Consider the following 143,081-nt stretch of genomic DNA (forward strand, 5'->3'; position numbering starts at 1 on the left):
GCAACAAGGTGATTCAATTGTCAATGGTCCACTGTAGGGGAAGACCAGTGAGAGCAGCAAAAAGCTCAGAGTTATTGGCCATAATGAGACCAATTGGTAGTGGAATGGTATGGACCACCTCAAGAAGTGAACGAGCACTCATTATGGAGACCAACAAGGGACCCGTATCCAACAATTAAGATACTGAAGGTATCGAAGGCAAATAGGTTGGAGAGTCAATGGATTGCAGGCCAACCAAGAGGTAGGTACTGCCATCGACTTGGAATTCCATGATTGTTGAGTGTTTTTATGTATATTTCATATCTGAAACCATTACACAATGCAACATATATGGGAGAACCGAAAGCAACAAAATGATGACCTCCAACATAATGATGACCTCCAACATAATGATGACACATCCAATCCCACTAATCTTAATCTATTATCTATATGGGAGAACCGAAAGCAACAAAATGATGACCGTCAACATAATGATGACCTCCAACATAATGATGACACATCCAATACTCCCCCTCAAGCTGGATCCAAAAGGTTGATAGATCCAAGCTTGCCAAGAAGAAGCTGAAACTGATGAGAGGCCAATGATTTTGTGAATAGGTCCGCAAGTTGATCCGAGCTCCTTACAAAATGCGTTTGGATAACCTGAGATTGAACTTGTGTACGAACATAGTGACAATCGACTTCAATGTGCTTGGTTCTCTCATGAAAAACTGGGTTGGAAGCAATGTGCATTGCAGCCTGATTGTCACAGAAAAGGGACATGGATTGATGATTGAAAACACCTAAGTCACACAGTAAACCTTTGAGCCAGATTAGTTCACACGCAGTAGATGCCATTGCCCGATATTCTGCCTCAGCACTGGATCTTGCAACGACAGTTTGTTTTTTGCTTTTCCATGAGACAAGGTTGCCTCCCACAAACGTGCAAAATCCCGTTGTAGACTTACGATCAATGGAATTGCCAGCCCAATCTGCATCACAATAACCTGTAATCTGAGTGCTTGCATTTTTCTTCATGATTATACCACGTCCCACAGAACCTTTTAGATACCGAAGTATCCTTTTGACTAGGTTAAAGTGCTCCATCGTGGGAGAGTGCATAAATTGGCTAACAATACTGACAGCATAGGTAATGTCGGGCCTTGTGATGGTCAGGTATATCAACTTACCAACCAACCGCTGATAATAACTTATGTTTGGAAGAGATTGACCCTCTAAGCTGACTTTAAGTTTAATGTCAAGAGGTGTAGGGACTGGTTTAGCATCACTCATGTTTGCTTCCTTAAGGAGATCCAGAACATATTTGCGCTGGTTAAGGAAGAAGCCCTTGTGAGATGTAGCCATTTCGATGCCAAGGAAGTATCTCAGAACACCAAGATCTTTTATTGCAAAGCGTTGCTGAAGGGAGTGCTTGAGTTCTTTGATTTCTTCAGGGTTATCTCCGGTGATAATCAAGTCATCAACATACACAAGAACAACCAATGTATCAGCGGTGCCTGAGCGTACAAATAAAGAGGAGTCCGCATTGCTTCTTCCAAAACCAACACTGATAAGGACTGAACTGAGCTTAGCATACCAGGCTCTCGGTGATTGTTTAAGACCATAAATTGATTTGTGCAGTTTACACACAACATCCTGTTTATGACTTTGAGAGTGACCCGGTGGTAATCTCATGTAGACGTCTTCTTCAAGCTCACCATGTAAGAAGGCGTTTTTTACATCCATTTGATACATAGGCCATCCTTTGTTGATAGCCACAGACAAGAGTACGCGCACTGTGTTCATCTTTGCAACGGGGGCAAAGGTTTCCTTGTAATCCACATCAAATGTTTGAGTGAAGCCACGGGCCACTAATCATGCCTTGTGTCTTTCAATAGACCCATCCGAGTTGAATTTAATCTTGTATATCCACCTGCAGCCTACTATCTTCTTTCCTTTGGGCAGTGGCACAATGCTCCAGGTTTTATGTTGATCTAGTGCATGCAGTTCATCCTGCATTGCTTGCTGCCACACTTGGAATTGGTTAGCTTCTTGAAATGATTGAGGCTCTTCATGCGCAGATATATTACTCAAATAGGCAGTGTAATTATGTGACAACTTTTGATAAGAACAGTAGTTGGATAAGGGGTGCTTGAGCTTGTACGTAACAAAGTCTTGCAGTCTTGCTGGTGGGTGCCTCTCACGAGTTGGATTTCGTCGAGGTATGGTAGGAAGAGACTCTTCTGAAGGTTCTTCAGGACCAATACTACGTAGAGTTTCATCTTCTACAGGCATGTTGCTGTCGTCATATGAATCCGGTTGATTTGGAGCCACAAGATCCATTGTGTGAGTTTGATCACCCGCATTGTTGAGTATCTCAGTCCTTGGCAGTGGAAACATGTCCAAGATAATCTCCCCCTGACTTGTACTATCCAGAGACTTACTGTAATAAGAGTTAGTTTCATGAAATTGAACATCCTTTGAAACAATTAATCTCTTAAGTTGTGGATTATAACACTTATACCCTTTTTGTGTGGACGAGTAGCCAAGGAAAATGCATTTAGTTGCCCTAGGATCAAGTTTGTCTCGATGTAATGATTGAACATGAACAAAATAGATGCATCCAAAGACTTTAAGGTGAGACAAGTCCACCTTTATGTTCTTGACTATCTCCATTGGGGATTTGAACCCCAAAACCCTACTAGGTAATCTGTTGATCAGGTAAGCTGCTGTCATGACGCTTTGAGACCAAAAACGTTTTGGTACATTCATTTGTAACATCAATGCCCTAGTTTTTTCAAGGAGATCTCGGTTTTTTCTCTCGGCAACACCATTTTGTTGGGGTGTGCCAACACAGCTAGTTTGATGTATGATGCCATTGTTGCTCAAATATTGAGTCATGACTTGGGACATGTATTCTGTGCCATTATCAGACCTTAGGGTTTTGATTTGAGAAGAAAAATGATTTTTGACAAGGTTGTGAAAGTCCTTAAACACTTCCATCACCTCATTTTTTGATTTTAACAAATATAACCAGGTGGCTCTTGAATAATCATCAACAAAAGTTATGAAATATTTATAACCATCAAAAGATTCATTTGTTGGTCCCCATATATCAGAGTGTACAAGCTCAAAAAGATGAGAAACTCTAGACATCGAAGACCCTAGAGGTAGTCTTGTTGCCTTTGACAAATGACAAGTTTCACAGTGGGTTGATTCTTTGCCTAAGTCAGGAAATAAGGTGGATAAGATAGGTTGAGATGGATGAGCTAGTCGTTGGTGCCACAAGGTGGAAGCTTGAATGGAGGTATGTATGGACTTTGACTTGGCATGGAACCCACAGGAAGAGCTTTTTGATATGTAATAGAGACCATCAAGGTAAAACCCCTCACCAATCGTCCTCTTGGTTATACAATCCTGAAAAATGACAGTTTTTGGTGAAAAAATGGCCAAACAATTTAAGGAATTTGTGATTCTTCCCACTGAGAGAAGTTGAAATGGAAATGATGGGACATATAGGGCCATAGACTCTATTTGATCAGATATCAGGTGGATTTTTCCCTTTCCTACAATCCTAGCACCTTCACCATTAGCAACAGATACATGTGAAGGATTATGTAGTTTCTCAAATCTATGTAACTTTGACATTTGATTAGTCATATGGTCTGTGGCACCAGAATCTACAACCCAAAAATCATGTAACTCATTTATTTTAAGAGCAGTTTGGAAAGCAGTTACGATACCTTTCAAGTCTGTCTGAGGTACATAATCAGCATCAGCTAAAAAACCTGCAAATTTGCCCATCAATACAGTAGTACTTCCATCTTCATGATTAACCGATCCATCCTCTTTTCCCTTCTTTTTTTGGAGATACGCTGCGAACTCATTTAAAAGGATGGCAGGATTTGCAGTGAACTGTTGATAGGTATCAACATTGTTGATAGATGAAGATGTTGCAGTGTTGGCACGAGGGTGTGCTCGACTTGTCTTTGGTGCGGATTTATCCTTCATGAAGTCAGGTTTGAGTTCTGGATGTAGGATCCAGCACTTGTCTCTCACATGCCCGATGTTGTCACAATGTAGGCACTTTAAATGAGGGTTTTTTCCTTTATATCTTTTTTCATTTGTCAGGTAAGCCCTAGCTTCTGTCACGTTGGTTTTTATACCATTGTTCATGACTTTTCTCCTTACTTCCTCACGTTGGATAGTTGCACAGATACTAGTGAAGGATGGTAGCTCCGAGTTCATGAGAATGTGACTTCTCAAATCCTCATATTCTGAGCTCAAGCTAGACAATAATTGAAAAATTTTATCTTCTTCAGTTCTTTTAAGGAGCACAGAGAGATCAGTTGTGTGAGGTCTGTACACATCTAACTCATTCCACATGCTTCTCAAAGAACCAAGATGTTGAACAAAGCTTTTACCTTCTTGCTGTATGTTGGAGATATCCTTCTTGAGTTGAAAGATGCGAGCTGCATTGTTTTGATTTCCATACATCTCCTTCACGGTGGTCCAAAGGATGAGAGACGACTCGGAATAGCTGAAGATTTCAGCAATATTCCTTTCCATAGAATTTAACAACCATGACATGACCAGTTGATCTTTACATAGCCACCCTCCATATTCTGGAGAAGAAGCATCTGGTGCAGGTTGACTGCCATTGATGAAACCGAGTTTGGATCTTCCACCGAGAGCAAGACTAACAGCCCTTGCCCATGGCAAATAATTAAACTCATTCAATAATACTGAACTGAGTCGTTGGTTTGGATTGATATCCATTTCAGAAGCGCTTCCAGATGAAGAAGCAATGATACTTCCATCTGCCATTGTTTTTGAAAAATAAACACAGCAGATTCGATATACAGAACTGGCTCAGGATGATGCCCGCTCTGATACCATGTTGAGTGTTTTTATGTATATTTCATATCTGAAACCATTACACAATGCAACATATATGGGAGAACCGAAAGCAACAAAATGATGACCTCCAACATAATGATGACCTCCAACATAATGATGACACATCCAATCCCACTAATCTTAATCTATTATCTATATGGGAGAACCGAAAGCAACAAAATGATGACCTTCAACATAATGATGACCTCCAACATAATGATGACACATCCAATAATGATCTTGTTCTTGAAGTGGTAGCCAATGAAACCCAAAGATCATTGAAAAACCAGGTTAACTCAATCTTCATTGAAAAACCAGGTTAACTCAATCTTCATGTATTTAGGAGCACTGAAGGTGGGCGGTGCTATACGAAGGGTGAGGGGCTGTTGGTGAGGTTGAAACGATAGGGAGAAGGGGTGGAGTGTGGCAGTGGACGTCGAGAACTAAGGGGACGCCTATGGATAACCAGTAACTAGAAAAAGGGTATACGGTTTGGATGGAATCGGGAATAATGAGTACCCCATGTAGGAGGAGGGCCAGCGGCTCCCACCAAAACCGTATCGGACCACAGAGGCAGCTTTTTTTTTTTTTTTTTTTCTTGTCTACTAAAAAATATATATATAAAAATAATAATGCAAAATATAAACTGTATACAAAACACATAATTTGCTAGGTATTACCTTTTCCGAAACTTTCACCCTCCATTATTATTAACGGACGATCACATGAGTCTGCCATTACGCTTAAATTTAAATAACAACTACAATTGTAATCCAGGAAAAGGTTTGAGAAATATCGACAGCGAAACTAGTTATTTATAGGAAGCTTCGCCACCTTACCCGGCGAACAATTCGCCGCGCAAAATCCCTCAATAAATGCCGCATTGATTTCTCTGATTCAATGGCATTGAATCCTTTGACTCAGAAAACTAACCATGAGTAAAAAACATGTGCGACGGACATTTTGTTGTGCCACACTTCAGTGGGAAATGTTTCGTCGTAGCATTGTTTTTTCCGCAAAAAAAAGAAAAAAAAAAGAAAAAAAGACTTATCTGCATTTTTTCCCGCAGTTTGCGCGACGATGTTGTTTTTTCGTCGTGCAAAGATCTTTTCTGAGATAAAAATTGTCGTTGCGCAATGTTTGACAATATTGCGCAACAGTCTCTCGCATTCTTCGCGCTCGACTATCTATAGTGACAAATTTTGCTTCGTCGCGTAAAATTTTGTCGCGCAAATAATATTTTCTACTAGTGCCACGACAATTGATGAAAACCAAAAGCCAAATGTTCCCTTTTCTGTGACAATTTAAAGAGGTGTGTTCGTCATGCAAAGAAATAGTAAGGGGAAGCCATATTAAGATGTTCATGTGCTGATCATCCTTCCTGCATAACAAGGAAAATGGAAAAATAAAGATGTATCTCATTGAAACCTAATGGCACATTCCCAAGCGACAGCGACGACAACGGCGATGCGTTCACTGGCGGCAAGGTGGCGTGTGACTGTGCATGACATCCGTACGTCGGTGTGTGACCTACCCTAATGTTCTTCCATGTCCCGAATCATGTGAGGCACTACATTTTCACAAATCGGAGGAAATAAACGAGTTTACACTTAGAAAAACCTTATTTGTTTAGTAAAGTGACTAAAGGTATTATTAAAGGTGCAAGCTCAACTAATCATAACGAAAGGAAGGCACATGTTGTGGAAGAACGATCCAAGTTTTTGTGACTGGATGCCTTTCCAAATGTTTTGATGAACATATTTTGTTAAACTTACATGTTTTTGGTAAGGTCTTGAACGAGACTAGATTTGAAATTGTAATGAGTAGATGACACTAAATTGATTTATATTTATATTGTGATTTATTTTCACCAAATGGTTGTCATTTATTCAGTATAGATCTATCTACGATGTAGGATAATTAAATGTTTTAATATTTCTAGTAAATGCTAGATACACAAGTAGACACCCTATAGAGACATGTGCATGTATTGGCACTAGTAGATGCTAGTAATGTATTGCAGTTCCTCAGACAACGGTGGGTGGAAATAGGGACCAAATGTTTGGTACATATTTCTTTTGTTCTTACTAAATGTTTAATGTAATGCATGTTAGGCATATCTTGACAGGTTGCTTCAGCAGCACTCGATAAATTCTCTTTATATCACTCATTAGATTGCTTTGGCATATGCCAATATATGTTGACATGTGTTCAACATAGTTTAGTTGGTGACAACAAGCCAATCAAGCGTTCGACGAAATGCCTCAGCGAATAAACTGATTTTTTTTTTTTTTTTGCGTACTCGCACTTTGTTTTTATAGAGAACACTTGTATTTAACACTGAGGCCCCTAAGGTTCAATCCTGGATTTGCCACTATTATCAGGTATGATTTTTTATTTATGACCGACTGTATTTTCTATATTATGGTAGAAACAATTATGTAGTTTTAAACTATGAGCTTTCAAAAATGAGGGCTAGTCAATTGAAATTTTTTTACTAGAAAAATGTTTATGATCCACTCACACTTCACCAGATAAATGTTTATCTAATTGTACTAATAAAAAACTGAACTTACGGTTATAGTCAAACATCACTATTGCGCATACTGTTAGATTTACTACTGCTATATGCAGTGGTGGATCCAGGATTTTAACATTGGGTGGTCCTAATATAAAGATAAAAAAATTAGATGAAAATAACATTGAAACATTAAACGATCAGCGACAACTTTTTATTCTTAATCTTAATATAGACAACAATTTGATGCAACCCTTTTTTTACCCTTCTTTTAGTAAGATCACTAATCCCTTACAATTGAGAAAAGTCACTTCTTAAATGCATTGAATGAATATAAATATCAAGTTAATCTTAAAATGTATGTGAAGGCTGAAGAAGAGAACGGAGAAGAGATGGTGGCCTTTGGTTGGGTGGGGTGGGAATATTAGGGAACGGGGATTTGGGACTAGGGAGTTAATTTGGGTGGAGTGGAATTGTTTGAAAATCGAACCCTTTTTGTTTTGTCTGTTATTTTATTTTATTTTTTTTTAATGAAAAATGGTGAGGCTCTCAGCCTTCCACATGATCTAGGATGGTGTTCTCAAACAATAAATCAATACTCACCGTTTTACTTAATGCTCTACGTGACGTCGTGACCTAGGATGCCGTTTAAAAAGTAAATAGTCTTCTTCTTCTCTTCTTCTGATTTGACAGAAAGCTAGAAGCAGCCGCTGCTTTTCCCCTCCACCACTGCCCAGACTTGGGTGGCCCTTGGAAGTCCTCACAGCCAATTATCTGAGCTTCCAGGTGGTCCCGAGACCACCCAAGTCCCGCAATAGATCCGCCCCTGACTATATGCACTTAACTCATGTGACATGTAATAAAAGAGAAAAACCTTACAGAGTCTCCAGGGGGAGGTTATTTGTAGTTTGACCTTCCTTGCAAAATAATTTTAGTTATTTTAATAAATTGAGCTCCTTGGTTCTAATTGTCACACAGTTTTTAATCTTTACCTATGGCTTCGTCAATACTTTTGTGATGGCTGGCACATCTTGTTTGACGGCTAATCGGGTTAGGGTGTGTCAAACACGTTTGAATATTTGTTGGCCGCATCTAAGAATTGGATGAGTAGATTGCCCATGTACACATCTTCATGAGGATCAAATCGCTGTAATCCATCTTAAAATTAAGGTATGGATCGATGATGAGTAAGAGTGATAAGCTAGAGCACTCTTGCTCAAGAGGAGGCGGGTGGCCAGTTTTGGTGGTGGTGTTTAGTCTTCTCTCATTGAAAACTAAAACTCAATCTTTTCACTCTAAGGATGAGTAATCTTCACTATAAAAAAGAGTGCTCTCATTCTCTCACTTTTCTTTCTATTGGTTTAAGAAAATGCATGTGAGGATTGGATGTATATAACCAACCTTGAACTTGTCGAGGAAGTTTTCTATTCTCCAAAGGATGAGTTACCAGATGTAAAGGGATGTATTTTTTTTTTAAAAGGGAAAATGAGATTAAATCGAGTTTTAGAGAGCATAGCAAAAAATACGCATTGCATAAACTCTTGGTGGGCGAAACGAAAACGATGCAAAACAAAAACGATCGGTCACCGCGAACAAAAACAATCGGTGTAGAATTTTTTAGGTCGACGTACTGAGGGCCCAATCCAACAACAGTGATACTGTCCCCACTTTACCACCTGGCCAATCAGCCAGATGTGGGGTTTTATCACAAAAGACCTCGGTGTTAGTTAGAGTGAAGTAATTCCTTTTAAATTGCTTTTTCTCCTTCCCTCTGGCCGATGTGGGACAAAGGAATTCCAACAATCGGTAATGGACGGCAAAAGGATTGGTAACGAACGGCGAAACTATCGGTAAAGGACGGTGAAATGATCGGTAACGGCTTTATATAGAGGTACATTAAGGACAAAAAAATGTGATATAGGTAAACACGAACAATTTCACCATAATTTTCATTACGAATCAAGCAAGGATTAACTGCATACTTTTTAAGAATAAATAAACAAGGGAAAGAAAGAAAGAAAAAAACCCTAATTAACAAAATGTACGGCAACCAACATAAGTTATAACCACATCTCTACTTGAAATGGACTCTTATCGGATCATCCACGCATGCCCTCGACTCATCCATCGTTGTCAACGTCCCGGTCCAATTACCCGGTGAAAACCCGAACTCGACCCAGTAACAGAACACCCCAAACTCTAACCTACGCCTAGTCAAATACCACCGCGAAGTATTGACGTACCTATAATAACCTAGCATGCCGAACACGAATTTCACCGATCCACGAGCTCTCCCTTCGGAGATTTGATTGGCCACGTAATCGCCTACATAAGCGGACACCGTTTCGATCTTGAAGCTGTGAGCGGTCGAGGTTTCTGTATTTAAAGGCGAAGGAGGAGGCGGCACCGGCTTCGTTGTGAGCAAGACGTCTCTGCCGTTGTCGTCGGTGTCCGTTTTGTACGAGATGGTGACTTGCAGGCTGTCGAAGGAGATGGCAAGCACGCGATTAGGGTTCTCCGAGACGACAGTCATGTCCCACGTGGCGGTTAACTCGGAGCCACTCGAGTTGAGTTTGCTCGCGGTGGAAGAGTCGAGCCATAAACAGGGCTCTACGGGAGTCAACTTATATTGGTCGTGGAAAAACAGGATTCCCAGCACGTAGATAGGGATGCAGACGATGATAGCTATGATGTGAACTTTTGGGCACTGTTTGAGGCGAGAACAAAGAGTGTAATTTTTCACTCGTGTAGCCATTTTATATCTTTGATTAATGATCAATTGACTAGGGTGCATCTATTTATGCGTTTTGATTTTTGAATTTTGAGAAGGAGAAGAGGAAGTGTTGGATTAGGCTATACAATTAACCTATAAGGGAACCAAATTTGTAGGAGTTGTTCTTATCGGAAACGGTTTTTAACTCCTAATCTTTTTTCGAATCCTTGGTTTTTTTTGGTTTTTGTTTTTTTTTTTTTTTTCTTTTTTTTTTTTTTTCTTCTGGTTATCCTTTTAATTTCCTGGAAGACATCACTTCTTTTTGGTGTGTTTTAGATAGAGGGATTGGGGTTTAGGCTAGACAATCAAATAACGCAACATCAAAGGCTCTCTGATTCATATCGAGGCCCTCTTAGATTTGACATCATACCTACATGTTGAAACAAAGTGTACACAAAAATTCTAATTCGATGGTTCCCGGCCATTTTATGCCTATTCCGGCCAATCTTGCCGAATTTGGGTCTCGACTCAAGAGGGAAAATTATTCCTCTCTTGATGGGCTTCCAGAATATCTAAGTGGATATTCCATATTCCAAGTTTCTCTTTTTTTGAAAAGTTTGAGAGTCAAGCTTTTTAATTCGAATTTTGAGTTGTATGTGAGAGATCTTTGTTCGTAGTGACAACGCAGAGGAAGTCGCAGGGTAGAGCAGCTAAGGTGTAGTGTGGATTGAAGACATTGAAATAAAAATCGGAGAAAAACCGTAAACCTGTTAATTTTAAGAATTATTTACCTTGGCTGTGATTTTTGTCAAGTGACGTTGGAAGTTGTTGGTTAATTTTAAATAGTTGTCAGATTTATTGTTGTTGTGGATTTTGAAAATATGAACTTCTATGTGGGAATTGAGTGTATGCGGATGCTTTACGATAACGGAAAGGAAGTGCAAAGAAAAAGGGCAGATTCTTCCCATTGTCATTTCATTTCGTTTTGGGAATAACGCAAGTAGCTTATGTTGAAATTCTCTTATAGAAGGTGAGCTACAATTGGATTGATCTGTACACAAAGTACGTAAGCAGTTTAACTCGAAAATTAGATGCAACCATAAGATTAAATAAAATTAAATGGTGTATTGGGTCTCCGAGTTCAGGACGTGCTATTATTATGATTCAGTCTAGATGCAAAGTTAACCAAGATTGGTAAAGACCGGGCTATCAAGCGAGAGCTAGGTGGAGGTGAGTGGAAAATTGATTTCAAAAATGGTTTTCATTAAATACATATATATACATACATACAAACATATATACATATATATACATACATACAAACATATATACATATATATATATTTATTTATTTATTTACACGATGAGAGGTAAATCTCCGACAAAGCAAATATTTACAATTTTACATAATAAAAAATAAGGAAAATAATTTTCACACATCATCTTTAGCTTCTTACACACTTCTGTTTAATTTTGGATGTTGATTTTGTTTGATTTATTCAATTTAATGACTATAAATAAAGAAAAATGTGTGGAAAGCTAAAGAAGATGTGTGAAAATCACTTCCCATAAATCAAACAACATTAACATTATTTACAAGTTTATTTCTACCTGAAATTCTTGCCTTCGAAGGTTTGGCCAAACTGCCAATTGCTTGGAGCAACATGCCATGAGGTTGAGTATCTACCATCACTCGCTCTGACTCGGAAGGTCAATGAACTCGCCAACCATCTTGGAGTCAGTTTCCCACTTCTGACCCCATAGCCGCTTCATCGTTGTCCATTTGAGCTTCTTGCTGCCCTTCACTTGCATTCCGGTCACATCCACGGCTCCTCCCACATTCCACACCAACACTTGGTTGAAATATGGATTCCCAGTTATTGTGAATTTAATTCCTCCTTTCTTCAGGCATGGAACCCTACGGTACATGACCGGAACAATGCCAGCCTTGTACTCGGCAATTTTGATGAACGAAGGTTTGGCTATATCAAAATGCTCACGTGGAGGGTTGCACCACCCTCCATTGTCACTTCGCTCGTTCCAATTGGGGGGGGTGCAGTTGTTGGTCGCCGCGAGAGTTGGATGTCCTGGCTTGCACCACTGAGGGTTGTCGACGCATTTGATTTCATAGCATGCTCCACAAGACAGCCCTTTGTTGAATAAAACCTCGCTCAACGCTGCTGTGTGTAGGCCATATCCTTCTTTTATCACATCCTCATAACCGCAAGCTCCTCCTGCACGTAGTCATCATCAAAATACTACTATCTTGTTCTAATTAATTTCCAAACAACCAAGTGAGATGAAAAAAAAATGACTAGTTCGTGGTAATGAAGTGATTGGATCGTAAATAGTTGTCCTAGGAGCGTCCCACGGCTTGTATGAAACTGACATCGTGAATTTTTCGTCTTAATGGGTTGTACATTGTTATCGTGAATTTTTGGAAGGCAAGAATTTGAACTCTGCAAGTTCCATTCTTGATCTCTATTGCTGCATAAAATACATGATCCTTTTGACGGCGATTGGATCAAAAGAAAAATTACAGAATCTAACTTGCTTCGAATATGGAAAATGTTTACATCTGTTTTTCTTAAAGCTCACTACAAGCAACTGATCACATCTTTAATACATAATCAAAGTGGGATCGAGTTGGAAATATAAATGCTTGTCTAACTTTGCGTTTTGGCTGAAATATGGCCGCGATTTGAAATGTGGTCTCATGTCTATTACTTGAGAACCGAGATGTTCTGATTGTAATTTCTTTCTAGATTTTAATTTATCATCAATAGGAAGTGGGATTCAAACTTAAAAACGTTTCCTACCATTGGGAACAATGTTTTAAAAAACGAAGGCAAAGCCAAGACCTTCATGGATTACCTTGCCTAGGTAGGAGCATAAAGTATTAATTTTTCATAAACCTTGATGCAGTGGCAAAGTTACGTGAGGGCGAGGAGTGGCGGCCGCCCCTCCCCTCACTGGAAATCAAGCACAGGAGCAGTGGTTCCGCCCCTCTGGTCTCGTCAGAAGTGATGAAATTCCATCTAGTTTTCTAGCCTTTTGGGTTTCCCTGCTCTATTGCATCACAGGCTGATCGCGGGCTCTCTTTTTTTCCAAAAAAAAAAAACTTAGGCCAAAGAAAGAAGGAACGAAGATCTGCATTTTGTAGCTTCTGGAAATGGGGTTTTGGACCTTCTAGTTCTAACGAAGAAGAAGAGAAAGGAAGAAGAGTGAGACATTCTCTCTCTCCTATCCCGCCCCACGTGCCCTTTCAAAATTACAATTTGTTTTTTTAATTATTGGCCAATCAATTTGCGCCACATAACTTGCTATTGCTTATTTATATTAGAATTTGTTTTGTTCTTTAATTATTTTCCAATTAATTTGACCACTCTTCCAATATTTTTTAAGCCACTTGTTTGACATTGTTATTTATCTTAAAATTTACTATAAATTTATACGAGCTTCAAAAAATAATTTATAAAATATTACGAACTCGTAATTATTTGTTTTTTTTTCTTTTCTTACCATCAAATTCAACAAAGTAATAAAGAAAAATTGTCAATATTTTTATATATTATATGTTTTATAATCAATGTTTTTCGGATATTATATACTATATAATAAATAGACAATTATTTATACGATATATAATAAATTTATTCAAATTTGCCTAAGTCCTTGCCTAAGTGTAAAGTCATGTCCACCGCCCAACTAGAGCTTAGCATCTTTTAAAACTTTGCTAATTATGCAATTAAGTAATATGATGATACAAACGGTGCTAAATCATCCTTCAAATAATATTGTTGTTCAAACCCTCATTTGACCATTTAAGTAGTCCAAATCCTCTTTTGAATATTTTGGTTAGTGCAAATTCTCCTATGAATATTACGGGTAGTTCAAATAATCTTCTTGCAAATTCTGGACTTAGACCTCAAATGAATGTTCACATTTTTTCGAGACCCTAAACTTTTTAAATTTTGCCCCTCTTACCGAGAATTTCTGATTTCGCCATTGCCTCGATGTAGGTGAGAAACTCTAACCTTAAATTTAAATTTAAAATTTGTTGTGAACTTGTGGAAGGTTGACGGGTGAGATTGGAGGTTGGCAGCATTGGCTTAAGACTTGAAATTTTGAAGTAAGGAAAGGTGCGAGAAGATAGAAGAGTTTTAGTTTATAAAAACTCTGCCCAAAACGATATCGATTTGGGTTTCATTTGTTTTTTAAAATAAATAAAAAAAATCAAACACCTCGGTGGCGCTTTAACAACACCTCAAGTGCTTAGGCGCGCCTCCCGATTCCTAAGTTAGTTTATAGCCCATTCCTGTTGGACATATATAGGTGTTTCTTTATATAGTCGCCCAAAAAGCCGTCTAGGCTATCAATGTTAGTTTTTCACAACACTGACTGGTAAGAAAAAAAAAGCCACTAGGTAAGACCTAGTTGGTACGTGATCGATCCCCTTAAACAAGGTTTCTTTTTTTATTTTAATTGCCGGAAGATGGTCATTGAATCCTAGAAGCTTTTGAATGAACGATATAGAATTAGCATTAATTCATAACAAAGGTTCCCGGGCCGCCTTCATAGAATGTGGCATGAGCATGCTTCCAAAGGCCACCACCGAACCTTGGCCGGTTGTGGGTGCGGGCAACCGTATGAATGTCATGTATCCATGGTCCTCTGATAATTTAGCTGCAAGTCTCCATACAGTGCTTGCATGGACAACATTAGCCACCAGAGGAAGAAAAATCAAGGTCACAAACCCTAAGAGGGCCTGCAAGGACACTTCATATGCCATATCTATTTGTGTATCAGTGTGTAGAAATTTTTATTTCGCAACTAATAATTTGGTTTGCTGTAGATTCTTGTGCTGCAAGGATTTATATGGTTATAGAATTTAGGCATGTCTATTTTGCAACCTTGCGGTTATTTCAGTTAACTTGAATTTGGAAGGATGTAAGTGATTAGGGTGGTTACAATGCTCCGAAAATTTAACAATGATAATAATTAGTTGATACGAAGATATAGTAATTTCTATAAATTAACAAATTCAGCAAGGATCATGTGAAATTTTCTATTAATTAGCTTCTTGAACTTGTGGTATAATCGCATCATTTCTCTAGTTTTTGCCCCAAGTAATTATGGTGGAACCCATCCGGTGGTGAGATGATCTAGCCGTTGAACTTATCGGTCATCAGTGTGACCGAAATCATCCTCCACCGTAAACAAAACATAACAGAAATATAAAATTAAGCTGCTAAATCATTGTAAAAGCATAGTAGCAGATCTGATTAACCGACCTTCCCCGGGCTCGGCTTTGCGATCCTTTGTTTGTCTTTGTCCTCCCAAGTCCTTTCATTCAACCTTGAGTGGAATTGGGTTCATCAGTCAGGAACGTCATAGTTAGCCTCTCTCCATCAAGATCCAATCTCCACTAAGATCCAAGAGGGGTCCCGACCTTCGCGGTGGTCTCGCCAACCCTAGCCCGATATGTACCCAAAGTTGTACCCCTCAATATATCGCACCGATAATGTGTAGGATAATAGAAGGAGAGTGAAGAATGAATAAGTGTAACATTTCAAGCTATCCAAGGTTTTCATGGAAAAGTTTAAGTTACATTCTATTTTGTTTTGTTGTGTCCATGTCAAATTGTTTAGGGTCATTAGTTTGGTTTTTTGGTCAATAAGCTTATGTCCTGCAGACATAAATTTTGACTTAGTTTCGTCTATTTTTCGTTATAGCAGGTTTGTATCTACTTTTAATTTTCCACATGATCAGACCTAGTGAATGAGGGGATCATGTTACCTTACAAGCAACAGCTAACAAGGTCATTTACATTTGTCATAGTGGATCTGGACTTTACATTTTGACAAACACATATCTTTTGCTTCTTATTGAACATAAGGATGTAAATTGATTTTGATATGAATGTGAATAGATTTTAATATATTCCGTACATTTAACACAAATTTGAAACTCGTGGCATCGCGCAGGCTCAGCTGCTAGTAAGGATCTAAATATTATATCATCACTTATAAATTAAGGAAAATTCAACCAAATGAATAACAATTTAATACCTACAAACCTATGATGAAGCCGTGATTATTTTTTAGGGGAGGGGGCAAAAGGGTAAAAGGCCCCATAAAAATTTAGACAGCTAAACTCTTTTAGATAGTAGAGAATATTAATGTTGTTAATAATTTATCAATAAAAAGAAGTAACAATTGTGGTCGGTGAGATTTTATATCATGAAAAGCCGCATAATATATGCTTTTTATTAGTAAAAGCAAAAACATATCTCTCAATGTAAACAACATGCTACCACTCAACCATTTATCTCTCGTTTTGTTATATGTTGGTGTTTTCACAATATTCATTGCTAATGCTCTCTATATTGTAGCAGTTGAAACCGACAACCCCAAAAGCCAATTAAAAAGCTTATACACATACTTGTAGCTTTCACTCCTCTTGATCTTATGCCCAATTCTTTTTAATGATGAAAACTCACTATGCATCTTTGTATCATGATTATAATTGTCAAGTTGAATTGGAAGATTCAAGAAATCCACACGATCATCTTCAGGATAAAATTTGGCAAAATGACCTTTTTTTTTTTTTTTTTTTTTTTTGGGCAAAAGATGCAAATTTGTAGACCAGACTCAAACATCCATACACAGAAGCAAGTTGGTGTTCACCTCATCAAAGTGACCATTCAATGTTTTTAGATGCATATCAATGACTTGAAAATAGAGGGCCACACGATAATAATTGACGTTTACAAGTCTTGGAGTTTTACGATTTGATTTTTTGGGTGCGAAATAGAAATATTCTATGTTAGGAACATTAATATCATTTTCCGCATAAAACATTTATACATCATGAAACAAATCCTCAAAGTCATCATCTTTCAAGGATTGTAGTGTTTGTTTGCACTCCACTAACATCATTGCTTTCACAACATCTCGATCTTTCTTTTGCAATTCTTGTGATAACTCAATTGTAATTCCCAATACAAATCTCATAAATAAAAAAGATGAAACACAAACCAAAAGTTTGTAGTTCGTTGAATAACCTATTTGCTTCATCTGGATTATCTTGGTTGTGATCACCAATAATCCATTGAAGCACCTCCAGCACGAGTTGAAACATTGGCAGCAAGCTTGCAAAGCGTAGTGTAGCAATGCAACACAACAACGACAATAGACTTGAATTTCATTCAAGCATTTCGTCGAATACCTTTTGAATTTCACTCAAGCTGCACTAACCATTCCTTTGGCCAGATCCAATGCGTTCTCAGCGTCGCACAGCGCCCATGCGCCCCGCATACGGCACGGCCCACTTCCGCAAAATAACCCACTCCCGTGGCTCACTTGGCGATCTCGACTGGTCCAGGGCTGGTTCATCCGTCTTAGATTCATATTTCTGGACCAACGATTGAATCGAGGGTATTTTCACCTTATTTCTCCGCAAATATGACATTTCCCAATTCAAATCTCGCACCCGGAGTTGATTACACTTCCACTACTCATGAAGATGCATACCGTCCAAGCTCTTACAACCCGAATAGTGAACCACACTTGTCTCAACAAGTCATAGAGTTGACAAGCCCCCTCGCGTAGCAGACAACCTTGGTGAATAAACTTTTGTAGCGTACCGAGATGCAATGTGCCCTAGACGAGGTGTACCATAGCATGACAAGGGCAGATGATGAAGCTTTGTAGCAGCGTCCAACAAATAGCCCCTCAACCAACCACGATCTGAGTGTTTTAGCAGCTTACGCTCCCGCCTGGGTTCTCGAGATAGCGTATACTCTTATCTTAGTGGGTGGAGGAGCATGCACTCCCGATCAAGCCCACGAACGATCATACGTTCACATTTGAGGCCACACTCCGATTATCAACATGGACAACCTTCCAGGTGAAATGTTCATTCACAACTAAGCTCGCAAGGAGCACACTCCACCTCACATCAAGTAGGCAACATGGAGGATGGAGAGAAATAGTCACTTAATCCGACTCAAGTTCAACCGGCAACCTGCAAATAGCCCGCTCACTTGCCAGAAACATGCCAGATGCACCTTAGCCATGACATAGACAAGTCGAGCATAGGGAATAGTGGCCTAGACCAATAGGTCATAACCGGGGGTAACCAAAAGCTCCACTGCCCCAACAGAGGCAAATTCAAGAAGAAGTTGACATGCTCCAGATTGAACGATTGTGCAATTTCCAGTACAACGAGGTTGCCGACAATGCACTTCGACGAGACATGATCAATATAAGCTTGTCACCATTCACGAATAAGATCGAGCGGACATATCTACTTCTCGGGTTCACTATACCTCACTTCACTCTGTACAAGGGAGACAAAGATCCGAATCAACATCTCAAGCACTACCACAGTATCATTACCCTCTTTAGGAACAACGACGCGCTTATGTGAAAATTTTTTGCTACAACTCTACAAGGCAAGGTGCAAGACTGGTTTCACACCCTACCGTCGCAGTCGATCCAGAGTTTCAACGAACTTTCCTTAGTTTTCACTAAGGAGTATTTGTCTAACTGCTTAATCAAAAGGACATCCAACCATCTCTTCAGCATTGTAAAAAACCATTAGGAGATAATTCACGACTATGTCAAAAGGTTCAAAGCAAAGAAAGCCAACATTGTTGGTTGCAACGAGGACATAGCAACGGCGGCATTCAGAAATAGGCTTTCTACCGAATTATTCAAAAAACTAACCCTAACAGCTTTGTATGCTTTGGCGGAAAAACACGCACTATGGGACAAGGCTAAGTAATCTAACAAAAACGAGTTAGAAAAAAAGGACATAGAACGTTCCCTGACCAGAGAAGACTCAGCGCTCGAAACATTCACCATAGTTCTAATCGGCCAAATTTTGCGCAAGCTCAAAAACGAACCTTAGTTCAAACTGCCGTCACCCATGAAAGACGATCTTATGAAGCTGGATCATACTAAGTATTGCGCATTCCATTAAGGACTGGACCACACTACCAATGGCTCGCTAAAATGGAAACAGTATCTTAAGAAGCTGACAAATGAGGGTCGGTGCGACAAGTATCTTGATAGGTCAACGATATGGCCTGCATAAGTAGGGGAAGTCTTCATCACCCCCTAAACCCCTTTAGGGCTTCTCAAAATAAGTTCGAAGTCTCAAGCAGGTCGACGACCAAAGCCTCACAAGCCAAGGATTATCCAGTTTGTTATGCAGTTTCTACCCTCTAGCATAGTTGATTCATTTCTTTATTCTCAATGAAGATTCAAGTTATCCATAAGCCTGGCTCAACTGCTATCTACAACAACTGCTCAAACCCCTATCTGGGTATGCTTTCCAGTGCGAGAAGATAAACTAACTACTCTACAGTGCGAGAAGGTAAACTAATTCCCTGACACCCATCTGGGTCTGCTTTCTAGTGCGAAAGGATAAACTAATTCTCTTCAGTGCAAAAGGGTAAACTAATTCCCTGACACCCATCTAGGTCTGCTCTCCAGTACGAGAAAATAAACTAATTGCTCTCCGATGCAAAAGGGTAAACTAATTCCCCGACACCTATATGGGTAAGCTCTTCAGTGTGAGAGGATAAACTAATTGCTCTCCACTGCGAGATGTAAAACTAATTCCCCGACACCCACATGGGTAAGATCTTTAGTGTGAGAGGGTAAACTAATTGTTCTTCAGTGCAAAAGGGTAAACTAATTCCTCGACATCCATATGGGTAAGCTCTTCGGTGTGAGAGGATAAACTAATTGCTCTCCAATGCGAGAGGGTAAGCTAATTCCCTGACATCCATATGGGTAAGCTCTCTAGTGCAAGAAGATAAACTAATTGCTCTCCAATGCGAGAGGGTAAACTAATCCCCCGACACCCATATGGGTAAGCTCTCCAATGCGAGAGGGTAAACTAATTGCTCTCCAGTGCGATAAGGCCACATAGCTCAAAAGATCGAATGCTTGAAGATCTTCAGTAGCTCCAATCCTAGCAGCTCTATCCACAGCTGAGAAATCAAACTAAAGTAGTTTCCTCATTTTTGGCAAGCAGTCCAGACTACGATAATAAACAATGTTAAGAGAATTGGGTTAGAAACACCTGAAGATGGAATTCATTATGGTTTGAAATGTGGAATTCATTATGGTTTCAAATGTGGAAGGGGCATTGCAGAGCTCCAAAGGCATCACTAAGAATTCAAAATGTCCATCATGTGTGCGAAATGCCATTTTTGGTATGTCGGGTTTGTAAAAGAAATAGTAAGGGGAAGCCATATTAAGATGTTCATGTGCTGATCATCCTTCCTGCATAACAAGGAAAATGGAAAAATAAAGATGTATCACATTGAAATCGAATGGCACATTCCCAAGCAACAGCGACGACAACGGCGATGCGTTCACTGGCAACAAGGTGGCGTGTGACTGAGCATGACATCCGTACGTCGGTGTGTGGGGACTCAAGACCTACCCTAATGTTCTTCCATGTCCCGAATCATGTGAGGTGCTACATTTTCACAAATCGGAGGAAATAAACAAGTTTACACTTAGAAAAACCTTATTTGTTTAGTAAAGTGACTAAAGGTAATATTAAAGGTGCAAGCTCAACTAATCATAACGAAAGGAAGGCACACGTTGTGGAAGAACGATCCAAGTTTCTGTGACTGGATCCCTTTCCAAATGTTTTGATGAACATATTTTGTTAAACTTACATGTTTTTGGTAAGGTCTTGAACGAGACTAGATTTGAAATCATGATGAGTACATGACACTGAATTGATTGATATTTATATTGTGATTTATTTTCACCAAATGGTTGTCATTTATTGAGTATAGATCTATCTACAACGTAGGATAATCAAATGTTTTAATATTTCTAGTAAATGCTAGATACACGAGCAGACACCCTGTAGAGACATGTGCATGTATTTGCACTAGTAGATGCTACTAATGTATTGCAAATCCTCAGACAAGGGTGGATGGGAATAGAGACCAAATGTTTGGTACATATCTCTTTTGTTCTTACTAAATGTTTAATGTAATGCATGTTAGGCAAATCTTAATAGGTTGCTTCAGTAGCACTCGATAAATTCTCTTTATATATATCACTCATTAGATTGCTTTGGCATATGCCAATATATGTTGACATGTGTGCAGCATAGTTTAGCTGATGACAATAAACCAATCAAGTGTTCGATGCAATGCCTAAGCGAATAAACTGATTTTATTTTTTTTTTTTTTTTTGCGTACTCGCACTCTGTTCTTATAGAGAACACTTGTATTTAACACTGAGGCCCCCTAAGGTTCAATCCTAGATTTGCCACTATTATCAGGTATGATTTTTTTATTTATGACCGATTGTATTTTCTATATTATGGTAGAAACAATTATGTAGTTTTATACTATGAGTTTTCAAAAATGGGGGTTAGTCAATTGAAATTTTTTTACTAGAAAAATGTTTATGATCCACTCACACTGCACCAGATAAATGTTTATCTAATTTTACTAATAAATAACCAAACTTACAGTTATAGTTAAACATCACCATTGCGAATACTGTTAGATTTACTACTGCTATATGCAGTGGTGGATCCATGATTTTAACATCGGGTGGTCCTAATATAAAGATAAAAAAAATTAGATGAAAATAACATTGAAACATTAAACGATCAACGACAACCTTTTATTCTTAATCTTAATATAGGCAACAATTTGATGCAACCCTTTTTTTACCCTTTTTTAGTAAGATCACTAATCCCTTACAATTGAGAAAAGTCACTTCTTAAATGCATTGAATGAATATAAATATCAAGTTAATCTTAAAATGTATGTGAAGGCTGAAGAAGAGAACAGAGAAGACATGGTAGCATAAATATGCTCCTATCAAATTCCCCCACACTTAGCTTTTGCTAGTCCTCAAGCAAAACGAAATAAACAAAACAAACAAAACACAATCTAGGCCTTCCAACATGTGCCTCAGGGATTTCCAATGAACATCACACATTAAAGAACACCACATACATAGATTTTAGTTATCCCTACCCTCGAGCATATACTTAACCATAGTTACCACACACTAGCTCCCATTTAATCAATTAAAACATGATTTTGAATGTAGTAACATGCCTTAGAGAATCCCCCAATTCCTCACTGGATACACTCTATTTTCACACGGATTTTCTGACTACACTCCCTACACTAGGTATATGTGAGAAGATTGATGTAAACATGTAGACTAATACTCACATATGTATAATCAAAGAAGGCACTTTCTGGAATTATTAACATGTATATGATCTCATGAATGGAATGCCACTACTTAGACGCGAGAACCAGGGATACCATATGCTCAAACCAATTTTAAACTCCACATATTGAAACACATAACAATCAAGATCGTAGCCAAAGGGTTGTAACGGGGCTAAGGTATTGGCTAACAAAGAAAGGTAAGGATAAACAAAAGTTCTTAAAGCAATAGTAAGCAAAGTAATGAAATAAACACTTAGAATTCACTTTTGAATGCAGAAATCAACTTTGAACACCAAGGGACGATTCACATAAAACTCAGGGTCAAATTCAAACTTTTGGACCCTTTCTTCAACAATCAACACTTGTGAGTTCATTCTCAATTATTTTCAACTCCTTTTTCTTTCTTTTCCTTCTTTTTCACGTTTTTTTTTTCTCTTTTTTTTTCATGCCCTATTCTTTTCTTTGGCACATAAATCATCCATCCCCCTAGATTCCCACGAAAATCCTTCCCCCACACTTGTTTTTCTGCAATTTTTAGAACAAAAGGAATTCCCTCTAAGTCATGCTTTACTATACATTAAGAACAAGGGTAGATAGTCCTATTCTAGGCTAGGTAAGGATAATATGGTTAACAAAGAAAATTAGGCTAACTAAGGCTCAAAGGGGTTAACATACAATACATATGCAAAGGGTAAGGCTTTTTGGCTCTCGTTTTAACTAAACAACTTCATCTTGTCTTATGTTATGCACTCAATTTTATGCTTTGAATGAAATGGGCATGAGTTCTAGTATTTGGAACTATAGTGATAAAACGCATTCTAAGTAGTAACCAAGCAAAGAATGATGAGATCAAGCAACGACTTTAGAAAACAAAAACATCAAGATTAATAACTCTCCAAAGAATGTTTAGGCTCAAGTCTCTCAGGGTTGTAGCGTTAGTTTGAGTTCCTTCCTTCAAGCATGTTACAAAAACTGATTTTTTTCCTTTGTGATTACATGTGAATTCGTAAATGTCAACTACAACTAATCATAAACCAAAGAGTATATCAAACTTCCATCCATGTTTGTAACTTTCTTCAACAGTCATGCAATTAAAAACCAAATCCTCATCATTGTGTTGGAAGGTATCCTAAGACACAAACAAACATAAAAACAAAAACGACTCTAAAAACAACTCTTTTCGATTTTTTTTTCAAATTTTCGGATTTTTTGTTTAAGGCACATGAAAACACTTCAAAATACACTAAAAACACTTAAAAACAGTGAAAAACAACTTTAGAAATGATGGGTGATAAAATCCCACGAATTTGCATGAAAAACACTTTGTTTACCCCCCCTCCCCCCCCACACTTAAACCAAACATTGTCCTCAATGTTTTAAGCATAGATTCACAAACAAACAAACAAATAACACAACTAACAAGCATGACAATCATGGCAAAGTAAAAGCAATAAAGAGTAGGGTTTAGGAACGCAAATCTGGTTGTGGGAGCCGGAGATTCCTAGGTCTTCTTTATTTAAATGCATCGGTTGCCTCCCAAGAAGCGCTTGCTTTAACGTCTTCCAGCCGGACGATACCTCCTTTTAAGCTCCCCTAGTGCCCACGGCATGGAATTGATCTTTGAATGGAAGGTGATACTTGAAATGATCCGGTAATGGTTTAAATTCAAGATTGGGTGCCTGAATCATCAATAACTTGTTAGTATAAAACGAAATTGAAATTGGAGGAGGTGGTGTACCTATGTCCTCATAGCCAATTATCTGAGCTTCTGGGTGGTCCCGAGACCACCCAGGTCCCTCAATAGATCCGCCCCTGACTATATGCACTTAACTCATGTGACATGTAATAAAAGAGAAAAACCTTACAGAGTCTCCAGGGGGAGGTTATTTGTAGTTTGACTTTCCTTGCAAGATAATTTTAGTTGTTTTAATAAATTGAGCTCCTTGGTTCTAATTGTCACACAATTTTTAATCTTTACCTATGGCTTCGTCACTACTTTTGTGATGGCTGGCACATCTTGTTTGACGGCTAATCGGGTTAGGGTGTGTCAAACACCCTTTGAATATTTGTTCGCCGTATCTAACAATTGGATGAGTAGATTGCCCACGTACACATCTTCATGAGGATCAAACCGCTGTAATCCATCTTAAAATTAAGGTATGGATCGATGATGAGTAAGAGTGATAAGCTAGAGCACTCTTGCTCAAGAGGAGGCTGGTGGCCAGTTTTGGTGGTGGTGTTTAGTCTTCTCTCATTGAAAACTAAAACTCAATCTTTTAACTCTAAGGATGAGTAATCTTCACTATAAAAAAGAGTGCTCTCATTCTCTCACTTTTCTTTCTCTTGGTTTGAGAAAATGCATGTGAGGATTGGATGTATATAACCAACCTTGAACTTGTCGAGGAAGTTTTCTATTCTCCAAAGGATGAGTTACAAGGTGTAAAGGGGTGAAATTTTTTTTCAAAAGGGAAAATGAGATTAAATCGAGTTTTAGGGAGTATAGCAAAAAATATGCGTTGCATAAACTCTTGGTGGGCGAAACGAAAATGATGCAAAACAAAAACGATCGGTCACCGCGAACAAAAACAATCGGTGTAGAATTTTTCAGGTCGACGGACTGAGGGCCCAATCAAATAACAGCGATATTGTCTTCACTTTACCACCTGGCCAATCAGCCAGATGTGGGATTTTATCACAAAAAGCCTCGGTGTTAGTTAGAGTGAAGTAATTCTTTTCAAATTGCTTTTTTCTCCTTCCCTCTGGCCGATGTGGGACAGAGAAATTTCTACAATCGGTAATGGTAAACGATCGGTAACGGACGGCGGAACGATTGGTAAAGGACAGTGAAATGATCGGTAACGGCTTAATATAGAGGTACATTAAGGAAAAAAACTGTGATATAGGTAAACACGAACAATTTCACCATAATTTTCATTACGAATCAAGCAAGGATTAACTGCATATTTTTTAAGAATAAATAAACAAGGGAAAGAAACAAAGAAAAAAAAACCCTAATTAACAAAATGTACGGCAACCAACATAAGTTATAACCACATCTCTACTTGAAATGGACTGATATCGGATCATCCGCCCTCGACTCATCCATCGTTGTCAATGTCCCGGTCCAATTACCCGATGAAAACCCGAACTCGACCCAGCAACAGAACACCCTAAACTCTAACCTACGCCTAGTCAAATACCACCGCGAAGTGTTGACGTACCTATAATAACCTAGCATGCCGAACACGAATTTCACCGATCCACGAGCTCTCCCTTCAAAGATTTGATTGGCCACGTAATCGACTACATAAGCGGTCACCGTTTCGATCTTGAAGCTGTGAGCGGTCGAGGTTTCTGTATTTAAAGGCGAAGGAGGAGGAGGCACCGGCTTCGATGTGAGCAAGACGTTTCTGCCTTTGTTGCCGGTGTCCGTTTTGTACGAGATGGTGACTTGCAGGCTGTCGAAGGAGATGGCAAGCACGCGATTAGGGTTCACCACGACGACCGTCATGTTAACTCGGAGCCACTCGAGTTGAGTTTGCACACGGTGGAAGAGTCGAGTCGTTAACAGGGCTCTACGGGAGTCAAATTATGTTGGTCGTGGAAAACCAGGATTCCCAGCACGTAGATAGGGATACAGACGATGATAGGTATGATGTGAACTTTTGGGCACTGTTTGAGGCGAGAACAAAGAGTGTAATTTTTCATTCGTGCAGCCATTTTATATCTTTGATTAATGATCAATTGACTAGGGTGCATCTATTTATGCGTTTTGATTTTTGAATTTTGAGACGGAGAAGAGGATGTGTTGGATTAGGCTATAAAATAAGGGAGGTTTAACAAAACACTCCCGCTACTATTCATTTTTAACGAAAAACTACATTTATATCTTTTCATGATACTATTCACTGTATTTTTAAAAAGAGCTTTTCATTAAAAATGAAGTTTTTTTTGAACTTTTCGTTAGTTTTTCTATAAAATTAACCTATAAGGGAACCAAATTTGTAGGAGTTGTTCTTACCGGAAACGGTTTGTAACTCCTTATCTTTTTTCTATTTATCTTGGTTTTTTTTTTCTTTTTTTTTTCCGGTTATCCTTCTAATTTCCTGGCAGACATCACTTTTTTTTGGTGTATTTTATCTATTGTCTACTGGTATGCGTTTTAGATAGAGGGATTGGGTTTAGGCTGTACAATGAAATAACACAACATCAGAGGCTCTTTGATTCATATCGGAGCCCTCTTAGATTTGGCATCACACCTACACGTTGAAACAAAGCGTACGCATAGATTGGAGCCTTGAAATTCGATGGTTCCCGGCTATTTTTTGCCTAATCCGGCCAATCTTGCCGAATTTGGGTCTCGACTCGAGGGAAAATTACTCCTCTCTCGATGGGCTTCCAGAATATCTAAGTGGATATTCCAAATTCCAAGTTTCGCTTTTTTTTATTGAAAAGTTTGAGAGTCAAGCCTTTTAATTCGAATTTTGACTTGTATGTGAGTGTTTGGGCCCAAAATAATATTGTTGGGCCGAGCAGCAGAATGTGCTCGGCCCAAGGCTGTGTCAAATACTATGGGCCGAATGATAAATCCCGGGCCAGTTGGCAGGGTCGGACAAGTCCTATCCTAAGAAGTAGTCCAGATAAACAGAAAGGGTCGAGGAAGTCCTGGTACGACCAGGATTCCCGGCCGGCAAAGAATAAAGCCTCGAAAAGAGGGAAAGTTCAGAATCCCAGTGGGAGTAGGTTTGTTCGAGTTAGAGTTGAAACGGGACAAGGACTCCCAATCCAGATCAGGATGCAATTCGGTCTCAAGGAATAGGGTGCTATAAATACAAGAAATCATGCAACAGAAAAACCCCTTCAATCCAGCATACAATTGCCCTGTGCAAAACCTCTCAAATACCTTGAGATTTTTCCTTTTCTTTTTCTGCCGAAATACCTTCAGTTTGGATAAACAACACTGTGGAGGTACCCGGCGAGCACCTTCAGTTTGGATAAACAACACTGTTGCCGCAAAATCAGCCGACCGAGAAGCACCTTCAGTTTAGATAAACAGCACTGCGTCGAGGCCGACTGATTACCTATCTAAGTCTCGGCCGAGAAGGGTTTTCGAACCCTTGTTGGTAGAGGTCACCTTGCTAGCCTTCTCGGCATAGTCAGGTCTTACGAGTTGCGTTACTCGGCGTACTGGACGTCGAGTAATTTTATGATTGGATACTCGCAAGTAAGTTTCAGGGTTCGGCATTCCGACGGCCGAGCTACATTTACCATCAAGACATACATCACGTTTGAGTACCTGTGCCCATACAGTTTGGTCTCGATTCGACGTGCTTATACTTTTACGAATATAATCACAGTGACCGAATCGGGCTTCGACGATTTGTGAACTCCGCAGAATTAGTAACCTTGTCTTCAGGCTATAGAACCCAGAGACCGAGAGGGTTCCTTCCTCGGTCGCAATCGCAAGATAGAGAAGTCAACGACGCGCTCAACGCGACATCAACGAATTTTACTCCTCGGCCGAGCTCGGCCGACGAGTTGGCACGCCCCGCATTCAACCGAAGGACGTAGTTAGCTTATTAGTTACTCGGCTTGCGCGCCACATAGGTTTTTGTAATTTTTAGAGTCAACATTTTGGCACGCCCAGTGGGACATTTGTGCTAAACCTTCGGAGTTCATGACCATTGAGACACGGTCTGTAAAGAAGAAAACAATCATGGGAAAGTCAACAGTTGACTTACCAGTGCAAGGCCTTGGGCAGGATTTGCACCTTGCAAAAAATCTGATCATTGTTGCGCCGTTCGAGGCCACAAGTGCAACACGCCGAGAGAATGAAATCTATCTCGGTGGACAACCTCACAACTTAGAGGTCCCTAACCAAACAGCAGGCATGTTCGTGGAAGGAATAGTGGAAGATTGCGACGACGATGGTGGGGAGGGTTCTGATCCACCAACTAGGTCGTTTCTTCGGAGACGACTCGATGAACAGTATCGACAGGTCGAGCAGTCGATTGGTCAAAAAATGAATGATTTACTGGAAGCAATACGAAATAACAACGATACACAGACCAGGATGCTTGAACTGTTGGTTAGTAAAGCCTTCGAAGATGGCCAGGTCGGCCAGCCTCGGCAACTTTCTACGAATATTCCAATACAAGCCGAGAGAGGGTCCGCCCGGCCACAACCAATCACCTTAGATAAAAGAGGTGGACCGAGCAATAGATCCGAGGGACCAAACCAGGGAGAAGAAGCCGCCTCCGTAAACATGACCGAAGTCAAGAGAATGATTGACTCGGCCCTAAAGAAGAGGCCGAAGTTTCCAAAATTCATCCATCCATACCCGGCTTATGTGGAAAGGTTTGAATACCCACGAGGTTTTAAGATCCCTGATTTCAGTCTCTTCGCCGGGGAATCGTCTTTATCCTCATTAGAACATGTGGCTCGGTTCACAGCGCAATGTGGAGACGTCAATAGCGACTTCTATAAATTACGGCTGTTTAATTTTTCACTTACAGGCTCAGCTTTCGCCTGGTACATAAATCTCTCACCCAACTTCGTGCAGAGTTGGGAAGAGTTAGTCGAGAAATTCCATGAACAATTCTATCGGCCAGGGATGGAAATGTCCGTATCATCGTTGGCCAGGATGGCTTAAGCGTCCAACGAATCTCCAATGGAATACCTAACAAGGTTTAAGTCGGCCAGGAATTGGTGCCGAGTACCTTTCCCCGAAGTGGAATTCGTCAGGATTGCCCTTAACGGATTAGACGTCGAATACAAAAAGAAGTTTCTGGGGGCAAACATTCGAGATATGTACGAACTTGCTCAACACGTTGAACAGTATGATTATCTGCTCCGAGAAGAAAAGATATCAAAGTCACCATCCCGGGGGACGTTGTATAAGAATCCCACGATTAACTATGCATTGGCCGAAAGCGAGGACCCTCAGTATGCTAGTGTGGATACGGCCGAGATAGTAATAGATAAACTTTACGTCTGCAAGGCTTTAGCTCAAGTAAGTTCCAAAGACACCAAGACCCGTTCGGCCGCCGACGAGATGAGTAAACCGTCGAAAGTATACACTTTCGATATCACCAAAGCCGATGCAATTTTCGATCAATTATTGGCAGCAAAAATCATCAAGCTTCGGCCGGGACATACCATCCCTAAGGCCGATAAATTGAAAGGCAAGATATACTGCAAGTATCATAATTCTAATAAGCATGCAACCAATAATTGTGTTGTATTCCGAGACACAATTCAAAGTTGGATCGAGAAAGGAAAGTTGAAATTTCCGGAAAAGCAGATGGCGGTCGACATCAATCCCTTCCCTTCAACAACAATTGGTATGGTGGATGCTCATCTTCCTAAAAACAAAGGGAAGGCCGAATACGTCCCGGTGCAGCATATTCGTCGATGGAATGGTCAGACAAGACTAAAGATTGATTTATTTTCAAATGCACCGCCTACGGAACGCTCGGGACCACCCATCAATGAGCCTATGACGGGGTTGAGTTCCGACGAAACTCATGAATCAAGGGTTTTATGAGACCATTGTAAAACACCAGTCGAACTTGGGAAGAAGACATCTTCGACACCATCCACGACCCCTACAACATCGCCACGGGGACTTGGTAACGGCCCACGACGCCAAGTGTTTGATAGACTCGGCCCACATGTACGGCCAATAGACCAGGCCCCGGTCAGGCGGCGTCTTGACTTCGACGCACCTTTCTATAATAAGGATTATTACTCGCGCAATACCAGCAGTTCGGGCCCACCAGCCGATCAAAAAACTTTCAAACCACCCAGGACGTCGGATCAACGCTGGTACAGTTACAATTCTCCGACTGGCCTATATACGGCGTTGTCTAAATCTCAAAAACGTCGTCGCCAACGAATAGATTGCATGGCTCGACGACGAGAAGCGCAGACCAGCCCTACTAACCGTTGGCAACCAAAAAATGCCGTGGAAAACATTAGTGAACGGTTAACCCCGACTATCATGACCGAGTTAGTCGAAGGGAGAAAAATAGCGGCTCCCGGCTTTGAAGCCACTATTGAAGAGTCTGAGAAACGTATCAAGCTTCTTCTCCGCCCTGGGGAGACGAGAGCTCGTCTCGAGCACTTTAGACAAGAGGCCGAAAGGAAACTTTCTCCGTTACCACCGCGCGAGCCGTTTATCAAAATACGACGCAATTTACACCCTCCATTCCTCGGTGAATCCCTGGAGTACATGCGAGAGTTTCATAAGAAATATTCCGCCATTGACTTGTACGGACTACCGAAGGCATGTCAGGAAGCCCTCGACCTAGCTCTAACTTGCCCTGATGCCGAGCAAATTATTCAGAAAACTTCCGACCCAGCGATCAAAGCTAGGTTCCAACATATACGGGAGGCTTGGGTCCTTGGTTTTGAGGTCGATCCTTACACAGATATTGACGCCGCCGAATTACCCTTTTCACTCGAAGACCTTCAGCATTTGCGCTATCATTTTGAAGTTTTCTCGGCTATATCTCTCTTCGGCCTCACGGACGACGAAGAAAAAAGGATAGCACGGTTGGATACATATCTAGACACGAGGAACGCCCGTATCGCCTATGAAGAACGAGCTCGCATAACGCAGGACCAAAATAAGTCTTCGGCAGTAAACATAGTCGAGGATAATAGCCAAAACAAACTCGACTCGGTCAACACGCCTCAAATGACGGTTCACACCAAGGCACTCAAAAGTTCGATTGAGGATGTTCCGTCGACTGATACTATGGCTACTTCTGCGGAAGACGACGACCACGATCCGATGGGTCCTTCGGTCCTCGAACATATGGAGATCAGCATGGTCCACGTCTTACCAGCCGAATTCCAACCAAGTACCCACCAGTCAAATTTCTTGGACGGAGACGTGGTCGCTGAGGAAGCAACACAAGTAGATTTCGTCGCAAACGACGACGATAGGGAAGTTCGAAACGGGGACAACCTTAAGGCAGCTTTGGCCGAATTATTTCCCCGTTCCTCCTCGGTTAATCTCCAACGCCTTAAGCCGTTGTACGTCACGGCTCACATCGAAGGATTTCCTATTTCTAAAGTGTTTGTCGACTGTGGAGCCATAGTCAACATTATGCCGATGTCCGTCATGAAGGCTTTACGCCGTTCTGATAATGAACTCATCCCGTCGGGTATCACTATGGCAGCTTCGTTGGTGACAAGTCTCAGACCAAAGGAGTGCTCCCGTTGGAAGTCAGCATTGCCGGTCGTCAACACATGACAGCATTCTTTATAATTGACTCTAAGACCGACTATAACGCATTACTTGGCCGCGATTGGATCCATCAAACCAGTTGCATTCCTTCATCACTATACCAAGTCTTCATCTTTTGGGATGGCAAATCGGTCGTGGTCCACCCAGCCGATAATCAACCATTTGAAACCAACATGATTCAGGCTCGCTATTACAATGATCACGTCGGCTGCATCACCCTCCAAGGCCTTAACGAGGATGGGCGACCGACAAGAATTTCGGTACAGAAAGTGATTGAGGTCGGCGCCGAGACTGTCCAACAGGATTCGGCGAGACTTGGCTTGGCAGATTTAGTCACCAATGCCGATGATTGATAACACCAGGTAAGAACGGCGTCAAGCCGCGGTTTCATCAACAATGGAACGACTGCTGGCCCATTGGTATGCCATTACCAAGCAACCAAATTCCGGCATCAATTTAATCGAATTTTTGGCCGAAGCAGATAACGGCCCCGTGCTAACTTTTGATAAAGTTCAGGCCGCACCAGCCGAACTCGAAGACCATCGGCCCCAGGTTAAGGACCCATTAGAAGAAGTTAATGTAGGCACGGCCGATGATCCTTGAACATTATTTATCAGCGCGTTACTCCCACCGTCTATGAAGGTCGAACTCCGTAAGTTACTCCAGGAATTTAGAGATTGCTTCGCGTGGAACTACCATGAAATGCCAGGCCTCGATCGAAACCTTGTAGAGCATGAGCTACGCATCAAGGATGGGTGTAAGCCTTTTCGACAACCCCCTCGCCGATTTTCGACCGAGGTACAACTCGGCATCAAAGAGGAGTTAATTCGGCTTCTAAAAGCCGGGTTTATTAGGACCGCTCGGTACGTCGAATGGTTGGCCAATATCGTCCCAGTATTAAAGAAAAACGGAGCCCTTCGCATTTGCATCGATTTTCGTAATCTAAATCTGGCCACTCCCAAGGATGAATATACGATGCCAATCTCAGACCTGCTCATTGATGCCGCTAATCATGAATTGCTATCTTTTATGGACGGCCATGCGGGATACAACCAGATTTTCATCGCCGAAGCTGACGTCCACAAGACAGCTTTCCGCTACCCTGGGGCACTCGGTACTTACGAATGGGTAGTTATGCCATTCGGCCTCAAGAATGCCGGCGCTACATACCAACGAGCCATGAATATGATATTCCACGACCTAATCGGTACAATCATCGAAGTTTATATCGATGATGTGGTGGTAAAGTCTAAATGCCGCCACACGCACCTGGATGATCTGCGGCAAGCGTTCCTTCGCATGCGCAAGAATAATCTCAAAATGAACCTGGCCAAGTGTGTCTTTGGTGTGTTGGCCGGTAATTTTTTAGGATTTTTGGTGCACCATCGCGGCATTGAAGTCGACGAAAATAAAGCCCGCGCAATCATTAGCGCTCCACCTCCGACAACAAAGAAACAGCTCTAGTCATTACTCGGGCAGATAAATTTCCTTCGCCGCTTCATCGCCAATTCGGCCGGTAAGATGAAGGCATTCTCTACGCTCCTTAAGCTTAAGGATACCGACAAATTTGAATGGCGCGAAGAGCATCAAACTGCATTTACGCAAATCAAGGTGGCCCTTTCCACCCCACCCGTGCTAGTTCCACCTTGTCGCGGCAAACCCCTTAAATTATACATTTCGGCAACCACTGAATCCATTGGTTGTCTCCTCGCGCAAGATAACAATGTAGGGCGTGAACAAGCTATCTTTTATCTTAGCCGTAATCTGAATTCACCAGAGCTCAATTATTCACCTGTCGAAAAACTTTGCTTAGCTTTGTTTTTTACCGCATCAAAGCTTCGGCATTACATGCTCCCATCAGTTACGCAGGTCATCGCCCAAACAGACGTAATTCGTTACATGCTCACTCGGCCCATCATCAAAGGCCGAATCGGGAAATGGACACTCGCTTTATCCGAGTTCAGCCTTCAGTACGTACCCCAAAAGGCCGTCAAGGGGCAAGCCCTCGCAGACTTCTTGGCCCAACACCCTTCCCCTTATGGTTTTAGGGGAGGCGACGTCGACATCGGTTTAGTCACAACACGTGATAACCATTGGACTATGCATTTTGATGGTTCCAGTACTTCGACCTCGGCGGGTGTCGACATTGCAATTCAGTCGCCCGACCATTGTCGATGGTATTTTTCTCTCAAGTTGGATTTCAGCTGTACAAATAATCAGGGCGAATATGAAGCCCTCATTATCGGCCTCCACGTTTTACACGATCTACGGGCCTCCCGCGTTCTCGTCCTCGGTGATTCCGAACTTGTGATTAACCAACTGAACGGCATGTTTCGTTGCATGAGTTGTACTTTAGCGCCCTATCACATGGTCGCCACTTACCTGGCCGAGTCGTTCGAACGGATCACATTTGAACATATTTCACGTATTCACAACACAGACGCCGACGAACTCGCCCAGATCGCCTCCGGAGCACAACTCACGGGGGGCAAGCTAGGCCGAATTGCAACCACAAGTCTGTGATCGTACCCAGCCTTGATCAATCGACAAACTCTCCAGCGCACACACGTAATACGCACAAGGGTAATGTCGCTCCCATCCCTACTAGAACGGGGAGATCCCGTAGAAGTATGTGTCATCGAGGTGGAACCAGATGATTGGAGAAAGACGATGTTACGATACCTCGATAACCCCAACGGGAAACACGACCGGAGAACGAAGGTCCTCACCACGAATTACGTGTCGTACCAAAATGAAATATACCGCAAGGGTGAAGACGGGTTACTACTATTGTGCCTCGGCCCACACGAGGCTGCCCAAGTAATGGCCGAGGTACATGAAGGAATTTACGGGGCACACCAATCTGGACGAAAGATGCGCTGGTTGCTTCGACGACACAGTTATTTTTGGCCCAGTATATTAAAGGATTGCATCGAATATGCACGAAGATGTGTACCATGCCAAATCCATGGACCCGTGCTAAGAGCCCCGACCGAATTACTCCACTCGGTTACTAAACCATGGCCGTTCAGGGGATGGGCAATAGACGTAATTGGCAAAATCACTCCATCATCGGGGGCGGCGAAACACGCGTGGATAATTGTAGCGACTGACTATTTCACTAAATGGGTCGAGGCAAGATCATACGCCGAATTAACGGCCAAAGAGGTATGCAATTTCGTAAAGGAGAATATTGTGACCAGATTCGGCGTGCCAGAAACGATCATAACTGACAATGGCACCATATTCACGGCCAATAGGTTTAAGGAATACGCGGCAAGTCTGAATATCCGACTTAAGCAATCTACACCGTACTACCCTCAGGCAAATGGACAGGCCGAGGCATGCAATAAAGTGTTGATCGGCATCCTCGACAAAACGGTAAGAGAAAGGCCTGGGTTGTGGCATTTGAAGTTAAATGAAGCATTATGGGCATACCGAACTTCACCCCGGTCGGCCACTGGAACCACTCCTTACGCGTTAACTTATGGACACGACGCTATGTTACCAGTCGAGTTGAGTATAAACTCATTACGAGTAATCGAGCAGAGTAGTTTGTTCAGTGTCGAATATAGTCAAGCGATGAGATAAGAATTAGAAGACTTAGAAGAAAATCGAATCGACGCGGGTAACTTATTGATAGCACAAAAGAAAATTGCCGAACGAGCGTATAACCAGCGTGTAAAACAAAAAACGTTCGGCGAAGGAGAATTGGTTTGGCAAACGGTGTTGCCCGTCGGGATTAAAGACCCCCGATTTGGTAAATGGTCGCCGAATTGGGAAAGGCCATTCATCGTTCATAAAGTTCTCGGCAAGGGGGCATATCATCTCAGAGATCGGACGGGTTCAGTTCACAAATTGCAGATTATTGGAAAGTTTTTAAAAAAGTACTATCCAATTAAATGGGAAATGCAAGAGTAAAAGACCATTGTGTTGATAAGAACCATTGTGTTGATAGTAAAAGACCATTATATTGATAGCAAAAGAACCATTGTATTGATAACAAAAGAACAAATACAAAGATAAATTCCTAGAGGGTCGAGGGGAGGAAAGTCTCGAGGGCAGCTTTTAGCTCCAACCACTTCGCTTCGCTCAAAATTATCTTAGTCTGCCTCGTATTTTTGTTGAACTGCAGTTGCTGGATGTGCCGTGCGCCGGCAGCGAAGGCCGTCAGCCGAGCCCTGTTGGCCTCGAAGTCATTCTCAAGTTCTGAAGCGGCAGCAGACCTTTGCCGTTGAAGGTCAGAAATTTGACACTGGAGGTCAGAGATCTGGCGATCAAACTCGGTCAACTTCGCTTTCTTAGCTTTTATTGCCTCCATCTCAGCTTGGCCAGCCTCTTGCGCTACCTTGACCGCCTTCAAGTCGTCCTCGGCTTGTAGGGCTCGTTCAAAAATATTGAAGTGTTGCCGAGTCCGCTCCAAAAGGTCAGTGAGGAAGGAGATATTCTCCGTGCTTAGGTAACCGCCGCTGGTGAGGTCATTAAGACACTCCCCAACGGAGTCAAGACCCTTGCATCGGAGAGCTTGGGAGGCAGAGAGAGACAGGACGTCGTGCAGCTTCACGAAGGCTTGGGCCTCGGGCGTGGTTCCCGCTGGTTCGGTAGGAGCAGCAGAGGAGCCGGCCTCACCAGTCGTGCTCTGAAGAAGAGCGTCGAGCTCCACTTCCCACGATGGCTGCACATAAAAGGAAAACTGTGAAGAAAAATAAGATGTTGTAATATAGTGCATGACAAAGGGATTGGTTTAGACCTGCCGAGAGGAGACTTCGGCCATGCCCTCTGGGTCATTGCTCGAACCCAGGGAACTTAATGGCCGAGCCCAGTGCCTTAGACCGCTTCTCAATTCACGCGGCCGATGGAGTTCATCTACATTTGATGGCCACGACGGTGGCCAGGAAATATAGACAACGCCTGTCGGCGCATAAAATTGTCGGTGAAATGAACGTTCGGGCACCTGATATTTAATAGTCTTTTAAGAACATGTGTCATGATAAAATCAACGCAAAAGAAACAAGACTTACAAAGGCCGAAGAGACTTCATGCGGAGGAATGGAAAGGTCTTCATCTTGCGGATGGATCGGCGTTTCGGCCGTTGCCTCAAGATCGGCCATGGGTCTCTTGCCGCGATCCGCCGTAGGGAGACATGATCGAGCGGTCGCCTCGACCACCGGAGGAGGATGGACGGGAGGAGAGTTAGTTGGTCGAGGACGGCGCTCCAGCGAGACTTCGTCACTCTCGCTCTCGACGTCCTGAGAAAAATTTCGTTACGACTAGAAGCCTAAAGAAACAAAGGATGGAAGTAGAATTATACCTCTTCCAGAAAGACCATCGGTCACTGAGTAGAGGGTGCCTCGACAGGTGCAGCCGACTTCCCCACGGCAGGCGCCACGACCGGCTTCGAAGCTGCAGCTGACACGACGACTGGATCGGCCGTGGTCTCAGGCAGGGAGACGGCTGGAGGAATCGGGTTTGAAGAAGCTGGGGCAGCCGGTACAGAAGGAGAGCCGGCATGAGCAGTTGTCCCTGTGGTGTCACTGGGAACAACATGAATCTCCCGGTCGCCCTTCTTCGCCAATTTCTTGACGCGTTTAGAATGACGAGGAGCATCATCCTCCGGCTCGGCTTCTCGATGGGGGCGTTTCGCGGGGACTATCCGCTCGGTGGCTATGGTCATCTTCGTGGGAACCAATTTCTTCGACTTCGCCACCGCGGCGACCACTTCCACCTTTTTCGGCACGCGACCCCCTGAAATAGCAAAGTAATTAATAACCGAGGACAAGCAATTGAAATACAAAGAGCGAAAGGACAATATACCTTGGATCGACTCCTTGGGTTGGGCCAAAGGCGCTGGTCTGGGCAGGTCGCCGAAGATACTGCTTACCACGTCTTCAGCCGAGACGCCGAAGAAGTCGCTGGTGTACTTCTCCCACCAGTCCCCGAAGGTATCGGTTCCCAAGGATTCAGGAACTGTCGGCTGGAACCAGAATTTCTTGCACTTCTCCTGAAACTCCTGCTCCGACGTCTTACATTCCCTCTCAGAGGAACCAGAAAGACGCCCTCGACTCAGGAGGGACCGAGAGGCAAGCAGGGGTTCAGGGCAGCCTTGGAGGTAGCCAAGCTGCCGGGCGACAAAATGGGGATGGTAGACCTCCCAGCTAGCTCGGCGGGCATCGCAACCAAGAGGAAGATCGCGAGCCAGAACGAATGACCCCCAGCGTTGACGGATGTCCGCATCCTCGGACTCAGCCCACACTGCCGTGGGGAGCCTGATTGAGGTAGGGTACTCCTGGTGTCGGCATACCAGGAACTCGTCGTCCGAAAGGACGTCGAGGCTGAGGAAGTGTTTGAGGACCTCATCGGCCCGGTGAAGAGGCGCCGGTCGAGAGGCCAGTTGAAGGCCGAGGGCGGCCGAAGGGTGGAAAAGTAAACCTGCAACCAGAGTTGGAACACCCAGAGGGGTCCATTCTGGTGCGGGTCAATCTTGTTAATAGTCGTCTCGGCCAAGTAACGGTAGAGGTTGGCGAGTATAGCCGGGCTGAGCGCCAAGGAGCGACCATTAGCCAGTGCCTGGGCCACCGGCATGTTCTCGACCAGGCATTTGTTTGACCTGGTACAACAAATGAATTTGTTGTACCAGTAGAAGAGGAAGGCTTCGTGTTCTCCCTTCCTAAGGCTTTCCTTGCCTCGGTCGGCGAAGTGAATGATGAGAGTGTTGTAGTTGAAGAAGTTCTTGTGGAGCTTCTGAACTTCTTCCCTTGAGGGCTCCCGGTCGCCCCGACTAAGCGTCTCAACGGCCCGTTCGTCGAATAACGCCTTTAGGTCGAGAGGAGAAGGGCATCCGAAAAGGGCGGCATTGATGGGAAGGCCGGTTGGAGAAGTCCCAAGGATGGCCGAAATGTCGAGGACTGTGGGGTCGAGAGGGCCGAAAGGCAGGATCATGGTGTTGGTGGCCGAACACCATAAACTCAGGGCCGCCATAAGCAGCTCCTTATCCATGGTAATCTCCATGGTCGAAAGAATAATGGCATCATAGATACCAAGAGCTTTCCACTCCTGGCCGAAGAATGCTCTCATTCGGTCGACCCAGGCGGCCCAGGTTGTGGTGGTCGAGGGCCAAGCTCCTTGAGGCCGTGCCAAGCACCATTTCGACCAGTCGAACCCCTGAAGCAGGGGTGTTAAGCACTTCTCCTTGAGAAGATTGGTGATGCACGACGGCACTGCATCTTTGAAGAGTGGGCCCAGAATCTGATGAGTAGTGGCCATGTCATTCTCGAAGCGTAGCGTCTTGATCGCGCTCCGATCGATGAAATCCTTGCACTTGTTGCACTCGTCAGAAAGCTTCGAAATAAAGGAAGCCATTGGTAGAGAAGAGAGAAAGTGGTTTTGAAAAAGGAGAGATTGCAGAAGGACGAACTGGAAGGAGTTGCTTGAACAAACAAGAATGATAAAAGGAAGGATTCGAAATTTCTGAAGGCGTGGGATACGAATTGCAGAAGTTTGGTATTTATAAGCTTTTCAGAATGAAGATCAAATGTTTGGTATTCGAAAAGCACTGGTTCGAATTGGGGGGAAATTTAACCGGGAAAAAGTCCTAATCATTTCGGATATTTTGGGAACCTGCGAGGATAGGATCGAGGTTTCGAGGATCCAGGATGCACGATTGCGTGCGGCGGCGGTTTTAATGCATTAATGAGGAAGAGACGCTTCGGTGGGTGCACGTTTTCAAGGGCCATGATTGAAAGCTATTAAGATCGGCGGAGAATCGACACGTGGCTGTACGTTGGGGGTAACAAGGAGAGTGCAATCATGTCTCATAAATGTGCATAAGTAATGGTCATCAAGGGAAATAAAGTCCGAAAAGCAATAGGCGTTTCCGCTTCTTCAAGGTCGAGGCCCGACCAAAAGTTAACAGTCGGTGACCTCAGAAGTGAGGTGGCAATGTTTGGGCCCAAAATAATATTGTCGGGCAGAGCAGCAGGATATGCTCGGCCCAAGGCTGTGTCAAATACTATGGGCCGAATGATAAATCCCAGGCCAGTTGGCAGGGTCGGACAAGTCCTATCCTAAGAAGTAGTCCAGATAAACAGAAAGGGTCGAGGAAGTCCTGGTATGACCAGGATTCCCGGCCGGCAAAGAATAAAGCCTCGAAAAGAGGGAAAGTTCAGAATCCCAGTGGGAGTAGGTTTGTTCGAGTTAGAGTTGAAACGGGACGAGGACTCCCAATCCAGATCAGGATGCAATTCGGTCTCAAGGAATGGGGTGCTATAAATACAAGAAATCATTCAACAGAAAAACCCCTTCAATCCAGCATACAATTGCCCTGCGCAAAACCTCTCAAATACCTTGAGATTTTTCCTTTTCTTTTTCTGCCGAAATACCTTCAGTTTGGATAAACAGCACTGTGGAGGCAGCCGACGAGCACCTTCAGTTTGGATAAACAGCACTGCTGCCGCAGAATCAGCCGACTGAGAAGCACCTTCAGTTTGGATAAACAGCACTGCGTCGAGGCCGACCGATTACCTATCTAAGTCTTGGCCGAGAAGGGTTTTCGAACCCTTGTTGGTAGAGGTTACCTTGCTAGCCTTCTTGGCATAGTCAGGTGTTACGAGTTGCGTTACTCGGCGTACTAGACGCCGAGTAATTTTATGATTGGATACTTGCAAGTAAGTTTCAGGGTTCGGCATTCCGACGGCTGAACTACATTTACCATCAAGACATACATCACGTTTGAGTACCTGTGCCCATACAGTTTGGTCTCGATTCGACGTGCTTATACTCTTACGAATATAATCACAGTGACCGAATCGGGCTCCGACGATTTGTGAACTCCGCAGAATTAGTAGCCCTGTCTTCAGGCTATAGAACCCAGAGACCGAGAGGGTTCCTTCCTCGGTCGCAATCGCAAGATAGAGAAGTCAACGACGCGCTCAACGCAACATCAACGAATTTTACTCCTCGGCCGAGCTCGGCCGACGAGTTGGCACGCCCCGCATTCAACCGAAGGACGTAGTTAGCTTATTAGTTACTCGGCCTGCGCGCCACGTAGGTTTTTGTAATTTTTAGAGTCAACAGTGAGAGACCTTTATTCCTATTGAAAACGCAGAGGAAGTCGCAGGCTAGAGCAGCTAAGGTGTAGTGTGGATTGAAGACGTTGAGATAAAAATCGGAGAAAAACCCTAAACCCGTTAATTTTAAGAATTATTTACCTTGGCTGTGATTTTTGTCAAGTGACTTTGGAAGTTGTTGGTTAATTTTAAATAGTTGGCAGATTTATTGTTTTTGTGGATTTTGAAAATATGAACTTCTATGTGGGAATTGAGTGTATGCAGATGCTTTACGATAACAGAAAGGAAGTGCAAAGAAAAAGGGCAGATTCTTCCCATTGTCATTTCATTTCGTTTCGGGAATAACGCAAGTAGCTTACGTTGAAATTCTGTTATAGACGATGAGCTACAATTGGCTTGATCCGTTTACAAAGTGCGTAAGCGGTTTAACTCGAAAATTAGATGCAGCCATAAGATTAAATAAAATTAAATGGTGCATCAGGTCTCCGAATTCAGAACTTGATATTATTATGATTCAGTCTAGCTACAAAGTTAACCAAGATTGGTAAAGACCAGGCTATCAAGCGAGAGCTAGCTAGAGGTGAGTGGAAATTTGATTTCAAAAATGGTTTTCATTATATACATACCTATATAAATGATTTTAAATATGATTATGATCATTCCTATACTTGGTTTATTGTTGGAAACATGATTTAGCTGATGAATTTTTATAAAAACGATTCTTTGAGATACTGCTTTCACTACTAGGCATGATCATGTATTTGGTAATCGTTTTGGATTATGATCTTATACACTACTTCGTAGGCATGTACTCACATCTAGCGCCTTACTCGTACGACCGTATACATTATTGTCATGACGTACGTTAAATTTCAAACTCAACTATTATTTAGGGTTAGAGTCCCAACTTATTCATGTTTTGGGTTAGAATCCCAACTTATTCATGTTTTGGGTTAGAGTCCCAACTTATTCATATTTTGGTTTATAGTCCGAACAATTTTGTATTATGGCTTCAAGTTCCAAGGTTCTAAAAAACGCTAGGTGCTAGTAGGGCGGTGGGTAAGGGCTTAGCGCCTAGGCGGCCTAGCCGGATTTATGTAAATTTATTATATATCTTGTAAATAAATGTATATTTACACTTAAAAAACTATACTTGTATGAATAATAGAAGAATGATAAAATGCCAAATAGAAGTAGAAGAATACACAAAGTACATCCATCCAACAGGTTCAATATTTAAAAAACAGTAAACATATATAGGTAATGTAACACGTTATTTTTAAAAAAAGGAAGAGATATATATATATAGGTAATGTAAAGAATTTTAAGTACATAATTTGAAAAAAGAGAGTAGATAATAATATATAATATATTTGTTTAATAACGGAGTAGGTAACTTTTTAAAATATAATTCATAAGCCTAGTGCTTTTGACACCTTGGAAATCGATCTGACAGAGGGGATGGCTTTTGACAGAAGGCAATGACTTTTGACACATTGGAAATTGGTAAGGCCCTTATTTTGGGGTTTCTTGTTTCCTCACCCTTCCATTCTTTTTTGATTGCTCCGCCCAATTCCCATCTTCTCCACCTAATTAAGTTTCTCATTTCCTTTCCCTTCCATTCTTCTTCGATTGCTCCGCCTGATCCCCCATCTTTCCGCCTAATTTCCATCTTCTTGCTCTGTATAATTTTCCAAAACCTAATCATGAGTCCAGTCAATTTCCTCAAGCACAGCGAAGAAATCCTCTTTGGCGAAGAAATATGGACTTCCAGGTCAAAATTTTCATTTTTTTCCTACAATTGCATTGTTATTTTGATTCGTTCTACGTATCTCTCTCACGTTTACTCTTCCCTCACACTCTCTCGGTTTCTCTTTCGTTACCCTCGCGGTGTAGTGAAACGAAATATTTTAACAGAACCGCCGCAAAGGCTGCTTAGCTCGGCCCTTAGGCCGCCAAGCCCGCCTAGGCACCGCCTAATACCCTTGCCGATTTACTGAACATTTTTGAAATAATCGCGGCGACGGCCCGACGCCCAGAGTCTAGGTGCCGCCTAGACCACGTTTTAGAACACTGAAAAAGATTTGGCAAATTTTAATATAAAAGTGATTCAATTGTATATAATGACAAAAATAAACATGATAGTGTGGGCGCTGACTACGCCAACGGTGGCAAGAACAATGGTTGTGATGATGGTGCCAATAAAAGGGTGTGGTGGCTAGGCTACAGAGGTAACAATAGTGGTAAGGGCAACGACAACAACAATGGCGGCGATTGTGGTTGTGATGACAGTTGTGTTTATGTTTGTGATGATGGCAACAGCGACAAGGATGTAGTGGGAGTTGTGGTTATGGTGGTACTAGTGGCAGGTATAATAGTGGTGGTGATGATTGTGCGATTGTGGTGTGGTGGTGGTGGTAATGGCAATGTGGTATAAGAGGTTAGGGTTTTAAGTGGTATGTGGGGGTGATCATTTTGTTCTCCAAGAATAAAGTGTGTCTAGAAGAATAAATAATATATATATTTTTTTAAATTAATGAGTGTATTACATGAAAGTTTGAGGTAAGAATAGCATCAATGGTGTAGAGAAAAATAAAGTTTGATTATAACTTTTAAAAAATTAATTGACACACATTACAAGAAAGTTTGATGGTAATAATGTTATTTTTTAAAATAATGCGGTGTAAGAGGTTAGGTTTTAAGTGTAATGACAATGTGGTGTAAGATGTTAGGGTTTTAACGTGCTCTTGACACATCACATGTTATATTGTGATAATTTGATGGTAAGAATAACATTATTGTTTCCACATTTCTTTTGCTATGTCACAAGACCAATTTTAATTTGAAATTTTGTCTTTTCCTCTCTATGAAATCTTGGATTTCACTGCACACATCCGTTATGACGAAACTTTTGCCGAAAACTAATGTGGATATAAAAACCTCGCTATCAGAAATATTATAACACGAAACCACAAATTTGCCAAGATTGAAGGAAATGTTGACCATATAAAACAATAGGTGAATTATACTTTACATGGAACAGTTTGTAAATATATATATATATATATACACACACACACACACACACATATATATGTACATATATATATATACACACACACATACATGGAACATTTCAGTCTCTTTTACACGATGAGAGGTAAATCTCCGACAAAGCAAATATTTATAATTTTACATAATAAAAAATAAGGAAAATAATTTTCACACATCGTCTTTAGCTTCTTACACACTTCTGTTTAATTATGGATGTTGATTTTGTTTGATTTATTCAATTTAATGACTATAAATAAAGAAAAATGTGTGGAAAGCTAAAGAGGGAGGGTGTGTGAAAATCACTTCCCATAAATCAAACATTAACATTATTTACAAGTTTATTTCTACCTGAAATTCTTGCCTACGAAGGTTTGGCCAAACTGCCAATTGCTTGGAGCAACATGCCATGAGGTTGAGTATCTACCATCACTCGCTCTGACTCGGAAGGTCAATGACTCGCCAACCATCTTGGCGTCAGTTTCCCACTTCTGACCCCATAGCCGCTTCATCGTTGTCCATATGAGCTTCTTGCTGCCCTTCACTTGCATTCCGGTCACATCTCCGGCTCCTCCCACATTCCACACCAACACTTGGTTGAAATATGGATTCCCAGTTATTGTGAGTTTAATTCCTCCTGTCTTCAGGCATGGAACCCTGCGGTACATGACCGGAACAATGCCGGCCTTGTACTCGGCAATTTTGATGAACGAAGGTTTGGCTATATCAAAATGCTCACGAGGAGGGTTGCACCACCCTCCATTGTCACTTGGCTGGTTCCAATTGGGGGGGCAGTTGTTGGTTGCCGTGACGGCAAGAGTTGGGTGTCCTGGCTTGCACCACTGAGGGTTGTCGACGCATTTGATTTCATAGCATGCTCCACAAGACAGCCCTTTGTTGAATAAAGCCTCGCTCAACGCTGCTGTGTCCAGGCCATACCCTTCTTTTATCACATCCTCATAACCACAAGCTCCTCCTGCACGTAGTCATCATCAAAATACTACTATCTTGTTCTAATTAATTTCCAAACAACCAGGTGAGATGAAAAAAAAAAAAAAAAAAAAAAGACTAGTTCGTGTGATAATGATGTGATTGGATCGTAAATAGTATGTCCTAGGAGCGTCCCACGGCTCGTATGAAATTGACATCGTGAATTTTTTGTCTTAATGGGTCGTGCATTGTTATCGTGAATTTTTGGAAGGCAAGAATTTGAACTCTGCAAGTTCCATTCTTGATCTCTACTGCCTGCATAAAATACAAGATCCTTTTGACGGCGACTGGATCAAAAGCAAAATTACAGAATCCAACTTGCTTCGAATATGGAAAATATTTACATCTGTTATTCTTAAAGCTCACTACAAGCAACTGATCACATCTTTAAAGAAAAGCTAATGAAAAGGGCTTGAAAACTTTGAGTATTAATGATAAGGACAAAATAAAGGGTAAAGTGAATAGTACCAGGATTGACTTTTTAGTGTAAAAATGTGGTTTTTGGTTAAAGTGAACAGTACCGTACATTTTTCGTTAAAACTCCCCATCTTTAATACATACTCAAATTGGGATCGAGTTGTAGATATAAATGCTTGTCTAACTTTGCGTTTTGGCTGAAATATGGCCGCGATTTGAAATGTGGTCTCATGTCTATTATTTGAGAACCTAGATGTTGTGATTGAAATTTCTCTCTAGATTTTAATTTATCATCAATAGGAAGTGGGATTCAAACTTATAAATGTTTTCTAAAATTGGGAACAATGTTTTAAAAGATGAAGGTGAAGTCAAGGCCTTCATAGGTTACCTAGCCTAGGTAGGAGCATAAATTATTAATTTTTCATAAACCTCGATGTAGGTGAGAAACTCTAACCATAAATTTAAAATTACAAATTTGTTGTGAACTTGTGGAAGGTTGCCGGGTGAGATTGGAGGTTGGCACCGTTGGCTTGAGACTTGAAATTTTGAAGTAAAGAAAGGTGGGAGAAGATAGAAGAGTTTTAGTTTATAAAAGCCGTGCCCAAAAACGATATCTATTTGGGTTTGGGTTGTTTTAAAATAAATAAAAAAATCAAACACCTAGGTGGCGCTTTAACAACACCTCAAGTGCTTAGGTGCTGTCTCCCAACGCCTAAGTTAGTTTATAGCTTATTCCTGATTGACGTATATAGGTGTTTCTTTATATAGTCGCCCAAAAAGTCATCTAGGCTGGTCAATGCTAGTTTTTTAAAACATTGACTGGTAAGAAGAGAAAAAAAACCACTACGTAAGACCTAGTTGGTATATAATCGATCCCTTTAAACAAGGTTTTTTTTTTTTTTTAATTTCGCCGGAAGATGGTCATTGAATCCTAGAAGCTTGTTAATGTACAATATAGAAGTAGCATTAATTCATACCAAAGGTTCCCGGGCCACCTTCATAGAATGTGGCATGAGCATGCTTCCAAGGGCCACCACCGAACCTTGGCCGGTTGTGGGTGCGGGCAACCGTATGAATGTCATGTCCATCGTCCTCCGATAATTTAGCTGCAAGTCTCCATGCAGTGCTTGCATGGACAACATCAGCCACCAGAGGAAGAAAAATCAATGTCACTAGCCCTAAGAGGGCCTGCAAGGGCACTTCATATGCCATATCTATTTGTGTAGGTGTGTAGAAATTTTTATTTTGCAACTAATAATTTGGTTTGCTGTAGATTCTTGTGTTGCAAGGATTTATATGGTTCTAGAGTTTAGGCATGTCTATTTTGCAACCTTGCGGTTATTTTAGTTAGCTTGAATTTGGTAGGATGTAAGTGATTAGGGTGGTTACAATGCTCCTAAAATTTAACAGAGATAATAATTAGTTGATACGAAAATATAGTAATTTCTATAAATTAACAAATTCAGCAAAAGATCATGTGAAAGTTTCTATTTAGCTTCCTGAACTTGTGGTATAATCGCATCGTTTCTCTAGTTTTCGCCCCAAAGACTTATAGTGGAACCCATCCGGCGGTGAGATGGGTTGTCTGATCCAACCGTTGAACTTATCGGTTATCAATGTGATCGAAATCATCATCCACCGTAAACAAAACATAACAGAAAGATAAAATTAAGCTGCTAAATCATTGTAAAAGCATAGTAGCAGATCTGATTAACTGACACTCCCCGGGCTCAGCTTCGCTATCCTTTGTCTTTGTCCTCGCAGGTCCTTTCATTCAACCTTGCGCGGAATTGGGTCCATTAGTCAGGAACATTGTAGTTAGCCTCTCTCCATCAAGATCCAATCTCCACCAAGATCCAATAGGGGTCCCAACCTTCACGGTGGTCTCGCCAACCATAGCCTAATATGTACCAAGAAGTTGTACCCCTCGGTGTACCATCTTTTAAGGATTGTAGTCTTTGTTTGCATTCCACTAACACCATTGCTTTCACAATGTCTCGGTCTTTCTTTTGTAATTCTTGTCATGACTCAATTGTAATTCCCAATATAAATCTCATAAAAAAAAGATGAAACACAAACCAAAAGTTTGTAGTTTGTTGAATAACCTATTTGCTTCATCTAGATTATCTTGGTTGTGATAACCAATAATCCATTGAAGCACCTGCACCAAAGGTTGAAACATTGGCTGCAAGCTTGCAAAGCGCAGTGCAGCAACGCAGCACAACATTGACAATAGACTTGAATTTCATCGTAGCATTTCGTCGAATACCTTCCGTGTCGGTTCAGAGAGGTGGATTCCTTGCTCTTCATGGGGTTTTCCAAAGGCCGAAGGAGCAGCCGCCCTTCAAACAATAATAAACAATGTTAAGAGAATTGGGTTAGAAACACCTGAATCAGGTAAATGTTCGACATTTTGTTCTTAAAACAAGTTTACGTCACACTACGATGTTCATGGCTCGTCCCACATAATACAATGACCACGTCTTATAACAGTAGCATTCCAAATTACAAGGCTCCAATGAACCATGATTGTGTTGAATACTTTATCATATGGACTCAATGCGACACTCTAATATGTAGTGCGCTACATGTATGATTATGCAAATGACGAAAAAGTGAATCTACGACTATAGGAGAGCTTTCCTATTTATAAAAGTTGAGACGTTTCTTTGAAAAGTATGTGACTATTCATAAGTCCAAAGTTGCAACATTTCATTTGAATTTCATTTTAGGATAGACATATCTTTCACCAAAAGGCACCACTTATAATTCTCATTCAATTAATAAATTTAATGCTAAAATAACATTATTAAATGTCCAACAGATGTTTATAAAAAAGCGAGCATAGTTCTGTAGGTCTACCGAAAAGGTGGAGGTTTTTTCCTCTGGTATCTCTACTAATGTTTAAAGAATTTCTGTAGGCACTTACTGAAACACTGTTTCAGTAGAATCATGCCAAAAGTTATGGCAGATTTATGCTGAAAACTTTACCTAAAAGCCAGACTTTTTAGAAAAATGTACTGTTTGAATAAATTGCATTTAGATAGTTGCAAGAAAAAATGGTAAATATTTTATTTTAAGCTACTCACAAACGCTTGTTAAATATTGTTCCGTTAATTTGTTTGATCCATCAAATTAGATGGTCATAACCAAAAAAAGAAAAAATAAAAACGTAAAAAAAAAAGAAAAAGAGCATGTGAAAATCAGCTCCGAGTTAGATTCAATTTGCAGTGTGGGCCTCGTTTGTTATACACACACATACCCACATACCATTGGGCTCGTTTACGTCGACGATTGAGTAAATAAAAGCCCGCAGCTTCCTTTTCACGTAACGAAAAGTGTCACCGACTGAGATCTGGTGCGGCAAAACAATTTACCGTTTACCGTTGAAAAATTTGTGGGGGAAATAAAATTGCCGCAGGCTCTTAAAACTGTGTGTGTATTCTTCTCGAACATCCATCCCTCTTTTTTCCCCTTCTTCTTCTGGTTCTTCAATGGCGTCTTCGAGCTCTGGAAGTTCAATTCCTGCTCCAGGTACTTTCAGTTGCCAATTGAACAATCAAATATTAAATTTTGATATTTTATTTAATTTTTCTCCGAATTGAGATTCTCTGATATTGTAATTTTGACTGTTTGGTGAGCTCTGATCTCAGAGGCTGTTCAAGTTTTGGTTTCGTTACTCGCTGATGAATCTCCCATCGTCAGGGAGGCCTCCATTGCCTCCCTCAAGGACGTTGCTGCTCTGTACTCTCTCTCTCTCTCTCTCTCTCTCTCTCTCTCTATATATATATATATGTTGAGTTTATATGTGTACACTGATATATATTGAACTGCAATTGATATTTTGCAGAAACCCTCTTCTAGTGCTTGATTGTTGTTCGGCCATTTCGCGAGGAGGGCGTCGGGTAAAGTTCAGTCCTTTGTGTCTATTATTTTGGAATTGCATTTGTTATGGTTTGTTTTTATATTTTTATCAATTTGAATGTGTAGTGAGATTTGGGTTTTTGTTCGGTTTCTTTTGTATGTTTGTTTCAGCGTTTTGGTAACATGGCTGGGGTTTTCCAAGTAATGGCATATGGTGTTCGAGCCTTGGACAAGGATGATGTCGACCCTCCTTTCATGGCTAAGCTTGCTAAGATTGCAACGGCCGAAATCATATCCTCGAAGGTACTTTTGTGTTCTTCGTCCTGATGATGCTTTGTTGATCTCATAGTAGAACTACTTGCATGATTGAATTGTTCTCTTTGATTTAGGAGCTCAATGCAGACTGGCAAAGAGCTGCGTCAGCTGTTCTTGTTTCAATCGGCAGACATTTGCCAGACCTAGTAAGTTTTGTAGTTTTACAACAAAGTTTACGTTTTCATTTACATCTTAGAACTGATTATCTTTCGTTTTTTATTACAACACCTCTTAGGATGAACTGAAAAATAGTAGTATATTCTCTTTTTTTCTTTCAAGCGCCTGTGAGATGTGACATTTTGTTTTAATCAGAAATATCATGCATGACTTGACTGCCAAGGTACTCATCTACAAAGCCCACTTTGAGGCTTAGATTGTACAACGGAAAAAATGGCTTGTCCATAATCTTGGTTGTCACTCACCAAAGTAACTGAAATCTAACACTGGAATGCTATGTGATACTCATATAGGATACGGATTTATCAATTATTTTTTGTAAAAATTTCAATTTTGGCTATAAAATGGTAAAAATGGTTTGTATGGATACTTTTTGCTGTTTGCTCAGCAGTTTTTTTAATGAGAAAATAACCTTGCAAAGAAATAACAAGAGGCTTAGTTAGGGCTGACTGCCTCTGCATTTTGAATATAATTGTCTTCCCAGACTTAAATGATCCTGGATGTTTACTGTTTAGGGCAAGCTATCTCAATATTATTAGAAAGTTCTTGCATCAACCAAATCTACAGTATTATTTATTGTTTAAGATGGGGCTTTGTCAGGCTTTTTCCATTTTTTAAATAATTGAGAAGCATTCAGTAATTCTGCCTAAAGCTGATAATGTAATATTTTATTAGCATATATTTCTGTTTAACTGATCACATCCCTTTTCTTTGGATTGTGGGATGTTGGGCCAACCCCAATCTTTAGCAGAAATGGACGATTTACACTTATACTATGATTTCACGTACACACTACCTCTCCTTCTACCTGTCCTCCCTACCTTGCTCCTTCCCAGTTCCCCGTGAGATTCTTCATTAACTCTTCTTTTAATTGGCCTTTTCTTTTCTTTTCTTGATTTGGCAGATGATGGAAGAAATTTTTCTTCATTTGCCTGGGCCAAACTCAGCTTTACCAGCTATGGTTCAGATACTAGCAGACTTTGCCCATGCTGATGGTTAGTATTAAACTTTCCTTTCTTTGTGCTTCTCTTCCACCTTGGGATCCCATATGTTACTTGGTTTTATATTTTGGATTAAACTAAAATGTCCCATACCTTTTTTGCTTTAATCTTATTGAAGCATTGCAGTTCACCCCACGATTGAAAGGTGTGCTTTCACGGGTTCTACCTATTCTTGGAAATGTACGAGATGCCCATCGGCCTATTTTTGCTAATGGTATGCTGAATTGTTATTGACCACTTTCCCTTCTTGTTCAATTGATCTTTGCTTCTAATATTGTGAAGTGAAATTGGTGTAAATAGGTCTTGATTATTTGGTAGACTGCGGAACTATTTGTTAAATGCTGTAGTAAACACGGTCAAAGTTGCATAAGAAAGTTTGTATCAAAACACACCGTATAACTTACAAACTTTAAACACTGGTTCCATGTCATTCTTTCATCTAAAATCAAGAACAAAAGAAAATAGGTTTGTGTGTTGGCTGCCACATTAATTAACCAAATCAAACCCTTAACACATTTGTTCATTTGACATTTCAGAGTGACTTGAGAAGGTTATGGAAGTTTGTATTAATAGTGTCTCCAACCTTATAGAGAAATTCTGGCCATTCGTCACCTGTTAATTACCACACACTTCCATGATAGGATTAGAGTATTCAACCAAAAACCAATTGGCAATGGATAGAGATGCCCAAGATCCTTTAAAATACTGGCAATGCTTCCATTTTTAAATGTAGATAAACTCTCAACAATCTGTGTGTGTTCATTTGTAAAATTATTTTGTTTTCTAGTTGCAATTAGGCACATATTTTTACCTCTCTGTCTCTGTCTCTGTCTCTGTCTCTGTCTGTCTGTCTGTCTGTCTGTCTCTCTCTCTCTCTCTCTCTCTCTCTCTCCCCCCGCTTATTTTTTGACACAGGTTCAATAAAATATACTATACTAATTTACTCAATAAGTTTGCTAACGATGTTTACCATCTTTCCTGTTCTTTTCAGCTATTAAGTGCTGGTGTCAGGCTGTTTGGCAGTATAGCCTGGATATCCCTTCGCATTCACCTTTGGATGGTGACATCATGTGAGATAAACTATCAGTTGTTCTTAGCATTACAGTTTCTTCAGTCCTGGTTATTTTCTTATTCCTATGCCTATTTTATACTTCTTGTCTTAATGAATGAATATCACTTAGTGCAGGTCATTTCTGAATTCTGTTTTTGAGCTTTTATTGAAAGTTTGGGCTGCTTCACGAGATCTAAAGGTTTGAAAAATATTGTTGTTTCTATTTCTTATTGTAATTTCTATTTTCCATGGTGATTTTGTTTTCCCACAACCTTTAATTGCAACTACATCTTGGTAGTTGTTATTACTATAAAGTTAAACTCAGTCAAATACTTCATTTTGGGAAACACATTTTAGTCTTCTTTCTTATTTCACTCTAATGGTGCCTCATTGTTTTAATTGCTTTCTATTTTCTTTAAGATGAATCATGTATCTATGCTTAGTTGGGCATAAATTTGTGAAGAGTTTTACCAAAGGTATATTTGTTTCTTCCCAACTGTATGCTTAGGTGAAGTGTAACACTCCTACGTAATGAGTGTCGTGTATCCCTTGTTTCTGATTCTCTCTCTCTCTCTCTCTTGCTGGATGTATGATACTTTACACTTTTTCGTTTTTATAGACATGAGAACTAATGGCATTGGAATCTGGTTTCTATAAATTTAATAAACTCTTTCTTGAATAGGTTCGCATGTCATCTGTAGATGCATTAGGACAGATGGTTGGCCTTATTAACCGGGCACAATTAAAGGCGGCTTTACCCAGACTTGTCCCCACAATATTGGAATTGTAAGATTGATTTATCATGAAACAGTACTTCCTGCTCCTGCACTACAAATAAATGTTTTGTAGACAAGTCTTTGATGATATAGTTCCTAAACCCGTATTGCACTTGTATATTTTCAAAGGCATACATGGATATACACACCTTCACTAAATTTTTTACACGTCAGTAACGTTTGTAGCTTTTTCTTTATCCCGTCGACCAGGTATAAAAGAGATCAAGATATTACCTTTTTGGCAACATGCAGTCTTCACAATCTCTTAAATGCTTCTATACTGTCAGAAAGTGGTCCTCCTTTACTTGATTTTGAGGTAATGAAAAACATATTATGTTCTTTTTTTTCTTATTTAGTTTGTTGGTGCTGAAGTTTTTGGATATTGTTCTTGCACAGAAAAGTTGAGGTTGTTGATGGTTTTTATCTTTAAGAACTGCTGCGTTTTTTTCCTGTTCAACCTTGTGACCAATTTTAAAGGAATGAAACACCTAATCTGTTGTAGTAAAGTGAGGCCATCAGTATGGCCATATTATTCACCATAGGCCGAATTACCTTTAGTTACTTTCAGAATACTACTAATATTAGTTACTTTCGGAATACTATTAATATTCTTTCCGATGCTAGTATTGTTTATATTGTGTTGTTTTGTACTCATGGTGGTTTTCAGGAGCTTACAATTATTTTATCAACACTCCTGCCGGTGGTTTGCATCAATAATGACAACAAAGAACACTCAGATTTCTCAGTTGGACTGAAGGTTAAAATGTGTTCCTTATTTTTTGTTCAAATAACACAAGTTCCTGCCTTTTGCTTCATGTACTTTGTCCATAGAGATTCTGTAGTTGTCTGCAGATGTTGATGGCTAACCGTTTCAGCACTCAATTGTTAATTTGGTATTTTACTTTTTCCCAATGTTTGAGTTGTTTCCATTCTGGGCAGACTTACAACGAAGTTCAGCGTTGCTTCCTGACAGTTGGCTTGATATACCCTGAGGATTTATTTGTCTTCCTTATAAATGTACGTATCCTTTCCATCATGTTTCTTCTTACTACTAAGTGTTTATCTAGAGTAAACGTGGAGCTGGTGTTGATTTTATGTATTAGTTTTCAAAATATAATAGTCTCTTTTCTTTTTTATTTTTTGCGACTAGAAATGCAGATTGAAGGAAGAACCTTTGACGTTTGGTGCACTATGTGTTCTAAAACATCTCTTACCAAGGTTTTTTGACCTTTTGTTGTTTTGTTGGTAATTAATATTTTGATTCTCTTACATGATCTAACATTCTTATGATTTTATTTGGAGGTTGTCTGAAGCTTGGCACAGTAAACGGCCTTTTCTTGTTGAAGCTGTACAGTTCTTGATAGATGAGCAAAATTTAGGTGTCCGAAAGGCGCTTTCAGAGGTATGTCGTATGAACTTATAGTTCTTAACCCTTAGGCACCTTTCTCTGTTTTCTATTTTCTTCTAAACATTCAGTAGAACACTCTTGCTTTTCCTATGTCCTAATGTTGGATTGCATTTTCTTTGGTGTAGTTGATAGTTGTTATGGCTTCTCATTGTTACTTAATTGGTCCATCCGGGGAGCTGTTTGTAGAATATCTTGTGCGTCACTGTTCTTTAACAGATAAGGATAGAAGTGATTTTGAGAGGTCGAAGGATGCATCAGGCAACCCCTATATACCTTTCCAATACAAGAGATCAGAGGTTCGTATCTGATTTTATTTATTTGGAAGTTCTAATGCTGCTACTGATCTTACTTAACTACAACAAAAGAAATTTATATTTTGATTTTAAAGTTGATGAAATCTTAATGTTTGTGGGGGAGATTCCACAAAAGTAATTTTTATTGCCTCCCAGATGCTTTAAGCATTAATACTAGCTTCTTGTTCTTAAGGTGAAGATTGGGCCAATTTGTCCGACAGAGTTGAGGGCAATCTGTGAAAAGGGCCTTCTTCTGCTGACTATTACGATCCCTGAAATGGAGGTATGCCAAATTGACAAATGTACATTTTTTATGCTTTTAAAGGGATTTTTGTGTACACGTACGTAAATTAGAAAAAATTGTTTGACATATTTTTGTCTGCAGCATATACTTTGGCCTTTTCTGTTAAAGATGATTATTCCCCAGGCTTATACTGGTGCAGTTGCTATGGTAGGACATCCTTTACATCCTTATATTATTATACATCCCTTTTGCTTAGGGAAGTTATATTACATACCCAAATTTTAGCTGTTTTATTTAAAATGCAGTTTTGCTTTTTTTTTTTTTTTCCCTTCTTTTCTCTGGTGGACTTGTGATTTATTGAATGCATTTTGTATAATTCGTCCCAATGAATTGAACATTGGCTTCTTGCTACAGGTTTGCAGATGCATCTCAGAATTGTGCAGGCATAGAGCATCTAATAGTGATATCATGCTCTCTGAGTGCAAAGCTCGTGCTGATTTGCCAAATCCAGAGGTAGAATTCCTTCTAAATCTAGCTTTAGACTTTTCCTTGTGCAGTACAAAAAATTGATCCAGAAACCATTGTTTTAATTGTGTTTTAAGGAGCTTTTTGTTCGTTTGGTGGTGCTTTTGCATGATCCTTTAGCAAGGGAGCAGCGGGCGAGTCAGATTTTGACAGTATGCATATCTTATTCCCTTTTAGAGTGGTTTTAGCCTGGAAATGAGCTGTACTTATGCTGTTGATTATGATTTTCTTAAATAAAATTAGAAGGTTTGGAAGTGGAGGAATTTCATTATATTGTTTGTTCTCTTTCTTTTCAAAGAAACAAAATATTAAACAAATGATATTGCTTATGATCTGGGGATTATTCATCTTATTCTGAGATAGTTTGTAATCCTCAATGATGAAATATTTGTTTTCATGTATTGCATTGCAGGTTCTTTGTCATCTGGCGCCTCTCTTTCCAAAAAATATCACCTTGTTTTGGCAAGATGAGGTATATCATTATGCAGCTAAAAATTTCAGTACTTAAGCTAGAGCTTGTTAGAGCTGGAATATTTTATAATTGGGCTATAAGTAAATTCATATCTTCAAAACTTAATTGGTTTATTAAATAGCCATGCAACAAAATGTTTTACTTTAAGAAACAAAAGAAAAAGCAGTACCAGATTATGATATGATTTGTCTTACGCAACTTCTTTTGCAGAGTTCCCTGTTCCCTTTTTAGTTTGTTTCATGATTTTTTTTGCTTTTGTACTTTTTCTGTTGGAGGTGGAGGCGTTTCTGTTATATTCGTGATGGACTTCTCTTTCCTGTTTTTGTTAAGATTTTCAAATTTTTGTTTCCTGTCAAAATAATTGGTAAAATGTTTCACTCTAAAGTGTTTAATTTTCGTTGTTGTATTCTCTTGACTCAAGTACAAGAAAAATAAAATGGCTAGTAATATAGTCTAATTAATTTTTTTCTTTGGTAAGCTCTAGATTCCAAAATTAAAGGCATATGTTAGTGACACAGAAGATTTAAAGCAGGATCCTTCTTATCAAGAAACTTGGGACGACATGATAATCAATGTAAGTTCAGTTCAACTGTGGAACTCAGTGATATCTGTTCCTTTCTTCAGCAACATTCCTATTGTTTTTTAGGTAAAGAACTCGTGTTGGCTTTGGGGATGATGGAAATATCAACTCATGATTCCACTGCTAATCAATTAGTTCAATGGAAGCATACTCTAATTGCTTCTTCAAACATGAATTTCTAATTCTTGGCCATTGAATTTGAGAGCTATGTTCCAAATGAACAAGAAAAATTATGAACGGTTTCAGAAATTTGTTTTCTAAACTGTGTCTGTCTAAACACGTTCATTAGTATTGTGAAAAATAATATAAAAGGCAGCTGAAACAAATGTCCTCACTGACAATAAGATTGATGCATCTCTTTGTTTTGTCTGGCAGTTTTTTGCAGAATCTTTGGATGTTATTCAAGATGCTGACTGGATGAGATCCCTTGGGAATGCTGTTACCCAACAATATGAACTTTATACATCTGATGATGAACACTCAGCACTTCTTCATCGGTATTATTCCTTTTAAACCAATGTTGATATTCCAAAGCATGTTTAGATTCATATTGTATTATTATGCTCCAAAAGGAGATCTTCTTTCCAATGTTAGCAACTTAGCAATGACAGGTCTTTTACTGGCTTAATACTCGTTGGGTGTGTGAACTATTTTTGGTAGATTGAGTTTCCTCGATTGTGTTGTTTGTAGTGGGCATCTTGTAGACTAAGCTTTTTAATATTTTGGTTTTAATGAAATTTTGTTTCTTATCTGCAAAAGTAATCCGTAGGGTTGTTTGCAAATAATTGGCAAACGGAAAGTACAGTAATTTGAATTTTGGGTGTTGTGCTGTCATCTTCTGATGCTGAATGGGTTGGAATCTTGATTTGTTGAAGTTGATATTTAGGTTGGCTTCACATTGTAATACTTGGTTTATCATTCATTTTGGTTTTAGTTAGATTCTGATATATTTTTTATTTGTTTCTTATCTTTTACTGTTCTATTATCAGTTTGAATGCTCTAAATTACTGTGCACCACCACATTGGTAATTTGGCTTTGTTTAGGGCTATTGATGAAGGTTTATCGAGTAGAAGACCCCAATTTCCCTTTTTGTTTGTGAAAACTATCTATTACATAAGTGTATTGTACTATTGTTGCACTTTGTTTCATTTGAGCATATGGCGTTCCCGTCTCCCTTGTAGTTCAATACTACCCAAATTGAGATTGGGCAATTGTGATGGGTACAAGTGTCCCTAGCATTTGACACTACCCACGTTAACTTCCTAGCAAAATGATCCTCAAAAATGCTGAAGCAGAAATCTAACATTGTGATGCCTTAGTTCATATATTAGTATAAAACAGCTTTTAACTCATAATGTAAGCTTAAATTTGGCCAGCAGTTATCATTTTGGTTCCATATTTATTGGAATTTCTATGTACGCCAATCTTAGGGCCTTTTGTGGCCATCCTTCAACTCAAGAAGCTATCTTGAAACCTTTGATTTGAGAGGTGCTTAATATGTAATTGTAATTTTTTTTATTGCAGCTGCTTTGGCGTGTTTCTTCAAAAAGTTAATGACAGGGCTTATGTCCGTCATAAGATAGATTGGATGTATACACAAGCTAACATCACAAATCCAACCAATAGGCTTGGTCTGGCAAAAGCCATGGGATTGGTATGTTACTTTTCGTGGTTTTATTTTCTGCTCTTCCATCTTTATGGGGTTTGTGATTCATTACTTTTGGCCTCTCCACTTCCAGGTTGCAGCATCCCACTTGGACACTGTCCTGGAAAAGCTGAAGGGCATTCTGGATAATGTTGGGGATAGTATCTTCCGAAGGTTCTTACCAGTCTTCTTCAATTCTATACATTGATGCATTTATTTTATTGAGTTTACGTTGTTAGATTCTCTGTATGATTCTCTCTCTTCTCCCGCCCCAGAAACATTGCTGTCTTTGTTTTAAAGATTTTGGTACTTTAAATATTATGCTGGATGCAATTTGTGGATTCTAGGTTCTCCCCCCTCTGGTTCTTTTTATTTCTGAGTTCCAATTCACTGTTTACTTCTTAGGTGGATCTGTAAAATATATATATTTCTTATGGTTTATGACATAAACATTGCTTCATATATTGCAGATTCCTATCTTTTTTCTCTGATGATTTCAAAACAGAAGAATCTGATGATATACATGCTGCTTTGGCTCTAATGTACGGATATGCTGCAAAATATGCTCCATCAACGGTTATTGAAGCCAGAATAGACGCACTTGTTGTATGATACCTCGTCCTTTTCTTAGCCCCTCTGACTACCAAGAAAGAACAAGATTATGTTTTTCTCTTTTCTTTATATTCTGGGAACTTATATTGCGAAACTGCTAATGATATGAAAACAAAATGTAAATTTAAAAATAGAGATATACTCTTTGTGCTCCACATAAGCTTACCCCTTCATTTTTCATTGTTTCTAATTAGAGATGTTGGTGAAACTGGTTACCCATTCATTCATATGCGTTTACTTGGCTAAGAATAGCTCTTTAGCACAATCCAGTTTGAGTGTTGTTGACTCATACTAGAAATAAAGTCATGTGGTCTAATGGCTTGAATTTTATTACAACATATTCAAACTGTAGTCTCACACATTATACCAGAAATAAAGTCATGTGGTCCCATGACATGGATTTTTGAGCAAGCAATTAGTGATGACCTTTTGATTTCAGATTCCTTTTAGTGAGCTTTTACATAGTAATCTGCCACTGTCAGATATTGTAATTGTGTAATTAAAATTAATGTCTAATGCCTTTTACTTAATATGTTTAAGAGGTATCCTGTTTTTCTCTTTGAATTTATAACTTCTTAGACCAGTTACTATTGAGCATTTGTTTTTTGAGAAAAATTCAAAGCATTTTAAAGGTCTTTCCAAAGTTTGTCTTTGTACCAACTTCTCTCTCTCTCTCGCTGGGTTCAAATTTCTTCCTCGGAAGGTATGAATACAGTACAGTAAGAGTCAATAACATGGGAGGAAGATCATACAAATCTGAGTTATTGAGGTTTGACAAATGATTTTGGTGGTTTAATGTTAAAGTGAGTATTCCTTAAAAGTCTAGATATTTGCATTGGTTTGAATTCTGACCTCACGATGAATTGAATATGGCCAAGTGTGTTAGTGAGTTTTGTAGAATTTCTGCAATTAAAGATTGATTACTTATTTCTCTTGCAGGGGACTAATATGCTCTCTCGGCTTCTTCATGTGCGACATCCCACTGCAAAGCAGGCAGTTATTACTGCTATTGATTTACTAGGTTTGTATGAAATCTGGTGTTATTTTTATAATTACTTTGAAAATTGTTTTGCAAAACTTGCATGAACTTCATTTATGAATTTGGTTTATTTCCATGTTTTTCTTTTTAAGTTTGAACTCCCAGAGTTATCCCCAGCACTTGTTTCTCTGTTTCTTCTTTTTACCATTATCAGTGATAAAAGACACCAAGTAAAACTTTGCTCAAAGGAAAAAAATTCACCTAAGCTTGTTTCTCTTGAATTGGGATACATCTTGCTAAGAGTAAGGTTTCTCTTGAATTAATTTTTTCTTTTTGATTGGCACATGAAATTTTGTTCTTTCATGTGTGTTTCCATAGGGTTTGAGGCCATTTGGTGTGGTTGGTTCTTGTTCATGTGGTTCTTATAGGGTTGATTCCGGAATGTTTAACCCATCTAGCCAGATTGCTTTCAATGAATTGCCTGTTTGTTTGTATGTACCTAAGATATTTGCCGAATCTTAGGAAAGTTGGGATATAGAATGATTTGAGGTTTAGTGTAATTGTACATGCTAAAGGACACATATATGCTGGAGAGTCTAACTTAAACTCTCTAAAAGACGTAGGTGGTGATATGGTAGATATTGCTGATAGTGATATAATTTATCAATACATTGGGTGATGTTGTAGTGTACACATGTTTATGTTAGGAAAAGGCTTTGATATTGGCCAAAATAATGTGAAATATTGCTATTTATTATAGTTTATCATAAGCTGAAAAATCTGTTGCTGGACACATATGTTCTGTGCCTAATGATTTAGATGGTATGCAACTGTTAGTACAATGCATCTTTAACAGAAGCTTATTGTTGATATTTCAGGTCGCGCTGTCATTAATGCTGCAGAAAGTGGCTCATCCTTTCCATTAAAAAGAAGGGACCAAATGCTTGACTATATATTAACTTTGATGGGCCGAGATGATAGTGAAAGCTTCTCCGATTCTACTCTTGAATTTCTGCACACACAAGTTAGTAATATACAGTATTGGTTTTATCCGTGGTATGCAATGAGCTTGTGTTTGTTTTTCCAAAAGAGAGAAAACTTTGGGGAAAAAAAGAAGTAATTTCTGGGAAAACACAATTTTCTTTGCGTTTGAGCCACATAATTTTTCTGACAACTAGGAAAATCCTGGCAATTGATTCCCGAAAAATATGTTCCCTATAAGGCTACAACCATAAATATAAAATTTTAAGAGCTATGAAGCTAAGTTTTCAGAAAATGAAAATTTCAATTAAATCGTTATACAATTATTTCAATTATTTCCCTTTAGAAACTGTCAAGAAATCTAATCAATGTGATATCAAAATTAAATATGAGAGGAAAACTTTCTCCCATATATTTTGTTTCCCAACTATAGTTCGTGGAACATAATTTTGAAACAAACACAGCCTAAAGGTAATGATTAACTTACGTTGTAACTTTCTCAATTTTTCTCTTCTTGAATTTCTACAGGCTCGTGCTTTAAGTGCCTGTACTACGTTGGTCTCCGTTGAGCCAAAACTAACAATTGAAACCAGAAACCATGTTTTAAAGGTTTGCAGTTTTTTGTATTCTGACGCACTAGTTATTTTGGTAAACCCAATTCTTGGTTGGTGGCTAATACATCTTGTTGATTGTGATAATTTTGACAGGCCACCTTAGGGTTCTTTGCTTTACCAAATGATCCAGTGGATGTTATCAATCCTCTTATCAACAATCTTATCACTCTCTTGTGTGCAATTCTTCTTACAAGGTACATTACATAACATGATATATGCATTTCTTGTAGCATTTATCTTAAATAACATGATATATGCTTCTTGGGAGTGCACATCAATCTGTCATCCTTTCCCAACTCTTGCTTGACTGCTGTGCTTTTAGTTTTTTTGTTGTTTCTTTTTCTATGAAAGTAACCAAATGCTATCTCTGGATTTCTGATAATTTTGGATATGGGTGAGATTCCACTTTGATAGAGGTTGAGAATTTGAAATTATTCCGTCACGAAATTCTAAGCCTTGCATTTCCATACATAGATTTATAGCCTCTTCATTCATTTATCCAAATATGAAAACCTCTTCATTCATTGTTAGTTGGTTGGGCAATGTATTAAAAGGCGGAGGCGTAGGCAAGGCGTTCCATGAATAGCCCCGCCTAGGCGTGAGGCGTGAGGCGTGAGGCGTGAGGCGAACCCTCATGGGACCTAAATAACTTAATATATATTGCATATATAATTATATATATAGTATAATATTTTGTAAAACAAATATAAATATAACTAAGCCAAATATGATATGTTCTTCTTCATTACTAAGCGTAGTTGTACTTGGAAATTATGTCATGTAGTCTTAAAATGTTGTAAGTATTTATTTTCTTGTAAGCAATTATAGTGAACTTCAAGAGAAATAAGGTTGACTGGCCACAATTCTAGGGAGTTTGAAAGGAAATAAAGGCAGAATGTTGCAATTATAGGCAATTCAAAAGGAAATAAGGGCTAAGTGGAGCTATTATAAGGAATATAAAATGAAATAAAGATTGAGTGGAGCAATTATTATAGGGAATTTAAGGGAAATAATGGCTGAGTGGAGTAGTTATAGGAAATTTCAAGAGAAATAAATCTTGGCTAATCAAAATGCTAGATGGCAGAATCTGAATGGGCAATAATTAATAAAAAAAACAAAAAAAATAAAAGAGTTAGACTTTGCCACTAGGATTTGGAGATAGAAACTCTCTCTTTCTTCTTCCTTGAAACTAGAACGGCACACAGAGGAATGGGAGAAACAGAGGAATGGCAGAAATAGACCTGGAATTGGAAGGAAAGAAAGGCCCAACTGAACGCATGGGCGCGCCCCGACGCCGCCTTACCCCTACCCTCACAAAACAGAGCCGAAAACCCAGCAGCCCTGCCTCCAAGGGCGCCTAAGCGCACCCCGAGGCTAGTTTTTTAAAACACTTGGGTTGGACACTTTAAAGTGGGAAATTCATGTATGTCTCAGGTTCAAATTCAATGTGGCCATATATGCTCCATTCCATCTAAAGTAATTCTTATAGATGCTTCTCTAGTTCCACTGTACTCGTGGGGTCGTGTTGAGCATATCAAATTCACACATCTGATAATTTAAATTGTCCATCCCTAAAACCTAAGCGTAATGTATCTTATGTATCATTGACCAAAGAATATATTTTGTATGCAAACATCACTATAATATGCATATTCTCTAGATCCCATGAGTTATATGTGTTCCATTACTGATTTAAGGTATAATGATGATGAAGTTATATGTGCTACTTTTCATGTATTAGGAATATAATGGTGAGCTTACAATTGAAAAATTGCATGGGTTCATATATTCCATGTATATTTGCTTTTATTTACATACCATACCGCTTCTGATTGTTATCATATGACAATTTAGCGGAGAAGATGGGAGAAGTCGAGCAGAGCAGTTATCCCATATCTTGAGACAAATTGATCAGTATGTTTCTTCACCTGTGGATTGTCAAAGGCGAAGAGGTTGTCTTGCAGTACATGAGATACTTCTCAAGTTTCGGACAGTTTGTACCACTGCAAATTGTGCCCTGGGCTGCCAAGGAAGTTGCACGCACAGCAAGCAAATTGACCGTAATTTGCATAGGAACTTTTCCAACTTACCATGTAAAAATGCCCGACACAGCTTTCCTTTTAGTTTTTATTTGACCTATCCTTATTCTTATTATTTTGTTTAACGTCCAGCTGCATTTGTATTGCCAAGTCGTGAGGCATTGTCATTGGGAGACAGGGTCATTATGTATCTTCCACGTTGTGCAGACACTAACTCGGAAGTTAGAAAAACCTCTGCTCAGGTAAGTTGGACAAGTCTCTGAAATAGTTATCTGGAAGACTAGAAATGCATTTGGATCTCTTAATATTACTTTCTATGACTGAACTCTCTCTCTCTCTCTCTCTCTCTCTCTCTCTCTCTGTGTCTTTGTAGATTCTTGATCAACTTTTTAGCATTGCGCTTTCACTTCCACGGCCATCAACTACTAGCTATGGTGTGGACATAGAAATATCCTACAGGGCTTTATCATCGCTTGAGGATGTCATAGCTATTTTGAGGAGTGTAGGTTCATTGCCAATTCTTTTCATACATATTTTTGTTTTTTTAATATTCTCTACTTTGCTTTTATCATATCTTTTGTTTGGAGTCATGGGTGGAAATGTAACACTAGGATGATCTTTGGTTTTCTTTTTGTACCCAGGATGCTTCTATAGATCCATCTGAGGTTTTCAACAGAATTATTTCCTCTGTCTGTATATTACTAACAAAGAGTGAGGTAAGTTCATTTTTTTTATTGTGTTTCCAAAGTTGAAACCGATACTACAACACAACAGTTTCATCTTGCAGCTAGTAGCCACCCTGCATGGTTGCACAGCAGCTGTATGCGATAAGATCAAGCAATCAGCGGAGGGGGCCATTCAAGCTGTAATTGAGTTTGTCACAAGAAGGGGAACTGAGCTGAGTGAAACTGATGTTTCAAGGTTTGGCTAATAATGAAATTTTAAATCAGTAACAGATTCTGAAAAAGGGAAAAATGCAATGAGCTTTTCTTGCTTTCTTTTGGTAAAGAAATAGGTTTTTTGTTTGGTAACCCTGATAGAGAATATATGTGTGTGTTTGTCTGTTATAGGACAACTCAAGCTCTGCTGATGGCTACAGCCCATGTGATTGAGAAGCATTTACGCCAGGAAACTCTTGCTGCTGTATCCTTTTACCCATATTATATGCACTCTTCTTATAAAGATACCTGTTTTTATGCTGCACTACTGGGTTGCAATGTGTTTCAATAATCCGAACTGCATAATTTTGTTTCTTTTTAGGCTCCTCTGTCAAGTAGTCCTTAACTGTCAGAAGATTTCTTCTCTAGCTGAGAGCACTAGTTCGAAAGTTGTCTTCAATGAAGTTTTAGCTACATCTGGAAGGGACATAGTAACAAAAGATATATCTAGGCTACGCGGTGGCTGGCCAATGCAGGATGCATTTTATGTAAGTCCATTTAGAAGATTTTTATGTGTCATGAATTCTTTGTTTGCTCAAACATTACCACAAGTTCAAATGGTTATATTGAATCTGTTGCTTCTGGTTCTAATTGGTTGATCAAACATGTGTTAGAGACCGAGATTCACTAATAAAATAGAATTGGGCCACAGGAGCCAGTGACACCGTAGACATTGAGTTCTATAATTCTTGAAAATGTCTCATGTCTTGCTTGTTTAGTAAGAAAGAAAAAACTTCCATCTTAATCTGGCCCCTGAATGCTAATTTTCATCTATTAGGTTGATTCTATGAGTGGCAAGAAAACACAATAAATTTTACAACCTTTCGATACATCCACCACCACCACTTCCTCCTCCTCCTCCTCTATTTCATGTGTGATTGTATCCATACATTGTGCACATATATATTGTCAACGTAATGTTTGAGTTTCTATTGTGTATGGCAGTATTATCTTCTTCATTTAATTTATTCAGTTTGATCATAATTTATTCAGTCATCTTCTAAATTTTTTTAATGTTTATTATTTTGCCTTTTTTTTTGTAGGCATTTTCCCAGCATACAGTTCTTTCGTCTTTGTTCCTGGAGCATGTCATATCTGTCCTTGACCAGTATCCCATCCTTAAGGGTGATTCAGAAAAAGGAGAGAATCCTAGCCATTTAGTTGACGGTCAAATGGAGGATGACATTCTGCAAGCTGCTATTATTGCTGTAACTGCATTTTTCAGGTTTCAGAAATCAGCTTTGATTATCAAATTTCAGTAGTATTTGTTAATGTTAGACAACTTTGACATGTTCCAAACTTGTTGCAGAGGTGGTGGTAAAATAGGAAAAAAAGCTGTGCAACAAAACTATGCTTCTGTTCTTGCTGAACTTACTCTCCAATTGGGAAGTTGTCATGGTCTAGCTAGCCATGGTCAACATGATCCGTTACGGTAAGGATCTAGTACAGTTTTTGTTTATTGATAATTTTGTCTTGCGAGATGCATGCAAGAATTTTCCTTGTTTATTTTTGAGAAAGAACTGAGATTTCATTGCATGACAACTACACAAGTGAACAAGATGTCCACAAAGTGAAAACAATGCAAAAAAACAGTGAAAATGCAAATAAATCCTTCTAAAATGAAACAGCTATGAAGTGTCCATAAACAATTTTAACTAATAGCAACTTTCCAATCAAGACAAATAACTGAAAAAGATGAATTTTTAAAATTTGCTGAAACCAAAGCCCATGTGAAAACCATACAACTTTCTCCCATCACTCCTCAGTCAATGGTCCAAATTTATAGTCTGTTAGACTAACATTTCTGCTATATATAGTTATATACTAACAGACGATGATATATTAGGCTGCCAGATGGTTATTAAGTTGATACCTGCAATTACAATATTACCTCTAACTGGCAGTTTGATGCTAACGTCACATCATACTGTCTGATAGAAAGAACATTGCCGTCTATATAAATACTCACACACGTGTAAGTTTCAAGCACATGTAAGGTTTAAATGTTGTTAAATGTTGTAAAAACTTGTCCCCTTTTTCATGCTCTTGCAGGGCTCTTTTAACTGCATTCCAAGCGTTCTGTGAATGTGTTGGAGATCTTGAGATGGGAAAGGTAGAAAAGCACATAAAGACGGAATTATATCAGTTCTTTGATTTATGAATTCCTTAGTTGTATCTTGCAACATGGAGGGAATGTGATTTAGATATTCTTTCTATAGATTTTGGCCAGAGATGGGGAGCAAAATGAAAATGAGAGGTGGATCAATCTTATTGGAGAGATAGCATGTTGCGTCTCGATAAAAAGACCAAAAGAGGTAATTGGTTTGATTTAAGACTGTGTATCATTTTTCACAATATATTTTATACAGGGAACTATATTTGAGCTTATTAGTTAAGGTGTGTGTGTGTGTGTATATATATATATTAAGATCTGGGGACACACGCTTTTGACACACATTTTGACAAACATTTTTGTTGGCCCCACACCATAATGTATTTCAACAATCCAACAGTCTATCTTTTATGTCTTACCTCAAAGATAATGTCTACCAAATATCACCCAAATGCACCATATGACTGTTGATTAAATTTAGAGTTTCTTTGTAGAACTGTATTTGTCCATTTCCTTTACTACAAATGAATGTCTTTATGGTTTCAAATTTGTCTAATTTTTTGCAAGGATGATCTAATAATGATGTACTAAAACCAGTGTTTTAAAAAACTAGTTTTAAGAGTCACCTAGGCAGATTTTTGGGGGCGGGGCTATGAAAAAAACACCTCTGCCCAGCGGTTGGGCTATAGACTAGCCTAAATGCCTAGGTTGTTGCCTAGGCACCTAGGCAACCTGGGCGTTTGATTTTGTTTTAAAAGAAACCTCCCAAACCCAAAATGACGTCATTTTGGGTAAGGGTTATATAAAATTCGTGCTAATTTTATGTTTTGAATTTAGTTTCTATTAGATTATTATGACTTTATGATGTGAATTAGAGAAATAATAATTTAATCAAATATTTGATTGCTTGGCATGCTTGCTTGATTGTTTTACAAAGTATTAGGTACCATGAGGCTATCGCCTAGGCAAGGCTATTCATGAAACGCTTTGGCTTCACTCTTTAAAACATTGACTAAAATATAGATGGTGCAGATTGTTGAAATACATTACAAAGTGGACTCTATGGGTGTTAAAAGCGTGTGTCCTTGGATCCTAACCCATATATATGTATATGTATGTCCTACGACAAGTGCTCAAGCGCTAACAAGTTAGTAAGTTAATATGGTGCTAACCGCTCGTTTGGGCTCACTCCACTAAAAAATACCATCTGAAGTCATCTTTTAAAGATCATCATTCGAGAAACCGAGATTAATAAAATTCCTATTTGTTTAAGCTTATCACATTTTGCGAATTTGTTGAAAAAGGTAGCTTGCATTTAAGTACGAGGTATGTAGTGAGCTTTATATGGTAAGTGATTCTGTGTTGTAAATATCATAATTTGTTTTTTATGGTCCATGGAAATTAAGGCTTGTGGTGGTTTCATTTTCTTTTTTGATGGATACTACCTTTTTTATTTAAAGGTTCAAAGCGTATGTGTAATTTTAAGTAAATCATTAAATCGACACCAAAGATACCAAAGGGAAGCTGCAGCTGCTGCACTGTCAGAGTTTGTCCGCTACAGGTATGCGTTGGATGTCAACAAAGACACTTTACATTTTGTTGGTTACATTAAAATTTTGTTATTCCCATGGCATGTCTGTATCATGGGATCTTCTTGTTGCAAACTCTGTTTTCATCATGTCATTATTCTCAGCAATTTGTTACTTTCTCTTCATCTTGGTAATTATCTCGGTCCGTATCATTGTTCCTGTCCATGTTTACTCATTTGATAGAAAAGGATACAATTAATAAAGTATGTGTACCCAAATAATATGTGCATAGTAACCACTGTTTACTCTATTTCCTTCAGTTTCTTGTGTACTTGGGATCTTAGTTCTTTGCAAGCATTTTAACTTGTTTTGTGCTCATTGTTAATCAATTATTTAAAAGGCTCGCTTCAGGGCGCGCCTAGGTGGCCTTTGAGGCTGGGCGTGAGGGTTGCCGCCTCTGTTTTGAGGGAGTTGGCGGAAGGCGTCGCCGGAGCCACCTAGGTGGCGGAGGCGTGCCTCAGGGCGTCCAAGCGTCTCTGTTTGGCTTTTTTTTTTCTTTTTTTTCTTTTTGTTTTTTTTTTTAACTCCCAAACCCAAATTTTGGGTAGGATTTTAACTGCCTCATATCTCTTCCTTGCACTATTGTCTCTCTGCCTTTTTTCTGATTTTTATTTTTTTATATAATGGATGTGTGTGTTGTCTGCGTGCATTGTTATATGTGTGCTCGTTGTGTTTTTCATCCTCTATTATATATATATGTATGTCTGTGTGTGTGTGTGTGTGTGTGTGTGGGTATATATATTTATAATATATGTGTACTCAGGGTGATTATTGATTAATAATCTTCTTTTTTTTAATATAACATATGTGTACACTCAGTGTATGTATTAAAAAATTTAGGTCCCGTGAGGCTTCGCCTCACGCCTAGGCCGGGCTATCCCTCGGACACCTCGCCCATGCCTCACGCTTTTAATACACTGTTAACTCATGCATTTTTGTGTTATTAGTTGAATAATTTTGTTAACCTTTGATTCCAAAGTCTTATTAGTTAATATTCTTGATAATGCAGTGATGGGTTTGGATCCCTATTGGAGCAGATTGTGGAGGTATTGTGTCGACATGTTTCAGATGAATCTCCAACAGTTAGGCGCTTGTGTTTGAGAGGACTAGTACAGGTTAAGTGAATCTTTTGTGAAAGTGCTTGGAATGAGTGTTGGAGTTTTTCTGTGCATGTTCCTATTTAGTTTTCTTTTATATTTCTTCAGCTTTTTTCTCGGAAGCTGACCTCCATAATTCTCTAGTGGGAAATGATTTCCACACATACGTTTTATCCTTTTACCCACCATGTTATATTTGTCCCTTGATTCTCCTTTGATTTATTCAATTAAAAAATGAAGCGGTTACCTTATCCAAAAATGAATAATTTCTTACTTTTCAGTTTTCACTAATTAGTATGTGCTTGCATTCACATCTTTTGGTTCTATCAGTCTCAAGCTAGACGAGCTAGGCCTTAAGAGAAGAGAGTATTATTTGGTTGAGTTGAGTAATGTTATTAAGACACTTCTATTAGAGAGTGTCAACTAGTGTGTCAGTTTCGTGCGTCTAAATAGCTTTATTGGTCTTTGGACGATATCCTGTAATTACATGTCCATTCTCAAGCCTGGCTTTGTTTGTCTGCCTGCCTGAAATTGGTGTCATTATTTCTCTGTCCTTTACAATGAATTGTATGCCTACTGCGTGTTTTAAATCTTATTTCATTTTTTTCTCTTCATCTTTCATTCTATGATTCTGGAGGAATTGACATTTTGAACTTTTGAGTTGCAGATACCATCCATGCAGATGTTGCAGTACACAGCTCAAGTTCTGGGTGTAATATTAGCTTTGCTAGATGATTCCGATGAATTGGTGCAATTAACTGCAGTTTCTTGCTTGCTCACGGTGAATTTTTCCCTCCTTTTCTTTTGATGGGTATAATATTAGCATGTGTGTTATATAAATATTAAGAATTTTCCTTAGATCACTTTTTTTCCTTGGTAATCATTAATCTTTAGTATTAATTCAAAATTGAGCACTCATTTTTAATATAATAGATGCTTGAGTCGTCACCCAAGGACGCTGTGGATCCCATTTTGCTTAGTCTTTCTCTGCGGCTTCGAAATCTTCAGGTGCAGTACTTCACTCTCAGTATGCTGGTTCACAAATTATTTTCTTGGTTCTTGCTGCCTCTTTCATTTTTGATTTGGTCATTCAAGGATTACATCTGATTAAATGTGGTTTTGACTTTCATTGCCATATCTTGATTGCAATTTACATTTGATTAAATGTTTCCAAATTAATTGAGTTATGATTGCAGTTAATAGGAGCATCTCTTCTCAAAGTTACCTTACTAATTTTGGTATTAGACTGTCAGTAAAATATTGTAAGTATAGATTTAAAAAGAATTAAGAGCATGGAAAATTTGAAGTTTGTCGAAGAACAGAAAAATTGGTGGACTGAACAATTTATGCCTTCCCCTTCATCCTGGAAGTCATTTTATGAAAAAGTGTCAGCCAAAGGATATCCATGTAATATCAGACATTATTTGGAAATCAGATGGCATCTTACATGTTGCTTGTAGCGTACTTCATTTTATTGTGCTGACACATTGACTAATTACAACATGTATGGAACAGATATGTACAAATACGAAGATGCGAGCTAATGCTTTTGCTGCTTTTGGAGCACTAAGTAACTATGGAATTGGTCCACAACATGAGGCATTTCTCGAGCAGGTCTATTACTTGTTCTGATCTTAGGAAGAACTTTCTTTCTTTTTGAAGAACTGACGTATGAGCGTAGAAATTATTGAGATTATCATTCTCATTCGTTCTTTTGGCTGTTTATTTCAGAAAGTAACTTGTTGCACAGTTTTGTTCAGAACTTTTTACCACTTAATTCTTTATATATGAATAACATGGAAACTTGACAGAGGTTTTCATTTAAAAGCTCATATAGTAATAAAATGTAATACTACGTCCAGGTACATACCGTAATCCCACGCTTGGTTCTGCATTTGCATGACGATGACGTTAGTGTGAGACAGGCTTGCCGGGTAATTGCTTACCGTTATTACTTCTCGTGTGCATGAAGATGCATGGAGACAATTTTAACTTGTTTTTCTGAACTGGTGAACAGACTACTCTGAAACAAATTGCCCCATTACTGGAAATGGATGGACTCCTTCCCTTGTTCAACATGCATTCTTTCAATCATGATCATCGGTATGTGTTGACATATTATCAGAGGACTGAATTTATGAGATGATTATGACAGTAGCCCTTATATGGCGATAGATGAAGTCACACCAACTTTTCTCTTTTCAGAACTGACTACGAGGGTTTTGTCAGAGACCTCACAAAGCAATTTGTTCAGCATCATCCCTTAAGACTTGATACTTACATGGCATCTACAATACAGGTTCCCGACTGGAAAACCTTCATTTTCAATACAATTTTTTTTTTCTTTTTTTGGTTGCTATGCTAAATGGCTAGTAAATTTAGTGTTTTTCCTATCATTAATAGTGGTAGGCCTCATAACCATGGTATGAAAGCCCTATGATTTTATGGGTGTAATCTTTGCAATTCAGATGGTTACACCACCCTTTTCTTCTTTTCACAATACGGGTACCCAAATGACTTGACTTACATTCTTGATATCACAGGCTTTCGATGCACCATGGCCGATAATTCAGGCTAATGCTATATACTTCTCCAGCTGTATGCTATCTCTGTCCGATGATCAGCACATCTTGAATCAATATTATGCGCAGGTAATTTTTAGACACGAGTTCTATCTTTTTATGTCATGGCCCATAACTAAGAGTAACATGGTATACTCACAAAAATTCATGTCTAAATCTAGGTATTCGAAACGCTAGTAGGAAAAATGAGTAAGTCAGCAGATGCAGTCGTGAGAGCTACGTGCTCTTCTGCTCTGGGTTTATTATTAAAATTCTCAAAGTCATCCTCATGGAAATCAGCTCGAGTTGATCGTACGGACTCAAGTCACTCAATACGAAAGGGCCATGATTTTTCAGTCTAGAATGAAGTAGCAAGCTATAAAGGAGAAATTAAACTGATCATCTTCATCTGTGTGCAAGGAAACATATCCCTATCTTTGATGACTGTGAAATGGAATTCCCATTGCAAGATGCAGAACAGAGCAGCGTAGGAGAATCGTGAAATTCAGCTTTGACCTTCAATATGTAGGGTTACCGGGGCCATAAATTTCTCGAATTGTTGTAGATCATGTCAATTGTGTTGTATCTTTGTAAATCAAACATTTACCTCGGGTCGCTTGTGTATTTTGTGTGTTATAGATGTAACATTATTCTGTTGCACTCAAAACGTCATCTCGGAGATTGTAAATTCGTGTGGTTTTCACGTACTATCGGTTTTACAGGTTTTAGGCAAACGATTTGTAACTTGAACACAAAGGAGATGTGGTTTGAGATGTTTCATGGTTTCTTGTTTTGAGGCAATTCTGAATATTAGTGTGTTGATTTGTTCAGAGTCGTGCTTGCGCCATAATATGTAATATTTCCGGCCTCTCCATCTATTGATATTGAATTGTCAGTTTTATTCACCCGCGGGACTCCATTTGGTCCCATAAGCTAGCTCTACACCACCCAATAGATTTGGGGTACGATTCGTGCACGTAAATATCGCGCAACTGCATCATTCTCGTAAATCTATTGGGTGTTCGATTCCTTACCCCTAAATGTTGCGCAACTGCATCATTCTCGTTAATCTACTGGCATCATTCTCGTAAATCTATTGGTTGTTCAGTTCCTTATATGTAAATGTCGCGCAACTGTATCATTCTCTTCGTTACGTGTAGCTTTTGTGTGTTCACTAGGACTGCACGACATAGAAAGCAAGTTATGTGAAGTGGTTTAACAGAGTCCACATAACTGAGTAGAGTGAAATGTTTGGATAATGACGCCAATAAATTTGTAAGCTCTCACGTCAGCAGTAGCAAATTGCATCATTGTCCGGTAGCATGAGAGAGATGCTATATCCCTGAGTAACAAGAGAACCTCCTGCTTCGTATATGATAATCTGTCTATCCAATTTTCTTCCCAATACCATGGCGTCCGGAGAGCCCCAGCTTCACTTTGTCATGTTTCCTTTCATGGCCCCAGGCCACATGATACCGATGATCGACATCGCCAGACTCTTGGCGCAAAGAGGCATCATCATCACCATCGTCACTACGCCGCACAATGCTGCGCGATTTCAAAACGTTGTGACTCGTGCTGTGCAGTCGGGGCTCCAAATGAGGGTAGCCCTACTAGAATTTCCATGCGAAGAAGCGGGGTTTCCTGCTGGGTGTGAGAACATGGACCTGCTTCCTTCGTATGGATTGGCGGCGCAGTTCTATTTTGCAACGGGTCTGTTGCAACAGCCAGCAGAGAAGTTGTTTGAAGAGCTAACCCCCGAGCCAAGCTGCATATTCTCCGATACGTGTTTTCCGTGGACAGTGAAAATTGCCCACAAGTTTAACATTCCAAGGATATCTTTCTGTGGATTCAGCACATTTTGTCTCCTTTGCAGGAACAAAATTCAGGCGTCGAAAGTTCTTGAGAATTTAAGCTCTGAAACGGAGTACTTTGTTGTGCCTGACTTGCCTGATCGAATTGAGGCCACGAAAGCTCAGCTGCCAAGCGGGACTCCAAGTATGTCCGGGTTTTTTGACAAAATTGCTGCAGCTGAATTGGAAAGATTTGGGATAATCCAGAATACTTTCGAAGAGTTGGAGCCAGCATATATTGAAGCGTACAAGAAGACGGCAAAAGTCTGGTGCATTGGCCCAGCTTCACTGTGCAACAAAGATGACTTGGACAAGGTGCAGAGGGGTAACAAGGCCTCCATTGATGAACAGCACAGCTTGAAGTGGCTTGATTCTTGGGAACCGAGTTCTGTAGTTTATGCTTGCCTTGGAAGTTTATGCAATCTTGTGTGTGAACAATTGATAGAGCTTGGACTGGCCTTAGAGGCATCGAACAAACCGTTCATTTGGGTTGTAAGGGGATGCAGTCAATCAGAAGCGTTGGAAAAGTGGATTTTCGAGAGTGGATTCGAAGAAAGAACGCAAGGAAGGAGCCTCTTTATTCGGGGATGGGCTCCGCAAACACTCATATTGTCACACCGTGCAGTTGGGGGGTTTTTAACGCATTGTGGATGGAACTCGACATTGGAAGGGATATGTGCCGGGCTGCCCTTGATCACATGGCCACTGTTTGGGGACCAGTTCCTTAATGAAAAACTAGTTGTGCAGGTTCTTAAAATTGCGGTGAGCGTTGGGGTGGAGTATCCCGTAAAGTGGGGAGAGGAAGAGAAGATTGGCGTGCTGGTGAAAAGGGAAAATGTAACAAAAGCGATAGAGGAGGTGATGGATGGAGAAGAAAGTGAAGGGAGAAGAGAGAGAGCCAGAGAGTTTGGAGAGATGGCAAAGAGGGCAGTAGAAGGAGGATCGTCTCACGTCAACGTTACACAGCTTATCCAAGATATCATGCAACGAGGTGGTAATGGCAGACATACAAACTAAGGAGAGAAGAAGATAAGAGACTTGCTGCTCCATCTCAACTGAAAGAGCTTCTTGTCTCATGTACTGTAAACATGTCATTTGTTGCAAAATTAGTTTTCTTTTCTTTTTCTTTCTCTGCAGATTTATGCTTCAGAAACAATTAATACACCTGCTTTCCTTACCTAAATTACCGTCACACACTCGACATCCTATACCCTCCACAAAATGTTTCAACAGGTATCTGTCGAAACGATATATAAGATTTATCAAGCGCCTCCCGAAAGAATACAACGTTTCAGCGGCAGCCATAAAAGCTGTGCATATTTTCAGTACTCTCCGTCTAACGTAAGAGTACGTAAAAGATAACTGGTGAAACTTTTTCAGCAGGTATCCACCGAAATACATTCACGTTTTTATAAAGACCTATCAGATATATTGAAAATGAAGAAAGAAAATAATATGAAGTCGTAACTCATTTGAACCTCCAAATAATCGATTTAAGGTTCCATTAGTAAAAAGTGAGTTTTTGATCAACCTGTTTGTGTCTACAGTGGTTAAGTTTTTTTAAGGAAGTTGGGGTTCCATCATAAAACTTATTGGCAGTATGAGTAGTACACAAATGACTTAGGCATATGCAATGTTCCCTCTTTTTCTGATGTGGATTTCAAACTCTCAACATGCCACATCACATTTGGTGAATTTTTAGGCCAAACACGTGGACAACACAAATAGGATGACGTGGAGCATGTATTGCCGTTGGGCTTCATACATGGGATAACTTGCCCTGATACTAAGAAGAAAGTTGGGTTCCACCATAAAACTAATTGGCGATATGAGAAGTAGTCCAACTACTAATAAGCATATGCAAAGGTCTTTGTTTCCCCGATACTCTCAACATGCCCCCGCAAGTGTTGTGAATTTTCAAGTCAAACTCGTGAAAACACACAAAATGGATGACGTGGAGTATACGTGGCCATTGAGCTTCACACGTGCGACAACCTGCTCTGACCATGAAGGAAGTTGGGGTTTCATCATAAAATCATTTGGCTATATATAGAATAGCCCAATTACTAATAAGCACATGCAAGATCTCACATCGGGAAAGGAAGGGATCTTGCATGTGCTTATAAGTGATAAGCTACTCTACATATTGTCAATTGACTTTATTGTAGAACCTCAACTTTCTTCACTAGTATTTAAAAACCCATCCTTTAATCATATGTGTGGGCAAGTGAACTGGACGAGTTAAAGGCAGCATTTTGCATATCATCGTTGTTTCCTTTTCATTGGTTTGTAGTGACCTACGTACTGGTCTCTTTCTTTCCAGTAAAGGCACTATATTTCATTCATTGTTCTAAAAATTCCCGTCTACCATAACCTAAGCCCCATCTAGGCGCTAGGCGGCTAGCATCACCGGGATTAATCCCTAGGCATTTGAAAATTAAGAATAGGCGCGTAGACTTACTTAGGCACCTACTAATCCGTCCAGACCCGCCTAGGAACTTGCCTAGGTTGCGACTCTCATTAAGACAAAAAATAGATAACTTTCATTTATCATTTTATTCTTTTTAAGTAAATTGTAAGAGACTTGTTGAATACTTAAATGACCACACATTTCGTAAAGGGTTGATAGAAACCAAACCCAGTCTAGGGTTGAGTGTCATTGCGTATGTAATGTATATTATGCTTTAGAATATTTCAAAGTCAATGATAGCAAATAACAAGACATCCATAAGATCCATCCGCTTCTTGCACATGATAGCAACTGACTTGGTCTTTCTTTCTTTTGATTATTACTTTGATGGAGAGAGGCATTTGGCTACTCAATTGCCTAATTGTTGGATCAAATTCTTTGTTCACAAAGCCAATCAAAATGAGTTTACCTACTCATTAATTTGTCTACACTATTGGTGATACGTACCCTATAAACATGGCCACGATGGTATTACTCACACACACGCATGAGAGGCCTCTTTCTATATGGTACCCGATGAGCATCTTAAAATACAAAGCTTCCCATTATATCCAAGGGCTACTGCACCAAGAATCTATTTCATGTAAGTGCCTGTGTCCCATTCTAGCAGGTAAACCGTCATTTGACCCCTTGAACTATTATTATTCCAATTGAAATTGATCGCCTAAATTATTTTTTGGTAAATTAACTCCTTGAACTATTTGAAATAAGTCAATTGACCTCTTATCGGTAGATTCCATCAACTATTTCGTCAAATTTAAAGGAAAATCAGTCTTTCCTTTATCAATTCTTACTTGTCAACTATAATCAACAATGTAATTATGATATGTGAAAACAAATAATGTGTAATGATAATGCGAGATGGCCCGCTCTGTACACGTTTGGTTTTTTAAGTTTTCTCATTATGTTATATATTTTTTAATTATTTGTATCCATGTGTCGAAATTTTATTGGTGGTTATAGCTAACAAGTAACAATTAATGATGAGATGATTAATTTACCCTTGAATTTGACGGAATTGATTCCGTAATCTAATGGCAAGAGGTTAATTAATTGATTTTAAATGGTTCAAGGGATTAATTTATAAATAAAAAAAATACATTAAAGGTCAATTTCAACTAGAATAATAATTCAGAAGCAAGTTATGCACGTAACTCCAGAAATGCCAAATAAGTTGCAGATAAAGGGATGGGAGGACAGTGAAAGCTAAAGAATCTATAGTTGTCCACTAAACTTTAATCCAAGTCTCAGCCATTAAAATCTGATCGGATAAAACTCAGTAATGTTCTATGTATTACTAGTCATCGACCTCGCCTTAATTCCCAGCATTGTTATTTGTTCAATTTCCATGGATTCTCATAAAGAAAACCAGCAGATTCACTTTGTTTTGTTTCCTTTCATGGCTCAAGGCCACATGATCCCGATGATCGACATTGCTAGACTTTTGGCTCAGCAAGGCATCATTATCACCATAGTCACTACCCCTCGCAACGCAGCCCGTTATCAAACAGTTATTACTCGCGCCATCGATTCCGGGCTTCTTATCCGGTTAATTCAACTGAAATTCCCATCTGAAGAAGCTGGATTGCCAGAAGGTTGCGAGAACGTTGACATGCTGCCTTCATACGGCTTGGCAGTGACTTTCTTTGCTGCCACTGCCCTGCTTCAACCGCAAGTGGAGCAAGTGTTTGAAGAGATGACCCCCAAGCCAAATTGCATAATCTCTGACATGTGTCTTCCATGGACAATTCACATTGCTAGCAAGTTTCACATTCCAAGGCTATCTTTCGGCGGAACATGTTGCTTGGCTTTCTTGGTCATTCATAATTTGAACGTATCCAATATTCTTGAAAATGTAACTTCTGACTCGGAGTGCATTGTTCTGCCTGAGATGCCAGATCGAATTGTGATGACAAAAGCTCAGCTTCCAGCTGGGGCAGTGACACAAAACGTGAAAGAATATAATGATCGTATGGCAGCAGCTGAGATGGCGTCATACGGGATGATCGTGAATAGTTTCGAGGAATTAGAACCAGCATATGTTAAAGCATACAAGAAGGCAAGAAAGGATAAAGTCTGGTGCATTGGCCCCGTTTCGCTGTGCAACAAAGATGACTTGGATAAGGCACAAAGAGGTAACAAGGCTGCAATTGATGCACATCACTGCTCGGATTGGCTTGATTGTCGTGAATCAGGTTCTGTAGTTTATGCTTGCCTCGGAAGTTTGTGTAACCTTGTGTCTGAACAACTGATGGAACTTGGGTTGGGGTTAGAGGCATCGAATAAGCCCTTCATTTGGGTTGTAAGGGGCTGCAGCCAAACAGAGGAATTGAAGACATGGATTACAGAAAGCGGATTTGAGGAGAGGACCAAAGACAGGAGCCTGTTGATTTGGGGTTGGGCTCCGCAAACGCTCATATTGTCACACCCTGCCATTGGAGGGTTATTAACACACTGTGGATGGAATTCAGCATTGGAAGGGATATGCGCCGGCCTGCCCTTGATCACATGGCCACTTTTCGGAGATCAGTTTCTCAATGAGAAACTTGTTGAACAGATTCTGAAAATTGCAGTGAGAGTAGGGATTGAAAATCCAATGAAGTGGGGAGAGGAGGAGAAGATTGGGGTGTTGGTGAAAAAGGAAAATGTGAAGGTGGCCGTAGAGAAGTTGATGGACGGAGAAGAAAGCGAAGCGAGAAGAGAGAGAGCCAGAGAGTTGGGAGAGATGGCAAGGAGAGCAGTAGAGGAAGGGGGATCTTCTCACCTGAACATTACGCTGCTAATCCAAGATATCATGCAACAAGGAAATAATGGCAGAGAGACAAACTAAGAAGAGAGATATTAGGATTATGTGTATTGTATTAGGATATTAGGGTTATACGCATGCTGGAAGCTTAAGATATTAAGATTATACTTCAATACGCATGTTGGGCCCTTTAAAAATAAAAAATAAAAAAAATTATTATTAGTAAGGGGAAAGGGGGGAGGGGGGGGGGTGTGGTTCAAAATTATTATAATTAAGGATAGGGGGGAGTTTCCAACCTAGGAAGTATGGCTAGAAACCCAACACCCTATTCACTTGGATATTAGACCACATGTTGTTGTATCATATTAGGATTATAGATTGTTACTAGCAATCGTGCCTGCGCGTTGCTGCGGGATTGAAAATAATATGTACAACATATTTACAATCCTATTTACACATAATATCCTAATCAGCAATTAATTGAAATGAATAATTAGTGACTTACTCAATAAGGTCCGAGTACTTTTCACTTAGCCAAGAGTAATGGCCTGCATGAGGAAAGCTGAATATGGTGACATCAAATTTCTTCCATTGGAGACGGGATGGATGTCCATCTAATGTGCATCAACTTCATGCAACACCAAGAACTCCATCCTCGTTTGCTCTTCTAAATATGACCAACTGCTCCAATGTTTTGCCTACAAAGAACATAGAACATCAAATCGATTAATCTTGGACCACATTAAACAAATTTAAACAACCCCAAAATTTAATTTGTAGCCCAAAAAACCAGAGGATCAGTAATCGTGACATTTGATGAGTACATATATGAAAAATGTACTTGAAGATTGAAACTTTCATCAAATAAATCACAAAAAAAAAAAAAAAAAAAAAAGCAGAAAATTAGATAAACCCAAAATTATAAATTGTATAAAATTAGATCATTCATTTCAGTCATGCGTAAATACACCATCACACATAACAAATTTGCCTATATGACGGTGATGCACAATGTAAATGTTTAGATTCAAACCACACACAAAGCACTTGTAGCTCCCAAGTATACATGTATTACATTCTGATGTTTGCTTGTTGACTTTGCTCCTGCAGTCATGACTAATGTGATCTCCTTCAATGGTGCATGAGCTTTTTCCTCCAAAGTTGCTTCCTTAAACATCCCTCTTTCCTTAAAAAAAAAAACCCAAAATATATCATATTAAGCATCAGCACTATTAATACTTAATAAAGAAATTGGTCGCAACAGGTTTCACATACATCAGTTCTAAACCTAAAAGGCTTCAGATTTGTAGGCTTTGGTTGCCTATACTTCTCCCCATGAGCATTGCTGGCAATAGATGTGGAGTTTTCTTTCCGAATCTTATCTGCTTGATTGACCTGCATCATTGTTTAAGCGTTAACAGGCATAAAAAACCGTGGAGAAATGAACAAACATAAACACTATATAGATACGTTATTCTCGTATACTTTGTAGCGTTCTTCAAGGCCTGGAATTATACAACTATTTTTTCCACTAATAGCTCTTATTTACATCTTTACTGGATTTGCATCACTTCTTTTATATTAATAAAATTAGAGGATTGCACATGCTTCTTTTTGGACGCCAAAACATTTTTTTCAATTATTCTAGCTCCTTGTGGTTGAATGGGATTCTAAGCTTCAGACTTCGACAACGGAGAGTTTCGAAAAACCTCAGAGTCAGCACCAATGAGCTTAAACACAACAGATGAGAGCTAATGAGATAGAGCTAAGCTACTTCACGACTTCCATAAGTCCACGTCTCCACCCAAGCCTAGACATCCCAACATTGCCCAGATAGGTGTCCCATCTTGACCTACAAGATTTACAGAGAATTGCAAAATTGGAAGAGGTTTAAGCATGAACAGATTGTAAAATGCAAAACTTTACAGCAGCAAATTGGGTTGCAAGCGAGCACTAACCATCATGAATAAAAAGTGGGTACACAAAATTGGCAAGAGACATACTTGTTTCCTGAAACGCAGGTATGAGTGACGGCGATCAATCTCTCCATTTTTTACACAATTAAACTTGAACCTGTGCATAACCAAGGTTTGGAATCCTACTGAAATCAGGAATAGGCCATTGTTAGTTGCAGTTCCTCAAACTCCTGAAAGAAACAACAAAAACACAAACATATTCAATCTTGACATGATTCGTCATGTTAAATATTAAGAGCTACTTCTCGATTGTCATTCCAAACAACCAGCACCATCACCTAATGTGATATAACATCAGATAGAAACAGGAGATGTGCCCTGCAGTGGTTGGAAATATGTGTTTCCCAACAAAAACTATGATTCCCTCTATTGTTGCTATGATTAATCACAAATCTTTTGGATTTACACCTCCGTAGTTGGAGTTTTAAATCTGATGTATGAATAAATAGAGATTGTAGTCCTTAGATCACACAATTTTACCTTTAAACTTACTAAAAGACATAGAATCAGAAGCAGCACTTACAACTTGAACAGTTTAGACATGTTGCTATACGAATCTGGAATTGTAGTCCCACCAAAGTTGTTGTTGTCAACTTGACTGCAAAACAAATAAGATTATAGGGCTAGGAAACTTGATACGGATTGCATCCCTCAAATTATGTTGTAGAAAAAGGAAAGTCTAGAGAATTGTTGCCAAGAGTACGAAAATTTAAGAAAGGAAAGGATGAAAACATAATTAAGGCACAAATTTATGTTCCGAAGTAAGAAAACATACAATATTAATAAGCTTGGCAACTCCGAGAACTCTGGCGGAAGATACCCAGATAAGTTGTTGTCAAGATGACTGCAAAAAGGTATTGGTCTATAATGTCATTTGTTTTCTTTTCAGTGGACATCTGATTAAATTAAAGAGTTTTTCTTCTTTTTTCACTTCACGTAGAATATAGGGGTTGATCTATGACATCTACCAACTGATAACATATGCATGCTCTAACCCAAGAATAAAATAAGAACATACAGTGTTGTGAGCTGCAGAGCCACCATACTGCTGCGCAAGAGCATCTCCATGCTCTGGTACATATCTATTTGAGCTGCAGCAACGGTGCTATCAGGATTACACAACAATATTTATTTGAATATTAGAAAGAAATCAAACAAACAAAAGAGGAGAAATATTTGACGACCAAACAATCGTCAATTTCTTCAGCCATTAAATAAACCTTCTTCGACTGTTTAAGTTCACAATCAAAAAAACAAACCCTTCATAGAGTTTTAGGCAACAAAAATCAAGAGGAAACCAATTAAAAAATATTGGAGATTTTTAAGAACCAAAAACTCTGCAATCAAACAAAATATATTCCACAAAAAGAGTTTAGAGAGAAAAAAAGGAAGAGAGTGAAGAGGCTTACCATCCTTCAAGGCAACCAGAACTTTCAGATAAAATCACACCAAAAAATCCCACAAATTTAACGAAAATTTGAGCACAACCCAGAAATTTAAATTAAAAAAATCTACGAATGGATTTTCAACTTTCTCCTTGTGGGAGTTAAAGAACGTCAGCTATCTCAATCTCAATGTCCTCATCTTCTTCTACAGGCGTGAAGATTTTGAGGATTTCAAAATACCAATCTTGGGACCATTTCCTAAAAAATATGAATTCATAAGCTAAAAAGTCTCAAAACTTTCCAAAAACTTCTTCAAAAATCATTTTTCGAAAACATAGTAGCACCTGACCATCGTCTTCCTCGATGAAACATTAAGAGGGAAAAAGCGACGTAGCTTTGAAGCTCAGTTGCTGAAGAATCTGTTCTTCCTCCCCAACTCCTCCATAACTGCTAGAAGAGAAATTTAAAAAAAAAAAAAAATATATATATATATATATATATATATATATATATAATGTTGTTTAAATTTGCCTTTGGCGGAAATCGAACCTAAGATATCTCATTTACAAGTAAAAAATAATATCATTAACTGGCAAAATATTATTGTATAAAACAAAAACAAACACTACTAGAATGTGCTTGAAAATCGAATGGAACAGTACCTTTTATCCATGCCATAACGAAAGAGATTCTGGTCACTTGGAGAATTTCTTCAGTAATTAATACAAGTCATATGGCATATTATTTTCGCAATTCCTCATGTTACTTGTATCCACGTACGGAAGCAAATATGGCATTTGATGTCACTTAGTACTACGGTCTAGTGGTATTCCTCTTCACTTGTAAGTGAAAGGTCTTAGGTTCAATTTTCGCCAAAAGCGAATTTAAACCACATTATTAATATTTCATTGTAAGGTTAAGCCCACTCCCTTCTCCTTAGTGTAGATAATATTGTTTTTTTGAGATAATATTTTTTTTTTTCAAAAAAACAAAAGATATGGCAGTTGATGTCTTCCCTAATGTTGGTCATTTTTATGATCAACCTTATATTTGCTTTAATAATCTTAGATTGAATATTGACATGTACATGACTACATGTATGTGGATCTTCTTTGTAATTTATTTTGGGTCTTTAAACAAGAACGGAACAGAAGTGTTGTTTGGCGTAAAAACGTACAAGAAGTCTATTAGGTTGTGTGAAGGGTTTAGGCAGACTTTGGAGTAGGTGCTGAGTTTTGCGTCTCAAGGTTAGGATGATGCAAAAGTTAGGTTTGTGTTACTTATTTCGTTTGTTTTTGTATTTGAGTCTGGATTTGACTTCTGGTTGGATTCCTTATTTGGTGAAAAGATTTTGTTAATTACCTATTGATTAGTTACTTTCTATTAGGATTTCTATGTAAACCTAAGTCTTATGCTCTATAAAAAGGACCTTAAGGTTAGTTTATTTTGTGTGGCTTATTCGTGTGGCAATTTGATGAGAGTCAATTTGTGAATTTGTGAGAATCTTCTTCGTTTGTTTTCGGATTCTCTACTCGTTTGTTTTAGGGTTTGTAATTTGTGCGATTTAGGTTGTGAGAGTTCAAACACTTTTTTGTAATCTTCGTTTGTTTAGTTACTCGCCATAATTAGCCTATGAACGTACGCTTTACGCCAAATCACATTAAATCTTTTGTGTTCTTATTTTGAGATTGTTGTTTTTTCAATTTTTCTTACAACGTTGATATTTGGTACTTTATAAGAATTCGCTTCCGTTTGCGAAGATGAGGCAGCAGAGTCTCTGGTAGCACCATGGAGATCAGGGCTGACGACGGAGAGATGAATCGGCAATTGAGAGGAGTGAGGAGGTACAAATGACATTGCAGAGTAAGCAAAAAGAAAGATTTTCACACTCTAATTTTCTCTAGCCGCACTATTCTACTTGATCAATCCTTGATTCTCTTATAGATTTTAGTTTTTTTTTTTTTTTTTTTTTAAATCAAATATAGTTTTAAATTTTTATTTTATGTGCAACTCCGAAATTGAAATTCCTCTTGAGGTTAAATTGTGAATTGTTGTTCAAAATAATAATAATAATAATTGTGAATTTGAAGTCATCGAATAAAAGGCTGTGCAACAGTCTGTAACACTTTTTGACGAATTTCTCAAAACTGAGATTAATCTTTTGTGATCACTTACTGCGGTCTAGTAGTATTCTTCTTCACTAGTAAGTAAGAGTTAAAGGTTTGATTTTTGCCAAATGCAACTTTGAAACACACTATTATCGCTAGTCCAATGTAAGGTTTAGCGCACTCCCCCACTCCCTTAGTGCAGATATAATCGTTTGTTAAAACAAAATAAAAAAATATTAATTTTTTGTGAAAATTAGGTCAGTAGTTCCAAGGCCGTCCAATTATCCCGGAAATGGACTAGGCTCGTGCCGAAAAAAGAGTTGAGCGGCTGGGTGCAAGTTGAAACGTCCTAGATACCGAGGCTTGAAACTAGAGTGAAATGCATGTATTGTGATGTAAAATTGGCGAATGAGAAAAGCTACAAAAATAATTGAAAAAAAAAAAAAAAAAATTGGACTCTAATTTTTGGTAGTTATCATTTTTTTTTTTTTAATTAGTTTCAATTCTTTGAAAACTAAATACTGAACTTGGTCACCAAATAATTTTTTAGTTTTCAAAGAAACTACATATGAAATAGTTATGAAACGGCCTCTTAACATTCATTCATCATGCATTTTGGTTTGTACAAAGTCTCTTAAGCCATAAAAATCTCATTACTGAAATTGGAATTTAATATAACAAAAAATAAAATTAATTTACTAATTTGAGATATCCATCATGATCTTTATTATTTATAGAGAGAAAGATCATCAGTAAAATTTTAAGGATAGTATGCTATCGGTGTATCATGCACACTACTTAAGATGTTCAATATTTATCTAATGTCCAAAAATTTCGGTGTAGGATGCAACGGTTTTTGGCTTGCAATCTGTTAAAGGCATTTGTTTTGGGTACACAGGGACATAAGGTTTAAATCTTGTCCTTGATATGGCAATAGAAAATAATGTTGGAGAAATTACACGATTAAGCAAACTTATTCTCCTAGGTCCTAGGTAGGCCTGGCAATTTCTGACACGACCCGATAACCCGACACGACACGACACGAAATTAACAGGTGTTTGGGTCGACACGATAACGAATCGGGTCTTATCGGGTAACCCGATAAGCACCTGTTAAGATAACGGGTTGGGTCGGGTATACACGTGGGTAAACACGATACACGATAAGCAGAATATTATTTTTATAATTTTATAACCCTAAAAAAATACTGTAATAATTATATACATTAATTTTACAATTTTATACCCCTAAAAATTATAATAAATATATATATATATATATATTAAATTAACTATAAAATTTATAATAATTATAATTATTATATATACTATAATAATTATACCCCCAAAATATTAAGTCTATCTATACTAATTATATATATATATATATATATATATATATTAAATTTTATAAAAACTATAATGCATATTAATTAATAATTTAATATGCTTGAATCATGATCATGCATTTGTCAACTTGCCGCCCTTTTTGAAAAAAAAAATGGAGGGAAAATGAAAATGTTAAGAAAAGTTGAAAATAAAACAAAAAAGTGAGGGAATTAGGGAAAGATGTTGGAGGGAAAAGTGAAAATGATAAGAAAAAGTTGAAAAGGAAACAAAAAAAAGAGGGAAAAATGAAAATTAATAGAAGTGATGAGAAATTTTTTTTTTTTTTTTAAGTTATTAACTTTTTATCACACATATGACTGTCATGACATATCTCACTATTTTTATAATGACACACGTGACACGTGATGTATGTACTATTCCGTGTACCAGTCAATTATAATTTATACGTACAAAATAAATAGATTTAAATCTACTTAATAAATATATATATACACACACACACACACACGGAACTTGATTGATGGCATACGAATTCTCCAAAACTAATTTCAACGATCCAAACCGGCAAAATTGTTTGTATATGCTTGGAGATCACATCAGCAAAAAATCACAAAAAAAAAACATTCAGAGATCAAGTAACGGGACAAAGCTTTTCAACGGTTATAAACGAAAAATCACGATTTAACGGTTATTTTAACTCCGATTTTGATGATTTTTTATAACTACACTCCTTGACCCTATATGAATATAATGAATGAATTCGATCTTCAATTTAAAATATTTACACAAGTGGATACCACAAAATCTTATGTTATACTTAATAAAAGTATAAATAAACTCTAAGTGTTAGTTAATCTATCGTTTTACAAATTCTCCAAAACTAATTTCAACGATCCAAACCGTCAAAATTGTTTGTATATGCTTGGAGATCACATCAGCAAAAAATCACAAAAAAAAAACATTCAAAGATCAAGTAACCGGACAAAGCTTTTCAACGGTTATAAACGAAAAATCACGATTTAACGGTTATTTTAACTCCGATTTTGATGATTTTTTATAACTACACTCCTTGACCCTATATGAATACAATGAATGAATTCGATCTTCAATTTAAAATATTTACACAAGTGGATACCACAAAATCTTTTGTTATACTTAATGAAAGTATAAATAAACTCTAAGTGTTAGTCAATCTATCGTTTTACGAATTCTCCAAAACTAATTTCAACGATCCAAACCGTCAAAATTGTTTGTATATGCTTGGAGATCACATCAGCAAAAAATCACAAAAAAAAAACATTCAGAGATCAAGTAACGGGACAAAGCTTTTCAACGGTTATAAACGAAAAATCACGATTTAACGGTTATTTTAACTCCGATTTTGATGATTTTTTATAACTACACTCCTTGACCCTATATGAATATAATGAATGAATTCGATCTTCAATTTAAAATATTTACACAAGTGGATACCACAAAATCTTATGTTATACTTAATAAAAGTATAAATAAACTCTAAGTGTTAGTCAATCTATCGTTTTACAAATTCTGCAAAACTAATTTCAACGATCCAAACCGTCAAAATGGTTTGTATATGCTTGGAGATCACATTAGCAAAAAATCATAAAAAAAAAAACATTCAAAGATCAAGTAACCGGACAAAGCTTTTCAACGGTTATAAACGAAAAATCACGATTTAACGGTTATTTTAACTCCGATTTTGATGATTTTTTATAACTACACTCCTTGACCCTATATGAATACAATGAATGAATTCGATCTTCAATTTAAAATATTTACACAAGTGGATACCACAAAATCTTATGCTATACTTAATGAAAGTATAAATAAACTGTAAGTGTTAGTCAATCTATCGTTTTACGAATTCTCCAAAACTAATTTCAACGATCCAAACCGTCAAAATTGTTTGTATATGCTTGGAGATCACATCAGCAAAAAATCACAAAAAAAAAAACATTCAGAGATCAAGTAACGGGACAAAGCTTTTCAACGGTTATAAACGAAAAATGACGATTTAACGGTTATTTTAACTCCGATTTTGATGATTTTTTATAACTACACTCCTTGACCCTATATGAATACAATGAATGAATTCGATCTTCAATTTAAAATATTACACAAGTGGGTACCACAAAATCTTATGTTATACTTAATGAAATTATAAATAAACTCTAAGTGTTAGTCAATCTATCGTTTTACGAATTCTCCAAAACTAATTTCAACGATCCAAACCGTCAAAATTGTTTGTATATGCTTGGAGATCACATCAGCAAAAAATCACAAAAAAAAAACATTCAGAGATCAAGTAACGGGACAAAGCTTTTCGACGGTTATAAACGAAAAATGAAGATTTAACGGTTATTTTAACTCTGATTTTGATGAATTTTAACAGCTACACTCCTTGACCCTATATGAATACAAAGAATGAATTTGATCTTCAATTTAAAATATTTACACTAGTGGAATTTATATACTTAATAAAAGTATGAATCAACTATAATATTAATAATTATATACATTTAATATTTGTAATAGATTAGTAGTGTATGTATTATTTTTTTTATTAGGCTTTCATTTTCGAGTGTAGATATAGTACTTGAACGAGAAATGTTTTAATGTTTTCAAGTAATATTTATGTCGCAATGTGTGGTATGTGCAAATTGTAAAAAAATATATTTTTTTCTTAACGGGTCATAACGGGTCGGGTCACTTTACCTGTTGGGTAAAGTGACACGACCTGTTAAGGACCCGTTAAGATAACGGGTGTGACACGACACGACCCGTTAAGATAACAGGTGTTACACGAAAACGACACAAACACGACAGACACGACCCGTTTGCCAGGCCTAGTCCTAGGGTTCAAGAAAATTGCAGTCATCCAGGATTCGATCATAATCTAATGGTAGGTGATTATTTAACTTTTTTTGTTGTTCTTTCTCCTTCACGTTGGATTCAAATCAAATGGTGGGCTACCACATCTTTGTTGGACCCTGAAATCTGGGAGAATGGGGCCCTACGATTAAGGTAGGGAAGTCATTTCCACAGTGTTAGCCTCTTATACACCTCTGTTTAATCATAGCCGTTGATTTCACTTGACTTACTCAATCTGATAGTCATAAATAAAGGAATGTTCATAAGAAGTTAATAAAGATGTGTGAAACTCACTTCCTTTAAGGTATTGGGTCGAATGTAGCCCTTTTGTTTTGGACAAAACTTGTTTTTTAGACGTCAATGGATGAAAGAGAGAGTCACTATCTATCGTATTGTGGGTAGTGGAGAGAAGCCATCTTATGCTTTGACCTTCAATGAAATCTGTTATTCTGGTCAGGGAGAAATTATCAAACGTCTAGCATGAGGGTGGAGAGAATGTAAGAGCCACTCATATCCATCACGAAGATTGTCATTATTCTAATTTCTAAGCCAAATAAATCCATCATATATAGCTAAATCATAACTTGCATCGGATGACAACATTACATAATCCACAGCAACCAAATTAAAAATGGGTTACATGGTCGGTAATATCGTCGTAGAATTAACAACAATAAGTCACGTATCTTTAAAGAATACAAATTTAAAAAGCCACATCACTTCTTATTCACTGGATTAGTATGGTATGTTATAATACCAGACTGCTAGTTAAAAAAACACATACAGGCATGATTATATTTTTCTTAAGGTTGACGGGACGACACAGCGTATCAGAATGTTTGATAAATAAAAACGCTACGAAAATACTAGAATGTACGAGTCAATTGATCGTTGAGATTGTGATCATCATGAAGGTTGAAGAGTGGAGGATGTAAAAGCCAATCATTTCCATCAATGTACGAAATGTCCAAGAAAGGAGCTGCTTCAGATTCATTCAGTTGCCTTCCATACGAAACCCTATACGTATAATTCGCACCAGACCCCATGCAATCGTACTCCCCAAATAATACTGTCCTGCATTCAAATAAATTTCTTCGGAATTAGAAGACAAAGAAAATGAGAACGACTTGTTTGACATGATGAGTACACTGTCCCAATGCATAACGTGTAATACAAGAATATGCATTAATTTCTCTCTGTGTCTTTGTATTATTGGCACGAGACATTACTGTGGCAGTGTACCGTCCCATACAAGTTGCAATTTAACTTTTGGACATAAAAGCAATGAGGAGGAATTAAGCAATTAGTACTGACTGGTCTCTGGAGGGGTCTTTCCAGTCATTCCATCCATCTGAAGCAACAACATCAGACATGTATGTTTTCGAAAACACAACAGTTGCATAAGCTCCCCATGCTCGACCAAGCCACACTTTCCCACTTCCTCCAACGCTACAATTCACAAAGGAAAACCCGCTTTGCTCCTGCATCGACTGCCTTCCTTGCGCCGTGATGGCTCCACTTATCCCCGATTTGACTGCATTTGCTATGGAGTTAAGGATGCACCCCTGTTGGAAACATTATGTGAAATGCCTTTTTAGTATCAAATGAGTGCTAATACCGTCAGATCAAATGAAATAACAGACATTAACATAAGGTGTGTGGAAGGTAAAAGGGGATGCATAGATAGCACCACCCCTATCTGACAGATAAGATATTGACATGTCACGCCATTCGGTGATTAAAATTTAAGAAAAAGTTTCCTCGTGATCTACCTCATATAGTGATCTAGCCTTTCCAAAAATGAAATCAATGGAGCCCTGAATGAAACATTCTCTAAAATAATGTCTCCCACGATCATCATTAAGCGTGTCTTGTGCACCATAAAAGCCACACCCATAAAATGCAGCTTGGTCTCCTGCAATTCTCAGGGCCACTGCCTGTGCTCCAATTCTTCCCGGAGCTGGTGGCGGAGCAGTGTTCTTCTCGAATAAAAACCAAAGAAAATAATTTACAAACTGAAATCCCACATTTAAAATTAAAATACGAAACAGTTTACATGTTCTTTACCTGAAAGCTGATGTTGTAGGCAGTGAAACAGGGAGCAAAGATGGCAACTGAAGAGCTAAAAGCAGTCCTTCCAGTAGAATTTGCAGTGTCATTCCATGCTATGATAGTGTTTAGATAACTCTGTCCTTGAATTATCAAGTTGGTCTTGTTAGCACTCACTGTCACCTTTTCCCTGCCATCATACATATTTGTCATCGTATAGTTTGTGTTTTACATAAATGGGTCTTGAAATATTAATGAGATTCCATTTCGGGTTTAGGGTTTAGGGTCTTGAAATATACCTGTAAGTGCCGGAGTTGATTATGATGAGGGTTCTATTAATACTAAGCTCCGGAACAGCATCAACCGCGCTTTGGACACTAATAAAATTTGAGCAACCTTTGAAGCCTACTGTCAAAACAAGGGATACATTGTATTCGGACATGAACCTAGAGTTTTTCCGTTTGGTCTGGTCACATGTATGCCTACGCTGACGGTGGTGGTGGTGGTGGTGTCTAGACATAATGCTTGTTAGGGTGGACAGTAAGCTCTCGCTGGTTTGCTCGAAAACCTGATCAAATATGGCAAGCTTGAAGCTGTTTCGAGCACTTTCGGAAATAATGGAAGTTGGGGAAAGAAAGGGGGTGAGGGGGAGACATTTAAAAGTGGAGAGGAGTGCAATGGCAAAGGCTGAGAGCCAGAAGAAAAGGGTTGTTTTGGTTGTCATGGGTTAGGGTTTTGCGAATAATTAGTTGAGATTTTATTTATGTTATTTGTTCATTATTTATGTAAAAATGGTTGTAAGGGAGGTGAATGATGATTGGCGTGCGAGGTAAGAATTGTATGGGGCGGCTTTATATGATGTTTGTGCGTATGAAGGTGATTACAAAATCTATACTTTTAGGAGTGTTGGTGATGAGAGAGAGAGAGAGAGAGAGAGAGAGAGAGAGAGATGGGGAGGTCATGGTGGTTGGAAGATGCATACGCAAAGCTTCTGAGAGATTTTGGACATGAATCATGATGAAATGGGGGCAGATCAGGCATGTGTGGTGACGCAATGAGACTTGAACTTGAATTCTAATTTTATCTTTTGAAATATTGGGAGTGGTGTTTGACTATTTTAGCAACAAATTTGGGGCGGTGGGATTCCTAGCTTGATTTGATCATGGTTACTCAAGAAAAAAGTGACTTGCAATCAATGTCACCGCCACTGCAATGTGAGAATTTCTGGTGTACAACCGCCGCCGGACCACTTGTTTGGGTGGCTACACATAACCGGAATCCGACTTTGTAATTTTAGACCACTCCCATGCGGTCAAATGTGTAGGCACAGTAATGTTTTAAAAGGCGAAGGCGTGAGCGAGGAGTTTCATGAATAGCCCCGTCTAGGCGAAATTTTTTTATATATATAATGTATAATATACATAGAAATATAAACTTTGTAAAATTATTCATTATCATTCAAAAGTGCACAAGTCAACAAATTTAACCAAGTAATCAAATTAATCTAACAATCAAACAAATACGGTCGGTTTTGTTTTTACCAAAAAAAAAAAAGGTCAGTTTTGTTCAAAAAAATATAAAAACAAACAAACAAATAGAGTGGTGTGTTTGTTGCACCAAACTATCTCAGACTGGATTAGCTTCAGGGATTAAGCTAGACTGGCTTAAACTAGACTAAGTTAAACTGACTTAATGAAGCATTTGGTGCAGTGTCGGATTAAAAAACAGAATAATTAACAAATCTTAATATTATATTATTTACTCTACATATATTAATATTATATTATTTAATTTATATTATTAGTATACTCCATTCTTTTTTTTTTCATAACAATTCTCCATTTTTCTATTCTCTCCCTCCCCATCTTTCTTCTCTGTCCAAGGCAACCCAGTCCCCAGATCATCCCAATCGCCATCCAAACCCAGATATAGAATCTTGGCCTCCTTCTGCCACAACCCATAGCAGAAACATGGCGGCGACTGATTCTTCTCCAGGAGCAGATTGGTGGAGTTATGAGTGAAGGACCAAAATACCCACAACGAATCGAATGAGGAAAGATCAAATACAAAAGCTGCTTGGCGAAGCGTTACAGGTTCGTTAGATCTGTGTTTGAAAATGGTTTTGGGAGAGCAAGATTGGGAGTCGATGAAGCTAAGGAACAAAGCAGAGAAGTGTTGCCTCTCGACAACGAGCTCGGCGATAAAGTATCTCGGGGATGGGCGAATTTGAGGTCTCGTGATTGTAGGTTTAGGGCGAGGGGGGAAAGGGTGGTGGCCGTCTGGTGGTGTAAAAGGGAGAGTGGGAACGATGTGGTTGACGTCTCGTGAAACAGAGAGCAGAGAAGGGTCTTAGCTAGTCCCATGGTTTTCGGGGACTCTCGCTAAGAACCTCTAGCGATGTCCTTAGTCTAGGTTAATCCCAGCTAGTCTCATTAACATTAGTCTCGTGCAACAACAAACACAGGACTACAATAATAGTTAGTCCAGTCCAGTCCAGACCCACTTAGTGAGGGCAAACAAACACCCCCCTAGAGTCTTAAATGACTATTTATAGGTATATTTTGAGTAATATTAGGGTAAGATATGTAGTCTTAGAAAAGAGGAATAAGATAATATGATATCTCTTAAGAAAAGAATATATAAGGTAAAAAACAATAAAAAGAAGGGAGCTTTATATATAGAGACAAAAACTTTCACTATATTTCAAGGAACACCACTAGTTTTTAAACATGTCAATGAGAGACAAAAACATAAAAACAACTAAAGCCCAGCCCAAAAACATAGAAACCATGTTTTAAATTGCCAACCATACCCCTAAAGCTTTAAGACTTTTAATAGAACACAACCCTCACAACTCTAACAAAATTAATATGTGCCTTAAGATCAACCCATCCTTGACTATTTATGCAGAATCAATTTGTAACATTTATTAGTAGAATCAGTTTAACCCGTACTCAACCATGTTTGCAAAATCAGTTCAACCCGTCCTCGACTATTTTTGCAGATTCAGTTCAACTCATCTTCAATCATTTTTGCAGAATCAGTTCAATCAGTCATCAACCATTTTTGCAGAATCAGTTCAATTCGTCTTCGACTATTTTTGCAGAATCAATTCAACCGCGTCTTGACCATTTTTTGCAAAATCAGTTCAACCCATCATAAACAGTTTTTGCAGAATCAGTTCAGCCCCATCCTCAGTCATTTTTGCATAATCAGTTCAACTTGTCTTTGATATTTTGCAGAATCAGTTCAACCCATTCTCGACCATTTTTGCAGAATCAATTCAACCCGTCATCGATATTTTTGTAAAATCAGTTCAAACCGTCCTTGATCATTTTTGCAGAATCAATTCAATTCGTCATCAACCATTTTTGTAGAATCAGTTCAACCCATAACTATAAATTCACGTGAATGGTTCAATTTACCCGTTATTAGAGCAATTGGTTAAGGAGTCTTTTTTTTTTCCCCTACTAAGGCTCTTTAACCACTTATGGTGCTTTATAAAGAGGGAATTGACTTCATCTTGTGTATGCATGTATCATTCCTTCCGCATAAAAAAATAACGATTTCTCTATTACAAAATGAAGATGTGAAGCCTATACATCAAATTTTAAAATCCAATCAATCCAACCTCAAAAAAAAAAAAAAAATCTGGGGGTCCTTAGATTTGATGGAGTAATTGCTTACATAAGAGCATCTTCAGCATTGCAAAGGCCCCCTAGGGCTATTCACTATTGAATCCACCCAGTGAATAGTAAATGTTCTTAATGAACAATAACTGCATTTTGCATCTCCACCTCTAAAACTGAATAATCCTCGCAATAGGCAATAAAATATTAGTATTTTTTATTTTATAAAATAATACAAAATAATTTTATTTGTAATTTCAGATAAAGCACCGAAAGCATCACAAGAATTCCTTACCAGTTCTTCACATCGTGAATTTGGCAACAAATTCAACAATTAGACAAACAAACAGACAAATTCATACATACATGCATACAAAAGATTACTGATGAACAAGGAAGCAGTAGAAAGAATTGAGGAGGAAGAGGAAGGCGGCTCTAGCCTCCAGGCTCTGATCATGTCTGCGAATTGAAAGTGAATCAGAAAGAGAAAATTTTAATGCTATCCAAGCTTTCCTTTTTCTTGTCACGAATCAAATCCCTCGCGGCTTGCTTTTCATCTTCGATTACAGCTTCAAGTTGGGGGATCGATCGATCCCCTCCGGAGAATTGTAGGCCTTTTTTAGCAAAGAATTGTAGGCGTTTGGGTATTTTTGTAATTTAAACTCCGGAGAAAAAATGCCAATGAAGTCATCCCTTAAGTTTGTCTATTCTTGAAATGTTTAAAATGTATTGTCACAATAAAAAATTAAAAATTAAAAGTATCATCTATATGTAATTTTTCTTAAAAATAAAAAGATGTTTATTTTTTTTAATTTTTTTTTTCTGTTGGGATGTTATGAGAATAATAAAAACAAAAAGAAACAAAAAGATGTTTATCTATCCATATAAAAATAATATAAAAAATAAAAGTAATAAAAAAGAGTTAGTGAGGTAATAAATGTCAACAAAGTAGAGTCTATTTAAATTTTAAAGAGAAAACAATTGTTAAAAAATGTAAAATCAGGAAAAAAAACACCTCGCCATGTGTCTTGTTCATCTTCTACCTTGGGCACGGCTTTGGGTTTTAAAATAAATAAATAAATAAATACAAAGCAAACAATTGAAAAAAACAAAAAAACACCTGGACGCCCTGAGGCGCTCATTCACCATCTAGGAACGCTCCGGCGATGCCTTACGCCGACTCCTGGAAAACAGATGCGGCAAACCACCCCCTCGCCTTTGAGGCCGACTAGGAGCGCCCTAGGATAAGTCTTTTAAAACATTAAGGCACAACCAAAACCCTACTCTGTAATTTTTTGAGCCTCTTCCGCCCATGCTCCCACACAAAGCAAGCATGAGGCCATTTGTACGCAATAAGGAAGAGGATGTTCTCCCCTTTTCTCTCCCGTCCTACTTGAACAGTTACGATTAAGTCACATCGTCTTATATTAAATTTTTTGTAGAGACAATAATACAAAAACCAAAATGTGAGACAAGGAGAGGAAAAGAAATAGAAATAAGAGGGAAGAAATAGAAATAAGTTGAAAAAATTTATCACCTCCATATCGTTGAGAGAAATTTAGATTATTAAGAAAAATACTGGTAACAATATATTACTTGAAAAATTTATATATTTTTAGTGCCTTACTACGCTAAATTATAAAATTTAAGAAAGGAGGAAGAGTTTGAACCGAGACGAAGTAGGCTGACCAGAAAGCCCCAACCACCAGAGCAATCCGACCAAAATTGCACAGAGAAAGAAGAGAAAATATACGAGAGAAGATTACCAAACTCATGCAGAATGTGTATTATAGAAATCTAGCTATTAAGGTGATGTTCAATAACAAAAAAAATGTTGATATGAACAGCAGAGGCTTGACAATTCCAATTCATAAAATTTTACAAACATGAACTGGAAACAAAAAGCTTGCTAATAAAATATCAGAAAACAAAAATTGAAAAATCTCCCTTCGCTCTCCCCTTCCCTCATGTGCTTACAACCCGGCACTCGGGAACCCTTTTATGTAGCATGGACGTTCCTTTGAATGTCACCATTTGGTAGCAGGTTCTTCGGTAGGTGGTGAGCTGCAGCACGAGGGACGCAACCATGAGTACCGGGGCACAAGAAAAGGTACGACTAGAATTGAGGCATCAATTAGACACATTTAAACATACCTGCTCCGGCTTCATTTTTGTAAAACCAAATTTATCGGTCCATATGGATTCTGCTTCTTCCGCAGCCGGCAGCACAATACTTTTCACATTCAAGAAAGCTAGCAGCTTTTCAATGCAGGAGAACAATAGTTGGAAGTAGCCCTGTGAAGTTAGGTGATTAAAGTTAAACCATATCAAATTGAAAACTGCAGTCATCCCATTGTGGGTGGCATAATGAAAACTACCAATAATTAAATATTGTATCACAAAACCGCCAAGGAAAAAAGAAAAGCAGGGCAAAAAAAATAAACATAATCATCTAAGAAAAATACAACTTTATATTCATATAGTCCCACCTTGCCATGGTTACCATTACTAGTGGCAACCAAAGGAAGTTCAGCAACTTCATGACCAAAAACACGTATAATTCCAGCTGATACCACAGTCGAGCTGCAAGACCAGTCAAGTTCTATCAATTATACTACACGGAAGCAAGTCCACGACCAGAAATCAAAAGAATTCTTACTTGACCATCAGTATTGCACAGTACATATTCCCAAATTCTTGGCTCCTAACATTCCTTCTGAGAGAGAGAAGAAAGTAATGTTAGAAAAGATAGACATGTAAGACTGTCAAAAATAAACCAACTACAGCATAAGGTATAACATATCCTTATGCTTACCCATAAACCATGGCGGGAATAAGGTCTCGCCCAGATTCTGCATCAACTATAGGATCAAAACAATCCTGAGACACAAATATCGGAGAATTTCAATTAGTCATGATGATTGCCCCACTCGTCTGTAACAAATGCCTCAATATGCTTCTTTAATGCAAGAAATGATAAATAATAAAAAAATAACCCTAGTGCATAAAAGCATAGTGCACTGTAAAATTCCTGCCTATCAAAATAAACATTTCAGTCATACAGAAGGGGGAAAAAGAAAATCACCGTAACAAACAAACACCAACTGCATTAAGTGGGTCCTAAAGAAGTCATCTTGTTCAAGGGGATTGTGCTGTCTATGTGCAATTGTAATTTCACATAGATTACCCTAGTGCATAAAACCCGATAATGACCCGATTAGTTATCGTGTTGACCTGAAACCCGTTATTTTCGTGTCGTGTTAACGGGTCATGTAAGAAATTGCCAGATCTAATCTTCAGCATTGCAAAGGCCCCCTAGGGCTATTCACTATTGAATCCACCCAGTGAATAGTAAATGTCCTTAATGAACAATAACTCCATTTTGCATCTCCACCTCTAAAACTGAATAATCCTGGCAATAGGCAATAAAATATTAGTATTTTTTATTTTATAAAATAATACAAAATAATTTTATTTGTAATTTCAGATAAAGCACCGAGAGCATCACAATAATTCCTTACCAGTTCTTCACATCGTGAACTTGGAACTTGTATATTTGGACTCCTGGCAACTTTAGGAACATAACTGGGTCCTTGCATGCACCATCGGTACACTGGGAAGTGCAATGATCCTAGACCCGAGAGCTTGAAGCTCTAGTTTGTAGTTTCAGGTGAGATTTCCTTGTTCCTTTGAATATTTGGGATTTTCTTGTTGGTGTTGTGATTCCGAGTGAAGACTTAATGGTTAAATTTTGTTCTTTTCACTATGCATGCTTTATGTTTCGTTAGAATCCGGCAAGAAAATCCGACGAGCTCTGTGACCAAACCCAGCCAATCTCAACCACAGTTGTTACTCACAATGGTAGAATCTTGTTCCTTTTCATTTTAGCCTCATTTTTGTGCTTAAATTACAATTTTTAATGGAGTTTTAAGTCGAGATCGGAATTGGGATGAATCTCCGCCAAATATTCCGGTGTTCTTCCTCGAGGGGTCCGGTGACCCATGTTTTAAATAGTGGCTGACGTCAGCTTTGCATCATCTCCATCTCGGGCTCTTGGGGCAGCAATTCGTGCCGGGCCTGTCGCTTGGACCCCCTCCGGCATTGAAGCCCACATGGGCTGGACTTGATCGACCCAGCAATTTGGTCCTGTTCTGTTCACGGTCGATCGGGCTAAAGGCCCCCACTGGACTTGCTCTAATGTGGAGAGCAGGAGCTCTTCTAATTCTCTTCGAATGAGGCTGTCCATGGCTTTTCTTTTACTCTCTGCTTGTTTGCGTCTTGTGCTCTAAAAAATGGAGCTATCTTTTTGTTCTGGGTCGTAACCAAAACAAAGCATCTTCACCATTTCTAATTGTCTGCATTTTTTAATGTGAGCCTAAAGGCATAAAGTGCCTTTCAGCTTTTTTTTGTCTGCCACCGAAAGCAATAAATGGGCTCTTGAATTTGGCAACAAATTCAACAATTAGACAAACAAACAGACAAATTCATACATACATGCATACAAAAGATTACTGATGAACAAGGAAGCAGTAGAAAGAATTGAGGAGGAAGAGGAAGGCGGCTCTAGCCTCCAGGCTGCGAATTGAAAGTGAATCAGAAAGAGAAAATTTTAATGCTATCCAAGCTCTTTCCTTTATCTTGTCACGAATCAAATCCCTCGCGGCTTGCCTTTCGACTTCGATTACAGCTTCAAGTTGGGGGGATACAAGTGAACTCGATCAATACCCTCCGGAGAATTGTAGGCCCTTTTTAGCAAAGAATTGTAGGCGTTTGGGTATTTTTGTAATTTAAACTCCGGAGTGAAAATGCCAATGATGTCATCCCTTAAGTTTTGTCTCTTCTTGAAATGTTTAAAATGTATTGTCACAATAAAAAATTAAAAATTAAAAGTATCATCTATGTGTAATTTTTCTTAAAAATAAAAAGAGGTTTATTTTTTTTATTTTTTATTTTCTGTTGGGATGTTATGAGAATAATAAAAACAAAAAGAAACAAAAAGATGTTTATCTATCCATCTAAAAATAATATAAAAAATAAAAGTAATAAAAAAGAGTTAGTGAGGTAATAAATGTCAACAAAGTGGAGTCTATTTAAATTTTAAAGAGAAAACAATTGTTAAAAAATGAAGAATCAGGAAAAAAAAAAAAACCCTAGCCATCTGTCTTGTTCATCTTCTACCTTGGGCACGGCTTTGGATTTTAAAAAAAAATAAATAAATAAATACAAAGCAACAATTGAAAAAAACAAAAAAACACCTGGACACCCTGAGGCGCTCATTCACCACCTAGGAACGCTCCGGTGATGCCTTACGCCGCCGACTCCTGGAAAACAGATGCGGCAAACCACCCCCTCGCCTTTGAGGCCGACTAGGAGCGCCCTAGGATAAGTCTTTTAAAACATTAAGGCACAACCAAAACCCTACTCTGTAATTTTTTGAGCCTCTTCCGCCCATGCTCCCACACAAAGCAAGCATGAGGCCATTTGTACGCAATAAGGAAGAGGATGTTCTCCCCATTTCCCTCCCGTCCTACTTGAACAGTTATGATTAAGTCACATCGTCTTATATTAAATTTTTTGTAGAGACAATAATACAAAAAACAAAATGTGAGACAAGGAGAGGAAAAGAAATAGAAATAAGAGGGGAGAAAGCCCTACTCCTACAATAACAACTTCCCCTCCTGCAATCTAGGATTTCTTGCTATCAGTAGTTGAAAAAATTTATCACCTCCATATCGTTGAGAGAAATTTAGATTATTAAGAAAAATATTGGTAACAATATATTACTTGAAAAATTTATATATTTTTAGTGCCTTACAACGCTAAATTATAAAATTTAAGAAAGGAGGAAGAGTTTGAACCGAGACGAAGTAGGCTGACCAGAAAGCCCCAACCACCAGAGCAATCCGACCAAAATTGCACAAAGAAAGAAGAGAAAATATACGAGAGAAGATTACCAAACTCATGCAGAATGTGTATTATAGAAATCTAGCTATTAAGGTGATGTTCAATAACAAAAAAAATGTTGATATGAACAGCAGAGGCTTGACAATTCCAATTCATAAAATTTTACAAACATGAACTGGAAACAAAAAGCTTGCTAATAAAATATCAGAAAACAAAAATTGAAAAATCTCCCTTCGCTCTCCCCTTCCCTCATGTGCTTACAACCCGGCACTCGGGAACCCTTTTATGTAGCATGGACGTTCCTTTGAATGTCACCATTTGGTAGCAGGTTCTTCGGTAGGTGGTGAGCTGCAGCACGAGGGACGCAACCGTAAGTACCAGGGCACAAGAAAAGGTACGACTAGAATTGAGGCATCAATTAGACACATTTAAACATACCTGCTCCGGCTTCATTTTTGTAAAACCAAATTTATCGGTCCATATGGATTCTGCTTCTTCCGCAGCCGGCAGCACAATACTTTTCACATTCAAGAAAGCTAGCAGCTTTTCAATGCAGGAGAACAATAGTTGGAAGTAGCCCTGTGAAGTTAGGTGATTAAAGTTAAACCATATCAAATTGAAAACTGCAGTCATCCCATTGTGGGTGGCATAATGAAAACTACCAATAATTAAATATTGTATCACAAAACCGCCAAGGAAAAAAGAAAAGCAGGGCAAAAAAATTAAACATAATCATCTAAGAAAAATACAACTTTATATTCATATAGTCTCACCTTGCCATGGTTACCATTACTAGTGGCAACCAAAGGAAGTTCAGCAACTTCATGACCAAAAACACGTATAATTCCAGCTGATACCACAGTCGAGCTGCAAGACCAGTCAAGTTCTATCAATTATACTACACGGAAGCAAGTCCACGACCAGAAATCAAAAGAATTCTTACTTGACCATCAGTATTGCACAGTACATATTCCCAAATTCTTGGCTCCTAACATTCCTTCTGAGAGAGAGAAGAAAGTAATGTTAGAAAAGATAGACATGTAAGACTGTCAAAAATAAACCAACTACAGCATAAGGTATAAAATATCCTTATGCTTACCCATAAACCATGGCGGGAATAAGGTCTCGCCCAGATTCTGCATCAACTATAGGATCAAAACAATCCTGAGACACAAATATCGGAGAATTTCAATTAGTCATGATGATTGCCCCACTCGTCTGTAACAAATGCCTCAATATGCTTCTTTAATGCAAGAAATGATAAATAATAAAAAAATAACCCTAGTGCATAAAAGCATAGTGCACTGTAAAATTCCTGCCTATCAAAATAAACATTTCAGTCATACAGAAGGGGGAAAAAGAAAATCACCGTAACAAACAAACACCAACTGCATTAAGTGGGTCCTAAAGAAGTCATCTTGTTCAAGGGGATTGTGCTGTCTATGTGCAATTGTAACCAAAGAATTTCTGTTTTTTTTTTTTTTTGTTTTTTTGCTTGCAAAAGAATTATAGCTAGTTATCAGACAATGCAGAAACTAGAATTCTTTCAGTTCATCACTTTTTTTTCCATTAATTATAACAAATCGTCTAAGATATTCAGTTATCAAAGAATTTTCCAGAAGGAAAATGTGGAGGGACATACTAACAGAAAGGTTATTACAAACAAATAAAGACATAGGAAATTCTAAGAATATGACTAAACTAATGTATATTGAATCATGAAAATACAATTAAACAAAAAATAAAAATTATATGAACAGCCCTCCAGAAGAGAGTGAAAAACTGGAATGATCATAAATTGTTGTAGGCAAGCACAATGTTTTCAAAGCAGAGAGGGCAGCACTTACATGGAAGATAGCAACAGCCTTTGAAAGTAAAAAACGACATTCCTGAGAAGCAATTTTGCCACTAATGAGTCTCCATCTCACATCAAACCCACTGACAGTCTCCAAACCGTTTGCCTCCATCTTCTTCTTTATAACATCCAAATGAGAGTCAGGAAGCTTCTCAGCTCCTCTAGTCAGCAACCTTTGCAAAATAGAATGAATTCTACTGCAGTCTGCGCAACAAAACCACTTCCCTTTTGGCAATTCCTGTTAAACAAGTGACGTCAACAGTCTAAACTGAAAATTAATTTGCAAGGCCACAGGATAAGGAAGGTTTTGCTGATGTGAGTTGTCAAATATGTCCTTCAATTAAGTACTCACCTTTAAATTTGCCATTTTATGTTTCTTCAAACAGCCAACATGATATTCCTTCTCACACTGGCACACAATAAGAGAAGAGTACCATTTGGACATTTAGGTAGAAACGAAAGTAGCATTTCATGTAACATGCACTTCAAATGCACCAACTATGGCATGAACAAGAAGAAAATACCTGATCACAAAGTATAATAGTTCGTGGACCAAATCCTGATTTGCTAAAATCATAACCTCTGCATACAGAACCAACAATAAAATAAAAGCAACATAAAGAGAAGTATATTGACAGCTATCCACCACAACTGCATCAGGAATATGTCTAAGACCATAGAATTCAACAAAATAGGTTTCTGATATTACCTACATAAAACGCATCCAGTTAGTTCAGCTTCTATGTCTTTGACAATACGAATGCATCTTTGGGTTATCTGTTCTATAGGATCAATTCCATCAATCCTTCCAGCAGCGACAGCATTTTCATTATGTTCCACAAACTTTTCTCTTTGAAACATATTTTGACAAAACTTACAGTACCAGTCACCACGAGGAACACTTGGTAGAGAAGCACAGTCTGCAGGAGGCAAAAAATTCACACAAAAACTAATATAAGGCAAACACAGTTGCAGAAGTGTAAAAGATAAAGAACTCAATGAGTGTTTTCAGATACAATGCATATCTCCGATAACTGAAATGCAAGATTCAAATACAAATGAAATGAATTTCAATTTAACCCATTTACAAAAACTTAATATTCTATACAGACAACACACGAATAAAACAAATTCTAAGCAAATTCTGTCTCCATGTCATGAACTTGAAATATAATTAACCAAAGGTTTACAAATAAAGCAATAGCCCTTTTCAGTTCATCGATTCAGTGTAACAACTTGACCTCATCCATTCAAATAGCATCTCCTATTGAACTAGCTTTACAGTCAATTAGTAGGAAATTAACAAGTTTTTATTGTACTCCAAAAAAATTAAAAAAATTATTTGTTTCACCTCTGTGGAAGGCCCTAGGGCATCCATCACAAAGCACAAGGTTCCCACCATCGGCACAAATGATGCACAAGTCATCATTATCCTTGGCTGCATATTTCCGACCTCTTGACAAAGATATAGCCAACTCGTGGAGAGACACTCCGTTAGATGTGTAAATGTATGCATAGCTGCCAAAAATAAAAATAAAAAACACAACCATAGAATTATCAAGTGCTTAAGGTAAATTGTGACGTAGTTGGCCACTGAATATCTCACAAAAGCTTACGGTTTCCTGCGTGTGGCCCAACCTGCATGGGCCTCAAACTGTGACGGGCTGACCTGCAGATTTTGGATAATAAAATGGTTAAAGGCTCCAATACAGTTCAAGTACAGTGAACTCCAAATGCTAGCACACAAACCTCACTGTTGCAGCAACAACAAAATATTCCAAATCCTTTCTTGTAACCAACTAGCAATTTCTGTCCAACAAAAGAAATTATTATATTTCAATAAGCCCATAAATGGCATGTAAAAATGACCAATCTTTTTCTAAATGACCTGTCCGCGTGCATAATATGCTACTTCTGTTCCGTCAGGCAATCCACCTTCCTCGAAAACCAACTTATGCAGCCGCTGATCTCTTTAGAAAGATACACCATAGAATAAAGAGATTATTCACATGTCACAAACGAAAATAAATACTTCATCCAAGATTATGCTCCCCAAAATCATAAACTTTTTAATAATAATCAAAAGGAGGGGAAACCTACTTTGTTGTAATCCTCCACTGACTTTTCTTCTGCGAAGAAAAATACACTGAAGAAGTACTAGGGGACCTTGAGATTAGAATTGATTTTGAAGATCTGTAAAAAATTCAGACAACCTGTCAAAAAAGATGAAGTACATACAGATAATGTTTGTATATTATTTATTTATCTAGACAATTCACATATCAAATAGGTTTCTGGAAAGAATCAGTTTTCTTGGATTGCTTTTAGAAAAGATTACTAGTAGGACGAAAATATCAAACATAAGTCTATCATTGATTCAAATTGTAAATTCAAAGGAAACCTAAGTAGATACCAACTTTGGTGTTATCTTCCATCCACTCTTATAATCTGAACTCTCTGGAGAACAACTCTTTGAGGGATCTGAGATCAAAACTGGTGTTGATGACCTGCAATGAAGGTAGAAGCATAAAAAGGGAAGGAAAAGAACCTTCTAAAACCTCAACCAAAACCATGTCCCTTCAATGATCCAGCTGTTATTTAGAACAAAATAGTCATTTAGGTTGGTTAATTTAGTGCTTCATAACTTATCCATCCAATATATGCACTAATGATACAACAAAAGGATATGGGACGCCATCAAAGAAAGAGACGTACTTTCTTGTATTCAACTGGGTCTTCTTTTTCAGTGACCAATAGAGTGGAGCACTCTTGGGGGATTTTGACACTGCATTTTTCAGGGGAGTTGAGATTGCACTTCCCAAGGGTTTTGAGATTGCACTTTTCGAGGACTTTGAGATTGTACTTTTCAGGGACCTTGAGATTGCACTTTTCCGGGACTTTGAGATTGCACTCTTGGAGGACTTTGAGATTGAAACAGGTATGAAAGATCTGAGAGAATACAGATGCAAGAACATATGAAATGTTATTTGCATATCTCTATAATAAAAACTGAAAGGACACAACAGCTAAGTAACATTCTTATACTTTACATATGGTTTCAGAAATATAGTATTGTGACTTATGATATAATATCCTCAGACTTTGTAATCCCGACAAATGTGAAAACACCGGAGTTGATCCATGTATAATGGCACACATATTAGATCCACCAAACACATTAGGCTTTTTTTAAGATTCTTTCAATCAGAAAATATCATGATAGATTGTTAAACAATAAATTTGAGCCTCTTGAGTGCACCCAATGGAACTACAGTTTTTCAGAAACAGTTAGCAAACAACAGTCTCAGAATCTCAGAAAGAATTCAGCAAATTCCCACCCTAGGACTAAATAAACACATATTGTCAAACTAATACCTATGAAACAGTAACTTGAGGACGGTAATATGTTACTATCAACTTCCTTATAGACAGCAAACATGAATCATTTGAATCTATGAAACACAAGCATAACATACACTACACTGAGTTTAGCAATGTCCCAATACAGTCCTAGAAGGGTTAAAAACAGCAAAATATAATACTACCTAATCATTGACCTTATAGAACAAAAAAAAAAAATTGACACTAATATCTTGATGCTTAAGAGACAAGATGCAGATAAGATTCCCACTAACATAAAATTACGAAACCCTTTCTTTTTATGGCCAATGTCCCAATACATCCTAGAAGGGTTCAAAACAGCAAAATATATTACATCAAACACTGGCTAATTAAGGGGAAATCAAAGGCTACAATCTGGAATACCAAAATCAACATATTCCAGAGCATAAGTTGACAAAATGACAAAGTTGGATGAGGTAGCTCGACAGGATACCGTACCTGAGACTATTGCCTCTCTCATGAGTTAGGCTGCACTCAGGCTGCTTCGGCTCCATGCAAGAATAGCAAAGAGATCCATCACCCAGAGCACAGTATGGAGGAAAAGACACTAGAAATGATAGGGAAAAATGGCAATAAGAAAACTTTTAGAAAATCGCTATAATCAATACGATTATAATTTCTTAATGCAAAAGAATATTGACTAAATACAAAAAAAAAAAAAAAAAAAAAAAACAACAACAACTCACCACTACATTTTTTACAAGTAAAATACTTCTCCATGGGTGAAGAACTGATGAACTTCTGAATTGTTGTTTCCAATGTATGCAAAGAAGCATTTCTGCACGACTTCAAGAGATCAAGCAGACTCCTTCCATTCTCAAAACAAATATACTGTGCTGCTCGTCTGTATGTTTTACAAGCATGAATCTCAAATTGGGACGGTGGAATAACCTACATTGATGGGAAAAAAATAAAATAAATACACAAACCATATCCCAAAACAGTTTATAGCATGCTAAACCATATTAGGGTTACAAACATTACTCACTCTGCCGCCGTTGCACAGTATGCATGAACACAAAATTCCACCATCCTTTATTGTGCCCCGCAGACCGAATGCCTAAATTATAATGTGCCACTTTTAGCTCATGACATATCTTAAACATATTGAATATGCATATCTATATGAACTTGGAATTAAATCTACCTTCTTGCTGCCCATGTAAATCACTTGCACCCCATCAACCAAGCCAGTGTCAAAGAGCTCTTTGACTGTTGTAGGTTTCCTGTCCACCACAATCTTCTTTGACATTTTCAATTCTAGCTTATTCTTCAGTGGCGATGTCAGCATGCTGACTCCAACTGTATCTTCCCCCTCTATATTTGAAATCACTTCAACAGGCACAGACCCTGATGCATTTTCCACAGTAGGCTCAAACTTGGGTCTCAATGCTGATCGAGTAAACCGCCTCAATGCCCCGCCTTTCATATCTGTTTCCCCCTCATGATAATTGGGCTCATCTTTAACTACAATTTCAACCAAGTCTGCTTCCATATCGTGCTCCTCACACGAAGGCCCTGACCGCTCACTGCCACCCTCATGTCTACACCTGGGTATCTCCAAATTGCAATTTGACTCATCTTTAACTAAACATTCAACTAATTGATGAGAAGGGGTTTCCTCAATTCTCGGCTTTTCCGAGCCCTTCCGCCCATTTATCTCCGCCCCCTCCGAAACCCCATTACCGCCATTGATCCGAGCCCTTCTCTCTCGGGTATAAACAATCACACCATTCACAATAGTACCCTTAAACCTCTTACGATTAAGTCTCTCATAAACAACACACGGACTCGTCTGGGACTCGGCCTGAGTCCCAGCCACTGAATCAGCGAGCGGAGTTTGGCCCTCCAAAACACAAGCCAATTCCCGCTTCATGCCGGTTCAGTCCCACAAATCGTCCCCAAAATCTGCAAAACCCTCCAAAAAATAAAAAATAAAAAATTCGCACACAAAATCAAACAAAATTTCAAAACCCAATTACGAAAACCCTAAAAATCGAGAGTCTAAACCAAAAATTGGGGGAGGAAGACTGTACCGGATATATCAGATGACGGCCATGCAAGTGAAATCGGTTCGAACAGCGACTCTGAGATATCTAAGAAATGTGAGAGATTGAGATCGGATGGATATAAATTGGAGTTTACGAGGGACTTTCACTTACTGTTTCTGCAAATTCGAATGGAGATTTGATAGGAGGGAGGCGGAGAGGGCCACGATATCGCCGTTATTGGGAAGGTGAACTGACTCGACTGTCAGCCAGGAGAGAGAGAGGAGAGAGAATCAGATAGACAGCAGTCGCATGACAGGAAGGGTGGGAAATGGTGGGATCCGTAAATAAGTTCAGTGCATAGGTGAAACGACCAAAACACCATCACTCCTACTTTATCACGCCAACCCACAAAAAAGAAAAGAAAAATTAATTGACAAAAATAAAAGTCGGAGTTTATATTTCACTGTAAATTAACTAATGAGTCCCGATTCACCGGAAAATATTAGAGTCGTATATGACTTGGATGCTATATGCAAGTCATATTTGATTTTAGATATAACTCTAGAGTTAAGGGTGTGACTCTATGTTAAAAGTATACAAAAGTTATAGAGTGTTTGTCAAAATTTAACACTCAATTTCATGAATATCACTTTTTATAAAAACTTTTAAATATAACAGAAAACTTACACCTAAATGTCCTCAAAATCCAAAACCATCTACATAGAAGTGCTTCACTGCTTCCTGAGAATTCATAGGACATCAGTGTTGTAACCTTCAATTGTAAAACTTCATAAACCCTAATGTCGCTAGTGACAGTCCCCACAACCACATCAATCTTGTTATCCTTTCCTTGCATGTACTTAATCAACCTCAAGAGAGAAAGTGATGCCCTGTTGACTTTGCTCATGAACAAACATTTAAGAACAACTGCATTCAACTTGCTTCCAGTCCTCCAGACAAGAAAATGATACAACTAGGCGAGAAGCTCGAGATAGATATCATCAAACCTAGGCGCAGTGTGCTTCATCTTCTTACTCTTACCTCTTGCCACAGGATTGATCCCCATTATTACTACTAGCGTTGAAGCTCAGTTGCTCGGGATGCTGCTTCGAAAGCGTTAGGCCTTTATTTGGTCAATTCATTGAACAAATATGGATCATGTACTTCCATATGGTTGAGCCAAGGATGAAGATAGTTGAAGAAAAAGAGTGATTGCTCCCACGGTCTTATACCCATGAGAAGGACTTTTAGTGGTACCTTCATTGTTGGCAACAACTTTTGCTGGTGGTGGGTACAACAAGGAAGTTGGGAACAATGATATGGATGAGGGTTGTGCAGATCTTATTGCTTATGGTGCTTGGTTCTTGGTTAACCCGTAATTCTTTAGTTAATGTTTATTTGGTTTTAATTTTGAGGGTATTTAAGTCTATTTAAGTGGATTTTCTGTTCTTTTTGAAAGATTTTCTAAAAAATGACATTTATAAAATTTGGTGTTGAATTTTGGCTATTATCGATAAAAACTCAAAGTTATACTTGACTCTATAATTGGTGGTGTAATCTCTCTCTAATGCATAAGAGCTAGTTAAAGTTCAAATTTAACCCCCTATGCTTTGAAAATATTGTAACTTGCACCATCACATTTGAAGTCAAGTACGACTTTGTTTTACAAATAGTATCGTTAGTCGGTGATAGGAGCATATTTATGCAACTTAGCTATGTTGTTTCCTTGCATTTAGTGAGCTAATTACTACTTATTATAGTGTTTTAAGCTATTTTTGTATGTTTGTAGGTTTATGTGCTATTTTAATTAATTAAAAGTAGTTGTTTCGAATATAGGGGAGACATACCCCAAGGACGAACGTGAGCAAGTGAGGCTGGGGGGCTATGAACCTTCGACATATCAATGAGTAGGCATTTTTTTCCGTGTGTGTTTATATATATATATATATATATATATATATATATATATAAACTTTACTATTTCCAGAAATGTTTTAAATTGATTTGTGCATAGCATGCCATGGTTTAAATGTGTTGTATTTTGAATATTGCATTGTTATGAGTTGTGAGTATGCCACATGATCCTACGGGAAGCGCAGGTAAGTTCAGGTGAGTTGTTATGTGATTGAAATGATTGCATTATATTGGCATGCATATATTCATTTAGAGCTCATCATTACTGCACCCCGGTGTTAGTGCTCCCACCCCGGGCCAGGACCAGTCATTCACGTAATGTTCACCTCCTGCACCTCACGATTGCCTTGGATCCAAGTTTGGTGTCAGCCCTGTCGTACAGGTCACATTAGGTGACTCCGACTCGTAGGTGACCTGCGATTTATCGCTAGCATTCATGTGATCGTAGCACTAGAGCATACATATTTACACTCAGCCCTATTATATAGGTTACACTAGGTGACTCCGACTCGTGTGCAAGCGTAGACTGATGAGCAATAGGTCCAATTGTACAGGTCACATTAGGTGACTCCGACTGGCATGATAGTTTAGATTGATTCACACTTGACTTACATTTATTATTGCTAAGAAATCGAGGCATGGCATGCTTTTATTGTCACTACTTTTGAGCATTGGTTTTTCATACATATACGTAGTATTATTTTCTGGAAATTGCAGGTTTTACAAAGAGAGGTTAGTACTTTCAAAAAAAATAAATGTGATTTCTAAAGCTTTGTTCTTGCCCCCTCACCCTTCTGTTTTTCGCCCCTCCAGGTACTAGATAGTTGTTCTTCTTTGTGGCACATGAGGATTACCCAACGGATTCTGACATTCCACTGATTAATGTAGGGATCTTCTCTCTAGTTGTGTATTTAGTACTTAGTCAATTCGACTGCACCTTTAAGTTGCCTATGCTCTAAACGTTTGTAATTTGGGTTTGACCACTTCCGCATACTCACTTATTTTTAGTTTGAATAAGTTTTAATTTTGGTTTTAATTTGTTCACATTTTTAATTACTTCCTTTGCACTCTTAGCTACGTCACTCTCATGTGATGACCAGCATGCCTCGACTCCGGTCGGAGTGTGTCAAAGTTCGCTTCACAAAAATTTAAATTAACGCTCTAGGCAAGCCCACTAAAATCAAATTAACCTAAACCTTAAAACAACCTATAATCCTAAATCATGAGTATCACCGTCACCACTTGAATGAGAACTGTCATCAAAACCAATCACATCTAAGGCCAAAAACCGTGTAGAGCATGGATGCGTCTTTAGAAAACTTTGTTTTCAGTAGTACAATTTTGCTCAATATTGAACAACAAGGGTCCTCATATGATGGCAATGACTAAAATTAACTTGGAAAATAGAATAAATTATTTTTGTAACAAGATAATTTTGGACGAAAGATCGGATTGTAAAAGAAAAACAAAATGATGAACTATGCAAAGTATGACTTGAACCAATACTAATCATTATAAAGGGATTGTTTTTACCAGACCAACTCAAAAGAAATAACTAATAACAATAAAAAGGAATATGAGAGGGACGGAGAAGGAATTACGGCTACTTTATTTTCTGTAAAGGCTAGTTTTCTTTTCACCCTTATAATTTTTTTAGTTATATTTAGTTTATTAATATCTTGAATATCTTAAAATATATACTAGATTTTGGCCTTGTTTGGACGATTATTAAAAAGAAAAACTAATTAAAATGACTTGAAAATTTTGAGTTTTAACGATAAGAACAAAAAAAGAGTAAAGTGAATAGCAATAGGATTGACTTTTTAGTATAAAAATATAGCTTTTCGTTAAAGTGAACAGTACCGAGATTGGCAAAAATAGTTGAAAGTGTTTTTGGGTACAAAACTTTACTTAACTACTTTTTGGAAGAAACACCTGTTTTAGAAGTAAATCAATTGCATATTTAGGAAGCCATCGTATTTTGTTAGGAAGTACATCAAGTACTTTTTTTAGGGAGCCATTGCATTTGCTTTGAAACTTCCAATGTGATTCTAAATTTATGACAAAAGTGCTTTTGAGCAGAAATGTTTTAAAAATGACTAACTAATATCTATATTTGTTGAAATAATTTAGGATTTAATTCCCAAAATTACTCTCTCAAAATTACTGAACAGAAAGGGTAAAATGGAGTAATTTCTTCGTCTTTCACTCTCGGGGGTACCAGAATAGGGATCTTGGGTGGTCTTGAGCATGCAGATGGGCGCTACTCTAGGCTGAGGCCGATGCTTAAGTCTTCCTACGTACTCTGGGCGCCGATGAGTAGGTTTAGCCTCAATGACCAGCTGTGAGGACTCGAACTCGAGCATTGAGTGAGAAATGTGAACGTACCTATCGTTGGTAACTATATCAATTTTCTAAACGGAAATCCTATGTGTCCCTTGGTAACTTTTTAGCTTTTAGCTTTTAATTTATTCTCATGTTAGACATATACGGAGGAATTAGGGGTGGGCACGAGTAGGATGGGCCAGTGCCGAAAATTGAGGGGATCGGATTGAACCCGTTTGTAAATATAACGGAGCAGAGCAGAGTGAATCGTGTGTTTTCGTGAATAGAACTGGTCTTAACTCGGCCCGTTGTTGGTCATCTCATTTTGCTTCTCAGGCATGATTTGCTGAACATATCAATGTAAGTCCTCGCTCTCCAAATTATTTGTTCTTTCTCATTTAATTAAAGATTGCATCATCTGATAAGGTTGTAATTGTATGATGATCATGAATTTAAATGAAGAGGACTCCTTCACATGGTGCTTTAAGTCCAATCATCTGGAGCCGTTGTACTTGAGGAGTTGAGCTTCCCAGAATCGAACGATGAAGGTGTTGGGGTGGTGGGGGGGGGGGGGGAACTCTGGGCCGAGGGCTCTTTTTTTTCAGATTTTTTGACCCGCTCCACCCCGCTAGTTTCGTGGACACGCTCCGTCCCGCCCCGTTTTGTGTTAAAAAAATTTAGATCTACATCTACGCCCGAAACGCATGAACCAGCCCTGACTTGCAGGTCCATGGTATGTTTGCCCACCCAGGAGAAATAAAAGATATCAACTAGTGGAGGGAAGAGAATATAATAGGATAGACACACAAAATTAAAATTAAAAACAACGAACTATTTTAAGTTGTTCCACTTTCTAAATGCTAGGGAGAGTATTTTGTAAACCACATGATGCAATGGTAGATGGTTGGATTTATTTTTAATCATTTAAAGAAGGAATCCAAATATCAACCGCTACATTATGTGATCAACAAAATATGATCTAAAATATGGTGTTTTCTCTAGCATCATCCTTAGATTTTGTTCTCATTTAGTACTTTTATTTCTCCCCCACTCTCCAGTTTGATATCCTTCTTCATCCCTCATTTCTCCCTTATTTTCTCGCCTCAAAAACACAAAAAATGAAAACTACAAACTAATAGTCTGTTTGAAAACTATTTTGTTTCCAGTTTTTTATTTTTAGTTTTCATTTTTTGGAAGTAATTACTTTCACATTTAAATTTTCATTGAAAACTAAAAGGCAAATGTTGAAAACTCAGAAAAAGTGTCTTTGAGTTTTTGGTTTTCAGTTGTTATTTTTTATTTTTAAACTAAAAGCAATTAACAAACGAAATGGTTATCAAACAGTCCTAAATATTTTTCAAACGGGTTCCTAATTTATCCATAGTGTAATCCTTGCAAACTAGTTTTCTCCATTATGGTATATGAAAAGATGCTTGTTTATTTTGGCTACATTACTGTTAATCTGACAGTAAGGCTGAACATTGCTTACAATAAGGTGCAAGAAAAGAAGAACCAACAACAACAAAGCACAAAAATTCAAAGGTAAAAAAGAGAAGATCATTCATGCAGATGACTGATAAAGTTCGGCAGAGAAAAGCAACATACTTAATTTACTGATAACATGTAGAGAAGTACTGAAACTGTTAAGTACGTACTTAGCCATTGGCCAGCTGCATACACCAAACCTTAAGCTTGGGCCAAAGGCCTACAAAACACACAACTACAACACACTTAAATTTCATAACAGGAAGAAAACACAGCGCCTGACTCCGACCGGCCCTCCCGTACGACAGTTTTCTGGATCACGAACACACGCGAAAGCCAAAAGAGACGCTGCAGAAGCCAAATGCCAAAGGATTGAAGTTGCCCTTTTAGAGAATCCAACCTTCCAAGAAGGAGAGATTGAGCTAGTTTCAACATTCTTTATTAATTCCTCCCATTCTGCCTTGAAAGCTGAAGGCTAGGCTAATGGGAAAGTAACTAAAACACACACACTGACTTGCTAAACTAACAGAAGTTATTTAACTAAAACAAACAACATCGCCAACCAATCCAACAAGCAAATTAAGATCTGACCAGGCCACCCTTGCCACGCACTTCAGTTCAAGCATTTGGCTGCCATTGGTGGCGGGGGTGGCCGGGAACGAAACGGATGATGGATTGGAACTGCAGAGAATCGTACAAAGGAGGGTTTGTTCAGAAATGTTGGACATGAGGGCAATAAAAGGGAGTGATGACTTTTCGGTGCTAAAGGAAAACCAAAAAGAAAGTAGGGAAAAGTGAGAAATGGAGGTTGCTTATTCAGCATCTTCCAAAGGATATGCCATTGGCAGTGCCACCTCTCCACAGCTGATATCCATGCATGACACCTCCTCCTCTTTAATTTTCACCTACAAATACACACACACACACACACACGCACACACACATATATATACGCAAACATTTTATAATGTCAATTTGACGATGCTAACCAATATATGATTTTTGTTGGTTGTTTTGTGCATTAGAGAGAGAGGTTTTGGGAATGCCATGCAATGGGATTCTATTAAAAGATTTCATGGGCCTATCAAGTGGTAAATTGTTGTGCGTAGGAGAGTGACCCTCTTTCTAATTAACAATGTAAGTATGATATATGTACATTATTCATTGGTTATAGCCTAAGTCATAATTCAATGAGTGAATGCATAACTTGGAGAATGTTCATGTTTTTATGACTCAAATCGCTTTTGATGAAATTTATTTTGGAACCAATTTTTAGTAAAAATGCAAGTGAATGTTGGAAAAGCATTTAAAGTGCTTCCGAAAAGCACATAACTGGTGCTTCTTCCAAAATGTACTTGAAGTGTTTTTGGAACCCAAAAACACTTTCATTAAAAGCGCTTTAAATCATTTTAAAAACGCTTCATTCAATTAAACGCGCTTTCATACGAGCCCATAACACCTCACTAATGCGTTATAACATAGATAAAAGCGACTGATCTACACTTGGGCAAGCATAGGCTATTGCGTCACCAGTTGTCCAACATTTCATTGATGTAGCTTCGCAAATTGTCTCCACGATCTCTTTTCGCTTGCTAAGAGAGAGAGCTTCTAGATCATCTTTTAATGAGCTATCATCCAGCAATGAACACTAACTGAAAGCGATCGGAAATGAGTAGAAGATGTTCGTTTTGTTTTGTTTCTATATGCAAATCAAAAGCGAGGTAGGGCAAGGAAGGAAAATGGTATGCAGGCTTGGGCATTAAAGGTAGATTTAACTTCTTATTAGAAACTAGAAGTTTTGGTAACTAATTAATACTTAAGACCTTTCTCTTCACGATCAATGTGTTGATAGCCTCTTGATCTTGCTCCCACCATGAAAACTATTGAATCTGGTACAGCATAAATGGGCTACATACACAAAATATTTATACTTTAAGGTATAATTAAAAAATATAAAACGTGTTATAACATAAGCAAATTGGTAATGCCACATGCTAGTGGCATAGTTACAGTTAGAGTCACAATTTAAAAATTACTTTGCAACTCAGCATGATTACACCATGGTTGCCACATGGCGCCCAATAATGTCATGCATACAAACCGATGTTTGGTCGTGTTTACATGGAATTGTGGCATTTGAAGATGTAGTGGCGGATCCATCATGCAGTCAACAGGATAATTTTTCTAAAGTGTTGTTTGGTTAATATGTTGAGTGATAATGTGAGAGATTTTTATGCTCTCTTAGTGATATGTTCCCTTGTTTTATCAACCACAAAAAAGTTTGAAACTCTTTGAATCGCTTGCGTAATGCCTTGTGGAGGAAACTTCCTTTTCCTTTTCCTTTTCCAATCGGCCCTTATTATTACTCAGACTTGAAGCATAGCATATATACCCTCCACTACTCTCAAAAGTGATTGTCATTTCTATAGTGATTTATACATTTGTTCCATTTGATTGTACTGATTTTTTATGTTGCAGCAAGATTTTCACATTTCATTTGCAGATGAAGAAAACGAGTGTGCATAATCATATTCGTTTTTATAAGGAGCCAACCAGTGTTGTTTTTTTTTTATTCGAGCAATATTCTAATTAATTTAATATAAACTATGCAAAAGAAAATTCAAATTTAGGTGGAGAGAGAGAGAGAGAGAGAGAGAGAGAGAGAGAGAGAGAGAGAGAGCATAAGTGTTCTACTTACTATTTATATTTGGTGAAGAACTTAGTGCTCTCAGTCTCACAAGTCACAACCATGACGAGCGCAAAACTCCTTTCCCCATTCACATTAAGTTTTAGCATATGGATTGTATATTCATAGGATATCCATAAAGATTTGGAAGAATATTATCTGATGCCTAACCGAAGTTTGCACGGCAGATTTCCAATCCAAATTTAAAAAAAATTAAAAAAATGTGCAAGCAAATAATCTGGTATATTATATTATCAAAACGTTGTACAAATCATTAGTTAAGTATAATCACATTATTTGAATTTGTACCTGTAATTAACAATTTGTGAAACTTTCCACCTTTGGCTATGACGTATATTCTCCTCTACTCACTCACTTGAATATTTGTGCAGACGAAAAATTGTGATGTACAAAGATGTGCGAAAAAAAGCTACCTGAGATTGGTAAACTCAAGAAAATGACAGCAATGGAGTCATCATCTTTCATCAGAACCACCTTTTGCCACCCTTGGCTGTTTTAAGCTTCATCACAAGCTCCTCGCGCTGTGCTTCTACCTCGGCATATCTCAGGCTCATGTCTAAGTAGCGCTCGCGAATGTCTTTCAGTTCTGCCTCTAGAGATGACCTCGAGCGTTCTTGTCTTTCTTCAGCTTTTGAATTTCGACGAGCATCTGCTTGACTGTGTCGGGCCTCAGACAAGTACCTGCGGTGGTGATAACATATACATGTTAAGACTGAGTTGTAGAGAATAGATTTACCATAAGAAGACAAATGATACTTAATGTGTTTTGAAGGCATAATGTGTTTCCTCTTACACTCACCTATCAAGCTGAACTTTGTAAGTGTTATTTACTTCCAATGCCTTAACAAGTTCATCTTCAAGCAACTTAATCTTTACGCCAAGTTCTTCAACGTCATTTGGATTTTCATCATGAATTTGGACTCCAATGTCATCCTGTAATGGCAGAGAATAAAATTAGAATGAGAAAAACAAAATATAAGATTTGTAGAGTTACATGAAACCAAAAACATATAATCATACACATTATGTGTATGTCTTCTTGTACTCCGACAATTTAAATAAAATGAGAACATATTATCGTTGCAAGATCAGCTGTAGAAGCAGGACCAAATTAAGTTTTAGGATATCTAACCTCTCTTTGATGCTGGTTTCTATATGGATAATTCTGATCTCTTGCATGTCCTTGCACCTGACCATTCTTCAAAATTGGCTTCCTTCTAAAATCATGACGGGGAATGCTGTTCTTCCCCATTTCCTTCTGTTTAGTAGAAAAATCAAAGAAAGTCAGAAGTCAATACCTTTACAGTCTTAACATCAACTGTTAATGAGCAGATAACATAAAAATGGTACTTGCTTTCAGGACCTTCATATCTTCACCAACAGGAATAACTCTGGTGCCGCCTTTTGAGGAGCTGGAAATCTTTGGACTGCTGGAATCCCTCTGTTTCTGTTTTTCTTCCCTTGTTAGTTTCAATTCTTGTTCAAGGGCCTGAGACTTTCTTAGGAAGTCACTTCTCTCCTCCTCAAGTAGCTGTATTTTCAGCTGATACTGCTCGTTGGCTCTCCTAATCTGGTTGAGCTCGTTCTTCAGCTCGGCATACTGTGCACACAAAGCGTCTTTTGCAGTTAGATCACCTTCCATCTGCAGAACTTTTTCCTCCAAGCGAACATTATTACGTTTGCAATCCTCCAATTCAAATAAGGCCTTCTCCAATGTTGAGATCTTCTCATGGAATGAACTTTTCTCTGCCTTCAGATCTCGACATTCCTCAGAAATTGAATGCAGTAACACTTCCAATTTTTCTTTCTCAAACTTGGTTGCATCCAGCTCATTGTTGAAAGCCAAAACTTCCTCCTGACAATGAGTTAGTTTCTCAATCTGAACCTTCATATTAATAGATTCTTCCCACACTTGTTGACGTTCATAATCAGAAACTGTAAGCCTTAGTTCAAGGTCATTGACAGTGGTCTTCAGTTTTGCTTCACTCGATTTGTAATTCTCCAACAACTTCAATAGCCTTTCATGGTCAGCCATCGTTACTTCCTGGTTTTGTTTAGAGGCAGCAAGCTCAGCGACCAGGCCTTGTAGCTTCGCTTCAGTTTCTATTCTCATAATATTCAATTCTTCCTCAGTCTGTATTGCTTTAGATTGAACCTCTCGAAGGGCAGATTCAAGCATTTCCTTCTCAGTTCGTAATCTGGATGCTTCCTGGACGGCATCTGAAGCTAGTTCTTCTCTTTCTTCTTGAGTTGCAGCAAGTAGCTTGGTAAGTCGGTCTACCTCTTCCTGAAGGCTCTCAACTTCAACCGTCTTCTCCAAATACATCTTGTTGAACAAACTTTCTTCCAATGTAAGCTTCTCCTTATATTTCATGTTTTCATCAAGAAGTGCATCTAATTCTAAATTCAGGCTCTCCTCTTTGGAGGCGATGTTTTCCAGCATTAAAGAAAGATCCTGTTCCAGTACTTCAACTCTTTTGGAGCAATTTGTAAAGCTCTTGTGCGATTGATTCAACTTTGCCTCCAAGACGGAACAGAGCTGATGCAACTCCAGCTTTTGTTTCCTCAACTCGTCATTTGAATTCTGAAGAGAATTGCACTCTTCAATGAGGCTCTCGGCAGTAGCTTGTAGCTCCGGGTTTGCCCTTTTTAGAAATTCACATTCATCTCGAGCTTCTGACCACTGACTCTCCAAGTCCCTTAATTTCTGTTTCAGTTCAACTTTATCAGACTCCATCTCAGTTTTCAATCTAATGATCTCATCTTGGAGACTCAGAGAATAAGATTGGGAATTCTCTAATTCTAATTGACTGGCCTCTTTTTCATCTGTCAAACATCTTATTTGAGCTTCGAGTGCAGAAACACTTGCTGACAACTGTATGTTTTCTTGTTCAAGCTCTGATATGTGACGGTCCAGTTCACATTTATCAGCTTCTAGCTCCGAAGATTTCCTTTCAAGTACCCTCTGTGTGGAAACATGGGAATTCACACTTCTGCTAAGCACCATTAATTCATGCCGCAAATCATTCAAACACTTTGAGCTGATATCGCTTTCCCTTAATACAACTTCCATGTGTTCCTCTAGCTGTATTTTTTCCTTCTGAAGATCGGAAACCTTAGCTTCTAATTCATTCTGGACCCCCTTTAGAAGACTGATTTCTTCTTCATTGGTTAGCAAGTTTGTCTCAAGTTTTTCTATTTCGAACCTCTTCTCTGTCAATTCTTTACCCAGCTCTGTGACTTTACTTTCTAGTTCCATTTTCAAGCTGTCAAGTACTTGAACTGAAACATCATTATTATTTGTAATCTCCCCAAGCACTTTCTTGTTAAGCATCTCCTCCACATTTTGTATTTGGGGTTTATTTTCAGTTATTTTGGACTCAAAGCTGGTAAAAGAATCGAATAAAAGCTCACTGGATGGAAGTTCACCAGGTGCGTGTCCCCCTGAAGATTTTTTCTTCCCTGCCTTAAGCTTGAACAAGAGCTCTAAGTTTTCTTCTGTCAGCTCATTACAATCTCTTTCTAGCTCCTGTACCTTCTCTTTCAAGTCCTCAATTTCTCTGATCAGATCTGCTTCACTCCCACTCACAGTGATGGAATCCATTTCTGTAGAATGCCTTTCTTTGAGAGACTCGGATACCTTTGCTTTCAGTTTAACAATTTCTTGTTCTTTCAAAAGCAGTTTACTTTTGTATTCTGTTTCAATGTCCAAAACGAAGTGTTCGTTCAGATTTGATCCATTCTCTATCTCATGGTTTTTCTCTTCCACAGTTTGTTCAAACTGTTGCACCGTGACTTGCAACATTTTCTCTGATTCCTGCAATTGTTGCAGCTGAAGCTTTAAATTTCTGTTTTCCTCTCTGGTTAATTTGATCAAATTTTCCACATCATCAAATGTCGACTGTAGTTCTGAAAGATTCTCCAACTCCACCTTTTGGCTTTCAATTGTCTCTTCCAGCTCCTGGAGAACCGAAACCAGCTCAATATTTGATTCTTGACTTCTCTCCAACTGCAGAGCCAGATTGGCAACGGATTCTTTTTGAAACTTCAGCTCATCTTGCAACGCCTTCTCAATCTCTGGCGTTCCTTCACCCTGATAAGTTAAATCCTCACTGGCTGTTTGTTTAACCACTGAATTCTCAAGCAACAAATGCAAGTGTTCAACTTCTTTCTTCAAGCCATTGCGTTCTGCATATGCTGCTGAAAGCTCCACATTCATATTTGCCTGCTTTTTGGACTGATCAGAGAATTCTGTCCTCAGTATATCCAAATCAAGCATTAGCTTCCTGGCGTTCCTCTCCCACATCTTAGCTTCCGCATGTAATTCTTCAATCGTAACTTCTGCCGCATCCAGAAGGTTTTTAGAAGAATCAGTGGCTCTTAAAGATGATTCTTTAAAATCTTTCCGAGAATTCTGAGAATGATTTCCTAAACCATTAATCCTGGAATTAAATGATGAATTATTTGATGGAGAAGGGATATCAGCAGGAAAGTTTCCATGAGTTGTACTAATTAGGGAGGTGATTGAATCTTGTCTTCCTATCAGGTGGTTGCCTTCAACACTAAGGTTGCTTCTCGGGGACATATTATCCCTTCTTATGGAGCCCTCCGCTGAGTCATAGCTGCGATGTGAACCTGATGTGGAGAAGCTGCTACCCTACAAAAAGTGAGGAAGGCATATTAGTTTCATGGTAAGGATACACCAGTGCACAGCTTGTTCATAAGCATTTTAATCCATCGGCAGATTCTGCAGCATGCAAAATAGAATGTTAATATGGTCTAGATATCGGCAACATGAGTACTAGACAACTGAATTAAATTTCGATGAAATCTTCATTAGCTAAATAGGTGTGTCAACAAACAGAACGTTCTTAAATCCAAGATCATGCTCTGGATTGAATGAAGCAAACACAATAAAGCCACTAAATGAAGCAGGTAGTGCTATATAGTATGAAAAGGCGTGATTGAACAGTAAATTGGAAAGAAATATTATTACGGAAAAGTGTAAACATACTCGACTCCCAGGCTCTCCAGGATTTGAGATCAAGCCAAAATCTTTTCCGAAGGAAGATCCATCTGACTTGCTGTCTGCATCATGACCATTTGCATTTGCTTCTTCCAAATGAGCACTTGTCTCTTTTGACTCTTCATCACTGAAAAAAGTGCAGAAAGTCTTCACCATCAAGTAGAAAACTAAATATCTAAAGACTAACGCAATCAGTCATTTAATACTAACCTGAGCCTTTTTCTTGGTGTGAGGCAGTTAATTTTTACCTGCAAACAAGAAAGACAAGCAACACCGCTGAAAAGGCAGCTCTGAGGTGAATTTCTAGTGCAACGAGCGGGGAGAGAGAGAGAGAGAGATGTTTTGAAGAAAATAAGTACTCAAATCCTTATATTCATGTTCTTATGTAAATAACTTCAATATACACTTGCATCCACCCTTCTAGGTGTAACATACAGGCCATGTGGCCAGTACCCTCATATCGCCAAATATGGTATAAATTGATAAGGATTATTCATAGAAATTATCTAAGTAATTAAGTATCAAACTCCCACATTCAGTAAAAGAGAGGAAACATGACCATGCTTTCAAGATGATAAGCATCAATGTTTTTAAAAGATATAACAGAAACATATTCAGCAGAAACATATCCAGGTAGTTTCAACATTTTGGTAGATGGCAGAGACTGTTATGAATTACACATACTGCGTACATTGGAAAAATAAGAAGCGCGTTTTGACTCAACCCAACATACAGCTTTCTCATACCGAATGAATGAAAAGGACATTTTGTGCAACTTGTCAAACATCCACTGAACATGAATAACAAAAAAAAAAGAGTAAAAACGCACCTGCAGAATTGTCCCGAAACTGCATTTTTTCAATGGAAGAGAAACCGGAGCAGAAGAGGTTGAACTTATGTAATCCGACATATTGACTGAAACCTCTCCAAGGATACCGGATCTTGCTGATCCCTACGATAAAAATTTCATTTAGAACCGATAAGCAATTAACAACAGAAAAACAAAAAAATCCGACTGCAGAAATGAGTCATCACATCAGCAAGTAGATAAACCAGATTCCTCATTGATTCACATAAAAAAGAAAATTATTTGTCAAAAACAGCATAGTGTGATAAATCAGTGACAATGACAGTACCATGGAAATAACAAGCTTGATGAAATAATCTTCCATCTCCTTCGACGACTCATCTTGGGAAATCCATATAGATTCGCAGAGAGTCTCAGTCCATTGACAGTTTCCGTTGCGCACCACTGCTTTGCTTGATTTCGCAATTGGTTTCCCAGTTTCTACAGAGACGATAGACACAAACAGCTTGTCCCATCCTCTGGGGACCTGCAACCACATACATCATCAGTAAGCAAGCAAAAACTCATATCTACTTGCTGATAGAAATACATCAAAAACTCCATCCACTCAAAGAACAAACCGATACAACACAACATAATGATACAATTCCTAGATATCTGACGTGTTATGTTGCACGAATTAGGTTAAGATTAACACATGAATCCACACCCGATCAACGGTCTTGATTCACAGTCTGGCAACATAATTATCCGAAGGCACAAAATATGGTTCTTGTACAATCCATATATAGAAATCAAACACAATAATCTATTGTTAATGGATCATTTTACACTTTCCAATTATAGAGCTTGAAATAAATGCTACATTTTACACTAAATTGTCAATAAAATTAATCAAAATATAAGCAATTAAAGAGAAGGAATTAAATTAATACCTGGAGGGCCTTAAAGTGGGAGAACTTGAAATCCACCCTCTCCCCTGATTTAGCAGGCCTGTTCTTGTGCACCCTGAACATTTTCTGTCTCTAAATCTCTCTCTCTCTCCACTCCTTGTTGCTGATAACTAATTGATTTCCCCCGCTCTCTCTCTCTTAATTCATTCTCTCTCTCACAACCACCATTACCAGCTAGAGAGAGAAAGCAAAGAATGTCTGATTGATCACTTTTTCAATGAAGCGAGAGAAACAAAGAAAGAAGAGAGAGAAAGCAATGAGAGAGAGAGCGCGTTAGCTAGCTGGTCATTGTTGCGAAACTTGCTGTATGTTTTCCTTCCAACCTTTTGGCGTTTCTTCAATTTCTAGAGAGAGAGAGAGAGAGAGAGAGAAAGCGTAGAATCGAATTAATGCGGCCTGAAACTGCAAATCCGGAAACAGCTTTCCCTCGTTAATTGCATTTCATACCACACAACTACTACTGTACACACAGTAGAACCCCTCGGTCTCAGTGTACGCGCTCAGGGATGATGATCCTATTGGATCTTCTCTTTGAGGATTTTGAAGATCCCTCCATCGTATTCGTTCCTCGTGTATTTAATTTTTATTAGTTTTTATTGTATAGTTTTTTGGTCCAATTTAAATAAAATTTCAAATAATTTTTAACGCATAATGATAATGAATGGACCAGATTTACGCACGAAGTTTCTTTATTCGCAATCTCCACACGACACGTTGGACATAGAAGTCAGCGATGCATTCGGTTGTTAGCGTGTCAGACGTTCATTGGTTAGGAGAAGAAATGTACTTTCGTGTTTGTAACGTCAAATAGGAATAGAAGTACGAGTGATGGGGACTGAAAATTTGATATTAATGTAACGGAAGATTCAGAGCTTCTTTGTAAACAGAAAAATTAAAGTTAACAAGTTTTATGTTATATCATTTTATGCGTTATAATTAAAGAAAATAATATCATTAATATATCTTATTTTAAAGGTATAGTTGTTTCTTAATCTGGCGTCTTCCACCTCGATGCTATCGGCCTGTGTTGTACTCATTCCGGTGGGCCCAATTATGCGAACAATGCCTTCACTTGTGAAGAGAGGACAAAACATGCAACTACGAGTATTTGGAAATTTTCGTATGTTAAAGGTGCTTGAATAGAATTTGCAATGTAGATGGAATCAAGCAACGGCCTCAAATAATTTAATTGTTCTGGTCAGGCCCGACTCCCGGGTTGTATAGACACTGTGCAACACTCAGACAAAGGCCCTTATAAAATCTAACATTTTGGTTGCTGTATTTTTTTTGTATTTTGTATTTTTTTTTTAATTGTGCATAAATTGATTTAACACAAAAGAAAATAAATAAAATGATGTGTGGTGAGATGGCTAAGTACCTATCTGCATCCTCTATCTTTTTGGGTGTGGAACTCCTTGCTTTTAAATACAAGAGTAAATTTTAGCAATGTTCCTTCAAGTTTAACTAAATTGGAGCAATGGTCCCTCAATTAAGAATTCATTACCATTCATTGTTACAATTGGGTTAAAGTTAAGAGACTATTTCTCTAGTTAGATGAAAGTTGAAGGACCATTGATACAATTTTCCTTATTTGATTTTCCATATTTGCCTCTTGATCCAACCTCACGTGCATGATAGGTGACTCGTTTTAATGGGTTGAGGGACCAATGATACTGGGCTTTTAGATGAGGGACAATTGCTCCAATTGGGTTAAAGTTGAAGAACTATTACCACAATTTACTCTAAATACAAAAGAACTTTAAATAAAATTAAAAAAATGTGTTGCAAGAGGTATTTGAACCGTGTTAGAACTACAGAGATACGAAGCGAGAAAACACTTATGCTAAGAACTTAATTTAGTTATTCGACCTTTAAGTAGATATTGTCACATCCCGACCCGGGACGGATCACTTCCCAGGCCCGCTTCATCACCGTAGCACGATATTGTCCGCTTTGGGCTTACCATTCCCTCACGGTTTTGTTTCTTGGGAACTCACGAGCAACTTCCCAGTGGGTCACCCATCATGGGATTGCTCTAGCCCCCTTCTCGCTTAACTTCGGAGTTCTCATGGAACCCGAAGCCAGTGAGCTCCCAAAAGGCCTCGTGCTAGGTAGGGATGAGAATATACATATAAGGATCACTCTTCTGGGCGATGTGGGATATCACAATCCACCCCCCTTAGAGGCCCGACGTCCTCGTCGGCACACACACGGCTAGGGTTAGGCTCTGATACCAATTGTCACATCCTGGCCCGGGGCGGATCACTTCTTGGGCCCGCTTCACCATCGTAGCACGATATTGTCCGTTTTGAGCTTACCATTCCCTCACGGTTTTGTTTTTTGGGAACTCACGAGCAACTTCCCAATGGATCACCAATTATGGGATTGCTCTAGCCCCCTTCTCGCTTAACTTTGGAGTTCCCATGGAACCCGAAGCCAGTGAGCTCCTAAAAGGCCTCGTACTAGGTAAGGATGAGAATATACATATAAGTATCACTCCTCTAGGCGATTTGGGATGTCATAGATATACTTCATACACATGTAAAATAAAATTGTAAATTAAGGGCCCTCTTGAACTAGGGATCTATGCATTGGCACCACTTCTACACCCTCAGAGCTGGCTCTGATTTTGGTCAAACACTCAAATTTGAGACTTTAGAACTGTGAGGTGTCAAGTGTTGTAGAGATGAAAATATGTAGTTCGTTGGATATAATTTTTTGAGTAATGCTAGAGAGACTAAATTTAAAGACTAAAATTGCAAATTAAATAATGTATCACCAATAGAAATGAGCATGTCTATCAACGCTTAAGTAATAAAACACTCACCAACTTACATGTCCTTTAGTCTCCAAAATTTAGTTTCTAAATTTAATTTCCATAGCATTACTTTGATTTTTTTAGAGTAATATTATGGAGACTAAATTTTGTAAAGTAAATGGAAATTGATGAGTAAATTATTACTTAAACTTTGATAAATGTATTTATTTTCTATTATTGACACATCATTTAGTTTACAAATTTAGTCTACAAATTTAATCTCTATAATATTACTTTTTTTTTTTATTTTTTTTATCGAGATTTGATTAGCGTCCCAACTCAGATGCGACACCAATCACACGAAAGGCATACTTTATTAATGGTCTGACGGTTCAACTGCGATTAGACAAAATAAATTTTATTTTCTTCTTCAGATAAAACGGTTCACATGGTTCTTGTTTTCTAACAACTCCCCACCGGTGGTTGTGCATATACCTATTATATACATTTGGCCTATACAAAAATCTAATAGGATAGGACTGATAGGTGGCCGTTCGAGTCCGAAATAAACGAGAACCAACCCTGCCGAATAGTTGGTCTAGTTTGTTTTGGAAATGAATTAATGTTTCTTTTGCACACCAATACGATGTAGTGACTTAAATGCCATCTAATATTTACTGTTGCAGGTTCTTTCTTTGGGCCACAAATAAAAATTAGGTAAGCTACGAGGCTTAGTAGTTTTTATTTTGTCAAAGACGTGCAATGTAAGCCTGTCGGTAGTGTTAGAGAGTTGATCTTTTGTAATTAGTTTAGTTACCTATTTGAGTTCTTGTAATCAGATTGTAATTAGGTTATTTGATGTTTCTTTCTTTCCTTGTAAATCACTCTTGTACATTTTATATTTTCCTCCTTGGTGAGAAGAATCATATCAGAAAATTAAGCCCCAAAGATAAGCTCTAATTAGCATGGTATCAGAGAAGAGATCCTAGGATTCTTCTCTGCCCGTTCCCTCAAGCAAACTCAGTCCTCCCATGGAAAACCTACCACCACTCCCCGGTGGAAACAGCCTCATCCTAACCGATTCTACTTCTACACTAAACACTACAACCCTAAACACTACTACCCTTACCGACCCTACCATGAATCCTACCCTACCTATACCACAAGTTGTTATACAGATTGTCCATCATGATTCGTCTACTGCTTCGATTGGCATCAAACTCAATGGTGCCAATTATGGAGTTTGGTCTCAGATTATTGAGATGTTTGTTGCTGGAAAAGACAAGTTGGGCTACTTGTTTGGGAGTAATCCCCAACCACCTATCGACGATCTGGCCTTCACCAAATGACGTATGGAGAACGCTATTGTGAAGGGTTGGCTCATCAACTCTATGGAACCCAATTTGATTAGGTACTGTCTTCGACTATTGACAACAAAGGAAGTGTGGGACGCGATTGCTCACACGTATTATGACGGCTCCGATATATCTCAAGTCTATGATCTTACTTGTAAGGCTTCTCGCATGAGGCAAGATGGACGACCGGGGGAGACATACTATAATGATCTTCAATCTTTGTGGCAGGAGATTGATTATCATCGACCTAATCTGATGAAATGCGGTATTGATATTGAAATTTTTAATAAAATTGTTTAAACAGATCGTGTGTACACTTTGCTTGTAGGATTGGATGAGATGTTTGATAAAATTCGTAGTGATATTCTACGAATTGAGCCCCTTTCTTCCGTCGAACAAACTTTTGCCTATGTTCACCGGGAGGGAATGCGACAAGCTGTGATGAATACCGGAGGACAGCTGCTAAGTGGGGCAACCATGGTGGCTCGGCCTGCCACACGGGCTGTAGCTCTACTTTGTCCCCGTGCCTCCAATAAGTCACATACACCAAGCCCAGGACTGCAACCCCAGGCTACTGCCCCGAGCCCTGCATAAGGCTCGCTTTTCGCTGCTAGGTCAGCCTCATGGCCCACCACGGGTCCCCGTCCTCCTCATCCTAAACCACCTATCACGATTAGTGGTTGTACTTATTGCGGTAGCGAGAAGCATGGCCGTGATAATTGCTTCTAATTGCATGGCTATCTTGACTGGTCGGAATCGTTGAAGCTTCAGAAACAACGAGAACGAGACGAGCAAGCCAAGCTTGGGCAAGCCAATCTCGCCACCTTCATGTCCCAATTATCTTTGATATCTCAAAATGATCCTCCTCCGGTTTCGAGTTCTTCCAACATGTCTCCAGAATCCTCAGGTAACTGTGGTTATGTTTTCAATATGAATAGTGATGCTACTCCATCTGGATGGATCATCGACTCCGGTGCCACAGACCATATGACTTATGATCCCATTGATTTAGCTAGTGATACTATTCCACTCCGACGTAATATTACTAATGCTAATGGAGTCACCTTACCGGTAATTGGCGCTGGCACCGTGCGCCTCACGTCCACTTTCTCTTTGCCTCATACATTACTTGTACCTTTACTAAAGCATAAATTGATGTCTCCTGGCCAAGCTACTGAACAATTGAACTATTGTGTGCTAATGTATCCAAAGTTTTGTCTTATACAGGATATTCTCACGAAGGAGATAATTGGTCATGGTACTAAGAGGGGGAATCTTTATTTTGTGGATGATGTTAGTACAGGACGGGTCACTCTCACCCAAGGAGCTGTTGATCACAAGAGGCGTTCGATATGGTTATGGCATCACCGTTTGGGTTATCCATCTTTCAATTATTTGCAACATATGTTTCTGAATTTATTTGTTGGTTGTTCAGTTTCAGACTCTTAATGTGACACTTGTATACTCGCCAAGAGTCACCTTGTTTCTTATCCGCTGAATTCTAATAAAAGTGTTATTCTTTTTGGTCTTGTTCATTTGGATGTTTGGGGACCATCTCCAATTACTACTTCATCTGATATTCGATCGTTTGTAACGTTCATAGATGATTGCACATGGATGACATGGTTATATCTTCTTAAGCACAAAATGATGCTTTTTTCGACTTTTAAGACCTTCCTCACCATGGTTCAGACACAGTTTTCTACTAAAATACGGATTTTGCGTTCTGATAATGGTGGTGAATATGTTAATAATGATTTTTCCTATTATTTAACTAATCATAGAATTCTTCACGAAACTACCTGTCTTCAGACTCTTCAACAGAACGAGGTGGCTGAGTGCAAAAATCGTCATCTCTTAGAAACGGCTCGCTCACTCTTGATTGGGGCATATGTTCCCCGTTCTTCTTGGGATGTTGCTATTCAAACCTCCACTTATCTTATCAATCGTCTGACATCCAAAATCCTGGATTTTCTTACTCCCTTACAAGTCTTTGCTACCTTCGTGCACCTATCGTCAGTTTTGGTACTCTCACCTAGGGTTTTTGGATATGTTGCATCTGTTCATCTTCATAAAAATCAACGGACGAAACTTGAACCGTGTGCTTTCTGTTGTATTTTTATGGGGTACGAACTCCATCAGAAAGGGTACCGTTGTTACCACCCTTCTTCCCGTCGAATGTATGTTACTATGGATGTCATTTTTTCCTAGTCTGAGATGTTTTACCCTTCGGATTCTTCCAATCCTCCTCATCAGGGGGAGACACGGCATAATGAGAAGGATTGGACCATGAATTTATCTTCTGCTGGCACCAGTCGAGCCTATAGTGGCTGCGCTGTTAGCTCAGCCAACAGCAGCCGTAATGCTGCCCACATAATCAACGGTAGGCACGGCAATGCATTCCTTACCCACGGCAACAGTGCTGCCATTTGTCAACTTTGAGACTTCTACTGATACTACTCCCCCTCGTCTCAAAATATAGTAGCACTAGATGACCATACTCATGAGGTAAGCTTTACTATCCCTGTTGATGATACCGTTGTTCCGAATTATCAATTACCTTTCAGGCACAACTATGGAAAGCCACCCAATCGATATTCACCGGACACAACGAAAAGCTCTAAATACCCCATTGCCAACTATGTGTCATCACAGAAGTTATCAGAACCCGGCAAAGCTTTTGTACAACAAATATCCAATGATAGCACACCAAGTTCATTGAAGAATGCACTATCTGACGATCGATGGACCAAGGCAATGGAGGAAGAAATGGCGGCACTCCAGAAAAATCAAACGTGAGATTTAGTTCCACTTTCCCAAGGAAAGAAGAGAGTTGGGTGTCGATGGGTGTACATCAAGTACAAAGCTGATGGGTTTGTTGAACGATACAAAGCACGATTGGTGGCCAAGGGATACACTCAGACGTATGGTGTTGATTATACAAAGACATTTGCCCCTGTAGCAAAGATTAATACGGTAAGAGTATTGCTTTCATTAGCGGCCAACTTAGACTGGCCATTACAGCAATTTGATGTGAAAAATGCTTTCTTACATGGTAATCTTAAAGAAGAAGTGTATATGGATATTCCACCTGGTTATGCATCGGTTTTACAACCCGGAGTAGTGTGCAAGTTGAATAAAGCGTTGTATGGGTTGAAACAATCACCTCAAGCATGGTTTGGTAGGTTTCAGATGACTATGAGGAAATATGGGTTTAATCAAAGCAATTCCGATCATACACTTTTCTTGAAACGTCAAATAAGGAAATTGACAGCACTTATCATCTATGTGGACGATATGATTGTTACAGGTGACGACAAAGAGGAAATCTAAATGCTCAAAGATTACCTAGCAACCGAGTTTGAGATGAAAGATCTTGGTGGTTTGAAATATTTCTTGGGGATAGAAATAGCTCGATCTAAACAGGGTATATTTCTGTCTCAAAAAAAAAAAATGTTCTAAACTTATTAGCTGAAACCAGAATGCTTGATTGTAAACCGACTGACACCCCTATAGTCCAAAATCACCATCTTGCCGTGCACCCTGATCAAGTTCCCACTAACAGAGATCGTTATCAAAGGTTAGTTGGGAGGTTAATTTATTTATCTTACACCAGGCCTGATATTGCATACGCAGTAAGTGTTGTTAGTCAATTTATGCATTCTTCGAGTGAGGCACATATAGGTGCAGTTAAACATATCCTACGATACCTGAAGTCCTCACCGGGTAGAGGTATCATGTTTTCCAAAAATGATCATTGCCGAATAGAGGGTTACACCGATGCAAATTGGGCAGGCAACGTTACTGATCGTTGATCCACATCTGGTTACTTTACATTTATGGGAGGAAAATTAGTGACTTGGTGAATTTGCGGAGTAAGAAACAAAAAATGGTTGCTTTTGCGGAGTAAGAAACAGAAAATTAGTGACTTAGTTAGGGGCTTTTATGTAATTGTCATCAGTGGTATAAACCTATATATACCAAAGATACATTGTAATTATTGTGTAATGATATGAAGAGGAATATTTAATATAACAAAGTTTCTAAGTGTTCTTGAGCTTCTATATGGTACCATCGCCATTTGCCTCACGGCTTCTTCGATTCTGTGAATTTCTTTCGCTAATCTCTAATCTCTGATCTTGATTTCTTGTTCTTCTCTGATCTTGATTTTTCTCATGTCAACCTTGATCTGCAATGACTTCTCCATCGGATTCATCTTCCCTGATTGAGTCGGTTGAACTCCCAAACCCTAATTCTTCTTCCCTAAATCTCAATTCCTCCCAATTGTATATTTCTCTTACGATTTAGAACATTGGAAACATGGTTCCAATTAAGCTGAAGAGATCGAACTATGTTTTGTGGTGTGCTCTCTTTGCACCAATTCTTAAGCGTTACAAGCTTCTTAAATCAGTGATGGAACTAAGCCATGCCCGTCGCCATTTTTGCTTGATCGCTCCATGAATCCAACCTTTGAGGTTTGGAATGAGAATGATCAAAACCTTCCGATTTGGTTCAACTCGACTATCTCAAAAGAGGTAAGTCCCTCACAGTTGGTGTTTCTTCGTCTTGTGATCTATGGACAAAACTTGAGTAGCGATTTGGTGGTGTTTCTGATGCATGTCCATTAATTGTGTTCTCGTCTTTAAAACATTCAGAAATGATCTCTGTAGATAGTCGATTATCTTCAACAAATCAAGGAGATTTCTGACTCTCTCACTGCCGTTGGAGCTGCAATTTCTGATCGCGATTTAATTGCTGCTATGTCTGCTCACTACACCTCGAAGCTATCTCCTTCCTGGCTTATCGATTCTAGTACCATATCACATATCACCAATGACATCTCCAACATTGAATCTCATGTTCATTATCATGGTGAAGAAAAAGTGTACATTGAAGATGGTAAATGTCTGTTTATATATCATGTTGGTTCTTCATTTTTGCACACTACCTCAATTTCGTTTAAACTGCACAAGGTTCTGCATGTGCCCTAAATGCAGCATGATTTTTTTTCTGCATTTCAATTCATCAAAGATAATGATTGTTTATTAACCTTTGATATTGATGCATCATCTGTTAAGGATCACTCTACAAAGAATATGCTTTTGCGGGGACCATATAGAGATGGTTTCCTTCCTCTTCATCGGTCTTCTGCAACATGTAAAGGTTTATCCTTTCCTTTTGCTTTAGTAAGTGTTACTGTTACTACAAAGATCCGGCACAATCGACTCGGTCATCCCTTTTCTGTCATATTTTGAAAGGTACTTTCTTCCAATAAAGTTGTTGTCATGGGTAAACACTCTGTGGATCTTTTCTACTCAAATTGTGCTATGGCAAAGAATCACAAACTACCTTTCAGCTCTACCAAGTCTGTATCTTCCAAATGTTTAGAATTGTTGCACTGTGATGTATGGGGACCCTTACTTGTTGTTTCACTGAGTGGTTATAGATACTATTTGCTTATAGTTGATGATTACAGCAAATATAGTTTGTTTTTCCCTTTGCAATCTAAATCTGCAGTGTATTCAGTTTTTGTTGAGTTTAAGTGTTATGCTGAGAACATTCTTGGTAATAAAATAAAAGTTGTCCAATCTAATTCAGAGAGTGAATTTACAAGCAATATTTTCAAGAGTTTTCTTAAGTCTCATGGTATTATGAAAGAATTTAGTTGCCCTCATACTCCTAAGGAAAATGGCAGTGTTGAAAGAAAACACAGACATTTAGTTGAGACAGCTATAACTCTTTTACTTGCATCTCAAGTATCATATCTCTATTGGGTAGAAGCATTCTCAACTGCAGTCTATTTGATCAATAGGTTACCTATTGGGGGTTTACTTGAGTCATCTTGGGAACTACTCTGATTATTAGTATTGATTAATTGAATTATTGGTTGTATTAGCTATTAGTCATGTTTGTATAGTCTACTCTAGGATTAAGAGTCTAAGATTTTTTTTTCTTCCCATTTTGCAGTTACATAATGAAACAATACTATAAGAAACAATGCTTAAATCCTCCTCCAAATATTTCGGGTCGTCCTTCCTCTTTCAAATATTCCGAGTAGTCCTCCTCCTACTTCAAATATTCCAAGAAATCCTTATTCGAATATTCCTAGTAGTTCACAACAAAGTGAGGGCACTAAGTTAGATGAAATATTAGCTATCCTTCACGCAGACCCTAGACATAGACGTCGAATGCTTGATTATCCACCTAATTATCGTGAAGCATTTTGTAGACCCTATCTCTAAAATAATCATTGTCAACCAAAAGACCACATCATGCTAAGAAAAACTAGCAAGAATCAATGTAATTTTCAACTCCATGAATGAGGTGTTGGAAGTATTCATAATAAAGCTATACAACAAACTAGACATTTGATGACACAAAAGCAACACATTGAAACTTTTGTGATTAAGCAAACCAATGAAGCTTACATTAATTACCACACTTTATTGAGTGCCTCACTTGAGTGCACAAGATGGTTGTTCGGACAAGGTTTACCTTTTTATGGTCACGATGAATTGTTGAAATCAAGCAATCGGGGTAATTATTTGAAGCTTAAGCAATTTCTTGCTGATCATAATGAGAAAGTTAGAAAGGTTGTGCTTAAGAATGCTCCCAAGAATGTTAAGGATACTTCTTTCGATAGTCAAAAAGATCTTATCCCAAGAATGTTATGGATACTTCTTCCAATAATTATTGTGCAATTGAAATCATTAATGCAATCACTTAAAATATGGAAGACACATTTTATTTTTTGTCTTTTGGTTGATGGATCATGTTATTTTCAACTTAAGAGCAAATGACGATGGTATTGCATTATGTTGACAAAAAGGAGAAGCAATTGAAAGGTTTTGGGGTATGCAACATGTCTCATCTACAACTATTTTCATTTATTACTAGAAATCAAGGCGTAAAGCTCTAAAACTCACAAACTTCCATTACCATCTTGTGGACCTCTATTTTCAAGTTCCTGATATGCAACTAAAGGAATTGAATGATCACTTCAATAAGACAAATATTGAGTTGCTTCTTTGTATGATATGTTTGAGTCTGGTAAATAATTTTGCAGTATTTGACAAGGCAAAACTTATTCATTTAGTCCAACTTTATCTTCAAGATATTAATCATATGGACTTTATGAATCTTCCAATTCAACTTGAAAATTACATTCATGACAAGAAGATGCATAGTGAGTATTCATCATTGAGAGGAATTAGTGGTCTTTCAAAGGAGTTGATGAAGACCGGAAGGTGTGCAAGTTATAAGTGTATAAGCTTTTTACATTGGTTTTGGTGTTATTGGTTGTAAACACTTTGGTGGAAAGTTTCTTTTGCTATGAAAATTGTGTTTTCACAATCTTACGCAATGGTGTTTTCACAATCTTCAAAGCAGAAAAAGCTCTCTCCACCAAAGCGGTTGCAGCTGGTAACACCAAAACCAATGTAAAAAGCTTGTGCACTAACATGTAACTTGCATACCTCTCGGTCTTTGCTTACTCATTTGCAAGATCACTAATTTCTTTCAATAATGAGAACTCATTATACATCTTCATATCGTGAATGTAATTATCAAGTTGAATTGGAAGATTCATGAGGTTCATACTAGTAAAATCTTGAGAATAAAGTTGGGCTAAACGAACAATTTTTGTTTGTTAAAAGATGCAGAACTTAAACATGCCATATAAAGAAGTAACTCGGTGTTTACCTCATTGAAGCAATCATTCAATTCCATAACTTCAAACATAACAATAATACTAATTATAATACCATAATATGAGTTTCACCTGTATCACAATGACACATGAGACTACTATCTTGATTTAACCCTTTACTCGTTTCAAGATCACCAATATCAAGAGCTTTCTTAAGTTGTTGTTTCTCTCTAAATGCATCACACCGCTTACACGATCTAATAATATTGACCAAAATATTAGCATTATTAAAGAAAATGACAACGCCCTCACTTCCCTTTGCAACAGCTACAAGAGCTAGTTGAAGTTGATGTGCATAACAATGAACATAAAATGCTCGAGGATATTTGTTCACAATCTTTGTTTTAAGGTCATTTAGCTTACCTTTCATATTATTAGTTGCATCATAGTCCTGTCCCCGTAATTTGGACATACTCAAATTTGTTGTAGCACATAATCTCTTAATGACCTCTCCAAGAGAGCTACTAGTTGTAGATAAGACATGTTGCACACCCAAAAACTTTTCAATTGTTTCTTTTTTGTTCACATAACGCAATACCACTGCTATTTGCTCTTTAGTTGAAACACAACATAACATGATCCATCAACTAAAAGAGAAAATAATGTACCTTCCATATCTTAAGTGATTGCATCAATAGTTTCAATTGCACAAGCATAGACAAGATCTTTTTGAATAATGAAAGAAGTAACCTTAAGATTCTTGGGAGCATTCTCATACACAACCATTCTAACTTTCTCATTATGATCGGCAAGAAATTGCGTAAGCTCCAAATAATTAACCCTGTTGCTTGACTTTAACAATTCATTGTGACCACAAAAAGGTAAACCTTGTCCCAACAACTATCTTGTGCACTCAACAAAGTGTGATAATTAATGCGAGATTCATCGGTTTGCTCAATCACAAATGTTTCAATGTGTTGCTTTTGTGTCATCAAATCTCTAGCTTGTTGTACAACTTTATGAAGACTTCTAACACCTCCTTCATGGACTCGAAAATTTTATATTCATTTCTTCCAATTTATAAATCATTTCTCAGTGAACGCATCACTTCCAATACTACCAGGTTTATCGAAATCACATTTGAAAAGATAGCAATAACAGTAAAATGCATCATCTTTTTACTATACTATACTCTAACTACTTTAACTTTTCAAACCAACTGGTGATAAAACATCGATTGTTGCTAGCTTTTCTTAGCATGATGTAGTCTTTAGGTTGACAATGATCATTTTGGAGATAGTGTCAACGAATTGCTCCACGATAATTAGGTGGATAATCAAGCATTTGACGTCTATGTCGAAGGTTTGCATAAAGATTAGTCAATATTTCATCCAACTTAGTGGCTTCACTTTATTGTGAACTACCATAAATATTTGAAAGAGGACTTCTTGGAATATTTGAAGGATAAGGAGGACTACTGGGAATATTTGAAGGAGGACTAGCCGAAATATTTGGAGGAAGATTTAAACATTGTTTCTTATAGTATCGTTCCATTACGTAACTGTAAAATAGAAAGAAAAACAAAATTCTTAGACTCTTAGTCCTAGAGTAGACTACACTAACTTGACTAATAACTAATCTAACCAACAATTCAATTAATCAATACTAATAATCACACAAATTATTCAATAAACAAAAATTCAATTCAACTAATCATATGAATAATCGTAGACATTATACAATAATTTAATTAATCAATCAATAATCAAGAATTCAATTTTTACCTTAAACATAATTTTATTCATCAATAATCAATAACCAATAACCATATTAGTGTATTACTATATGATTCTATTTCTATACTATACCAATTAATAAAAAATTCATATTAAATAATTAATTAGGGTTAGGGATTATAGATTAGAAATTAAAATATTTACCTACAAATTGGGATTAGCTTCAAGGCTAGAAGCTGGGGTGGCTTCAAAGTTGGCAACGATTGGAGTGGCTGGTGCCGGCTAAAGTGGCTTGAAGGCTGCAAAGGGGCCAAACAGGGCTAAGGGTTCTATTGCTGGGAGATGGAGAGCAGCAGCACACTTTGCTGCTCTCTAATTGAAAAATGAAGAAAGGAACAAGATTGGAGGGAGGAAACAAAGGGGCAATGGTCCCTATATTTATTTTATTTTTTTCAAATCATTAAACGAAACGGTGTCGTTTAATTAGGAAATTTTTAATATCTTTTTACCAGGACCAAAACAATGTCATTTTGGCCTGGATTTGAAAAAAAAAAAAAATTATAACCTTGCGCTACGTATTAGCAAAACCAGATCATTGGTCGCCTCAAATGGGATTTCTCAGTTCCGACGAGAGCAGAGGGGCTAAACCAGCGTTCCTAGACATGTTTTCCGGCGATGGGAAGGGCGGCTGCCACTCCTTACCCTCATGTAGCTTCGCCACTATCTATACTTAATAATCTATATGTCATTCTATTTTGCAATTTATGTATCTCAATACAATTATGTATTTTCTTAAGTATAAGTGGACATTATTTATGCATTATACAATATACTTAATTAAAGTAAAATAAAATGCCTAGATTCTAGGCTCCTAGGAGCCTAGGCACTAGACCCTTGCCCCTTACCCGACTAACGCCTAGCGCCGTTTAGAACATTACTTTTGCCTATTCAGCTTTCTTATTCTCAAGCACAATCAAATTTTTGGACATCTTCACATTCTTCTTTAGTGGTAGACCTATTTGGGAGGCCTCCAATAGTAGTAGACCTATTACCGTACTTTCTTTCAACCACTCATTGGCACTAGATCGAAAGAAAAACTCGGGCCAAATCATGAGTGGACATAAATCGTATTCTATCTGATTTTTTATGCCAACAACTTTAGCTATTAAATTTAATTTTCACAACTATTTTTTTAACAAACGATATTATTTGCAATAAGAGGAGGGGTGTGGACTTAGCATCACAATGGGTTAGCAATAATGTGATTTAAATTCGCCTTTGGCGAGAATCAAACCAAAGACCTCTCACTTACAAGTGAAGAAGAATACTATTAGATCGTAGTACTAAGTGACTCAACAACTGTAATATCTTCTACTTTCAATCTTAGACATCTATTTTTCTTACACTTTAATTTGGATTGAATAATGTCTAACCCCACGGTAAACCGAACCAACAGGTATATAATAATTTAATAGAAAAGTAATTTTACATTACACATGTCACCCTCTTATTACAATTTGGAATAGAATTATTAGGTTGATTTGGATCAAGTTGAAATAGAAACATGAAGAATTTGAAAATCGTTAGAAATTGAATAATTTGAAGCCCAATAATCAAGCATAGGGTTCGGCCTATTAGTGTTGGTCATGAATATAATTTGTAATTTAGTATGAATGAAATGTTTTTTATTTGAACAAATGATATTATCTACATTAACGAGGTGAGAAAATGAGTTAAGCCTCACAATGGTCAAGCCATAATGATGTGGTATAAATTTACCTTTGGCGAGAATCGAACTGGTACAATTCTTATTCTTTCTTAATCAAAAGAAGCTAAGCACAACAAAGTTGAATTTAAGCCATATGGAAGTTTTACAATTCTTATTCTTCTTAATCAAAAGGAGCAACGCACAACAAAGTTGAATTTGGCAGCAACGCACAACAAAGTTGAATTTAAGCCAAATGGAAGTTTTACAATTCTTATTCTTCTTAATCAAAAGGAGCAAAGCACAACAAAGTTGAATTTAAGCCAAATGAAACTTCACTTTTGGAATTCTATGACGGTGTAGAAATAATCGATGTAGAATGGTTTGAAATGGGAGAAACCAGCGGAGAGACCGAGCTGCCGGAGTTCATCTTCGCTCCTATTCTTGCCCTTGGCCCTGTAGATGGTCATCACGAATATGTCGTTTTCTAGGAGCGCACGGGTCCTATGACTCTCGTCTGATTTCTTCGGCAATACCGGCTCACAGGCTATAAGCTTCCCTCCTTCCGGAAGTGCTTTGTAACAATTCTCCAGTATCACCTTGCATTCGCTATCCGTCCACGTTGATAAAATCCACTGCCAAGTTTTGACATATATTAATTAGTCAAGCCAATCAAGCATAATTAGTGCATAAGTTTGAGCAAATTAGGACAGAAATTTCAGTTTCTAATTCGACATGCTTGCTAGGAGACCATAAATGAACTTAAAAAAAGGAAAAAGAATGGTAGTGCGCATTTGATATTGGTTTTAGAGGAGCTAAAAATGTTTACTGAACTAAAATTACTTTCTTAATGCGTTGGACATTAAAATCAAAATAATCAGTTCTACGTTGTAGAAGCCCTTGTAGATCGTAAAAATGCTTTGCAGAGAAACACTTAAAATTGAAGAAGAACTTACAATTGAGTGATTCCCCAGGATACACTTGATTTTCTAATAAAAAATTCTACATGTTTATAGTAGAGGCATATATAACATAAAAAGCTGCATATATACTAATAGTAGAGTTATCAATTCCGAATAAGGGGTAGTATATATGCAGCTTTTTATTTTATTTTATTTTATACAACTATTAGTATGAACCCAATTTAAACAATAATTTGTAACTGAGGGGTGTGTATGTTACAAGCATTGATTTGGTGGAGGTGTATTCAATTGAGATTTTGAGGGATTTTAATTATTTTAATGAACCTAAGGGTATTCAATCAGGATTGCAAGTGATTTTCTGAAATTCAACATGTATTCAATCATGATTTTAAGAAAGTTTATTAAAATCTCTAGAAATCTGGGTGTATTCAATTAAGATTTTAAAGAAGTTTATAACATTCTAAGTGTATTCAATTAGAATTTGATTTTAAAGAATTTGAAAAAGTTGAGGAATTAGAGTGAATTGAAGAGATTTTGTAATGTATTTTAAGCAACCACAAATCTCACATTCCCCATGAGATTTCAAGGGAATTCAATCAAAATTTTACATGAAATATTTACAAATTAATTAAACTCCTAAAAAAATTCATGGATTTATAAATCCATCAAAATATCTCAAATTCCCAATTGAATACACCCAATAATAAGAATTGGATTAACTTGGTTTGGATTGAGTCATGTCTCATGGTATATCTCTGGACCAAGAGAACAATTTTATATTTTGTATAGGGGTCTAGCACTTAACACTTTTTCTGTCATTATTCTATGGATTAAGAAGACAATTACCAAAGAAAATTGAATTTTGCACTCATTTTTATTTTTTATTTTTACACACTTGTGTTTATTTTGGTTTATTGATTTTATCTGTTTATTTAGTTTAAAGTTAAAAAATAAAACAGAAATGTCCAATGAAAGAGAATAAGTCAAATCGAAAACTCAGAATTAGAATCCTAGAAGTATTTGAATAGACACATTCATGCATCTAAATATAGTTAAATAAGTCACCACTCATAAAATAGTGAAAGAGATGCTTTCAAGTTTCAAGTTTCAAACAAAGATAACAATCTGATATTGATGTTCTACCTAACTTAATTAATTTTGGAAAGTATATGCATCTATTAATCATACTTTAAATATCTGTGGTCAGTAAGTACTCATTAGTAATATTTTTTGAGATAAAAAAATATATATAAACACTTTAAAAATCAAATTGTGCATTAGAAAAATATAAAATTTCTAAATATAAAAAATTTAAACTGCACAATATATCGAGAGTGTGAATAACAATTTTCTAAATATATGTTTAATGGAGGTTTGCACAAACCTTAAAAAAAATAGCGTCACCCCTAGGAATTGACTTGAACATGTCACCGCCAACATGACTCACTCCTGCACCACAAACCATTAACATAATGCTCGTATCTAGCAATATGATTATAATTCATCATTTTTCTTCAATGATACGTAGGACTAAATGGTATTAAAAATGAATACGTAGGATTGAGTAATACAAAAAATGAATAGGTCAAATGAAGAGAAATGAAAATAAAATTTAAAAGCTAAATTACATGTATCATTCAGTGATACGTAACATTAAAGGCGCACCTCATAATTAACGAAAATTTTGTTATTATCCGATGTATTTTATAGATTAAATTTTTTACTCGTTAAACGGTTCTCAATTGATCATTCACCAAAATCTAACGGCCAGAATTCCTAATATATAAAATTTAAGTGAACCAAACTCAAATAAGTCATGACAACACATGCATTGACTAGAAATTGTTACTAATAAACCCGGTCATTTATCTTACCAGCTATTGCTGGTGCCTTGGCAACCACCTCAGGCAAGTCGAAGTTAATTCCTTCCCTCACATTAGGATGCTTCTGTAGGATCATCCGCAGGCAATCCCCTGCACTCCCTCCCACATCCACCAACCTCTCCACCCCTTCAAATCCGTCGTAGCCGTCCAAAATCGCCTTCATGAACGGCACTGACACACCCGACATCGCCTTTTGCATTAGGCCGTTCATCTCCGGCTTTTTCCCGTAGTACTCGTAAGCCGGCTCACCGTTCGCCTTCACAAATGGCTCTACCGTGGAGTCCACCACCGCCTCGTGAACCATCGGCCACGCTCCCATAAGCACATCCTTGAAAAGCTCCAATATTAAATAGGATAATTCTAAGGAGATCAAAAATTTTAGGTGCTTTATATTTTGGCCTTTACAATTCATGATTCCTATAAAAATCCATATACATATAAATGTCCAATAAAAGCCCAAATTTAAAATCTGCAGCCATATTGGTACACTATTGACCTACTAATACAATTTATTTACATCTTTGCCACTTTCCCAAATCCCTAAATTTATTCCAAATTAAAAGTTGTAGAAAAAGTGAAATAAAATATATAAACTGTTGTATTGCATTAATTGTATCCATATCATACCAAAATTTTACCTTTTTTGTGATATATATATATATATATATATATATATATATATATATTTTTGGCATTAATTGGGAAGTAAATTAATTTGTTCCAATTATTAAAAAAAAATATACTAAATCCGTATTATATATTTTGAATCAAATAACACTTCTCTAACTTGTAGGTAAATTATTTTTCATGTATTGTTACATATATTAGGCACATTTTATTGTTGTATAAATATAAGTATGACATAATATTTTTCAATATAATACATCAAATTATATTTCTTCCTGTTATGGATAAATTATTCTCCATGTATTAGTGAAAAAAAGATATTATATTACACATGGGGTATAATTTTTTGTAGGTAAATTATTGGAAATTAATTTGTAGGTAGGTAAATTACTTTGTTCCAATTATATAATATATATACACACACACTACACCTAGATTATATATATATATATATATATATATATATATATATATATATATATATTATTTTATATTTTGAGAAAACGTAGATTATATATTTTGAATCAAATAACATTTTTGTATATATGGTAGGTAAATTATTTTTCATGTATTATTACATATATTAGCCTATTAGGGACGTTTTTTTGGTAAAAATATATGAAGTAATATGTATATGATTGTTAGTAGGTAAAAGATAAAATCAAAAGCATGATCCAATTCCTAAGTTTATGCAATATTTTATTGTTGGTATACAATATTTTGCATCATTGGAAATGAACATTTCAAATAGTAGGTAGGTAAATTACTATGGTCTAATTATATAAATACACACACACACACACACACACACACACACACTGTGACATCCCACATCGTGCCAGGGGAGTGATCCTTATATGTATATTCCCATCCCTACTTAGCACGAGGCCTTTTGGGAGCTCACTGGCTTCGGGTTCTGTAGGAACTCCGAAGTTAAGCGAGAAGGGGGCTAGAGCAATCCCATGATGGGTGACCCACTGGGAAGTTGCTCGTGAGTTCCCAAAAACAAAACCGTGAGGGAATGGTAAGCCCAAAGTGGACAATATCGTGCTACGGTGGTGGAGTCGGGCCCGGGAAGTGGTTCCGCCTCGGGCCGGGATGCGACATTTGGTATCAGAGCCTAACCCTGGCCATGGTGTGCCAACGAGGACGTCGGGCCCCTAAGGGGGGTGGATTGTGACATCCACATCGCGCCAGGGGAGTGATCCTTATATGTATATTATCGTGACATCCCACATCGCGCCAGGGGAGTGATCCTTATATGTATATTCCCATCCCTACTTAGCACGAGGCCTTTTGGGAGCTCACTGGCTTCGGGTTCTTTAGGAACTCCGAAGTTAAGCGAGAAAGGGGCTAGAGCAATCCCATGATGGGTGACCCACTGGGAAGTTGCTCGTGAGTTCCCAAAAACAAAACCGTGAGGGAATGGTAAGCCCAAAGCGGACAATATCGTGCTACGGTGGTGGAGTCGGGCCCGGGAAGTGGTTCTGCCCCGGGCCGGGATGCGACATTTGGTATCAGAGCCTAACCCTGGCCGTGGTGTGCCGACGAGGACGTCGGGCCCCTAAGAGGGGTGGATTGTGACATCCCACATCGGAGTGATCCTTATATGTATATTCCCATCCCTACTTAGCACGAGGCCTTTTGGGAGCTCATTGGCTTCGGGTTCTGTAGGAACTCCGAAGTTAAGCGAGAAGGGGGCTAGAGCAATCCCATGATGGGTGACCCACTGGGAAGTTGCTCGTGAGTTCCCAAAAACAAAAACCGTGAGGGAATGGTAAGCCCAAAGCGGACAATATCGTGCTACGGTGGTGGAGTCGGGCCCGGGAAGTGGTTCCGGCCCGAGCCGGGATGTGACACACACACACACACACACATATATTTATACACATTTTGAATCAAATAAAATTTTTGTACATGGTAGGTAAATTACCTTTTTTGTATGTATTATTACATATATTAGGTTTTTTTTTTTTGGTTGTAAAAAAATATATATATGAACTCATAATGCCTTATACATAGAATTAAGCCAACAATTCTCATATTTGATATTAATATGCAATGAATTTCTTAACATTAATGTCTTATTTTTCTTTTAGCAAAATCATTAACTCTATCCTTACAATCTGCATAGAATTAATTGTACACATCAAATATGTAATAGGGGTATTTTAGGCATCTAAAAAATGTAAAATGTGTAAAGTAATAAGTAATTAATGAATTCACTTAGGTGGATCCTAATCACTTGGTTTTTTTTTTTTTTTTTTTTTTTTTGAGTAAAAAAATTATGTCAGGTTTTATATGGAAAAAATTGAATTTAAGGGGTTTAAATCATATTTTCAGTATATAAACCAAATTTATAATTCAAATGATTTGATTATAGATGATTGGATTATTAACTAAGTGTCGATTAATGTGCTTGTTTCTTATTGGTGACACATCATATGGTTTACAAATTTACTAAATTTGGTCTAGTGCTTCTACGTTTTTTTTTTTTTTTTTTTTTTTTTCCACATACTTTATACCTCAAATATAAGGCTTATTATATTAACACCCCAAACATTGTTGAATACACTCCATATTTGCTTTTTCAATTAAAATTTTTATTAATA

General features: G+C 38.2%; 11 protein-coding genes, 1 long non-coding RNA gene and 1 pseudogene across 17 annotated transcripts in view; 4 read left to right on the forward strand and 9 right to left on the reverse strand.

Annotated features, from left to right (window-relative positions):
• Positions 1-516: 516 nt before the first annotated feature.
• LOC137744393 (uncharacterized mitochondrial protein AtMg00810-like) lies at positions 517-1,788 on the reverse strand. Its single transcript, XM_068484217.1, has one exon. It carries the CDS (start codon positions 1,786-1,788, stop codon positions 517-519), a length of 1,272 nt encoding a protein of 423 aa, XP_068340318.1.
• A 9,879-nt stretch (positions 1,789-11,667) lies between these two features.
• Positions 11,668-14,937, reverse strand: LOC137744118 (expansin-A9-like; annotated as a pseudogene).
• A 28,811-nt stretch (positions 14,938-43,748) lies between these two features.
• Positions 43,749-46,368, reverse strand: LOC137745943 (expansin-A3-like). The gene is made up of 2 exons (XM_068485976.1): positions 46,110-46,368; positions 43,749-44,701 (listed from the first exon to the last, which is right to left on the reverse strand). Exons 1-2 carry the CDS (start codon positions 46,342-46,344, stop codon positions 44,073-44,075), a joined length of 864 nt encoding a protein of 287 aa, XP_068342077.1. The 5' UTR covers positions 46,345-46,368; the 3' UTR covers positions 43,749-44,072.
• A 2,142-nt stretch (positions 46,369-48,510) lies between these two features.
• Positions 48,511-71,908, forward strand: LOC137744133 (protein SHOOT GRAVITROPISM 6). Its single transcript, XM_068483998.1, has 51 exons — positions 48,511-48,666; positions 48,786-48,876; positions 48,983-49,037; positions 49,168-49,299; positions 49,386-49,457; positions 50,393-50,483; positions 50,608-50,703; positions 51,481-51,559; positions 51,676-51,739; positions 52,223-52,326; positions 52,527-52,632; positions 52,984-53,073; positions 53,256-53,333; positions 53,467-53,534; positions 53,619-53,718; positions 53,850-54,020; positions 54,211-54,300; positions 54,403-54,468; positions 54,676-54,774; positions 54,864-54,938; positions 55,199-55,258; positions 55,743-55,832; positions 56,214-56,335; positions 57,364-57,493; positions 57,579-57,658; positions 57,955-58,090; positions 59,036-59,117; positions 59,954-60,099; positions 60,585-60,665; positions 60,764-60,864; positions 62,525-62,763; positions 62,842-62,951; positions 63,083-63,211; positions 63,351-63,425; positions 63,497-63,630; positions 63,780-63,852; positions 64,004-64,135; positions 64,691-64,872; positions 64,957-65,079; positions 65,700-65,760; positions 65,867-65,962; positions 67,221-67,321; positions 68,359-68,464; positions 69,114-69,227; positions 69,380-69,454; positions 69,962-70,060; positions 70,309-70,380; positions 70,464-70,549; positions 70,652-70,745; positions 70,990-71,097; positions 71,190-71,908. The coding sequence occupies exons 1-51, from the start codon at positions 48,627-48,629 to the stop codon at positions 71,367-71,369; spliced, it is 5,184 nt and encodes a 1,727-aa protein (XP_068340099.1). The 5' UTR covers positions 48,511-48,626; the 3' UTR covers positions 71,370-71,908.
• A 412-nt stretch (positions 71,909-72,320) lies between these two features.
• Positions 72,321-74,025, forward strand: LOC137744134 (UDP-glycosyltransferase 73C11-like). Its single transcript, XM_068483999.1, has one exon. It carries the CDS (start codon positions 72,381-72,383, stop codon positions 73,875-73,877), a length of 1,497 nt encoding a protein of 498 aa, XP_068340100.1. The 5' UTR covers positions 72,321-72,380; the 3' UTR covers positions 73,878-74,025.
• Positions 74,026-76,567: 2,542 nt separating this feature from the next.
• On the forward strand, positions 76,568-78,521 carry LOC137745308 (UDP-glycosyltransferase 73C1-like). The gene has a single exon (XM_068485248.1). It carries the CDS (start codon positions 76,613-76,615, stop codon positions 78,158-78,160), a length of 1,548 nt encoding a protein of 515 aa, XP_068341349.1. The 5' UTR covers positions 76,568-76,612; the 3' UTR covers positions 78,161-78,521.
• Positions 78,522-79,147: 626 nt separating this feature from the next.
• On the reverse strand, positions 79,148-81,593 carry LOC137745309 (uncharacterized). Of its 3 annotated transcripts, XR_011069679.1 has the most exons (6): positions 81,462-81,593; positions 80,828-81,143; positions 80,576-80,650; positions 80,035-80,222; positions 79,352-79,928; positions 79,148-79,262 (listed from the first exon to the last, which is right to left on the reverse strand). It is a non-coding gene; the product is annotated as an uncharacterized lncRNA (long non-coding RNA). The 3 variants fall into 3 exon arrangements; XR_011069678.1 differs by having other exon boundaries at positions 80,035-80,177; positions 80,828-81,593; XR_011069677.1 differs by having other exon boundaries at positions 80,828-81,593.
• Positions 81,594-88,583: 6,990 nt separating this feature from the next.
• Positions 88,584-90,621, reverse strand: LOC137744207 (probable pectinesterase 15). Its single transcript, XM_068484070.1, has 6 exons — positions 90,322-90,621; positions 90,135-90,240; positions 89,854-90,025; positions 89,559-89,765; positions 89,101-89,351; positions 88,584-88,860 (listed from the first exon to the last, which is right to left on the reverse strand). Exons 1-6 carry the CDS (start codon positions 90,557-90,559, stop codon positions 88,653-88,655), a joined length of 1,182 nt encoding a protein of 393 aa, XP_068340171.1. The 5' UTR covers positions 90,560-90,621; the 3' UTR covers positions 88,584-88,652.
• Positions 90,622-95,207: 4,586 nt separating this feature from the next.
• LOC137746097 (increased DNA methylation 1-like) lies at positions 95,208-96,375 on the reverse strand. Its single transcript, XM_068486160.1, has 5 exons — positions 96,280-96,375; positions 96,124-96,180; positions 95,954-96,047; positions 95,619-95,759; positions 95,208-95,528 (listed from the first exon to the last, which is right to left on the reverse strand). The coding sequence occupies exons 1-5, from the start codon at positions 96,288-96,290 to the stop codon at positions 95,430-95,432; spliced, it is 402 nt and encodes a 133-aa protein (XP_068342261.1). The 5' UTR covers positions 96,291-96,375; the 3' UTR covers positions 95,208-95,429.
• A 3,045-nt stretch (positions 96,376-99,420) lies between these two features.
• Positions 99,421-106,954, reverse strand: LOC137745207 (uncharacterized). Of its 4 annotated transcripts, none has more exons than XM_068485118.1 (22): positions 106,788-106,954; positions 106,662-106,712; positions 105,773-106,533; positions 105,614-105,685; positions 105,312-105,516; positions 105,064-105,172; positions 103,939-104,172; positions 103,641-103,730; positions 103,324-103,416; positions 103,112-103,193; positions 102,973-103,032; positions 102,840-102,892; positions 102,575-102,741; positions 101,933-102,143; positions 101,748-101,805; positions 101,576-101,632; positions 101,216-101,461; positions 100,468-100,532; positions 100,312-100,368; positions 100,142-100,235; positions 99,807-99,947; positions 99,421-99,716 (listed from the first exon to the last, which is right to left on the reverse strand). In XM_068485118.1, the coding sequence occupies exons 3-22, from the start codon at positions 106,499-106,501 to the stop codon at positions 99,618-99,620; spliced, it is 2,922 nt and encodes a 973-aa protein (XP_068341219.1). In that variant the 5' UTR covers positions 106,502-106,533; positions 106,662-106,712; positions 106,788-106,954; the 3' UTR covers positions 99,421-99,617. The 4 variants fall into 4 exon arrangements, with proteins under 4 accessions (XP_068341219.1, XP_068341221.1, XP_068341220.1 ...); XM_068485120.1 differs by having other exon boundaries at positions 105,773-106,543; XM_068485119.1 differs by having other exon boundaries at positions 106,662-106,954.
• Positions 106,955-115,231: 8,277 nt separating this feature from the next.
• On the reverse strand, positions 115,232-122,380 carry LOC137745954 (uncharacterized). The gene is made up of 9 exons (XM_068485985.1): positions 121,817-122,380; positions 121,210-121,407; positions 120,903-121,025; positions 120,284-120,321; positions 120,062-120,200; positions 116,411-119,704; positions 116,180-116,305; positions 115,847-115,980; positions 115,232-115,728 (listed from the first exon to the last, which is right to left on the reverse strand). Exons 1-9 carry the CDS (start codon positions 121,895-121,897, stop codon positions 115,512-115,514), a joined length of 4,350 nt encoding a protein of 1,449 aa, XP_068342086.1. The 5' UTR covers positions 121,898-122,380; the 3' UTR covers positions 115,232-115,511.
• A 3,564-nt stretch (positions 122,381-125,944) lies between these two features.
• LOC137744394 (uncharacterized) lies at positions 125,945-131,805 on the forward strand. The gene is made up of 8 exons (XM_068484219.1): positions 125,945-126,212; positions 126,276-126,451; positions 126,713-127,018; positions 127,175-127,302; positions 128,515-128,742; positions 130,359-130,482; positions 130,618-130,846; positions 131,465-131,805. Exons 1-8 carry the CDS (start codon positions 125,945-125,947, stop codon positions 131,803-131,805), a joined length of 1,800 nt encoding a protein of 599 aa, XP_068340320.1.
• Positions 131,806-137,060: 5,255 nt separating this feature from the next.
• The window catches only part of LOC137746015 (nicotinate N-methyltransferase 1), a 7,369-nt gene continuing 1,348 nt past the window's right edge, over positions 137,061-143,081 (reverse strand). The window contains exons 2-4 of the mRNA XM_068486061.1: positions 139,834-140,170; positions 139,344-139,408; positions 137,061-137,671 (exon numbers count right to left, since the gene is read on the reverse strand). Of these exons, the coding sequence (XP_068342162.1) occupies positions 137,372-137,671; positions 139,344-139,408; positions 139,834-140,170 (702 nt within the window). The 3' untranslated portion in view covers positions 137,061-137,371. The remainder of the gene's footprint in view (positions 137,672-139,343; positions 139,409-139,833; positions 140,171-143,081) is intronic.

Source organism: Pyrus communis, chromosome 9 (genome assembly GCF_963583255.1).
Source record: "Pyrus communis chromosome 9, drPyrComm1.1, whole genome shotgun sequence".
Classification (NCBI taxonomy): Eukaryota; Viridiplantae; Streptophyta; class Magnoliopsida; order Rosales; family Rosaceae; genus Pyrus; species Pyrus communis.

What these genes read in the sequence shown, in the direction of transcription:
- LOC137745308 (XM_068485248.1), top strand. Translation starts at nt 76,613, where the DNA reads ATGTTCTATGTATTACTAGTCATCGACCTCGCCTTAATTCCCAGCATT.
- LOC137744393 (XM_068484217.1), bottom strand. Translation starts at nt 1,788, where the DNA reads ATGAACACAGTGCGCGTACTCTTGTCTGTGGCTATCAACAAAGGATGG.
- LOC137744133 (XM_068483998.1), top strand. Translation starts at nt 48,627, where the DNA reads ATGGCGTCTTCGAGCTCTGGAAGTTCAATTCCTGCTCCAG. An exon ending in TCCGAAAGGCGCTTTCAGAG is followed by an intron (nt 53,719 to 53,849) that starts GTATGTCGTATG and finishes TCTTTGGTGTAG; the next exon opens with TTGATAGTTGTTATGGCTTC. An exon ending in GCTGTAACTGCATTTTTCAG is followed by an intron (nt 64,873 to 64,956) that starts GTTTCAGAAATC and finishes AACTTGTTGCAG; the next exon opens with AGGTGGTGGTAAAATAGGAA.
- LOC137745207 (XM_068485118.1), bottom strand. Translation starts at nt 106,501, where the DNA reads ATGAAGCGGGAATTGGCTTGTGTTTTGGAGGGCCAAACTCCGCTCGCT. An exon ending in TACTGTGCAACGGCGGCAGA is followed by an intron (nt 105,517 to 105,613) that starts GTGAGTAATGTT and finishes CCATCAATGTAG; the next exon opens with GTTATTCCACCGTCCCAATT. An exon ending in CCCTAGGGCCTTCCACAGAG is followed by an intron (nt 102,144 to 102,574) that starts GTGAAACAAATA and finishes TGCCTCCTGCAG; the next exon opens with ACTGTGCTTCTCTACCAAGT.
- LOC137745954 (XM_068485985.1), bottom strand. Translation starts at nt 121,897, where the DNA reads ATGTTCAGGGTGCACAAGAACAGGCCTGCTAAATCAGGGGAGAGGGTG. An exon ending in TCAAGCTTGTTATTTCCATG is followed by an intron (nt 121,026 to 121,209) that starts GTACTGTCATTG and finishes TTTTTATCGTAG; the next exon opens with GGATCAGCAAGATCCGGTAT. An exon ending in GTTTCGGGACAATTCTGCAG is followed by an intron (nt 120,322 to 120,902) that starts GTGCGTTTTTAC and finishes TCTTGTTTGCAG; the next exon opens with GTAAAAATTAACTGCCTCAC.
- LOC137744134 (XM_068483999.1), top strand. Translation starts at nt 72,381, where the DNA reads ATGATAATCTGTCTATCCAATTTTCTTCCCAATACCATGGCGTCCGGA.
- LOC137746097 (XM_068486160.1), bottom strand. An exon ending in GTAATGGTAACCATGGCAAG is followed by an intron (nt 95,760 to 95,953) that starts GTGGGACTATAT and finishes CTAACTTCACAG; the next exon opens with GGCTACTTCCAACTATTGTT. An exon ending in CAAAAATGAAGCCGGAGCAG is followed by an intron (nt 95,529 to 95,618) that starts GTATGTTTAAAT and finishes CTCGTGCTGCAG; the next exon opens with CTCACCACCTACCGAAGAAC.
- LOC137744394 (XM_068484219.1), top strand. Translation starts at nt 125,945, where the DNA reads ATGGAGAACGCTATTGTGAAGGGTTGGCTCATCAACTCTATGGAACCC. An exon ending in ACCTAATCTGATGAAATGCG is followed by an intron (nt 126,213 to 126,275) that starts GTATTGATATTG and finishes CTTTGCTTGTAG; the next exon opens with GATTGGATGAGATGTTTGAT. An exon ending in AAAAGTGTACATTGAAGATG is followed by an intron (nt 130,847 to 131,464) that starts GTAAATGTCTGT and finishes CTAAATCTGCAG; the next exon opens with TGTATTCAGTTTTTGTTGAG.
- LOC137745943 (XM_068485976.1), bottom strand. Translation starts at nt 46,344, where the DNA reads ATGGCATATGAAGTGCCCTTGCAGGCCCTCTTAGGGCTAGTGACATTG. An exon ending in AGGTGGCCCGGGAACCTTTG is followed by an intron (nt 44,702 to 46,109) that starts GTATGAATTAAT and finishes GACTACGTGCAG; the next exon opens with GAGGAGCTTGTGGTTATGAG.
- LOC137744207 (XM_068484070.1), bottom strand. Translation starts at nt 90,559, where the DNA reads ATGACAACCAAAACAACCCTTTTCTTCTGGCTCTCAGCCTTTGCCATT. An exon ending in ATCAACTCCGGCACTTACAG is followed by an intron (nt 90,026 to 90,134) that starts GTATATTTCAAG and finishes GTATGATGGCAG; the next exon opens with GGAAAAGGTGACAGTGAGTG. An exon ending in CCTACAACATCAGCTTTCAG is followed by an intron (nt 89,766 to 89,853) that starts GTAAAGAACATG and finishes TTATTCGAGAAG; the next exon opens with AACACTGCTCCGCCACCAGC.